Raw genomic sequence first — 144179 nt, forward strand, 5'->3', positions numbered from 1 at the left:
GACTTGATACAATAGCCATGATCGGGAGAACGGTCCCAAATAGATAAATCAAATAATACAGTAAGAGTCGTTCTTTACTAATTCTATTTATTAATTTCGGTCTTTGATTGCTACGTATCAATTGAATTTTGAACATGTTTTTCTGCAGTGTGGTTTGTCAAAATATTAACCTTCTTCATAGCATGGAGATGGAGCCTAGCATTTGGTGATTTCTATCTTCCTCTTGATTGTGTATACAATATGAAAAGAAAATAAAAGGTTTCTCTTTGGTAAACTGTGAATAATAAACATTAATCCCTTTTTACGTAGATGCAATCATAAATAAAAAACAAATCATAACAATAATAAGTAATATAAAACCTAATCCTAAAAGATATTTTAATTCTATAACATAATATTAAAGATATTTTTTGATATTTTAATAGTTTGATCTTTGAAGTTTGGTATTTTTTTCTGGTTGATTATTTTGGTTTTTTTGAGTTTTCTTTTTGGGTGTTACAGGGGAGAGAGCCTTTAAATGTATGGTTTACTGTGGAACCCATGATGACAGCAAAGGTTCAAATACTTAGCTTGGGATTTTGGATAGTGTCAGAGATTACTGTGTAAATGTATCAAGAGACATCAGGAATGTAAGTATGAGTGAAGCAAGGATGAGGAAACTTAGTTTGGCACAAGAATCTGCCATTGGGTACTATCGATGTCTTTTCATTATGGTAGTATTGATGTCTTTTCTTTGTATTTTTTGAGGATCTGGGTTTCTTTATTACAAGGACCTGTTTTTGCTTTGGTGTTACAGGGGAGAAAGCTATGAATGTACTACGGGATTTGGAAGCTTTGAGCCTTTTGATTCAACAGGTTATTTCTTTCCTTGAGTGTTGTTTGTTCTGGAATAGGGTGTCATAGTATGATGTGGCAGTGCCGGTATTTATTTTTGGTTAGAATTATGAATCTAATATTAGCAGTGCATCTCTTTCTTGGATAATAAAGATACAAGTCAAATTTCTTCAATGAGTTGTTCTTTACTATTTTTTATTTTTGGGTTTTGTTCATAATTGAATTTAACTGTAAATCTACTTCTCTGCAGCGTGGCTTCCCAAAATAATGTTTTCATGAGTTTTGATTCGGTTATCTCTAGTAAATTATTTTCGTTTCGTTATTTCTTTATCGATTCTGAGAGCATATGTTTCTTGATTAGTTATTTTCTCTTTGCTTTTGCAAGAAAGTTAATCGATAAAAACAATTTTTTTGGTTCTATCTTCCTCTTGTTTGATTACCTTGGCTCCTGATGTTGAGGTTAGATTTGGTACCTTTGCTGGAATTTTCTGTTCATATTTTAATGATCTGCAGCTACCAATTAATTGTTTGGGTTTTAATCAATGTTTTAAAAACCGGACCGGAGATCGAACCGGTGAGAGCTCCGGTTCATGGTTCAACCGGTTCAATCGGTTGAACCGCTATTAAACCGTTATTGAACCGAATAATTAAAAATAAATATAATGCTGAAAAATAAAAAATAATTTTAGACTCAATAATTTGATTTTTTTTTACATAGTAAAAAAGAAAGTTAGTTCTCCAAAAAAAAAAAGTTAGTTTTATTTTATAATATATTGGGCCATTATTTTATCAAGTTGTATTGATCCAAAAGTCCAATTATAAGCTAAACCCTAGAATTAAAATATCATCTCATTCCTGTTGAAAAATTTTAGAAGTTCAGTAGTACAAAACAGAAAAGGATGACTCTGATTTAAGATTTGTTGTGCCGTGAAAAAATCACGGCCTTGAAAGCAAAATTCGGCTAGACCTTGATGCAATCTATATTGCCGACTGCCCCCCAAGGTTAACACAACGAGCCTATGAACACGTGCACTCGTGGCCTTAGGCTATGGAAATCACAGAACAATTGCCCAAAATTTTAGTAGTAGAAAACAAGGAAAAATGAGTGAAAATCAAGAGATGTTTTTCTATATTTTCACAGGACTATGACAGTCCTTTTAATAGCCAAACAAGCAGAAAACGTTTTTCCAGCTTTCCTTGTCAACATCTCTTTGTTATTATTAGCTGATTATAAAAATTTGACAGTTAGAAAAATAGCTAATAAAGTGGAGGTTTTGCAATCTGGTTTATAGCTAATCAAGAGCATTAAAAGGAATAATTTGTTAAAAGGAATAACAATCAAAACTGATTGAAATCAATTAAGGAAATTTGAGGAATAAAGTAAAAGAATATTTTCTACCAATGTGGGACATCACAATGCAATTCAGTTTGCCATTGTCCAATAATCCCCCACCAATGGTAAAACTGAAGGTAAAAGAAGCAAATTTATGGGCAAAAGAGAGAGTAACACTTAAGTATCAATATCATAATGATTGAATTGATACATAGTGAAGTAAGGCAACAATTGTATCTAGGTAGTGATTTATTCTTGAACTACCAAGTTTTCAAATGAGACCCTTACAACACATGTATTTCCCTAGTATCTGTGATTCCCGCGATATTACAAACAAGCGCTTTAAATGGCCATGCGCACACCTTGGATACTAATGAGTGCTCTAGAAAGACAGCCTAATTCTTTCATAGAAGGCGACCTACCTTCACACACACGTAGATGAATCCATCAAGTGCGTCTCAAAAGCACCACCAAAGAGGCTATGGATTCATTAAGAGCAAAAGAATGCTCATCTTTCAAAATAACAAGCGGTGAGTCCATCAAGTCCAATTCACACGGACCACCCAATAATTAGGGCTATGAACTCATTAAGAACTAAAAGTTCAACCTATCAACACTGTATTACCACATGTCATGGAGATGGGAAATGTAATACAATAGAGTAATCATATGGTTTCGTTTGACCATTGATGGGATCCACCATACTTTCCTCAACACAGAGGCTTAAGCCCCATCCCCCTTGACGATTCAAGTACTACTTTCTTTGTTAGACCTTTAGTGAAAGGATCTGCCAAGTTTTTCTCAGATCTAACAAATTGTAAAGAGATTACCCCATTTTTCAACAATTCTCTAACTGAACTGTGTCTAATGCGTATGTGTCTCCTTTTTCCATTATAAACACTGTTCATAGCAACTCCAATAGCTGCTTCAGAGTCACAATGAAGAGAAACTGGTATAGACCGTTTTCCCCACAATGGCACATATGCCAACAAGTTTCTCAACCATTCAGCTTCTTGACCTGCTAAATCAAGAGCAATAAATTCTGATTCCATAGTGGAACGTGCTATACAAGTTTGCTTGGAAGACTTCCATGATATCGCACCTCCACCTAAAGTAAAAACATATCTGTAACACCCCGTTTTTCAAAGCATAAAAAGGGGTATTATTTTTTTTTTTTAACAACACGCTTAAATAAAATGGCGCGCGTGAACGCCCGCAGCTATCTCGGCAATTCGTCATTCAATAGAAAAATAAATATAACATCAACACATTATATTACAGGGCTTCCTCGAAGCAAAGTGTGTACCTGAATAATTTACAAACAGCGGATACATTAAGTTCATCAACCAAAAGACACGAGTTATGAACCGAATATATCACAAGGCCAAAAGGCACTAAACATGTCTGAGTATAAATGTATAAGACATACAGTCATCCAAAATACAACTAGGCCCTAAGCCTAACCAAAAATGTAGCCTAACAAGCGCTACTCTCTACACTCCGGGATAGTCCACGAAGTCCTCGCCATCCACATGACCCACAGTCTCGCTAGGCTCTCCGTCATCTAAGGTGGGGGATAACCCGTTCATTTATCACATACAAAGCAAGGGTCACCAACTGAAACAAATATACATACCAAATACCAAGTACCAAAACGGAAAGCGAGTAATCATTTAACATAATTCTCAACACCAAGAACAATGAATAAAGTGCACACATAACCTAATGCAAAACCTCTAATGAATGAGTGTGACACCCCGTCACAGGATCGTCACATGCATGGATTCCGGAATCAAACGGTGGGATAACACCGGGTGCAATCACTCAGATCAAACACCTACTCAATTGGTGGAATACCCCGAGTACAATCACTCAGATCAAATACCGGCTCCATTAACGGCGGGTACAATCACTCAGATCAAATACCGGCTCACTTAAAGGCGGGAGTATCACCGGGTACAATCACTCAGATCAAATACCCACTATGAATGCATGAGCATACGCCTTCTCTACATATACTAATGCAACAACTTACATATTCTCATTAATATGTAATCTCAAACATTCCAACATACATATTCGCATAATATGTAAACAACCAATATGTATTCAACATAACTCATTACGAGAATACATAACGCAACCATACAAAGCACTCACAACCAGTGCATAAACAACAAGCCAAAACAACACATGTTATTGTCGGAAGTAAGGCATAAATAGAAGGTGCCCTTACCTCGGCAAGCTTCCAATCAAAAACCACAACGTTCGCTCTATTCTACCGTTTCGCGTTTCCTAAAAATAACGAGCGGACAATGAATAAGTTTCTCCCAAATTATCTTATCGAAACTAAACCTATCTACAAAGGTCTAGAGGTGTCTAAGGCACTTCCTAACACTCTCGGATATTATTTCCGAGTCCTCCCCATAGTGATTAAAAATTCCCGAAGTTAAATACACTATTTTTCACAAAACAAACACATTTTCGACAAAATAGTTTTCAAACTAAAATGACCATAACTAATTCAACTCTTGTCCACTCGAGACGAACCATACGCCAAACTCTTCGTCTCGAAAAGACGGATCAAATGGTTAAGTTTTGAGGGAACTGAAACAATTTTAAATGGACGAAAATGCCCCTGCACAGTTCGTCCAGAATTGAGAAATCAAGGCATTCTCCCACAAATTTTCATTTTCAAAGCATACCATTGCTCTCTATGGTTTTAAACTTCAAAGGACACTTTCATACACTACCAAAACACTTGAAAACAACCTAAAAATTTTACGAAAATATCTCGACAAAATAATCGAGTTTTTCTTGCGTCGCAAGTTTCAAGTTTTTCTTTCCAAATACAATCCTATAATCAAACTTTGACCCACCTATGATCATTTCATCAAAGCATGCTCATTTTTCACAAAATTGTGGACTTAGAAAAATTTCACAAATTTCCCCCCCACACAAGCTCTAGGTTCTGCCCTCCAAAATGGAAGTGGCACTTCCGCTCAAAATTTTTCGCTTCCGAGGGCATGGTAATATCCCATAATACCCCCGAGTTACTAATCCAAGCCCCAAAAAATTTTCCGGGCAAAGCCTCAAATTTCGAAAATTCAATTTTAGGTTCTTTAACACACATACAACACTAAAACCATTTTTTTCCCAAAAATTTTTGCATGGTAATTCGCCCTAGGCCACCATTTTGCCTCCCTCAAAGCCCTAACCAATTTTGAAACCTCTACCACACTTTTCCGAAATTTCTCATGACCAAAAGTTTTCAAAATAAGGACCACACTCAAAATTTTTCCAATACTAATACCTAGCATGATTCTATGAGTCCACAAGTCTTTGAAATTGATCAACCAAATCATTTTGAGGGCCAAAGCAAGGATTTCCAAAAATTTGTTCATGAACACCTCAAGAACACACATAAAAAATAAATTTTCTTGTTTCACAAAAACAAAACCATTTCCTAACATCCATTTCCCTACAAAGCTCATAAACAACTTCAAAAATAAAAGCACAACACAATTTTCCAAAGTTATGAGCATTTCAAATAAGTTTTTCAAACCCTAACAAAAGATTTTATGAAAATCTTAATCACCATGGAAATCACAACATGCCAAGCTTAAACAAGCTTAAATACTACTCCTAAACACTTCCTTAGAACCACAAACAACCAAAACTAATTTCTAGAAAAATAATTCTCAAGAACATAACCCAAAAATTCCTAGAATCATGAGTTTCTACCAAGCAAAAACAAGGAGAAGGCTAGTTACCTTAAGAGAAGTGATTTCCTTGCAAGTTCTATGGATTTCCCTAGCTTGGAATGAGATGATTTGGTGATGAAATGAAAAATTGGTGAAGGTATGAAAATGGGGGATGGCTTCACGGTTTGGAGAGGAAGAGAAATGGAAAAATTCAGATTTTTCTAAGTCCCCAAAGAAGCTAAACCTCCTTATACTATACATTGGTCTTGGTCATTCCTAGCCATTGGATCAAAAGCACTTTCTCTAGATCAAATCCTAGCCATCCATTTTACTTTAACAAATATCTAGATATTTTCTCTCACGCCCCACAGCTCTCGCGCGCCGCGACGAGCAAAACTCGTAAAAACAGAAAACTTACGGAACGGAAGTCCGTCTCAAAATAATTCCAAAACTTATCGCCGAATCTTTTTCCGCGACTGTAATTTTCTTCCACACTCTCGAAAATTATTCTCAGGACATATCCTAACTCGCGCAGATAAATAAATCTTCTATCTAAAATTTTACTGAATTCCGAAACCGTAAAATTTTACGACAGCGGGTAAACTATTGCCCGTTTTCTCAAAAACTAGCATAACGCGAAAAATGAAATTCTAAAGACACAGGATCATCCTCATTCCTATAAGAAGACTAGGAAAACAAACCCCGTGTCATTCTGACATTCGAACACAAAACAGGCACGATCTCAGCAAAATATATCGTAATAATGACGATACTCGAACTAATAACTCTCGAACTCTAATCAACCTATCTATAACTAATGGTCTTCCATAAGACAAATCCAAATAGCATTCCTTAGCCCAACAACAAACCTCGGAAACGAAATCTACGCGAAAAACTAAGCAACAAAGGTCCCGGGTGCATAAACCCCTAAAGTCAACTAAAAGTCACAAAAGTCCACCTGTGAACAGTACCATGCGCCTATGCTCAGCCCCCATGGTCAGGTTTTGGCCTAAAATGGGCCTCTGCTGTGCCTGGCTCGAGTGCTAGGAAGTGTGGGAAAATTTCTGCGAATCCGCCTCTTACGGAAACGATCATAACTTGAGTTCTGGTTGTCCAATTGAGACGCACCAATATTCGTTGGAAAGCTAACGAAGAGATCTACAACTTTCATGTTGACCATAAAAACCAAATCAAAACGTAAAGGGGTCAAAAAGGTACGAGTTTGTTCAGACTTCAACAAAACAACCAAAACCTTGTTTTTTTCATTTCCAAACTCAACATCCTTTCCACACTTAATTTACTCCATAAACTCATATAAATTAAAAGTGGAATTTAGGGGTCTTACATTACTACCCACCAATAAGAAGTTTCGTCCTCGAAACTAAAGTGAGAGTAATAACTTAGATTAACTTCACGAAAGTCCGCAACCTAAGTTATCACATGACGTTTCCAACATCACATTCTTCTGCCTCCGCATCATAGTCCATTTCATTAAGTTTACACGAAACAGTGACGGCTACCTTCCAAAAAGAATTTTCAAAAACTTTACGCACTACCAAAGCTGGCCAAACTAGTCCATTCCAGTCAACACGATTCCGCCTACTAATAACAAGAGATTAAGGACGATCAGTTCCTCAATTTGTCACTAGATAGTCGACAACCATGATGGTGACATAGACCATCTTTACCAAACTACAATAGCACTCTCAGCCACTTGTACTCAATTCATCTGAATCACAAAGGTCCAACGTCTTCTTCGAGGTTTTCTACATGTCTCCTCAATTCTTACTACCTCGATCTTGTCTACGAGTCGCAACCGCCCACAACATAAATACTCCGAAAGAAGTTGTCATCTCCGTAGAACCTTACAACTTCACCAATGTCCGTAAATCCTTAAAAAAAAATTTTTTTTTTTTTGATCTCGTAACTTCGCCGCACCGTTCGTTCATACACTAATCTCATTCCAATCTCATTTTTAATAATACCATCCCAACATCCGGTTGGTGATTACAACTCCCCAAGTTGTCTTGGCGGTTGTCAACTTATAAAATCTTTTGTTAAATTCCCAAACCATTTTAAAACTTCGTCGAGTTTCCTTCCTCTTACCAATAAATTCTCTCTTCCTCAAAAGAGTTCGTCACCCTCGACCTCCTTAATTGTTCCAACCTCTCCTCTTTATTGTTAACATCCGATGTCCTTTATTTTCTCAACGCGCACTTTCCACTATGCTACGCCCATCTTCATTAGAACAATTACTAACCTCCTTTTTTACTTCCACATATAACAAACACACCGCCATGACCTCCGTTCATGTGGTGCTTTCGACTCCTCAACATACACGCACAATCATAATTTTCCAAATTATGTGTGAGGTAATCCTTTTCGCGAATTCCTTAGTTCTCACAGGCCCCGTTGCCATGTGCTTCTCCGTTCGACCAATCCCTAATCGTCGTAACTATCTAAAGTTATAGTATTTTCTAATACTAATTACCCACTTCGCGCACAAGTTCTTGCCGCTCATCTCGACGCATCTACTTACTCAAAAAGTTCTTACTCACTTCTAGCCTTCTCTAAGATGCAACCAACACATTCCTCGTAATCGAACACTCTAAATAATTAACCATCCATGTTCCTAGTTATTAGCCCTTTATGCATAACTATCTCTAACCTTATCCTTAGAACGTCATTATGATTAACTTCCAAATTGACTCATCTTGCTCATCCATCTAGTGTCCGACACTTATTTCAAATCTTAATGCTCGTCTTCTTGAGACTACCCACCAAGAATAAATCATACGCTACCATAACTTCCGTAATAGGTCCGATACATAAATCAACTCCTTGAATCTAATCCTCAAGAACTTAAAATACTAGCCATATCATCCAAATTTCCCATTACATCTTAACATTCAACAAAATGTCCTTCCAACTATCACTCTCATTGTCTTAGTACTCTTACTAACGAACCCCTTTTTTATTCATCTACGACATTTCTAGAAAATTTTCTAAAAATTTCCGTCCATAACTTGTTTTACTCAAAAAATTTCCACTTCAACTCCTATGATATCATAAACTCAAGGTGCTACTTGATCATTCGTCCCTCTCGGTCGATCGAAATCGTTAACTTAAATGCCCATTCATACCGAGCCTCTACTCACTCATGGTCTAATCCCGTCAAACTACTTGAGAAATTTAATTTCTCTTAGGTTTTACCCGCCAAAACTAACAATTCTAGCTTACACGGCTACAACTCTCTAGGTATTTCCACACTATATACCTCTAGCATCGCTTAACATCGACACACAATTCATTTTCCAAGGTTGAACTACTCGTTCTTTACCTAAACATCCCTCCAAATTCACCCATGATCCAAAAATTAACCAACTATATTCTTGTCTCACATCGACACCTATACTTACTATCCCCTGAACTACGCATAGTTCATCACTTATCAACGTGATATTTGTTCTCCTACCTTAAATCATCACGTGATTTACCTTAATACTCACATTTCATAATCCCATATGTCTTAAACACTCAACTTAAACCCTTAAGGTACCCATTGTCGGTATAACCGTCGTCTAGCCACGCAAGGTTCACTCACTCTTGACACGCAACGTCCTTCAATTCTAGTGCGACTTGCCTCGATGATTTTCCAATCGTCGTAATTAATACCAATTGACCTCGTTGTCTGCTCCACCATTCCACAACGGTCGCACCTTCTTGACAACTAAACGGCTTCATCGAGTCTCGTCCCGAACTCATCGTAGAAGACATCCAATATTTTTCTTAAGAGGTTCCCCTAAATAATTCCGTACTTGCAATCCTTTACAAGAACGACGTCCACTCGTCCACACTCAACATTGTCGAGTGGCCACGTCCAATGCCACTTCCAAGAATCCCTTGTAGTTTTGATTCGCTCCAAGTCCATCTTTCCTTTTCACCCATAGGACTGATGCTCCCCACGGAGACACACTTGGCCTAATAAATCTTTTTCCAATTCCACATCCGACTTGATAAGCGCCAAACGTAGTTGAATCACGGATTGGTTGAAGACACACATTAACGAAACGAGTTAATGCGCCAATACTAGCAAACAAGACACACTGCTACCCACAAATGATTCGCTAACCCGACGCGAATCCAACTCTAAACTAAGTGACCTCAGACTGTTAACTCATGTACACACTTTCCCTTTGAAGATCTACTGTCGAGCTCTGATACCAAAATGTAACACCCCGTTTTTCAAAGCATAAAAAGGGGTATTATTTTTTTTTTTTAACAACACGCTTAAATAAAATGGCGCGCGTGAACGCCCGCAGCTATCTCGGCAATTCGTCATTCAATAGAAAAATAAATATAACATCAACACATTATATTACAGGGCTTCCTCGAAGCAAAGTGTGTACCTGAATAATTTACAAACAGCGGATACATTAAGTTCATCAACCAAAAGACACGAGTTATGAACCGAATATATCACAAGGCCAAAAGGCACTAAACATGTCTGAGTATAAATGTATAAGACATACAGTCATCCAAAATACAACTAGGCCCTAAGCCTAACCAAAAATGTAGCCTAACAAGCGCTACTCTCTACACTCCGGGATAGTCCACGAAGTCCTCGCCATCCACATGACCCACAGTCTCGCTAGGCTCTCCGTCATCTAAGGTGGGGGATAACCCGTTCATTTATCACATACAAAGCAAGGGTCACCAACTGAAACAAATATACATACCAAATACCAAGTACCAAAACGGAAAGCGAGTAATCATTTAACATAATTCTCAACACCAAGAACAATGAATAAAGTGCACACATAACCTAATGCAAAACCTCTAATGAATGAGTGTGACACCCCGTCACAGGATCGTCACATGCATGGATTCCGGAATCAAACGGTGGGATAACACCGGGTGCAATCACTCAGATCAAACACCTACTCAATTGGTGGAATACCCCGAGTACAATCACTCAGATCAAATACCGGCTCCATTAACGGCGGGTACAATCACTCAGATCAAATACCGGCTCACTTAAAGGCGGGAGTATCACCGGGTACAATCACTCAGATCAAATACCCACTATGAATGCATGAGCATACGCCTTCTCTACATATACTAATGCAACAACTTACATATTCTCATTAATATGTAATCTCAAACATTCCAACATACATATTCGCATAATATGTAAACAACCAATATGTATTCAACATAACTCATTACGAGAATACATAACGCAACCATACAAAGCACTCACAACCAGTGCATAAACAACAAGCCAAAACAACACATGTTATTGTCGGAAGTAAGGCATAAATAGAAGGTGCCCTTACCTCGGCAAGCTTCCAATCAAAAACCACAACGTTCGCTCTATTCTACCGTTTCGCGTTTCCTAAAAATAACGAGCGGACAATGAATAAGTTTCTCCCAAATTATCTTATCGAAACTAAACCTATCTACAAAGGTCTAGAGGTGTCTAAGGCACTTCCTAACACTCTCGGATATTATTTCCGAGTCCTCCCCATAGTGATTAAAAATTCCCGAAGTTAAATACACTATTTTTCACAAAACAAACACATTTTCGACAAAATAGTTTTCAAACTAAAATGACCATAACTAATTCAACTTTTGAGGGAACTGAAACAATTTTAAATGGACGAAAATGCCCCTGCACAGTTCGTCCAGAATTGAGAAATCAAGGCATTCTCCCACAAATTTTCATTTTCAAAGCATACCATTGCTCTCTATGGTTTTAAACTTCAAAGGACACTTTCATACACTACCAAAACACTTGAAAACAACCTAAAAATTTTACGAAAATATCTCGACAAAATAATCGAGTTTTTCTTGCGTCGCAAGTTTCAAGTTTTTCTTTCCAAATACAATCCTATAATCAAACTTTGACCCACCTATGATCATTTCATCAAAGCATGCTCATTTTTCACAAAATTGTGGACTTAGAAAAATTTCACAAATTTCCCCCCCACACAAGCTCTAGGTTCTGCCCTCCAAAATGGAAGTGGCACTTCCGCTCAAAATTTTTCGCTTCCGAGGGCATGGTAATATCCCATAATACCCCCGAGTTACTAATCCAAGCCCCAAAAAATTTTCCGGGCAAAGCCTCAAATTTCGAAAATTCAATTTTAGGTTCTTTAACACACATACAACACTAAAACCATTTTTTTCCCAAAAATTTTTGCATGGTAATTCGCCCTAGGCCACCATTTTGCCTCCCTCAAAGCCCTAACCAATTTTGAAACCTCTACCACACTTTTCCGAAATTTCTCATGACCAAAAGTTTTCAAAATAAGGACCACACTCAAAATTTTTCCAATACTAATACCTAGCATGATTCTATGAGTCCACAAGTCTTTGAAATTGATCAACCAAATCATTTTGAGGGCCAAAGCAAGGATTTCCAAAAATTTGTTCATGAACACCTCAAGAACACACATAAAAAATAAATTTTCTTGTTTCACAAAAACAAAACCATTTCCTAACATCCATTTCCCTACAAAGCTCATAAACAACTTCAAAAATAAAAGCACAACACAATTTTCCAAAGTTATGAGCATTTCAAATAAGTTTTTCAAACCCTAACAAAAGATTTTATGAAAATCTTAATCACCATGGAAATCACAACATGCCAAGCTTAAACAAGCTTAAATACTACTCCTAAACACTTCCTTAGAACCACAAACAACCAAAACTAATTTCTAGAAAAATAATTCTCAAGAACATAACCCAAAAATTCCTAGAATCATGAGTTTCTACCAAGCAAAAACAAGGAGAAGGCTAGTTACCTTAAGAGAAGTGATTTCCTTGCAAGTTCTATGGATTTCCCTAGCTTGGAATGAGATGATTTGGTGATGAAATGAAAAATTGGTGAAGGTATGAAAATGGGGGATGGCTTCACGGTTTGGAGAGGAAGAGAAATGGAAAAATTCAGATTTTTCTAAGTCCCCAAAGAAGCTAAACCTCCTTACTATACATTGGTCTTGGTCATTCCTAGCCATTGGATCAAAAGCACTTTCTCTAGATCAAATCCTAGCCATCCATTTTACTTTAACAAATATCTAGATATTTTCTCTCACGCCCCACAGCTCTCGCGCGCCGCGACGAGCAAAACTCGTAAAAACAGAAAACTTACGGAACGGAAGTCCGTCTCAAAATAATTCCAAAACTTATCGCCGAATCTTTTTCCGCGACTGTAATTTTCTTCCACACTCTCGAAAATTATTCTCAGGACATATCCTAACTCGCGCAGATAAATAAATCTTCTATCTAAAATTTTACTGAATTCCGAAACCGTAAAATTTTACGACAGCGGGTAAACTATTGCCCGTTTTCTCAAAAACTAGCATAACGCGAAAAATGAAATTCTAAAGACACAGGATCATCCTCATTCCTATAAGAAGACTAGGAAAACAAACCCCGTGTCATTCTGACATTCGAACACAAAACAGGCACGATCTCAGCAAAATATATCGTAATAATGACGATACTCGAACTAATAACTCTCGAACTCTAATCAACCTATCTATAACTAATGGTCTTCCATAAGACAAATCCAAATAGCATTCCTTAGCCCAACAACAAACCTCGGAAACGAAATCTACGCAAAAAACTAAGCAACAAAGGTCCCGGGTGCATAAACCCCTAAAGTCAACTAAAAGTCACAAAAGTCCACCTGTGAACAGTACCATGCGCCTATGCTCAGCCCCCATGGTCAGGTTTTGGCCTAAAATGGGCCTCTGCTGTGCCTGGCTCGAGTGCTAGGAAGTGTGGGAAAATTTCTGCGAATCCGCCTCTTACGGAAACGATCATAACTTGAGTTCTGGTTGTCCAATTGAGACGCACCAATATTCGTTGGAAAGCTAACGAAGAGATCTACAACTTTCATGTTGACCATAAAAACCAAATCAAAACGTAAAGGGGTCAAAAAGGTACGAGTTTGTTCAGACTTCAACAAAACAACCAAAACCTTGTTTTTTTCATTTCCAAACTCAACATCCTTTCCACACTTAATTTACTCCATAAACTCATATAAATTAAAAGTGGAATTTAGGGGTCTTACAATATCCACTAGTGGAACTTACTTCATCATTATCAGTAACCCAATTTGCATCACAAAATCCTTCTAACACAGCAGGAAATTTATAAAAATGCAAACACCAATCCATAGTACCTTTAAGATACCTGAGTAAGCGACGAAGTGCAGTCCAATGTTCATTACCTGGATTGTGAGTATATCTGCTTAGTCTACTCACAGCATATGCTATGTCAGGTCTAGTGCAATTCATGAGAAACATAACACTTCCTATGATTTTAGCATATTCAGTTTGTGAAACACTAGAACCATTGTTTTTCTTAAGATGTATGCTTGGATCATAGGGAGTTTTCACAGGTAATTCATCACAACAATTAAACTTTTTAAGTATCTTTTCAATATAATGTGCCTGACACAAGGAAAAACCATTATCACTTTTTCTCATTTTAACTCCAAGAATCACATCAGCTTCTCCTAGATCTTTCATATCAAAATGAGAGGATAAAAATAATTTGGTCTTTTCCACTACAGTCACATTAGTACCGAAAATTAACATGTAATCAACATATAAACATATTATCACACATTCTTGTCCAAACAATTTAGAGTAAACACAAGTGTCAGATGAATTCACAATATAACCATCACTTACCAAAGTTTGGTCAAATTTTTCATACCATTGTTTGGGAGCCTGTTTAAGGCCATATAATGATTTTCTCAACTTACACACTTTGTTCTCTTGACCTTGAATCACATAGCTCTCAGGTTGTTCCACATAAATTTCTTCTCTCAAGTCACCATTAAGAAAGGCTGTCTTTACATCCATTTGATGCACTATAAGTCCATGAATAGCAGCTAAAGCAACAAGAGAACGGATTTGTGGAAATTTTAGTAACAGGAGAATATGTATCAAAATAGTCAATTTCTATTTTTTGTGTGTAACCCGCAACTACTAATCTAGCCTTAAATTTATCAATGGTTCCATCAGTACTTAATTTCTTTCTAAATATCCATTTACTTCTAATTGGTTTACTTCCTTTAGGCAAATCAACCAAATCCCAAGTATGATTAGACATGATAGAATCTAATTCACTATTAATTACCTCTTTCCAAAAGTTAGCATCAATAGAAGTTACAGCCTCATTATAAGTTTTAGGATCTTCCTCAATGAGAAAAGTAGATACAAATGCATCATTTATTTTAGGGTAAATAGTGTCATACCCCCCTGCAAAATAGGCGAGTTTTGCGTTACCCCCCCTGCAAAATATTTTTTTGAGATTACCCCCTGCAATGTCAAGATTCCTTGCGTTACCCCCCTGGCTCAACAAGTGGGCATATGACATGGACGAATCTTGACGTGGCATGACACGTGGAAATTAATTTATTTTTTATTTATTTTTAATTGCCAACTCAGTAATTATTTATTTTTTAATTAAAAAAAATGAAAAAAACTTTTTTTTTTAAAGAAACTTTTTTTTTAAAGAAATCTTTTTTTTTTTAAAGAAACTTTTTTTTTAAAAAAAAACTTTTTTTTAAAGAAACTTTTTTTTTTAAAGAAATTTTTTTATTTAAAGAAACTTTTTTTTTGGTTACTCTATTATTATTAGTTATTATTATTATTATTATTACTAGCGGGCCAGGCAGGCGCGTTCCGCGCCTGCCTGTGTCTAACTTATGTACCAAAAAAAAAAGATACGCCTTATGTTATGGTGAGTTTGTTAATAAAAGATTTTTGTTGCTACTAAAAAAAAGCAAGGGTAATGTTGGTATTATGAAAATTTTACCCCAAAATTCATGTATTCTTTTTATATATTATAGTATAGAATAGATATAGATGAAAAAACCATAAAAAAAAAAAAGAGGAAGTTAAGGGCAATTATGGAATAATTAAAAAATCATAAAGGAAGTTAAGGGCAAAATGGACCAAAAAAAATCCAGCCCAAACTCCCTTATCCCCTTTATATATTGTTATAGAATAGTATCGAATAGATATAGATGAAAAAAACCATAAAAAAAAAAGAGGAAGTTAAGGGCAATTATGGAATAATTAAAAAATCATAAAGGAAGTTAAGGGCAAAATGGACCAAAAAAAATCCAGCCCAAACTCCCTTATCCCCTTTATATATTGTTATAGAATAGTATAGAATAGATATAGATGAAAAAACCATAAAAAAAAAAAAGGAAGTTAAGGGCAATTATGGAATAATTAAAAAATCATAAAGGAAGTTAAGGGCAAAATGGACCAAAAAAAATCCAGCTCAAACTCCCTTATCCCCTTTATATATTGTTATAGATATAGTATAGAATAGATATAGATGAAAAAACCATAAAAAAAAAAAGAGGAAGTTAAGGGCAATTATGGAATAATTAAAAAATCATAAAGGAAGTTAAGGGCAAAATGGACCAAAAAAAATCCAGCCCAAACTCCCTTATCCCCTTTATATATTGTTATAGATGTTATAGATATAGTATAGAATAGATATAGATGAAAAAACCATAAAAAAAAAAAGAGGAAGTTAAGGGCAATTATGGAATAATTAAAAAATCATAAAGGAAGTTAAGGGCAAAATGGACCAAAAAAAATCCAGCCCAAACTCCCTTATCCCCTTTATATATTGTTATAGATTATTAGTTTTTTGGTTACTATTATTATTATTAGTTTATTTTTCATCTTCATTTTTTTTTTGGTTACTCTATTATTAGTTATTATATATATATATATAAGAATTTTTTTATATATATATATAATAACAACTTTTAGTAAAAAAAAAAAAACTTTCTTTTAAGTAAGTTCATAAAAATATAACAACTTTTAAGTTTTTTTTTCATTTTTTTAATTAAAAACCCACATTAATTAATGAGTTGGCAATTAAAAATAAATAAAAAATAAATTAATTTCCATGTGTCATGCCACGTCAAGATTCTTCCATGTCATATGCCCACTTGTTGAGCCAGGGGGGTAACGCAAAAAATCTTGACATTGCAGGGGGGTAATCTCAAAAAAATATTTTGCAGGGGGGGTAACGCAAAACTCGCCTATTTTGCAGGGGGGTATAACACTATTTACCCTTTATTTTATCAACATCATTGTTTTCAATCAAGAAGGCAGTAACAAAATCTGGTCCAAAACTACTTTCTATTCTCTTCCTTTTACTTCTTCTAAGTTCTTAAACTTGTTCATTTGCAACAGAAGAATAAATAGGCAAACGTAAGGGCACTGAAGTAGTATTAGAAGAAGAACTTAATTCATTAACACGTTTAGTTAAAGGAAATTCTTGTTCAAAAAATTCTGCATTTCTAGATTCACAAATAGAATTATCATTCAAACGCAAGAACCTATATGCAGCACTATTTTGAGCGTATCCAATAAACACACAATCAAAAGTTTTGGTACCTACATTAGTCCTCTTGAAATCTGGTAGAGCTACCTTAGCTAGACATCCCCATACTTTTAAAATATTTAAATTTGGCGCAAATCCTTTCCATAATTCATAGGGAGTTTTATCTAGTCGTTTATGGGGAACTCTATTTAGTATATAACAAGCCGACAAAATAGCTTCCCCCCACATTTGGGTAGACATGCCAGAACTTAATAACATAGCGTTCATCATTTCTTTAAGTGTTCTATTTTTTCTTTCCGCTATGCCATTTTGTTGAGGAGTATAAGGGGCACTAGTTTCATGGATAATCCCATTCTTTTCACAAAAATTCTTAAGAAAAATAGTTCCATATTCACCACCCCTATCAGACCTAAGTCTTTTAATTTTACGGTCTAATTGGTTTTCAACTTCTGCCTTATATTTTAAAAACATTTCTTCAGCCTCATCTTTTGTCCTTAGAAGATAAACTTTGGCATATCTAGAAAAATCATCTATGAAAGTAATAAAACATGTTTTACCTCCTCTACTAACCGTGTTTTTGAAGTCAGCCAAATCCGTGTGAATTAATTCAAGCAGTTCCGTAGTTCTATTTGTGACAGGTTTAAAAGGCTTCTTTGCATACTTAGCTTCCACGCATATATATAGGACACTTAGAAAAGTTATGTATATCTAGTACATTAATTAGATTCATATTTCTAAGTTTCTTAATAGAATTCACATTCACATGTCCTAGTCTACCATGCCACAAATTAACATACTCAGCAATATAAACAGAACCAACAGAAGATATAGCATTAGATGTGTTAGGAATGGTGTTCAATACAAATAAACCATCAGCTAGATATCCCTTCCCCACAAAGTTTCCATTTTTAGTTATAACTACTTTATCAGCTTCAAAAACCAATTTTAATCCAGCTCTATTTAGACAACTACCAGAAATTAGGTTCCTACGCAGAGAGGGAACATACAAAACATCACTTAAAGATAATGTTTTTCCAGAAGTAAGTTTAAGGAGAATCTTTCCTTTACCAAGCACTCCAGCTGTAGCTGAATTTCCCATGAAAACACATTCTCCATCAACAGCATCCTCAATCTGGTGAAAAAGCTCTTTGTTGGCGCATAAGTGTTTAGAAGCACCGGTATCTAGAATCCAGTCTACCTTGTTGTCGACCAAGTTTGCCTCCACTACCACAGCAGTATCACTTCTTCATTTTCTGCTAGATGTGCTTGAGGGGCAGATGGAGCTGCAGACTTCGAGTTATTATATTGTTGCCCCTTCCTCAATTGGCACTGATAAGCTTTATGACCTGTTCTGCCACAAACATAGCAATCAACCTTTCTTTTCTGAATCTTGTTGTCAGCTTTGTTGATATTAGTGTGTGTTTTCCGTTGTCCATTTTTCTGGAACCTTTTTTCTTTTCCTTTTGACCTGTTTTGATCAGCAAACTCAACAACATTAGCATTAACTGAATTTACAGAATGTAAAACATGCTTATCTTTAAGTTGGTTGGCCTCCTTTGTCTTCATATGATTTATTAATTCTTGAAGTGACAAGTCTCTCTTCTTGTGTTTCAGTTGGTTGCGGTAGTCACTCCAAGAAGGTGGAAATTTTTCTAAGAGCACATTAGCTTGCAGTATCTCACACATCTTCATTCCTTCATTTAGTATGTCACCAACTAGATTCTCATACTCATGAATTTGCTCCATGATTGGTTTGTCATCTGACATTTGAAAACGCATCTAATTTCCTACAACATATTTCTTTCTTCCAGCATCGTCATCGCCGTAACGTTTCAGCAGAGTGTCCCATATTGCCTTCGCGGACTTTTGATTAATGAAAAGATCAAACAGATTATCTGCCATATGAGTAAGCAGATGACCTCTCGCAGTTTTGTTGTCCTTTTCATATTTCTTCTTAGTTTCTTCGTTAGCTTTCTTGGTTCCTACAGGAAGCGGTGTGACGACGGGGGTAGCAGGAGTAGATGATTCAACAGCGTTGACAGCAGCGTTGTCATCAGCAGGAGCATCTTCAAATAGCACATAATCAACCTCTAAGGCTTCAAACAAAATCAACAGTTTTTGAGACCATCTCCTATAATTTGAGCCGTCTAGAGGTTCCATTTTCGACATATCCGGAATGATTCTTTATAGACTTCCAGCCATTTCTGTTTAATACTTAAATCTTGCTTTCAAATTGTTGGAAAATTTTAGAAGTTCAGTAGTACAAAACAGAAAAGGATGACTCTGATTTAAGATTTGTTGTGCCGTGAAAAAATCACTGCCTTGAAAGCAAAATTCGGCTAGACCTTGATGCAATCTATATTGCCGACTGCCCCCCAAGGTTAACACAACGAGCCTATGAACACGTGCACTCGTGGGCTTAGGCTATGGAAATCACAGAACAATTGCCCAGAATTTTAGTAGTAGAAAACAAGGAAAAATGAGTGAAAATCAAGAGATGTTTTTCTATATTTTCACAGGACTATGACAGTCCTTTTAACAGCCAAACAAGCAGAAAACGTTTTTCCTGCTTTCCTTGTCAACAGCTCTTTGTTATTATTAGCTGATCATAAAAATTTGACAGTTAGAAAAATAGCTAATAAAGTGGAGGTTTTGCAATCTGGTTTATAGCTAATCAAGAGCATTAAAAGGAATAATTTGTTAAAAGGAATAACAATCAAAACTGATTGAAATCAATTAAGGAAATTTGAGGAATAAAGTAAAAGAATATTTTCTACCAATGTGGGACATCACAATGCAATTCAGTTTGCCATTGTCCAACAATTCCTATTAGTGAGCAGCCTCCACTCCACTTTCTATCTTCTTCTCTCACTAATTTCTTTCTTTTTTTTTTCTTATTTTCTTGTTTCTTCTTTTTCTCTCTTACTTAGATCTGTTTCATTGCTTTCTTATGTATGACCATCAATAAATAAAAAACTATTGTGTGACTACAACAAATCTATTCCTTAATTTCTCAAATTCATTCGTGTATTTTCTTCTTCTTCTTTTTCTTATAACAAATAACAATGGCATTTTCATGTTTCTGTTTGGCACTTATGTTCCAGTGAAAAGAATAACTCTACCTAGTTTGAAAATAGAAAATAATTTTTTTTTTTAAATTCCAGTTTTTTTTATTAGAAGAGAACCGGCCCGTTTTTCCGGTTTCCCGGTTCGCCGGTTTATATCGGTTCAGACCGGTTCAAAGCGGGTTTATCCCGGTTTAATGGACTAGTGGTTCTGGTACTTGTTTCGGAGTGGTGTTGTGTCCAGTTCACGGTCGAACCGGCCGCCCCGGTTTTTATAACATTGGTTTTAATTGATTGCTCTTCCAATTATCGTTTGATCATGTGCACTTTTTGATATAATTTGTCATTTGATAAATGTGCTTATTGCTATTAAAATTAAAAAGAATATTAAGATATTCGTTTATTCATTTTGTAGTCAACTGATTTCTGGATATCTGGAACAATCTGCAATTCTTGATGATAATGGATACAAATGATAATGACTACAGATACATAGATAAAAATTTTTCAATGAGTCGTTCTTTATTATTTTTGTTTTTGAGCTTTGATCATAAGACATAAATTAAAGTGTGAACCTGTTTTTCTGCGGTGCGGTTTGTCAAAATAATGATCTTCTTTCATCATAGTGTGAACCTGTTTTTCTACCCTTTATTTTATTTAATCTAAGTTTTTCTACCCTTTATTTTATTTAATCATCTAAAGACCTAAAACAATCACTAAAATAATTAATAAATTCAAAGATCATGTGATTAGTCTCAATCTTTCCCTAAATATTATATTATGCATCATCATTAATTCTATATTTTATATTTCTAAATATGTCCCAAAAACAATGAAGATTTTTTTTGGGTACACAAACAACAAAGATTATTGTTTTAATATTATGATTATTCGTTTGTTCAAAAAGAAATTATAATTATTCATCAATCTCTGCAAACAATTTTGTTACAAATCTTATCCCTCTATATTTTAACACCACTCTCGTGTAACATTTCTATCATCGGATTTGTTAAAAAAAATCATATCTTAATTTGAAACTTAGTACATTCTTATTAATAAAAAGTTGAATCAACACATAAAACACAAAATTGATACAAAGATATAGCCATGAACTTTTCGTAATGATGATTATGAATTTAGGATTATACAGAAACCTATGTTTATTTTATTTTAATTATGTGTAGATGATAGATAGATAAAGAGATTGGGCAATCTACCCAAAAAAAAAAAGATTGGGCAAATCAAATATTGTATTTAGGGAAAGATTGTAAGACTAATCATATGATTTTTGAATTTATGATTTACTTTGATGATTGTTTTATGTCTTTAGATTAAATAAAATGAAAGGTAGAGATTTAGTGTCAAACTAAATTTTGACACGTGTCAACAAATCTGACTCTAAAAACATTATCAAATTTTGAGAGTGAAAATATTTAAGAGAGTAAAATTTGGTGAAACTTTATTACCAAAAAAAAAAAATTTGGTGAAATTTTTTACAACGATTATAAATAAATTTTGAGGCATATATTTATATAAATCTTAATTTATTTTTTTTGGTGAATAAATCTTAAAATTATTTAACCCTAAAGTAAATAAAATAAAATAAAAAAAGCAATTAGTACATACACAGTACAGTACAGCGCGAGTAGTGATGAGAATCATGTGAAGTGCCGCCACACAGACACACTACACACAAGAAACACACTCTCTCTCTCTCTCATAATCTCCTTCCTTTGCCTTTCCCACAATCAAAACCCTCCAGACTCATTCAACAAACGCACCCATTTCTGTTTTGCGTTTTACTGTTATACTGAGAGAGATTCTTCTTCTTCTTTCTATAATTTTTTTTTGTTTTTTGTGGTGGTTCCAACAATGGCTACAACAGCTTCAAGGTTCATCAAATGTGTCACAGTTGGAGATGGAGCTGTAGGCAAAACCTGCATGCTCATTTGCTACACTAGCAACAAATTCCCCACTGTATACATCTTTTCTTTCCTTTCATATATTATTTCTTCTTCCACACATCAATTTTTAACTCTGACTTTTTCTTATCATTATTATTATTTTATTCCTAAATTCACCAATATTTTGTGTTTATTTTCTTCCTTAATTTTCAATTTTGTTAGGATTATATCATAATCTGACTAATATAAACTTTTTGTGATGTGTTTGTGGGAAAGGAAATAGAGAATATATTGTAACATAACAATAGAGTATCTTTAGTGTAAAATCAACCTAATTTTTGCTTATGATGTGTTTTTCTCTGCTTTTGTTTTTACTCTGATTTTGTTTTTTGTTTTTCAGGACTATATTCCTACAGTGTTTGATAATTTTAGTGCAAATGTGGTTGTTGAAGGCATAACTGTCAATTTAGGCCTCTGGGATACAGCTGGTATATTTACTCACTCAAACTTATTCTAACATCAAGTGCCTTTTAATTTATGTTTAAAGAAAAAATAATTTTTTTACATCAAAATTTTGATGATAAACATGATCTTCTTTGGTTTTTATGTGTATTTTAGAAATGCGTGTGATAAACATATACGGTGTCTGTATTTTGATGTTCAAATAATATATTTGATGTTTAAAAATTCAATTTATGGCGTGATTGATTTGATTATTTCAAATTGAAAAGTTTGTTATGGTGTGTTTGTTTGTAATGTATTTCTCAGGGCAAGAGGATTACAATAGGCTTAGGCCTTTGAGCTACAGGGGGGCAGATGTCTTTGTCTTGGCTTTTTCTTTAGTTAGTCGTGCAAGTTACGAGAATGTGTTCAAGAAGGTATGCTTTTATAGTTTTATTACGCTTGTGTCTCTGAATTAGCATTTTCAACTTGTCTTGCAGATTTCTTGTTTATTCTCTAATTTTGTATACATTCTTCAGTGGATACCTGAACTCCAGCATTTTGCTTCTGGCGTCCCTATTGTGCTGGTTGGAACCAAATTAGGTAAGTCATCAATCATTTGTATCAGCCTCAGGCTGATTTGCCTTCTGACTATGGTTGTTTTTCTGCCAATTTCTTCATAAAGCATGGCCTAGGTATGACGTAAGGAGACTGGAAATCCGGCACTCGATTATTCTCTTTCGATACCAAAGCCATAGTAATTGACCTATATTCTTAGATTAGAATCTTAAACTGGTAAAATTTTACAAACTATACATACTGTGTAAAATTTTACAAACTCATTTAAAAGAATTTTTTCTAAAGGTGCCATTCATGTTAAATGGTCATATAATCTCAGGGAAAGAAAAACTCCAAACGTTTCCACACGTATGTTATGGTGAAGCCTCATTTTAGTTTACATTTACTGTATCACATGTTAGTAATTTGTTAAGGAAATCATATCAACCGAAAAAGATTCTATTGTAACTGTTGAGAGTTCCACATTAGTTGAGACTTGAGATCATGGTTGTTAAGTGTGCGTGCAAGATGTGAGACTGGACGATCTCACATGTTATACCCGGTCCACCGTGCCGCAGCGTTGGGATCACTGAGGAAAAGCGTGGTCGCAGCGATCTTCCACGCTTCCTTTCGATCTGCTCTGTCAAATATCGACCCGTTTCTGCACCGACCCGACCAGTTTGACCCGTTTTCCCCAGACATAATTGCACCGTTTGAACTCAGAAATGAATCGGGGACCCAATTTTCATTGCAAAGAGGGAGTTTTTGGGACTCGGTGCTTCCCAACTTGGGAAATTAAAATTAAATGCACAATAATTTCAAAAGAAAATCATTATTTCCCAAATAAGTTGGTGGGTTTTAATTGGGAAATTACTTCCCAACTCTGTAACTTGATTCTCATCTTTGCAATTATTATTTTCTGTAAAAAAAATCTTAGTAATTATTATTCTTTTTTTTTTTGGTACATAGTAATTATTATTCAGTGGTGGGAATTAATAAAAAAATGCTATAATTTATGTTTAGGTCAACTCTCTCATCTTTATGATTAAATCAATAAAAATTACTTTTTATTTAGGATAATTATAATTATGTTAACTGCTAGGGTTCTTTGGTTGAGTGGAAAGAAAGTGGAAGGAAAGAAAATTACGGAAACCGATTGATGAACTTGGACTAGAGTTAGTCCAAATTCATCCATCGGTTTCCGTAATTTTCCGTCCTTCCATTTTCTTTCCTTCCAACCAAACAAAGCATTAAGGTTATTTTATTTCTATTTCTATAATTTTGTCTATTTGGTGGGATCTTACGATCTGGGTTACGATCCTACGATTTACGCTCTTTACCCAAACATCTTAGGTGGGATCCTGATTTTAACAACCCTGGTTGAGATATTTAGACCCAACCCAAATTTTAAGATTCGTTTGACCACATGCTATCGGGCCACTTTGGTCACGATCTACATGTCTGGTTTTGGACGTAAGGGGTGTGTTGAGAATCCTACATTGCCTGAAAATATGCTTATAAGTGGAAGGTATCCATCACCTTTTGTAGGGTTGAGTTAAGACCAATTCAAATTTTAAGAGTAACAATGTTTTATCCCATTGATTGCTTGTATGACCATTCCTCACACAAAGGAGGTGTAAGCTTATTCACCAAAATGGAAAAACAAAGATGGAAGTTAGATCATCCGGTGGAAGGCTCATAGTAAAATTAGAGAAAGATTTCACAAAGGACTCGATTTGAGTGAGGCTTCATACTGCAGAATGTTGACCATCAACTGTAAATGTAATATTGCCAGTCTGTTGAATGGAAAATAGATTACTTTAAGAGTTGAGAGAGACAAAGTATCGCAATCATTAGCTACATAATCATAAAGAACTTAGCAGTCTGTTTAAACAAATTTCGCTATCTCTCCTGTTCAATGTGTAAGGCACATGTACTATTAGCTGGACAGTTTCCCCATTTTTGACTACATTATATCACAAAATATGAATTAATGTAATGTAATATTGTGTTTATGATGAGCATGCAGATCTCCGCGAAGACAGACATTATTTGGCTGATCATCCTGGCATGGTGCCGGTGACTACCGAGCAAGTAAAAATCTTCCTTTATTAGCTGTCTATAGAGTTCAACATGCAGTGTTTTCTGAAACCATTGACTTTTGTTTGTATCCAGGGTGAGGAACTCCGTAAGCAGATTGGAGCTACATATTATATTGAGTGCAGCTCAAAAACTCAGCAGGTATGTTTATTCTGCCATTTTATTCTTGAAATTCTTTATTGTTTCAAGTTGTTTATGCCACTGATCGTCATCCAAAGAAACTCCCTGTTAGTAGTACTAAGAAGTATTATGCTCTGTGACGTGTTTGTTTGTGTCACTGTAATCTTCAATATTTCTTTGAATTTTATAATATTTGCACATTCAACAAAAAAAAAATCAATAAGCCCATGCCAAATGCTGTTTTAGTTCATTTTCCCACGATATTTGATGTTGCACAATCTATTGGTGTCTCAGTTTTGTTTGATGGACAGTTTTCACTTCATTGTTTCTTCACCAACTGATGTTTTATCAAAAGTTCTTGGAAATTAATTTAGTCATAATACAATTGCAGAATGTGAAGGGAGTTTTCGATGCTGCGATCAGGATGGTCATCAAACCTCCACAAAAGCAACACGAGAAGAGGAAAAAACCACGTCAAGGCTGTTTCTTGTCAGTACACTTTTTACTATATTATTATATCAACTGCTTTGTATTTGTTATTACATGTTGCAACTTTCCATGCACACGTCATTTTCTCCATGTTAGTTATTATATCTTTTTGTTGGAACATCCCCAAGTTTATATTTTATTAGTTGTTTGCCATTTGGTGAAACAACTATTGTTGGAATAGCCACTAATATGATATGATTAATAGTACCTAATTAGGTATGGAAATTGATATACTGATAAAAATAGTCATGAATACGGTAGCAACTCCCATTAGTTATACCACAACCTTGACAAAAATGGGATATTATATACTCATATAAGTGGCAGTTGTGGTGTGTGCTGTCTATCACTCATAATAAAAAATAATATCAACATTAAAATACCAACAAAGTTGTATACAAGATGACACTTTGCTTTCAGTGTTTAGTTACTATCAGGGGTCCATATTATAGCGCTTTTAGATGTAAATTATAAATACTAGTTGATAACTATTTCTGTGGGTCTAACCTTATCTCATTTAAAATGCAGAAATATCCTCTGTGGAAGGAATATGGTTCGTCATAAATGAAATGTGTCAGTATTCAATCAAATTTCCAAAAGTTCAATGTGGCCATATGGAAGCAGTTTGCAGAAATTTTAAACGTGACATAAAATCACCTTGCTGGAGTTTGCGGTATAGTATAGAACTATAGCTACTTACATTTGATCGTATTCAATTTAGTCTCTTGATAGGTTTGGTTTGAGGAATTATGATATATTTGCAGTTTATTATTATTAGTATTTAGTATGTACATACAGTTTACATGAGGGGGCATTATTTGAGATTTTAGGCCCCCTGTGTAAAGTTAGCAATTGTTTTATCCAGACAGACAGCCTAATATATCTTGCAAGCTTTTTCAATGGAGATATTCTTTGGCCATTTGGTCTCAGGAACGACATGTTTGATAAATATGTAATATTATTTTCATCGTCATTAACGAAGAGCATAATAGGTTTCTTATTTTGATCAGTCTGCAATATCATCAATTCAATACTGTCAATGAAGTTTAAAAGTTAAATTAGCTATATTGATCATCAACCAAATGAAACTTACACTTTGCTTTGATGCTCGATTTGTGGTAGCGTTGGTTGTTGAACTTGCCACCAACTTTTTAGAACAAAGTTAGTATTAGTCTCCTCCCGGGTGTAGGTACTGGGTAATGATCAACTTTGCATGAGCAGTAACTTGAGTAGTAAAAGTTATGGCCAGTATTGGCAAATGACTTAGTATTTGGGAGTTATAAAGTTTTGTTTTTGTTGTTACGTTCATTAGTATATACTGTAATTTATAGTATAATGATAGTTTAATTAGTATTTTGATCCCTTAAAGATATTTTAGGTTTCACATTAGTCCCTTAAATCTCGCAAGTCTATTGGATTTTACAGTGACCATCAACATCTAATTTATTTTACTTTCCTTCATCTTCTTCCTTCTCCACGATCTTCACAAACTTCATTAAAAAAAATCCAGATCTAACATCAATCCCAGAAAATGAAAAAAATTCAATTTTCATAATTTTTTTTTTGGTTTATAACCCTTTGGTTCCTAGGGAAAGGGCCCCTAGTAGTCCAGAGTTCGGCCGCGAGGATTTTCATAAACTTCTTTACACAACTAGTAATAGACCCGTGCAATCGCACAGATTGTAACGTTATGATGATTTTTTTTTTTAAGTTATAGTTTGGTAATCTAAATTGGTTGCAATTATAAATATTTTTTTTGATAAAGGGGAAAATAACAAGACAACAACACAAACTAACGAGGACGCTGCCTCAAGACACCCGTTGCATCCGCAACCAGCACATGCGCTATTTGCGGAGGCGGAGAAGTCCATAACTTAATATTAACATCTGACTGAGCACCATATTTAGCCAACCAATCAGCACATTCATTCCCTTCTCTAAGAGTATGAGAGAAAGATAAAGACCAATTACGCGTCCGGAGGATACGAATCTGACCAAGAACAATTGCGTGAGGGTGAAAATTATTGTCATCTTCAAGGATGAGATCAATAGCTGACTTAGAATCAGATTCCAAGTTAATCGTACGGTAGCCTAAGCCCTAAGCCAATTGAAGCCCTTTGAGAATAGCATAAAGCTCTGCCAAAAAGGTTAGAAGCATGACCACAAGAACCGGAGAAACCATGCATCCATTCGCCAATATCATTGCGGATAAGACCACCAAAACCAGCACGACCCGAATTTCCGAAAGAGCTACCATCCGCATTCAACTTCAAACACGGAGCCGTTGGTGGAATCCAAGTTACTTGCCGAGTGATGTGCGCCCTATTGGGTATGTTCAAAACCTGCAAAAGAAAATTGTGAGAGTTAGAAATACAATTTACTATCAACCAAATAGGCTTCCTATTAGATTGAAAAATTTCCTCATTATAAATATTTAAATTGAAAGAAACAATTACATAGAACATATTTATATATCAACTAGAATTTATCCCGTGCAAAATAGTTTTTTTTTTAAAAAATTATTAGTGATAATTTGTCCCGTATACGATAGTTAAAATTTATATATTAGTTAAAACTTATCCCGTATAAAATAGTGATTTTGAAATTTTTATAATTTAGAACTTGTCTCACGTATGATAATTATTTTAAAAATTTTATCAGTTAAAATTTGTTCTGTATATGATAGTTAGTTTGAAATTTATATAAGTTAGAACTTATCTCGTATAAAATAGTGATTTTGAAATTTATATAAGTTAGAACTTATATATCCCGTATAAAATAGTTATTTTGAAATTTTTATAATTTAGAACTTATCTCACATATCATAAGTAATTTAAAAATTTTATCGGTTAAAATTTGTTTCATATGATATTTTGAAATTTATATCAGTCGGAACTTATCCTGTATAAGATAGTTTTTTTTTTAAAAAAAAAAATTATTAGTAGAATATTTTGTCCATTGTTTAATTTATTTAGTACATTATTATATATTTAAGGAAAATGTAGTTAAAGATTTAGAAAGAAAGTAAGAATAAAACCAGAGAGAAAGTAGAGCAATGAAAGTGATTGAAATTTCAAATGTGTATATAGTGAAATTTAAGAGTAGGAAAATAATTTGAATTTGAATGAAAAGTTAGGTTGTGAGAAACAAAAAAGTTATGATGTGATAGGTGACATGATGCATGTGGCTTGGAGCATGTGGCTTGGTACAAAAAAGTTTATCATTTGATCCCAACCAGTTCGGTTAGAAGCGTATGGCTTGGTGCAAATATGACTTTTTCACTTACATTAAAGCCAAAACGGCTTAGTTGGCTCCAAAAATGGCTTGGTTACTTGCTACCTTAGTTCAGTTTGTTAAATTTTGGAAATCAATTGTCCTTACTTTTGATACACGACATCATTTTAAGTAAGGACAATTGAGAGTTTTCCAGAATAATCAAATATTGTAGAAATTTTAGATCTGGTTTTCTATCTTTAAATCATGATGGTTTATTATTAGATATCATACATTTTCAAGATTCAAATTTATAGATTTTAAGAAAATGATCGAATGATTATAATTAAAAATTTTAATAATGTCTATGTTGGACTATTTTCAATGTTGGTCCATCTTATACATTTGTTGTTAAAATTTAACAGAAGTGACCTTTTTGGCTAACGGAGACGTCTTTAAGGGACTAAAATGGAACTTTTTTTTTAAGGAACCAATGTGAAATAAAAAATATCTTTAAGAGATTAAAATACTAATTAAACATATAATGATCACAATTTACAAAAATAAAATAAAATAATACTTGTTAGTCTAAATTATATTATATTTGACATAATTTTTTTTATTGGTTCTATATTTATTTTTATCGACTAAACTTTATATTTTTTTTTTATAAAACTATAATTTTTTTATTGTTTTTCTTTTATTCATATTTTTATGTATAAATTCATGTATGATATTTTTTGTATTCATCGCATTCATTTTTTTACTATAACTTTTTTTGTTTGTAAAATTACAATGAAGGATATAAATTTGGAATGTGGTTAATACTACATAGGATAAATTAGTAAATTCGGTAGTAATCGATTTTAATATATTAAGATTAAAGAAGTAGATTAAAATTCAAATTCCAAACATTTCACCTTTTCACTTTAAAAATAGAATTTTTTAAACACTATAATATATAAAGAAAAGAAAAAAAAAACACATTTAACTGCTGATAATAAATAAATAAATTTTAATTATTAAATGAGAATCTCTAACTTGTATTGGGCTTGGGCATGGGCGAGGCCCAACATCCGTTAAAATGTAATAAAACCCTAGAAGGAAGGAAAGTACTACTGTATTGAATTGAATTGAAAAAAAGGACAAAACTTATATGCATATCTTTAGATGCAGTTTTTGTTGTTCCTATCACGTAGTTATTTATATTTTTTAATTAAAAAATAAATAAAAAAATTGTTTTTAAATATATAACACGATAAGAACTGTGAATACAGAACTTTACATAAATTTGCTCCTTGAAAAAAAATCAAAAAAGAATGTGGGGTGTTTCTCTTTTCAATTATAGAAGAAACAAAAAAACATTCTTTTTCTATAATCTCTTCTCTCGAAGTCACCATGACCAATTTCAGATTCATTCATTCATGATTCTTGAAGAGAAACCATCACGCGTTATGTAACAAAAGATTCTGACGAATGAGTTCTCCGACAGCGCGGTTTAGGTCGAATAAGTTAAGGAACGGTTAATTATAGCGATGATTGTTTCGGTGTTTCTTCGTAAACGATCTTGAAGAGGGATGAATGGAGAAGCGGACCGGTGTCTTATTCCTTTTCTAAGGTATTGATTTATAAATTATTCTGCCATTTTTGCATTCTTGATAATCCAAGAAGCTTCTGCAATTTTCGTATTCTTGGAAACCCTAAAGGAAAGTTGTATGATATTTGTTATGGCATGACTGAAATTCTTGATATTAATTGCCCTAAAAAATATTTGTATTGATTTTTTTTTTTTGTAAATATAACCTCACTGTTGGGATTCTTTGGTGATTTTATTCTAAATAACATGTACCCTTTAATCATGATGGAAAATGATGCCTTAAATGCAAAATGTATGTGAATATTTATTCTTATTTGCGACCGGACAGGATATTATTTGTTCCATCGATGTGTAGCTTATGTTGGTTTGGTAATCTCAATGACCCTAAATGAAGTATTATCAATACTTTACTCATACTCATAATGTAAACATGTTGGATGTGATATTGATGCCTCGTGTCCCTAATGATGCCTTGGGTTTGCTTGCGATATTGATGCTTCGATGACCCTAATGATTCCTTGAATTTACTTGCGATATTGATGCCTCGATGACCCTCATGATGCCGGGTATTTACTTGCGATGTTGATGCCTCGATGACCCTAATGATGCCATGAGTTTGCTTGAAATATTGATGTCTCGATGACCCTAATGATGCCTTAAGTTTACTTGAAATATTGTTGTCTCGATGACCCTAATTGATGCCTTAAGTTTACTTGAAATATTGATCTCTCGATGACCCTTCTGATGTCTTGAATTTACTTGCGAAGTTGCAATATTGATGCCTCGACGACCCTAATAAATGAAGTATTATGAATACTTTCTTGATGGGATGAATCCACTGAAGGATTATATTTTAGACACTTGTGAGTATTCTTTCTCATATCTTTTTTATATATATCCATTTCAGAAATTCTAACTAGCAATACACTATTTGATGCACTCTTTTTAACTTTCTGATGTTGCATTGTTTTTAACTTTGCAAATGTGGGGGAATGTTCAATTATAAGAGGAGAATGCCAGGAGGCACGTGCGGGTCACAGTGCAGCAGTTGTTATCCAACGGCTCTTCATCTTTGATGGCTGTGGAAAAATTCTTCTAATAATAACAATGAGGTATAGTACAACGATCTTTATATACTGAATACATGTAATTTTTATTTTCCCTCATCATACTACGATAAGGTCGGTTTTATATTAAGTTAGTTCAGTACACAATAAATGCCCTTTAACATTTAAATGAGAGCTAATGTAGGTGACGTAAGGTATGATAAATTGACCAGGATTTCTTATTCTATTGATTATTTTGCAAACAAATTTAAAGTAGTCATATTGTCTGGTTTGCTTTTTGAGGCTCATTATAATTTCAATTGTATATGAAATTATAATTGGTTTAATTTTTTGGAGCTCTTGTTTGGATACATAGGGAGAACTGTGTAGTTGCATTATTTAGATATTTATGCCTCTATGACCCTAATGCTGCCTTGAATTTATTTGAAATATAGATGCCTTGAATTTACTTGCAGCATTGATGCTACGATGACCCTAATGATTCCTTGAGTTTATTTGCTATATTGTAGCTTCGATGACCCTAAAGATGCCTTGAATTTACTTGTGATATTGATGCCTCGACGACCCTGATAAAATGAAGAAATATAAATACTTCACTCAAATGTAAAAGTTGCCTTATTGCGATATCGAAATGAATTTTCATTCATAATGCCTCGACGGCCTTAACTAAATTATTGAGGCATAAATATTAATGTTGATATTGATGCCTTTTTTATGTGATACTGATGCCTCAATGATCCTAATGATGACTTAAATTTGCTTGCAATATTAATGCCTCGATGACCCTACTGATGCCTTGAATATTCTTCAAATATTGATGCCTAAATGACCCTAACGATGCTGTGAGTTTACTTGCGATATGATGCCTCGATATTGATGTCTCGATGACCCTAATAAAAGAAGTATAATGAATACTTTACTTAAATGTAAAAGTTGCCTTGTTGTGGTATTGATATGAATTTTTATTTTATAAGTGTTGCCTTGTTGGGGCCCAAATAAGTATTTAAATATAATGATTTTTCCAAAATCAAAATTATAGTCTAATACATCGACTACTTTACAGGGTTTAATTTTGTTACTGGCAGCAGCTGATGCACTTTCTCGTTTGGATGGCCTTGGTAACCTTAGCAAGCAGGTGCGTACAAAATAATCAATCGAGTTTTCAGGTTTCAGCTTTTGGACTGTTCATAACTGAAGGTTCTTGGAGTCAATTAGTAATAGGAAGCGGCTTGATAAGGCTCTAATGTTCTGGCTCTGCAGGCCAAATCCTACTTTAGGAGAGGGAGAAAGTAACTTGTACACAACAAATTAAAGGAAAAGTTAGTCTGAAGAGAGAGAAAAATATCTCAGATATGTTTATATAGGAAAATTTTGAGGAAAAAGGGGTTATGGGAATTCCATATCAGCTGTTTAGCTTATAGGTTGGCGCCAAAGGTGTTCACTAAGGCTGGGAGAATTTGCTTACATTTTCCAAATTGTTCTTCTCGTTTTCACTTTGGCCAAAGGTGTTTGACGGGAACTGTTCCTTCCAATAGCTTAATTTTGTTAATAGTCACAAAGCTTTGACTTATTATAAGTTTCCATGCGTGTCTTTCTGGTTTCCTTTTTAGAAGAGCACAAATGTATTGTGTTTATCATAATTATAATATGTACTCATCATGTTACAGTTTCTTTTGTGTGGTGCTTCATGCTTTCAAACCTACAAGTAGTTGTTCCCTTGGATTAATTGGTGCAAGTTGCCCTTACTCAATGTATTTGTTTATACAATAATTATCAGGGTTGTGTTTTAAAACCTGTGTAGGATGCATTTGGATAAGCTTTGAAAATAAAGACTAGAAATCACTTATGATATATGCTTATAACTTTTATTTCAAAGCTACTCTTCCTAGATAGGATGGATTATATTTCTTTCTGCCTTCATTTCAGTGCACCTCCTATTGAAAGGACATGACAAGCTGAGGAGGAATATTGAGGTGCATATTCAACTTATTCTTGACTCATTCCATTCCCACCCCCCTTATTTTATGTTTTTGATCAATATTTTCGTTGTCTCTTTTCTTACACTCTACTACTACTACTAATGACCGTTCTAACAGCAGAAAATATAAATGACCTCTTAGAATTTAATTGTTTTTATGTTCCGTGCCCGTTTGTGTGGTCCGTATTTTCTATTCTTCTAACTTACGTTAAAGTTATTTTAAATTTTTTATACATCTTTTTTTTTTTATGAATAGTTGGGTTTTATAAAACAACAAATTAAATCACATAGAAACGTTGAATTATATGTAAAAATCATTAAGTGAAAATGCAGACATCTTTTTAGATGGACTATCTTGCACTATTAACTAAGATATAATAGAAAATGCAGACAGAATATTATGTGTCCGTCCATCCACACTTTTTATTTTGCTAACTTGAGAGTAGTATTGTCTTATGAAAATAAAAATTAGGTTATAGATTCATTCCTTAGAACTTTATATATAAAAAAAAGGATATTCTATACACTACTAAGAACAATTCGTTCAAAGAAAAAGAAAGAAAGAAAGGTATATAGGAGTATAAATTATAAGAATTTTTATTTGGTGTCCGTCCTTCCTTGCCCATATTAGAAATTGTCGACTCACTCGTCAATATAAAGCTTTTCATTCAAGCTATATCAACACCCAAATATTTTCTTATATTCCACAATTCCTGAAAAATAAAACGCAACAAAAGCATCAATATTTCTCCCCTATTCTTGATTAAAATTTGGAATCACATTACCAATATATAAAGTTTTATAACTGAAAATTCAATTGTGTCCAATTTTTTTTAGAAATTTCAGTATATGTATACCCCAATAATGAAAACCGAAAAACTAATAAGAAAAAGAATAAACTAAGCGGATGAAAAATAAATCTTCACTTTATCTTTAGGCCTTGCGTGAATCCTCCTTTAATAGTTTCGTGCTTTTGTGAATGCCAAACAAAAACTTACTATCTTGATAAGTTATGAACCAATCTTACATTTGAAGAAAAAGCAAAACAAAGAATTATGATTAAATAATTCATAAAAAAAATAGAATTAAGTAGCAAAATAACGATTGAAGAAATGAGCATAACATAAAAGGAAGCAAATAGAAAAGGAAGTCTGTACCACCGTGACTGCAGAACGTTGCTGGTGTTAATGCAGATGTTGCCGCTGCCCGAGGCCACTCCACTATGTCGCTGCTTTTTAACGGTGGTCAAGGATACCACCATCTAACAGTGTCCTTTTCCTTTTCTCATGTCTCTCTCGTCTAAGTCTTTATCTTATTTATTGCCTCATGAACACGATGCCTCTTACATGTATTTTTGAAGTTACAGCAGCATAAAAGTAACACAAATTCATCAATAATCAAACACCCAAAATTAAAAGTCGCACAATAAATAAAAAAACAAAAATAGCAATTTGATATTAAATCAAAACTATAAACAACTACATACCACAATTAGTTTCATTTCATATGATAAAATACACATAATTTTCTACTTGTAAATTGTGTGGTAAAAAACAAAATAAACCATAATAGATAGAAATACCCAAAATATCAATATTAACATTGTGTATTATTTTGTAAAAAAAAAAAACATTGTGTATTATTAATTACGTTATAAATGAAAACCAACTCCGTATGGCCTTAAATACCATTGTCGCAGCAGTTTATGATCTTCCCTTTCATATGATTTCTATACTTCGTGGAAGTTAGTTTTGTAGTTTTGGTGAAGGGAACAATTACCTCTTCCTTTTAAGTGGTTATTCCGTACACAAATTACTAAATTATATGCGGTTAGTTTTTAAACTTGGAAGGAAGTGAATGATAATTTTGGAATAAAAATAGACTACACTAAAACAATATTTTCCCTTTATATATTGTTATAGAAGAAAAAAAACCATTGAGAAAAATAGAAAATGAATAAAAATAAAATATGTACAGACAATGAGAAGAATAGAGTTATGAATTAATGAAAGTGACACACATTATTCGATGTTGAAATGTTAGATTCAAGTGATATAAAATGATTGACAAATATTTAAGTTTAAAAAAAATTGAGAAAAGAAAAGAGGAATGAATATGAAGATGAAGAAGAAATGAAGAGTAGTTGGTTTTGGAAGTTAGTATAGAAGAGTGTGAATAAAAAAAAATTGATAAGGATATTTTGAGATTTTCAAAAAAAGGCTACACCAAAAGAGATGTTTTCCCATTATTATTGGTATAGATATCTATCATCCTTGTTCAAAAAAACTTAAATCTATCATCTGATATATTACACTAATTTTGTTTCTTAAGAAAAAGGTGTATATACTTCAGGTTTATGTCCATATTTTGGTATTTCCTTGTGTACTTCTATTTGCGTACTGTCACAACTTTAAAGTTTTAGCTTCATTTGGTTTTAAGTATTTGTTATCGGGTTTCAATTCATTTTGCCTCACCTTCTGGGGAAAATATAGCATTCGCCATACATTTCTCTTGCAATAAGAATATCAATATCCGATTAAAAGCCAGGTTAGTTGTGGAAAGAGAACATTGTTTAATGGATGCATTTAAAAATCAAATGGTCAATTAGACTACAGAAGAGTTGGTAAAATCTTGAACAATGAAAACCACCTGTGGAGCAGGTGTCTTTTTATGTTGAAGTTCTCTATGAAACTAGATTTTGCCTAAAGTTTGGTAGACATCATTTAAACATGTCCTCTATGTAATAATTTTCTTGATAATGGATGCTGTATGTATGGAGTGTAGTACGAAATACAAGTTATTTTCATATGTCTTGTTAGTCATGCAATGTCTTGTGATATTCTATGAATACTCTCTCTTTTTATCTCTTTGCTGGGTATTAATCTTGTTTTCATCAAATTAAATGTATTCGAAAATTGTTAATTTCTTTCAGAGGTCTTTGGTAGAGATGAAGCGCGCGAGGTTTCTTTGTTGCATCTTGGACTGGGGATGTCAAGTATCATGGGCCAAGGCCTAGCAGGCGACCAAAACAGGTTTGTCCAACATGTATTAATGTTGTCATATTTTCCTTATTCAGCTAAGATAAATGTAATTATTCACGAGTTAAAAATCTTTCCCTTCATTTTCTTTACAGGCTTTTGTGGCCAACCACACTTCCATGATTGATTTCATTATCTTAGAACAGATGACTGCTTTTGCTGTTATTATGCAGCAACATCCTGGATGGGTTGGTAAGCATATAGAGTACGATTTGAATACACAGAACATGTGTCTTCATCATGGATGAGAAGCTTTATGATCAAAGCATTTGTTGGTGTTGTTGAAGTTAAAAGGTTTTAGAGGGATAAGTATTTCAATCATATGCTGTTAGGTGGTCTAAATGGATGTCAGGAATAATAAGGTGGTATATCATGAACAATCAGGGATGATTTGAAAAATAGCTTCATGATGTTGGATTATTGTCATAATTTATCTTCGCTAAACTTATTTATCAATTTTATTTAAATTATATCACTTGCGCAGGATTGTTGCAAAGCACCATTCCGGAGAGTGTAGGATGTATCTGGTTCAATCGATCAGAGGCTAAGGATCGAGACATTGTGGCAAGAAAGTTAGTATAAGTAAAGATACTAGAAAATATATCTCTTTCAAAATTCCTCTTTACTTAAATTATTCTGCATATTCTAGATTGAGGGACCATTTTTTTGAAGAAGCTAAAATGAGATATATTAACAAACAGCCTGCTCAGCATAAGATGTGCCAAAGTAGACTAAAAACTTTACAACATGTCACAGAAAGAAAAGCCACCCAAGACAAAACAAATCATACAAGACCCAGACATAATAAAGGACTAGACCCCATCTATGGTAGTTTGAGACTAAAGTAAAACTCATCGTCTTCAACCACCGATAAGAAAAAAGCTTGATCTTGTCCAACATCTGATGCAAAGTACTAGATGAGCCGCTGAACACTCTGTGGTTTCTCTCTGTCCACATTACCCAAACACTAGCCAGCCAAATAAGCTGCAAAAAAGACCGTCGCGCTCTAGATCCACCAGTTGAAGAAGTAAACTGAACAAAGTGAACCCGAATAGACATAGAAACTGTCGGAGGGATACCAATCCAAGTGCAAACAAGAGTCCAAAGGGAGCCAAATATGCTACATGAGATGAATAAGTGCTGTGCCGATTCGGCCTCCCCACATCCAGATACACAAAAGTGAGTTGCAGGAGATAAGATGCCTCGAATAACCAGGTTTGTCTTCGTGGGTAACCTATCACGCAAAATACGCCAAGCCAATACGGAAACCTTTAAAGGAACCTGACGGTGCCAAATGAGGTGCTCCGCATCGTCCATAGTAACCAAGTCAATAGCTGTCAAAAACTGATAAGCTCCCCGTACAGTATAACCTGTATCAGGGTCTAACCTCCACTGCCACCTATCGGGAGACTGTGCCTGCAATGAAATGTTAGATAATAAAATCTGACACTCCCTAAATAACTCCTTCTCCCATGCCCTCAACGACCTCCGCCACACCCAAGCCTCCCCATCTAACCCCCACCCTAAAGCGAACATCTCAGCTACCGAACTCATTTTGGTCTCAGCCAAATCAAACAGACGCCCGAACCTCTCCCGCAAAGGAGTCTCACCCATCCAGGGATCAATCCAAAAAAGAGTATCGGATCCATCCCCCACCCTCCTAACCACATGATCCCCAAACCAACTACCTCCTGACCCCTCGCCACCCTCCCTAATACTCGCTATCTCTCGCCACCACACTGACCCTTGCCTCCCTCCAACTCGCAAGCTCCCTCCCTCTACCCCATACCGAGCTGCCAACACTCGAAACCACAGCCCCTCTCTATCCACCAACATCCTCCAACACCATTTACCCAAAAGGGCCAAATTAAACTCCCTCAACTGCCTAACCCCCAAGCCACCATACTCCTTTCGCAAACAAATTGTTTTCCAGTTAACCCAAGCAATTTTCCTAGAATCCTCACAACCCCCCAAAAAAAATTAATTAAAATAGATTCAATAGAGGAAATAATACCTGAGGGAGCTTTGAAGAAGGATAGAGCATAGACAGGTAAAGAAGTCAAGACAGATTTCAGAAGAACCAGACGACCACCAAAAGAAAGGAAGCGACTCTTCCACCCAGATAAACGATTCTTTAAACGAGCCACCACCGGTTCCCAAAAAACTAGTCGCCTCGAATCACCCCCAATAGGAAGACCCAAATAAAGGAAAGGAATCTTTCCCACCCTACAACAAAGAGCCGACGCAGCCTCGCCTAACCAGGAATCAGGAATATTTACCCCAACAAGCATGCTTTTGTGGAAATTAACCTTTAGGCCAGACAAAGATTCAAACAACACCAGAACAGCCCTCAACGCCCTAACATTAGCCCAACTCTTTTCCCCCATAAGTAGAGTATCATCCGCAAATTGAAGATGCGACACCGAAAGAGAATTTGACACCCCAACTTTAAATCCCGTAAACAAGTTGTGCCTTACCATTGCCTCCATCAACACATTCAGACCCTCGGCAGCCAACAAAAAAAGAAAAGGAGATAACAGATCACCTTGTCTAAGACCCCGTTCCAAAGGGAATTCATCAGTTGGGCTACCATTAACAAGAACAGATGTCGTAGCTGTGCCCACACACTCCTTAATCCACTTCCGCCATAGGGTTGGAAACGACATTCTCTCCATAACCTTATCCAGATATCCCCAATCCACCGAATCATAGGCTTTCTCAAAATCTACCTTGAAAAGCATAAGTTCTTTTTTAGACTTTCGGGCCTCATCCACTACCTCATTCGCAATAAGAATTCCATCCAAAATTTGCCTATTTTTAACAAACGCCGTTTGAGACTCCGCAATCACACTGCCTATAACAAGACGCAACCTATTCGCTAAAACCTTCGCCAAAATTTTATAAAGGCTTCCGACAAGCGAAATTGGCCTAAAATCATTCAGCCGCTGAGGGCTATCAATCTTTGGAATAAGAGCGATGAAAGTAGAATTAATACCCTTCGCCAACTTTCCATTTCGATGAAACTCAGAGATAAAACGCATGACATCACCACGAAGCTCCGCCCAAAAATCTTTTATAAAGCCAAAATTAATCCCGTCAGGCCCTGGGCTTTTAAAACTATCGCAGTCCCACACAGCTGACTTCACCTCAGTCTCAGTAAACGGTTTAGTGAGGCTACTACCCTCAACAAAGTTCAATCTCCTAAACTGGAGATTTTCCACCCCCGGTCTCTCCTCTGAGGATTTCTTGAAATGAGACGCAAAATGCGAAAACACAGCTTGCCGAATAGGAGCCACGTCCTCAAGAGATGCTCCTTCCACATGGATCACAGAAATAGCATTCCGTCGGCTACGACTAGCCAAAACCGAGTGAAAATATTTTGAGTTTGCATCACCCTCCTTAAGCCACAACGATCTAGACTGTTGCCAGCTAATGCTAGCATGCAAACGCGATAGTGAATGGATATCCGCAGTGATCCCATGGAGCTCTACTATCTCTTCTTCAGACAAATCATCCTCCTCCTCCCTCTGGTCAAGCAATGACAACCGGTCTTTCAAACTTTCAATACGACTAGGCACATTCTGAACATGCATCTTATGCCATTCTTTCAGAGCCACCTTCATCATCTTGAGTTTTTCCTTCAACACATACCCTCACCAACCCTCGACCTGAAACGTGTTCCACTTCTCTCTCACAAACAGATTATAGTGAAATTCTGGTATCACTAGAATGATGTTTACCGAAGATGTCCCAACAACTACTTTATGAATAATGTTGTTTCTATTGTTGGCACATCTTACATAACATATAAAATACTGACAGAAAATAAATAAAGTGCACAAGTAATTGTTAACCCAGTTCAGCCAACTGCCTACTCTGGGGGATACCAATCCAGGAAGGAAATCCACTAATAGCTCTAGTTACTAAGACCTCCAGCAAACCCTAGGATTTACGCCTTACACTAAGACCTCCAGCAAACCCCTGGTTTACGTCTTATAACCTCGACACTACTCATGCAACTTCTGCCTAGGAACTCCTAGACATGAGATCCCATCTCACTTCCACTCACACAACACAACCTGTGTTGATTATACAATGTTGGGAATGATGTGGCGACAACTTGCCAAGACAACACTTCACTTTTGCTTAAAAGCTTCAAGTGAATGACACACGGTAAAACTCCGTACTTCAAAGCTTAGGAGTCACCTTAAAATAATAAACTTACTTCTTAACTCGTGTTATAGAATCCACAAGCAAGAATTACAATCAAACAATAAAAGACTCAACAAAGACTCAATATGTGAACTAATGTTTTTCAATGAGATACTTAGTCTTGAGCTTGGTCTTCGTATATATAATGATCTAGCACGCTCCTCTTTCTTCATTACTGATAGGACGCTCCTTGTAGCTCATAAAAGGTGATCTGATTTTCTTTTGATCTTCATCAAGAATGTATAGAAACTTTCCAAAAGTGTTTAAGGACTTTATAGGATAATTGTGATCATACCGTTGTATCATTAAGTCTTATCTTATCCTTAAAGTTCCTGATCAGATCAAATCTCCATTGAGCGTGCTCTTTAAGTGGATTTCCATAAATAGCAGATGCTCTCATAAATGCGCGAGATTTCCTTGAATAAATATGATGTTGTAACATGTTTTCCAACATCTTGTTAGTATATTTGTTTTAGCAAAATTAAGCCAATTCAAATATCCAACAATCTCCCCCTTTGGCAATTTTTGGCTAAAACAATTTCAGGCCATTACCTTTGAGAGATAAAAAAGCGCAATCCTTCAAATCACCATGATCACACAAAAGAAGGAATGTTAGAGCATCATTTAAACAAAATTTCACATAGGTGAAAAAAAAATATGCATCAGAGGCAGCAGCAGCGGAGTTATCATCAAATTGCCTCGAGCAAAAATAAAACGTGGTATCAGAGTAAAACATATATCATATGTCATATGTCATCAAAGATGTTGTGACATATGGGAGCACATCTTCTAGCACATGTTCGTCCAATCAGGGCAGCATCCATTCAGTAGCAAACTCCCCCTGACTTCATCAGCTTGTGCATCATCTCAGGGTAAAAAAATTACTCCCCCTGAATACTTGCTTACTGCTACTTAAAAACATGTCATAACAAAAGACACAACAACATGTAGCAGAAACAAACAAAGCAAAGTACTACTCCCCCTTTTTAGCCACAAAATGTGCCAAAACAGGAAAGTAAGGTATCCAAAGTGCAGAATTAAAAGTACAGACCATGCACTCAGAAGGTGCTAAAATCCAGGGAACAAAACAACCCACAAACCAAATAACAAAGTACAGTAAAACATTAAAACAGATTACAAAATCATTCATCATCACTACTGTCAGAGGCTTCATCCTCATCTGTAGCAGTAGCATAACCTTCATCCTCATCTGCATTGTTTTGATCACCTGTAGCAGCCACATTTGCACTAGCTTTCACAGGTACCTCATCAGCTTCCAATCCTTCAATCATCTTCAAGAACACATTCTTCCTTTCCTCAAGCTCAGCCTGCTGTTTATCAATGTCCTGACATTGAACCTTCAAACTAGCAATAATTTCCCTTTTGGTCATAACACCAGCTCCAGCAGCAGATGTCCCAACATGATCAGTAACATTGTGATTACCAAAGAGCTTATGATGAAAAGTAAAACCAGATTCCCTTTTCTTGGGAGTGTCAGTCACAACCTTAATGTCTGGGTATTGGGCCAAGATAATTCCACATAGCAAAGATGGAAATGCTATTGGCATCTTCACAGCTGTTGATCTAATATGCTTAATGGTTTGATCAAAAATAAAGGTTCCATAGTCATAATCAACCTTGGTTCCTACAGCATATATAAATCTACCCAGGTTTGTAGCAACATTGGTTGCATGCTTGGTTGGCACCCAATTTGTTGACCCTATCCTATTGAGGATGGCATATTTGACATTCAATTTACTAGTGGGTATCAGCTTCTTTGTGGGCCAGACCTTAACCTTACCAGCAGTTATTTCAGCACTCACAACATCATTAGCAACCTCTAATTCAGCCTTAGGTTCTACAGATCTTCCTAAGTAATTATTGATCACAACAGGAGAAAAATTGATACATTTACCTCTGACAAAAACTTTGTGGTAGTCCTTGCTCAGTGGGTTATCACATTCTTCAGGGATGTTCACAAGAAACTCTTTCACAAGCAGCTCATAACATGGACTGAAATCACAGACTGTCTTCATCAGACCAGCTTCCTTGATGTATTCAAAGATGTCTTGACATTTGAGAGCATCTTTGGACAGTTCCCTTTCAACAGCCAATCTCCTTTGGTAAATGTAGTCCCATCTCAGTGCAAAGGCAGCACGATGGAAAGAGATGTTATCACATGGGGCTTCTTCAACACCTTGTGGAGCCTTCTTCACAGTAGTCTTCTTAGGATTGGCAGAGGAGATGTTAACAACATCTTCAGCAACATCATAGTCTGAGTCACTAGATGACTCCTTCTTTCTCTTCAGAGTTTCCTTCTTCTTGGCAAGAGGGGAGAGAACCTTGCTCCAACCTTTGACTGGTCCAACACCTTTTGTTTTCACTCTTGGTGCAGGAGTCTTGCTTGCAGTGGCCACAGCCTTCCCTGTACAGCTTCTCAATCTCTTTGTTATATCACCAGTTGATTTTTCAGCAGTCTTGGTGGTGACATAATCATCAACATCAACAACATCTTTCTCTTTTTCTTTCTCAGGTTCTACAGATTTGTCAGCTTCAACTTCTGGTTCTTCTGTTGGGATGGACTGGTTGCTCTCTTCAGACTGAGTGTCCCCTTCATCATCAGAGGTATCCTCATCAGCAGTTCCAGTTTCCTCATATGTGGACTCAGATGTTGTGGCAGTTGGCTCAACATCCTTTTCAGCAACAGTTTCCTTCACAGGTTCTTCCTCAGCAGTTGCAGTATCAACTTCTTCATTCTCATTCAAAGATGTTTCAACATCCTTCATAACAACTTCTTCAGTAACAGCAGGGGTTGATTTTTCAGCCACCATCTCAGCAATTGTTGGTGATTTCTCTGCAATATTAGGCTCAACCTCTGTAGGAGTGTCTTCCATCTCAGTATCAACAGGCACATTATTCAGATCTCTCTTCTCAGCATCAGATCCCAAATTATCTTGATTAGGGTTTCCAGCAATTGAAATAAGTGTTTCAACAACTTCGGAGACAGATTTAGGGTTCTGAGATTCTACTTTGGTTGCTTTCTCGGATGTGTTAACATTCGATTCAAAAACCAAATCGGACATAGACAGAGCAAACTTAGATTTATAATCCCTTTTCTTCCTTTTAGAAGTTCCTTTACTAGATTTCACAGTCGAAGGAGAGATATCATCACTTACTTTTGGAGTTTCTTTCTTTTCAGCAGTTTTTCCTTTCCCTTTCTTCTCAGCGACATTTGTTTGGGCTTTAGATTTGGAAGCACGAACAGTTGTAACAGGTACAGCATCCTTGATGATTAGTGCCTTTGATCGAGTAGAACGGCCGGACTTTGTAGTTTGAGAAGATTCAGACATGTTTGGATGATGATTTTTGAGGTTTAGGAAGTTGAATGGATGAAAGTTGAGGTTGGAAGTGGAAGAATAGGGTTCACGGTAGAAAATTAGGATTTTAATGAAAGTGCATTGATTGCGTGTACAGACATATTTAAGGGAAGTTTGTAATGATTTCCCTAAATTAGCGTGCATTGAATGATGGGAGAGAAAACGGTTTCCTTTTGCACGCCTCAACTGCTGTAACTGCTATGCTTCTTCGTGCAGGCAAATTCCCAATTTGCCCCTTAAAAATTCAAATTGATTAGCATCAAGCGCCTTTGTAAAAATGTCAGCTAGCTGTTCACTTGTACCAATGTGCTTGAGTTCCACACAATTTTCTTCAACAAGGTCTCTAATGAAATGATGTCTGATGTCTATGTGTTTGGTTCTTGAGTGTTGAACTGGATTCTTTGATATATTGATTGCACTCAAGTTGTCACAATATAATGTCATGACATCTTGGTCGACATTATATTCTTTCAGCATCTGTTTCATCCACATCAGCTGGGAACAACTGCTTCCTGCAGCTATGTATTCAGCCTCTGCAGTAGACAGAGACACACAATTCTGCTTCTTGCTGAACCATGAGATTAAATTATCACCCAAAAAGAAACATCCTCCTGAGGTACTCTTTCTATCATCAGCACTTCCAGCCCAATCTGCATCACAATACCCTATCAAAGTTGAATTTTTTGTCTGGGAGTACAGAATCCCATAATCACTGGTGCCCTTTATATACTTCAGAATCCTTTTGACTTGGACAAGATGGCTCATCTTTGGCTTGGCTTGATATCTTGCACAAACACCCACAGCAAAGGTGATGTCTGGTCTACTAGCTGTAAGATATAATAGACTGCCAATCATGCTCCTGTATAGGCTTTGATCAACATCAATGCCTTTTTCATCTTTGGTCAGCTTTAGATGAGTAGCAGCTGGTGTTCTTTTGTGTGCTGCAGTGTCCATTCCAAACTTTTTGATCATGTTCTTCGCATACTTGCTTTGAGAGACAAATATGGTGTCTTCCATTTGTTTTACTTGCAGACCAAGAAAATATGTCAGCTCACCTACCAAACTCATTTCAAACTCTGATTGCATTTGTTGTACAAAATGTTGCACCATCTTTTCAGACATTCCACCAAATACTATGTCATCAACATAAATCTGGGCAATCATCAGCTTCTCTTCTTGTTCTTTAACAAACAAGGTTTTGTCATGGCCTCCTTTTCTGTATCCTTGACTAACAAGGAAATTTGTCAGCCTCTCATACCAAGCCCTTGAAGCTTGTTTTAATCCATAAAGCGCCTTCTTCAGCTTGTACACATGATCAGGATTGGCAGGATCTACAAAACCTTTTGGCTGCTCCACATAGACCTCTTCACGCAAGTACCCATTTAGAAAGGCACTCTTGACATCCATTTGGTACAGCTTAAATTTGAAAATGCATGCTATACCAAGGAGTAGCCTGATAGATTCTAGTCTTGCTACAGGCGCAAATGTTTCATCAAAATCAAGTCCTTCAACCTGAGTGTACCCTTGAGCCACTAATCTTGCCTTGTTTCTTGTTACAACACCATTTTCATCTGACTTGTTCTTGAACACCCATTTTGTGCCTATGACATTAACACCATTGGGTCTAGGAACAAGATCCCACACATCACTTCTTCTAAACTGAGTTAATTCATCTTGCATGGCTTCTATCCAGAACTCATCAGTGAGAGCCTCTTTTACATTTTTAGGCTCAACCTTTGAGACAAAACATGAATTAGTAACCACTTCATTTGTCCTTCTTGTAGCAATTCCCTGGTTAGGATTTCCTATGATGAGATCCTTGGGATGGTTCTTCTGTATTCTTATTGAAGGAACTTTACTCACAGGGCGAGGTGTAGGAATGGTTGATTCATCATCTGAATCTGATTCCTTCTCTGCTACAGCTTCTTCAGATGTTGGCAAAGTTGTTGCAACATCATCTTCAGTATCAGATGTTTTAGCAGATGTCAAATCATCTATCACAACATTGATAGATTCTACTATTACCTTAGTTCTCTGGTTGTAAACTCTGTAGGCCCTGCTGTTTGTTGAGTATCCAAGAAACAATCCTTCTTCACTTTTAGGATCCATTTTTCTTCTGTGCTCTCTATCAGATAGGATATAGCACTTACTTCCAAACACATGAAAGTGTTTGACAGTTGGTTTTCTGCCTTTCCACAGTTCATATAGTGTAGTAGAAGTTCCAGTTCTGAGTGTGACACGATTGTGAATATAACAAGCAGTATGCATAGCCTCAGCCCAGAATTGATATGGAAGATGTTTTGCATGCAACATCACTCTGGCTGACTCTTGTATTGTCCTGTTCTTCCTCTCAACAACACCATTTTGTTGAGGTGTGATTGGAGCTGAAAATTCATGCTTGATTCCTTCAGAGATGCAGAATTCAAGAAAGCTTGTATTCTCAAACTCTTTACCATGATCACTTCGTATCCTAACAATAGCAGAGTTCTTTTCTCTTTGGAGTTGAAGACAAAGTTCTTTGAATGCATCAAAACTCTCAGATTTGTCTTTTAGAAATTCAATCCATGTGAACCTTGAAAAGTCATCTACCATGACAAACGCGTACCTTTTTCCTCCAAGGCTCTCCACTTGCATTGGCCCCATCAGGTCTATGTGCAATAATTCTAGTACTCTTGTTGTGGTAAGATGTTGCAACTTTGGATGCGACATCTTTGTCTGCTTTCCTATTTGACATTCTCCACATATACTCCCTTCCTCTATTTTGAGCTTTGGAAGTCCTCTGATTGCCTCTTTAGCTATTGCCTTTTTCATGCCTTTGAGGTGTAGGTGGCCAAGTTTTTGATGCCACAATTTTACCTCATCTTCTTTGCTAATAAGACATGTGGATACATCTTCTTCTTTAGGAATCCAGAGATAACAGTTGTCTCTAGACCTTACTCCTTTCATCAACAGCTCTCCTTGCTCGTTTGTAACTAGGCATTCAGCTTTTGTGAAGTTAACTTTCATGCCTTGATCACAAAGTTGGCTTATGCTGATTAGATTAGCTTTAAGCCCTTTTACAAGCAGCACATTATCAAGCTTTGGTAAGCCATGGTTTGCAAGTTTACCAACTCCCTTGATCTCTCCTTTGGCTCCATCTCCAAAGGTCACAAAACTGGTAGCATATGACTTCAAGTCTTCAAGATAATGTTCAACACCTGTCATGTGTCTAGAACAGCCACTATCAAAGTACCAGGTTTCTCTTGAAGAAGCTCTCAAAGATGTATGAGCTATTAGACCGGTGATCTTCTTCTTTTCTCTCCATTCCTGTCTTGTCGTAACATTAGGAAAGACAGGAGTATAGAATTCTTGATGAACTCTCCTTGGATATCCGTGCAGCCTATAGCAGAAAGGCCTAATGTGTCCTTTCCTGCCACAATGATGACATGTCCAGTTATAGAACCTGGGCATAGAATGTCCCATCAGATGTTGCGACAATCCTCCTGACACAAACGTGCTGTTGATTGGGGTATGTATAGTAGCATTGTTGAACTTCATCTGCTGCTTTACTCTTTCATGTTCAAAACCAATGGGCTTAGGTTTCCCATAGTTTTGTCTCTGTAACATTTCCTCAAAGGCATCAGTACCTTTGGTCATCATTTTAGCCACTTTAGTGACTTGATCTAAATCAGCATTTAATTTGATTACTTCTTCATTCTGTTCAGCAACTTTACACAGGAGGTTAGTCTTCTCCATTTCCAGCTGTTGAATTTGACTATTCTGATCTTCAACCTTAGCATTGAGATTATCAATGTTTATGAGTAGGTCATTTTTCTCAGCTTGTAGTTTACCATTGATCTTCTTTTGTTTCTCTAATGCTTTGCAAACTTCTATACTTCTAGTATGAAGATCTTTATAAGTAGCAGCTAGTTCCTCATATGTTACCTCCTCATCACATGATTCTGAGTCAGATTCACAAACTCCTGTTAAGGCATTAACAAATTTGGCAGATTCTTCCTCCTCTGAATCTGTATCAGACCATGAAACCACAAGACCTTTCTTTTGTCTTTTTAGAAAGGTTGGACATTCAGGTCTGATATGTCCAAAACCTTCACATTCGTGGCATTTTACTCCTCTTTCATCTTCATTTGTCTTTTTCTGAAGGCTGGACTGTTTGTTGTTGTTGTTGAATCGACCATTTGGCTTGTGCCTTTGATCCACTTTCTTCATCAACTTGTTGAACTGTCTCCCAAGCATAGCCATAGACTCAGCTAAGCTTTCTTCACCTTCAGATTCAATTTGTAAATCATCAGCAGCACTTTTTGAAGCAAAGGCTAGATTCTTCTCTTTCTTTTCATTTCTCCTGTTTAGGCCAATTTCATAGGTCTGAAGTGATCCTATGAGTTCATCTAGATTTAGACTTGAAAGATCATGAGCCTCCTCAATAGCTGTCACCTTCATATCAAATCTTTTAGGCAAAGATCTGAGTATTTTTCCAACTAGCTCCTCATCTGAGATAGGTTTTCCAAGTGCATCAAACGAATTTGCAAAGTCAAGCACATTCATTTGAAAGTCATGAATGGTTTCTTCCTCCTTCATTCTGAGATTCTCAAAATTGGTTTTGAGCATCTGAAGTTTAGATAGCTTAACTTTTGATGTTCCTTCATGAGCTTTTCTCAGAACTTCCCAGGCATGCTTAGCAGTAATACATCTCTTAACAAGCCTGAACATGTTTGCATCCACACCATTAAAAATAGCATACAAGGCTTTGGAGTTGCCAAGTGCCAGATCATCCTCATCTTTAGTCCATTCATCATTTGGCTTCTTGACATCAGTTTTATTGCCATCTTTGTCAAGAACCATTGGTGGTTCCCATCCACGTAACACAGCCTTCCATGTCCTGCTGTCAATTGATTTTATGAAAGCCTCCATTTTAGATTTCCAATAATCATAGTTCTCAGGACCTGTCAGTAGGGGGGGTTTAGACACTGACCCTCCTTCTTTATCCATTGTACCAGAAAGTACTCTCCCTGGAGCTCACCCAAAAATAACAGAACAGGGTGCCTGCTCTGATGCCAATTGAAATTCTGGTATCACTAGAATGATGTTTACCGAAGATGTCCCAACAACTACTTTATGAATAATGTTGTTTCTATTGTTGGCACATCTTACATAACATATAAAATACTGACAGAAAATAAATAAAGTGCACAAGTAATTGTTAACCCAGTTCAGCCAACTGCCTACTCTGGGGGATACCAATCCAGGAAGGAAATCCACTAATAGCTCTAGTTACTAAGACCTCCAGCAAACCCTAGGATTTACGCCTTACACTAAGACCTCCAGCAAACCCCTGGTTTACGTCTTATAACCTCGACACTACTCATGCAACTTCTGCCTAGGAACTCCTAGACATGAGATCCCATCTCACTTCCACTCACACAACACAACCTGTGTTGATTATACAATGTTGGGAATGATGTGGCGACAACTTGCCAAGACAACACTTCACTTTTGCTTAAAAGCTTCAAGTGAATGACACACGGTAAAACTCCGTACTTCAAAGCTTAGGAGTCACCTTAAAATAATAAACTTACTTCTTAACTTGTGTTATAGAATCCACAAGCAAGAATTACAATCAAACAATAAAAGACTCAACAAAGACTCAATATGTGAACTAATGTTTTTCAATGAGATACTTAGTCTTGAGCTTGGTCTTCGTATATATAATGATCTAGCACGCTCCTCTTTCTTCATTACTGATAGGACGCTCCTTGTAGCTCATAAAAGGTGATCTGATTTTCTTTTGATCTTCATCAAGAATGTATAGAAACTTTCCAAAAGTGTTTAAGGACTTTATAGGATAATTGTGATCATACCGTTGTATCATTAAGTCTTATCTTATCCTTAAAGTTCCTGATCAGATCAAATCTCCATTGAGCGTGCTCTTTAAGTGGATTTCCATAAATAGCAGATGCTCTCATAAATGCGCGAGATTTCCTTGAATAAATATGATGTTGTAACATGTTTTCCAACATCTTGTTAGTATATTTGTTTTAGCAAAATTAAGCCAATTCAAATATCCAACATATAGCCAGGAACATCTTTCCAACACTTAAGCATCCTTGAAGGACGGGGACCCCAATCTTTATCATTATTAGAGAGAACCAAAGGGCAATGATCAGACAACCATCGCATCTTGGCCTCCTGTTTACAATTAGGCCAAGTCAAGCACCACTCCTCAAAAAGCAGGAACCTATCCAACCTACTCATCGAGAGACCATCCCCTCTAAACCAAGTAAACTTACGCCCAATCAATGGGAGGTCGACGAAATTGTTATTGTCGATAAACTGACTAAAAGGAATGTGATCCAGACTGCGTTGACTCCCCCTAGAAGAGCGACGTTCCTCCAATTGTTTAACAGCATTAAAATCCCCACAAACGCACACCCTTTTCCTTCCCAGCTCTTGAATCCGCGCCGATAGGGAGTCCCACAAACCTTGCTTTGCCCCATCATCACATGGCGCATAGACATTTGCCAATATGAATTCTTCACCAGACTGAGTAAATCTACCACTACACCACAAGACATGTTCGTAGCTCTCAGTCGATCACATGTCCACCTCAGAGGAATCCCATAGCGTTAGCAGCCCCCCCGAAGCCCCAACCGAAGGGCGATAGGAGAACTCATGATGAGAGTTACCCCATAAAGACGAATTAAGAAAATCATCACAAGACTGAAGCTTAGTCTCTTGGATACAAATAATAAAAGGTTTCAGTTCCCCCACCAACTTACGAACCTCCTTTCTCTTCTCCATCCCACCCAACCCTCTTACATTCCAAGAAATAATCTTCATCAAACACACTCTCCCCCCCCCTCCCCCCCCCCCCCCCCCCCACACACACACTCACACACACACCACAACCCTAGCACTCTGCCTCCTTCCGAGCTCCCTTCCCCTTCTGCGAGCTTGAAGGCCCCTTCTTAACTCTGCCTGCCCTAGAAAGAACATTAAACAAATTCACATTATCGCCCTGAAACTTGACTCCGATTGTCTTCCCTAACCCCCAAATATCGTCCACTGTCATCTGCTCAGTTCCTTGCATAGCCACCCAATTCTGCCAGTCATTATTGACCGAAGACGATGAAGATGACTCGGCTGGAGAAGCACGACGGCTCATCGAACAGGACCGATTGACGTTGTCCCCTCCTCTACGCCGTCGGACCTGCTTTTTTAAAGCTTTTAGAGCCACACAACGATCTTTGGGAGGAAGCCTAGCAACTTTTTTAATGCTGTGAAGCGGATGACGGAGCAACCCTCTTTCCTTCCTTCTCCTAGGATCTTTCTGATTAACTTTTTGCTGCCTCGCACCAGAAAGGTCGCCCTTCATCCTTCTCTTGCTTGCCGAGAAAATAATGTAACACCCAAACCCCTTAACGCGTATTTATTGAATATAAATAAATAAAACACTTAAGAAAACTCAGGCGTCACATGTTATAATACAAAACCTCGGCATAATTAAAATCATGCTAGCACAGCGGAAATTAAAAACAAATAATTATCATAGTGCATATTATACAATAGTCATAATTGTTCACACAATATCCCTAGGCTCTAGGCCATATCAACAAAGGATATTATGTTTACAACCCAAAAGATAGGATTAGCAAAGTTAAATATGCCATCACGGGCTTAATACAATTCAAACGATTAACCCGACCCGGTAAAACCTAATCAGAGCAATTCTATACAACCCATCAAAAAGATATATAACATATATCTAAGGAGTAGTCTACGCTAACTCCTCACCAAAAAGCGCACTACACGAGCACGAGTAGCCTCTAACTCTGATCGGGATCCTCAACCTGAGAATCTGAACACCCAACGGTCCAGCACATAACACAAAGCATGAGAGTTAGATCACATAATCAAAATACAAGTGCAAGTAAAAGGGTACTTAAACACTTCTTCTATAATCATGCATATATCATACATTCATCCATATCCATCAACAATCTACCATTCAATTATAAGTACATAAACACATATAATCGAATACTCACACAATCAATTATCACAATTATCCAAGTATGTGTCACATATCACTTATCACATAAATGTACACATATCCTAATGCATTCTAATGCGTCAACTTCATGCAATGTCACCCTAGACATATCTAATGCATGTGGTACCGTTTCGTCTTTATTAGAGTATCTCACCTCTAATATTCGTCTTTATCGGATAAATATAATCCAATATCCGTCTTTATTGGAATATCCAATATACAACAACAAAATTCATGAATGCATGTATATGTTTTTCATGAATTCACCAACAATTATTTAGCATAAAGCTCGTCATTTACTATGTGGAACACTATCCAACATACGTCATTATTAAGATTAACAAAACCTTAATATTCGTCATTTACAACATCATACATGATTAACAATCGTTATAAGCATCAACAAGCATCAACAAGCATCAACAATCATGTAAGAATAAGACACTGATTTGAAACTACATGCAAAGGAAGATAGCAGATGAAAAATTGGTGAAATCTGCAGTATTTCCGCCTGGGGCGGAAATATTTACGCCTGGGGCGGAAGTTTACGCCTGAGGCGGAAATGTTTACGCCTGGGGCGGAAAAACATCTGAAAGGCTGGCTGCTCACTGCTCTGCCGTTTCAGGCGGAAATTATTATGCCTGGGGCGGAAAAACTTGCGTTTTCTACACAAAAACGCCCAAAAATCCCATTTTTCATGTTATAAATCCCAAAAGAGTTTGTATTCAAGCATAACAAACATGGATGAACACAAAAGGACAGTCCATTTCTCAGATCTACATCATAAACATCGAAAAAGTAAAGATTGAACACTTTTTCATCAAAACTCTCAAGAACACAAAGTTCTTGAGTTTAATCTTTCATAAACTCGTTTTTTAATCATTAAATCCGTTCATTAATCATGTTAAAAGCATGTTAAACATATTAAGAACCTTAGGAACGATTTCCATCAAGAAAATCCGTTCTAAGCTAAAACGAAAATGGGGTGGAGGGAGTTCGGGTGAGGAGAAATCGACATTCTCCCCTTCCTCGGGTCACCCACGATTAAGGAATCTACTCTCATACCTGGATTCGAAGAACACAAAACTATGAGAAATGAAATGATCTTGAATCTCTCCCTTTCTTCTTGCCCTAGCTTCCAAGCTTTCCAACTCTCTCAAGAACACAAAACTATGAGAAATGAAATGTTCTCTTCTCCCCCTCATGGCCATATGGCGCCACCTTCACACACTCAAGGCCCATTGGGCCTCAAGCCCAATTGGCTTGGCCCAATAACACGTTAACTCACTCTACTCGCTTAATAACTAAAGTATTCGATAAATAACTCAAGTTATTAACTTAATTAAAATTCTACGTTAATAAAATATTTTAACACATAAAAATTAATAATTTGAAAATTGGGTCGTTACAACTCTACCCTCCTTAAAGAATTTTCGCCCTCGAAAATTACCTAGAAATAACTCTGGATACGAACTCATCATCTTGCTCTCCAATTCCCAAGTCGCATTCTCACCAGCGGGTCCTCCCCATACTACCTTCACCGAGGCGATATCCTTATTTCTCAACCTCTTCACTTCTCTACCGTCGATCCTCAAAGGCACAGTCTCGACCGTTAAGTCATCCCTCACTTGAACATCATCCGATTCAATCACATGTGACGGGTCTCTAACATACTTCCTCAATTGTGACACGTGAAACACATCGTGCAAATTCGCCAATGATGGCGGCAAAGCAATCCTATACGCCACTTTCCCCACTCTTTTCAAAATCTGATAAGGACCAATAAACTTCGACGTCAACTTCCTCGACTTCAAAGCACGTCCAATTCCGGTAGTCGATGTAACTCTTAAGAAAACATGATCACCTTCTTGAAATTCAATGTCCTTCCTCCTCTTGTCATGATAACTCTTTTGACGACTCTGAGACGCTTTCATCTTCTCTCTAATCATTCTAATCTTTTCCGTAGTCTCTTGCACAATCTCCGGACCAAGAATCATACTCTCTCCGGATTCAAACCAACAAAGCGGTGTTCTACACCTCCTTCCATACAAAGCCTCAAAAGGTGCCATTCCAATACTCGAATGAAAACTATTGTTGTACGTGAACTCGATCAACGGCAAACACGAATCCCAACTTACTCCTTGCTCCAAAACACAAGCCCTCAACAAATCTTCCAAAGATTGTATTGTCCTTTCCGATTGGCCATCCGTTTGAGGATGATAAGCCGAACTCAACCTCAACTTAGTCCCTAAAGCCTCTTGTAAACTTTCCCAAAATCTCGAAGTGAACCTCGGATCTCGATCCGAAACAATACTCGACGGAATACCATGCAACTTCACAATTTGCTCCACATAGATCTCGGCCAACTTAGGCACCAAGGTGCCTTTCTTAATAGCAATAAAATGCGCGCACTTCGTCAAACGATCTACCACTACCCAAATCACTTCATAACCTTTCGTAGTCTTGGGTAAACCTCCCGCAAAATCCATCGCAATACTATCCCACTTCCATTCCGGGATAAATAAAGGTTGCAACAAACCAGACGGTTTCTGATGCTCAATCTTCGACTTCTGACACACTAGACAAGCATAAACAAACTCAGAAATTTGCCTCTTCATTCCTGGCCACCAAAATAACTTCTTCAAATCTTGATACATCTTGGTTACTCCCGGGTGAATACTCATTCCACTCCTATGACCTTCTTCCAAAATCATCTTCTTCATCTCGGGCACATCGGGCACGCACACTCTTCCATGAAATCTCACAACTCCATTCTCGTCAACTTTGAAATTAGCTTCTTTTCCTTCCTCAACTACTATTGCCAACTTCTCCATTAACTTCTTATCCGTCTTTTGACATTCTTTGATATTCTCCAGAAAAGGATTCGTCAACTTCATCATTCCCAATTTCACACTCTTAGGAGTCACTTCACACACTAGACTCAAGTCTCGAAATTCTTCAATCAACTCTAACTCTTTCACCATTAGTGATGACATGTGCAACGATTTCCTACTCAACGCATCGGCCACCACATTAGCTTTTCCGGGGTGATAACTCAAATCAAAGTCATAGTCCTTCAAAAATTCGAGCCATCTTCTTTGTCTCATATTCAACTCCTTCTGATTGAATAGATACTTCAAACTCTTGTGATCACTAAAGACTTCAAACTTCGATCCGTACAAGTAATGCCTCCACACCTTCAATGAAAACACAACTGCGGCTAATTCAAGATCGTGTGTCGGATAGTTCCTCTCGTGAACCTTCAGTTGTCTCGATGCATACGCTACCACTTGACCTTTTTGCATAAGTACACCTCCTAGTCCCATCTTCGAAGCATCACAATACACGATGAAAGATTCCTTAGCATCCGGTAAAATCAACACAGGCGCGGTAGTCAACCTCTTCTTAAGCTCTTGAAAACTTTCTTCACACTTCACATCCCAAACAAACGCTTGATCCTTCCGAGTCAACTGCGTCAAAGGCAAAGCCAACTTCGAAAATCCTTCAATGAATCTCCTATAATAACCAGCCAATCCAAGAAAACTTCTTATCTCAGAAACAGATTCCGGCGTTCCCCATTGCAATACGGCATCAACTTTCGCTGGGTCAACCGCTATTCCTCCACTTGAAATCACATGACCAAGAAAACTTACTTCTTTCAACCAAAATTCACACTTCGACAATTTGGCATACAACTTCTTCTCCTTCAAAACTTGTAAAACAATCCGTAAATGCTCCTTATGTTCCTCTTCGGACTTTGAGTAAACTAAAATATCATCGATGAATACCACTACAAACTTATCCAAGAATGAATGAAAAATCCTATTCATGTACTCCATAAAAACACCAGGTGCATTGGTCACACCAAAAGGCATCACCGAATATTCATAATGACCATACCTCATCCTAAAAGCAGTCTTTGGTATATCCTCCGTTTTCACTCTAATCTGATGGTATCCGGATCTCAAATCAATCTTACTAAACACGCAAGCTCCAACCAATTGATCCATTAAATCATCTATCCTCGGAAGTGGATACTTATTCTTGATCGTCACTTTGTTCAACTGTCGGTAGTCAATACACAACCTCATACTCCCTTCTTTCTTCTTAACCAACAACACAGGTGCACCCCACGGCGATACACTAGGTCGAATAAACTTCTTCTCAAGTAGTTCCTCTAGTTGCTTCTTCAACTCATTCAATTCTGACGCTGACATTCGATACGGTGCCATAGATATCGGGCTAGTACCAGGTACCAAATCGATCGTAAACTCTACTTCTCTTTTCGGCGGTATATCTGACACGTCTTTCGGAAATACATCGGAAAATTCACAAACAACCGGTAACCCTTCCACCTTAACTTCACCTTCCATCTTCAAGGATGCAAACAACGCATACACCTCTACCGGTTCCTTCAACGATTCTACTACTTCCTTCTTACTCATCAAATGCAAACTCTCCTCCGGTTTAGGAAATACAACGGTCTTCTCGCAATAATTGATATGGACTCGATTAAATATCAACCAGTTCATACCAAAGATAACATCTATTCCACTAAGTTGGATACACACTAGGTCCATTCCAAAGTGTCTACCAAACACGGTTACGGGACAGTCACGACATACGAGACGGGTAGTTACAGAACCATTAGCAGGAGTTTCTACTTCCATACGACCAGACATTTCAGACACAGGTATACTAAGACGCTTCATGCAATCAACGGATATAAAAGAATGTGTTTCTCCCGTATCAATAATCGCAATTAAAGGAGTGTTATAGATGAAACACGTACCTCTAATGAGATTATCCCCCTGATCCGCATCATCTCCACTCAAAGCAAACACCTTTCCCATAGTCTTCTTCGGCTTCTTGCACATAGGACTCTTGTGACCCTCTTCACCACAATTGAAGCAAGTCACCTTCACTAGACAAACATCGGATCTATGTCCCCACTTTCCACAATTGAAACACTTGTCTCCTTTCCCTGGGCATTCATAAGACTTATGGCCCACTTCTCCACACCTATAGCACTGACCGCTACCTCTCTTCTTTCCACCACTAATCTCAACAACTTTCTTTCCCTTGTCACCATAAGGCTTCCCACGGTCTTGACCTTTTCCTCTTTTGTCACTCATGGCCTTGTAGTAGTTAGTCTTGGCCTTTCCATCATCATCACAAATACGGCACTTATCCACCAAAGTTGCAAAGTCTCGGATTTGAGAAAATCCGATAAGATGCTTGATGTCCGGGCGCAACCCACTTTCAAACTTGACACACTTGTCATTCTCAGCTTCCACGGTGTTGTAGTGTGGACTAAACGCACATAGCTCCTCAAACTTCACGGAATACTCCGCTACAGACATGTTCCCTTGCTTGAGCTCCATGAACTCCACCACTTTCTTGTTCCTAATATCAGCCGGAAAGTACTTCCTCAAGAACTCTCCCTTGAACATCTCCCAAGTGATTACCACACCACCAATTCCCATCCTCAGCTTAGCATTCTTCCACCACTTGTTAGCTTCCTCACGAAGTACATAAGTACCCAAGGTCAACTTACTCTCCTCGGTACATCTCATAGCCTCAAAGACAATCTCAACTTCCTCTATCCACTTGACAACAGCCTCCGGAGCATAGCCTCCAATGAAAAGCTTCGGATTATGCTTCATGAACCTCTCTAACCTCATCTCATCTTCCCTCCCGGGTTGATGATCTCTAGCCACGATGTTGGTCAAAGTAGCTATCGCATCTGCCATCTGATTGTTAGCCCTTCCAGCCATGATCCTGAACAACCAATCAATTCCAAGAACAGACTTAGAAAGCTAATATTGTTGGATATTTGAATTGGCTTAATTTTGCTAAAACAAATATACTAACAAGATGTTGGAAAACATGTTACAACATCATATTTATTCAAGGAAATCTCGCGCATTTATGAGAGCATCTGCTATTTATGGAAATCCACTTAAAGAGCACGCTCAATGGAGATTTGATCTGATCAGGTATTTTAAGGATAAGATAAGACTTAATGGTACAACGGTATGATCACAATTATCCTATAAAGTCCTTAAACACTTTTGGAAAGTTTCTATACATTCTTGATGAAGATCAAAAGAGAATCAGATCATCCTTTATGATTCTCAAGGAGCGTCTGAGCATTTGTGAAGAAAGAGGAGCGTGCCTAATCACTATATATACGAAGACCAAGCTCAAGACTAAGTATCCAATTGAAAAATATTAGTTCACATATTGAGTCTTTGTTGAGTCTTTTATTGTTTGATTGTAATTCTTGCTTGTGGATTCTATAACACGAGTTAAGAAGTAAGTTTATTATTTTAAGGTGACTCCTAAGCTTTGAAGTACGGAGTTTACCGTGTGTCATTCACTTGAAGCTTTTAAGCAAAAGTGAAGTGTTGTCTTGGCAAGTTGTCGCCACATCATTCCCAACATTGTATAATCAACACAGGTTGTGTTGTGTGAGTGGAAGTGAGATGGGATCTCATGTCTAGGAGTTCCTAGGAAGAAGTTGCATGAGTAGTGTCGAGGTTATAAGGCGTAAACCAAGGGTTTGCTGGAGGTCTTAGTTTAAGGCGTAAATCCTAGGGTTTGCTGGAGGTCTTAGTAACTAGAGCTATTAGTGGATTTCCTTCCTGGATTGGTATCCCCCAGAGTAGGCAGTTGGCTGAACTGGGTTAACAATTACTTGTGTCATTTATTTATTCTCTGTCAGTTTTTATATGTTATATAAGATGTGCCAACAATAGAAAACAACATTATTCACAAAGTAGTTGTTGGGACATCTTAGGCAACATCATTCTAGTGATACCAGAATTTCAATTGGCATCAGAGCAGGCACCCTGTTCTGTTATTTTGGGTGAGCTCCAGGGAGAGTACTTTCTGGTACAATGGATAAAGAAGGAGGGTCAGTGTCTAAACCCCCCTTACTGACAGGTCCTGAGAACTATGATTATTGGAAAGCTAAAATGGAGGCTTTCATAAAATCAATTGACAGCAGGACATGGAAGGCTGTGTTACGCGGATGGGAACCACCAATGGTTCTTGACAAAGATGGCAATAAAACTGATGTCAAGAAGCCAAATGATGAATGGACTAAAGATGAGGATGATCTGGCACTTGGCAACTCCAAAGCCTTGTATGCAATTTTTAATGGTGTGGATGCAAACATGTTCAGGCTTGTTAAGAGATGTATTACTGCTAAGCATGCCTGGGAAATTCTGAGAAAAGCTCATGAAGGAACATCAAAAGTTAAGCTATCTAAACTTCAGATGCTCAAAACCAATTTTGAGAATCTCAGAATGAAGGAGGAAGAAACCATTCATGACTTTCAGATGAATGTGCTTGACTTTGCAAATTCGTTTGATGCACTTGGAAAACCTATCTCAGATGAGGAGCTAGTTGGAAAAATACTCAGATCTTTGCCTAAAAGATTTGATATGAAAGTGACAGCTATTGAGGAGGCTCATGATCTTTCAAGTCTAAATCTAGATGAACTCATAGGATCACTTCAGACCTATGAAATTGGCCTAAACAGGAGAAATGAAAAGAAAGATAAGAATCTAGCCTTTGCTTCGAAAAGTGCTGCTGATGATTTACAAATTGAATCTGAAGGTGAAGAAAGCTTAGCTGAGTCTATGGCTATGCTTGGAAGACAGTTCAACAAGTTGATGAAGAAAGTGGATCAAAGGCACAAGCCAAATGGTCGACTCAACAACAACAAACAGTCCAGCTTTCAGAAAAAGACAAATGAAGATGAAAGAGGAGTGAAATGCCACGAATGTGAAGGTTTTGGCCATATCAGACCTGAATGTCCAACCTTTCTAAAAAGGCAAAAGAAAAGTCTTGTGGTTTCATGGTCTGATACAGATTCAGAGGAGGAAGAATCTGCCAAATATGTTAATGCTTTAACAGGAGTCTGTGAATCTGACTCAGAATCATGTGATGAGGAGGTAACTTATGAAGAACTAGCTGCTACTTACAAAGATCTTCATAGTAGAAGTATAGAAGTTTGCAAAGCATTGGAGAAACAAAAGAAGATCAATGGCAAACTGCAAGCTGAGAGAAATGACTTACTCATGAACATTAATAATCTCAACATTAAGGTTGAAGATCAGAGTAGTCAAATTCAACAGTTGGAAATAGAGAAGTCTAACCTCCTGTGTAAAGTTGCTGAACAAGGTGAAGAAGTGACCAAGTTAAATGCTGACTTGGATCAAGTCACAAAAGTGGCTAAAATGATGACCAAAGGTACTGATGCCTTTGAGGAAATGCTACAAAGACAAAACTACGGGAAACCTAAGCCCATTGGTTTTGAACATGAAAGAGTAAAGCAACAGATGAAGTTCAACAATGCCACTATACATACTCCAATCAACAACACGTTTGTGTCAGGAGGATTGTCGCAACATCTGATGGGTCATTCTATGCCCAGGTTCTATAACTGGACATGTCATCATTGTGGCAGGAAAGGACACATTAGGCCTTTCTGCTATAGGCTGCACGGATATCCAAGGAGAGTTCATCAAGAATTCTATACTCCTGTCTTTCCTAATGTTACAACAAGACAGGAATGGAGAGAAAAGAAGAAGATCACAGGTCTAATAGCTCATACATCCTTGAGAGCTTCTTCAAGAGAAACCTGGTACTTTGATAGTGGCTGTTCTAGACACATGACAGGTGTTGAACACTATCTTGAAGACTTGAAGTCATATGCTACCAGCTTTGTGACCTTTGGAGATGGAGCCAAAGGAGAGATCAAGGGAGTTGGTAAACTTGCAAACCATGGCTTACCAAAGCTTGATAATGTGCTGCTTGTAAAAGGGCTTAAAGCTAATCTAATCAGCATAAGCCAACTTTGTGATCAAGGCATGAAAGTTAACTTCACAAAAGCTGAATGCCTAGTTACAAACGAGCAAGGAGAGCTGTTGATGAAAGGAGTAAGGTCAAGAGACAACTGCTATCTCTGGATCCCTAAAGAAGAAGATGTACCAACATGTCTTATTAGTAAAGAAGATGAGGTAAAGTTGTGGCACCAAAAACTTGGCCACCTGCACCTCAAAGGGATGAAGAAGGCAATAGCTAAAGAGGCAATCAGAGGTCTTCCAAAACTCAAAATTGAGGAAGGAAGTATATGTGGAGAATGTCAAATAGGGAAGCAGACAAAGATGTCGCATCCAAAGTTGCAACATCTTACCACAACAAGGGTTCTAGAATTACTGCACATAGACCTGATGGGGCCAATGCAAGTGGAGAGCCTTGGAGGAAAAAGGTACGCGTTTGTCATGGTAGATGACTTTTCAAGGTTCACATGGATTGAATTTCTAAAAGACAAATCTGAAAGTTTTGATGCATTCAAAGAACTTTGTCTTCAACTCCAAAGAGAAAAGAACTCTGCTATTGTTAGGATACGAAGTGATCATGGTAAAGAGTTTGAGAATGCAAGCTTTCTTGAATTCTGCATCTCTGAAGGAATCAAGCATGAATTCTCAGCTCCAATCACACCTCAACAAAATGGTGTTGTTGAGAGGAAGAACAGGACAATACAAGAGTCAGCCAGAGTGATGTTGCATGCAAAACATCTTCCATATCAATTCTGGGCTGAGGCTATGCATACTGCTTGTTATATTCACAATCGTGTCACACTCAGAACTGGAACCTCTACTACACTATATGAACTGTGGAAAGGCAGAAAACCAACTGTCAAACACTTTCATGTGTTTGGAAGTAAGTGCTATATCCTATCTGATAGAGAGCACAGAAGAAAAATGGATCCTAAAAGTGAAGAAGGATTGTTTCTTGGATACTCAACAAACAGCAGGGCCTACAGAGTTTACAACCAGAGAACTAAGGTAATAGTAGAATCTATCAATGTTGTGATAGATGATTTGACATCTGCTAAAACATCTGATACTGAAGATGATGTTGCAACAACTTTGCCAACATCTGAAGAAGCTGTAGCAGAAAAGGAATCAGATTCAGATGATGAATCAACCATTCCTACACCTCGCCCTGTGAGTAAAGTTCCTTCAATAAGAATACAGAAGAACCATCCCAAGGATCTCATCATAGGAAATCCTAACCAGGGAATTGCTACAAGAAGGACAAATGAAGTGGTTACTAATGCATGTTTTGTCTCAAAGGTTGAGCCTAAAAATGTAAAAGAGGCTCTCACTGATGAGTTCTGGATAGAAGCCATGCAAGATGAATTAACTCAGTTTAGGAGAAGTGATGTGTGGGATCTTGTTCCTAGACCCAATGGTGTTAATGTCATAGGCACAAAATGGGTGTTCAAGAACAAGTCAGATGAAAATGGTGTTGTAACAAGAAACAAGGCAAGATTAGTGGCTCAAGGGTACACTTAGGTTGAAGGACTTGATTTTGATGAAACATTTGCGCCTGTAGCAAGACTAGAATCTGTTAGGCTACTCCTTGGTATAGCATGCATTTTCAAATTTAAGCTGTACCAAATGGATGTCAAGAGTGCCTTTCTAAATGGGTACTTGCATGAAGAGGTTTATGTGGAGCAGCCAAAAGGTTTTGTAGATCCTGCCAATCCTGATCATGTGTACAAGCTGAAGAAGGCGCTTTATGGATTAAAACAAGCTCCAAGGGCCTGGTACGAAAGGCTGACAAATTTTCTTGTTAGTCAAGGATACAGAAAAGGAGGCCATGACAAAACCTTGTTTGTTAAAGAACAAGAAGAGAAGCTGATGATTGCCCAGATTTATGTTGATGACATAGTATTTGGTGGAATGTCTGAAAAGATGGTGCAACATTTTGTACAACAAATGCAATCAGAGTTTGAAATGAGTTTGGTAGGTGAGCTGACATATTTCCTTGGTCTGCAAGTAAAACAAATGGAAGACACCATATTTGTCTCTCAAAGCAAGTATGCGAAGAACATGATCAAAAAGTTTGGAATGAACACTGCAGCACACAAGAGAACACCAGCTGCTACTCATCTAAAGCTAACCAAAGATGAAAATGGCATTGATGTTGATCAAAGCCTATACAGGAGCATGATTGGCAGTCTATTGTATCTTACAGCTAGTAGACCAGACATCACCTTTGCTGTGGGTGTTTGTGCAAGATATCAAGCAAAGCCAAAGATGAGCCATCTTGTACAAGTCAAAAGGATTCTGAAATATATAAAGGGCACCAGTGATTATGGGATTCTGTATTCCCAGACCAAGAACTCAACTTTGATAGGGTATTGTGATGCAGATTGGGCTGGAAGTGCTGATGATAGAAAGAGCACTTCAGGAGGATGCTTCTTTTTGGGTGATAATTTGATCTCATGGTTCAGCAAGAAGCAGAATTGTGTGTCTCTGTCTACTGCAGAGGCTGAATACATAGCTGCAGGAAGCAGTTGTTCCCAGCTGATGTGGATGAAACAGATGCTGAAAGAATATAATGTCGACCAAGATGTCATGACATTATATTGTGACAACTTGAGTGCGATCAATATATCCAAGAATCCAGTTCAACACTCAAGAACCAAACACATAGACATCAGGCATCATTTTATCAGAGACCTTGTTGAAGAAAATTGTGTGGAACTCAAGCACATTGGTACAAGTGAACAGCTAGCTGACATTTTTACAAAGGCGCTTGATGCTAATCAGTTTGAATTTTTAAGGGGCAAATTGGGAATTTGCCTGCATGAAGAAGCATAGCAGTTACAGCAGTTGAGGCGTGCAAAAGGAAACCGTTTTCTCTCCCATCATTCAATGCACGCTAATTTAGGGAAATCATTACAAACTTCCCTTAAATATGTCTGTACACGCAATCAATGCACTTCCATTCAAATCCTAATTTTCTATCGTAAACCCTATTCTTCCACTTCCAACCTCAACTTTCATCCATTCAACTTCCTAAACCTCAAAAATCTTCATCCAAACATGTCTGAATCATCACAAACTACAATTACCGGCCGTTCTACTCGATCAAAAGCAAAAATCGAACCATCAAAGATCATCAAAGACACCGTCCCTGTTACAATTGTTCGTGCTTCCAAATCCAAAACTCAATCAAGTGTTGCTGAGAAGAAGGTAAAGGGAAAATCAGTTGAAAAGATGAAAGCTCCAAAAGTAAGTGACGATACTTCCCCTTCTATTGATAAATCTGGTAAAGGAAGTTCTAAGAAGAAGAGAAGGGATTATAAGTCTAGAATTCCTCTTTCTATGTCTGATCTGGTTTTTGAATCTAATGTTAAAACATCCGAGCAAACAACTGAAGAAGAATCTCAGAACCCTAAATCTGTGTCTGAAGTTGTTGAAACACTTATTTCAATTGCTGGTAACCCTAATCAAGATAATTTGGGGTCTGATGCTGAGAAGAGAGATCTGAATAATATGCCTGTTGATGCTGAGATGGAAGACACTCCTACAGAGGTTGAGCCTAATATTGCTGAGAAATCACCAACAATTGCTGAAATGGTGGCTAAAAAATCAACCCCTGCTGTTACTGAAGAAGTTGTTATGAAGGATGTTGAAACATCCTTGAATGAGAATGAAGAAGTTGAAACTACAACTGCTGAGGAAGAACCTGTGAAGGAAACTGTTGCTGAAAAGGATGTTGAGACAACGGCCACCACATCTGAGTCCACAGATGAAGAAACAGGAACTGCTGATGAGGGTACTTCTGATAATGAAGGGGACACTCAATCTGAAGAGAGCAACCAGTCCATTCCCACAGAAGAACCAGAGATTGAAGCTGACAAGCCTGCAGAAGCTGAGAAGGAAACAGAGAAAGATGTAGTAGATGTTGATGATTATGTCACCACCAAGACTGCTGTTAAACCAACTGGTGGTATAACAAAAAGGTTGAGAAGCTGTACAGGGAAGGCTGTGGCCACTGCAAGCAAGACTCCTGCACCAAGAGTGAAAACAAAAGGTGTTGGACCAGTCAAAGGTTGGAGTAAAGTTCTCTCCCCTCCTGTCAAGAAGAAGGAGACACTGAAGAGAAAGAAGGAGTCATCCAGTGACTCAGATTATGATGCTGCTGAAGATGTTGCTAACATCTCATCTCCAAACCCTAAGAAGGCTACTGCAAAGAAGGTTCCTCAAGGTATTGAAGAAGCCCCCTGTGACAACATTTCATTCCATCGTGCTGCCTTTGCACTGAGATGGGATTACATCTACCAGAGGAGACTGGCTGTTGAAAGGGAATTAACCAAAGATGCTCTCAAATGTCAAGACATCTTTGACTACATCAAAGAAGCTGGTCTGATGAAGACAGTCTGTGACTTCAGTCCCTGCTATGAGCTGCTGGTGAAAGAGTTTCTTGTGAACATCCCTGAAGAATGTGATAACCCACTGAGCAAGGACTACCACAAAGTTTTTGTCAGAGGTAAATGTATCAATTTCTCTCCTGTAGTGATCAATAATTACTTAGGAAGATCTGTAGAACCTAAGGCTGAATTAGAGGTTGCTAATGATGTTGTGAGTGCTGAAATAACTGCTGGTAAGGTTAAGGTCTGGCCCACAAAGAAGCTGATACCCACTAGTAAATTGAATGTCAAATATGCCATCCTCAATAGGATAGGGTCAACAAATTGGGTGCCAACCAAGCATGCAACCAATGTTGCTACAAACCTGGGTAGATTTATATATGCTGTAGGAACCAAGTTTGACTATGACTATGGGACCTTTATTTTTGATCAAACCATTAAGAATATTAGATCAACAGCTGTGAAGATGCCAATAGCATTTCCATCTTTGCTATGTGGAATTATCTTGGCCCAATATCCAGACATTAAGGTTGTGACTGACACTCCCAAGAAAAGGGAATCTGGTTTCACTTTTCATCATAAGCTTTTTGGTAATCACAATGTTACTGATCATGTTGGGACATCTGCTGCTGGAGCTGGTGTTATGACCAAAAGGGAAATTATTGCTAGTTTGAAGGTTCAATGTCAGGACATTGATAAACAGCAGGCTGAGCTTGAGGAAAGGAAGAATGTGTTCTTGAAGATGATTGAAGGATTGGAAGCTGATGAGGTACCTGTGAAAGCTAGTGCAAATGTGGCTGCTACAGGTGATCAAAACAATGCAGATGAGGATGAAGGTTATGCTACTTGTAACACCCAAACCCATTATTTATATATTTCTATCTTAGTAAAATCTTTTTCAAAACACGCAACGGAAAATCACATTTAATTTATTGAATATCGGTTCGAGTATTACACTCCTCTATCAAAATAATACTAATGTAATTAATTAGTAAAAGTAGTGTTTATACAAATCTTTGAATCAAATAATGTATTTATAGATTATACAAAACAACCTAGACAATAGACTTTATATACAATATAAAACCCTTGTTCCCGTGTCACAATCAGAGCGGAGCTTCACCGACGACTCGACATCGAATACCACAAAATCCTGTAAAATCTGGACCCCCAACGGTCCAGCACATAACACATAAAAGAGAGTTAGACAACGTACTCAAAATATAAGTGTAAGTAAATGGTACTTAAACACTCCTTCATAAAAACATGCATAATCATACATTATACATATACATCACCATCATTCATGCATATTCATATATCATGCATATACTTCATCTATCACATAATCAATCATTCACAAAATACACCAAACATATAGTTTCACGTCGTCTCGGACAATACCAAAACATCAACAATATCACATAACTCAATTACCAATAGGAATATACATAAAGTTCCTAATGTAATCTAACACCACAAATACATTGTTCAGATTATGGTCATGACGGACCCTGCGTTGTTCATTTTATAGTCATGACGGACTCTACGTTGTTCAATTTATAGTCATGACGGACTCTGCATTGTTCATTTTATAGTCATGACGGACTCTGCATTGTTCATTTTATAGTCATGACGGACTCTGCATTGTTCATTTTATAGTCATGACGGACTCTGCTCCTCACATACGGATTAACAATCAACATTACCAAGTATGTGTCAAACATCATTTATCATAAATGCACACATAATCCCTAATGCAATCTAATGCTTCACATTCATGCTATGTCCTCTAGACACCTCTAATGCATGTGGTACCATCTTCTTTATCAGGGTATTTCACCTCCGATATCCTTCTTTATCAAACAATATAGTTCGATATCCTTCTTTATTGGACAAGCCAATATCCCTAAATATTCATGATGCATGCACTCAAAACTCATGAATATATACATCAACAATTTTGGCATATAGCCCATCAACAATAACGTGGAACACTATCCAACGTTCGTCTTTATTAAGATAATCAATACCTTAATATCCTTCTTTATTGAATAACACAATTCGATATACTTTTTTATTAAAGTTAATTAACACCTTAATATACTTCTTTGACATTTAAACAAACATCATCAACACAATCAACAACAATTATATTCCACACGTATAATCAACAATTCATCACAATACAATTAATCATGGTTATAAACAATCAGTAGCATTTAAAACCACCAAACAACAGTTCAGGTAATACCCCTACTAACACAGAGTACCCCTACTATACCAAAGGACCCCTACTACACATGTACTTCAGGTAATACCCCTGCTATCACATAGAACCCCTACTATCATGCAAGAACCCTTACTATCACGTAGAACCCCTACTATCATGCAAGAATCCTTACTATCACGTAGAACCCCTACTATCATGCAGAATCCTTACTATCACGTAGAACCCCTACTATCATGCAGAACCCCTACTATCATGCAGAGACTCCTGCTAACACAGAGGATAAAAATCTACTAAAATAATCCAAGTTTGATGTTCTAGATCCCAAATAAGTTTGATTTCACGTGTAACCAACATGTATAGACTCAAAAGGACGGTTCATTTCACCGATCTACCATTTTTACTACGAAAAAGTAGAGATTTACCATTTTTAGCTCAAAAGCTCAAGAACACAACAACTCACATCAAAACATAACAAATACCCAATTTTAACCCACAAATTCATTCATACTACATGTTAAAAGTATATTAAACATGTTATGACCATTCTCTATCATTTTCTTTAAGAAAATCACCCAAAAACCCAAACGAAAATGGGGTGGAGAAAGTTCGGGTACGGAGAAATCGACATTCTCCCCTTTCTCGTATCACCCACGAATATGAAATCTACTCTCTTACCTGGATTCGAAGAAAACACGAAGATTGATCTTGAATCTTCACTTTCCTTCTTGCCCTAGCTCACCCATGCTCTTCCTTCTCTCTAAGCTTCTCAAGAACAAGAGAAAATGAGTGTTTTCTCTCTCTACCCATGACTATATGGCGCCCCCACTAGTCCATAAGGCCCATTGGGCCTCAAGCCCAATTGGCTTGGCCCAATCACACGTTAACTCAATCTACTCGCTTAATAACTAAAGTACTCGATAAATAACTCAAGTTATTAACTTAATTAAAATGTCACGTTAAATAAAATATTTTAACACATACAAATAATAATATGAAAATTGGGTCGTTACAACTCTCCCCCACTTAAAAGATTTTCGCCCTCGAAAATTACGCTACTAAAACAACTCTGGATAACCCATGTATCCAACCCTCCAACGAAACGCTCAAAACACTACACATTACCAAGTTTGACAAAATTAGTTTATCCCATCCAACACAATTTTTGTCCATTTATCAACAAGAGATCAAGGACGGCCAGTTCCTCAATTTGTCGATAGATAGTCAACAATCATGATATCGACATAAACCATTTTTATCAAACCGCTAAAGCATCAACTTCGCACGAAACATCCATAGACTCACATTCTACGGTACACATAATGCTACCCACAACAAGTACAACTAATCGGACACACTCCGAAAAGATACTCCCGTGGAATACTCCCTAACTCCATAATTCTCTGATTCCCTCATGAATCACTTAACCGTGTTACATCACTTATTCATATTCGAATCTTATTCCAACTTATCACTTGATAGTTCAATTCCAACAATCACTTGATGACCAACATTCTCAAACTTCATTGACACATGCTAAAAACTACCGTCTCTAACCGTCAAATTCCTTTTTTTTCACATATCTCCAATCATTGAGTCGAATCCCAACACGACTATTCCATTCCCAAGTAATCTCTCAACCAACATTTGCATTCCTTAACGCAACATTTTCCAATACCACTTCTCCTTAATCCCTTAGCAATTCGCCACTTCAAAATTAGGCTACCGCCTAAAATTGGTTCTCCAAACAATCATAACCTCTATCTCGTTGATTCCAAACGACATCTTCAATTCGCCCATAATCCATCTATCAATGTTCCTCATCATCTTGCATTGCAACAAGCATAATCTTCTCTGTTTATTCACTCATCGAATTCTTATTCACCTCCGACTTCTACCAATCATCATTTCTCTATGGATAGCTATCTTTAAACTCCTCCTTAGTACATTCGATACCAAAATCAAACTCTTGAATTAAGTCCACAAAGCTCCAATTACTCGTCATACGATCTAACTCTATCCATTAAATTCTAATATAAGGTACAAGGTCTTCTAATATCAACTCTTTGTCTTAGTATTCTTACTAGCGACTCCTTGTCTAATCCCAATATGACATCTCTAGAAAATTTCCAAAAATTCTCGTCCAAAAATACACTTTAAGTTATACACCAAGTCACTACCGTCCCATCATCCGTGATGAAACAATTTAAAATCCTTTACTTCATTGTCACCGATTGTGACCATACCACATCAACATCCACGATGCATCTAACAAAACTAGTCTCTACCGACTCTTCCATTCCATGAATCCAAATTCCTTAGCAAATGCTTACTCACTCTTACCTTGTGGGCACTACCAAATGCTCTCTGACACTTACCTTAGGCATCGCCTTCAACTCCTTACTATATGTGCTCAAACACAACATCTACTCACATGTGCGGTAATCCTTTTTCGCAACTCTCACCTAACACAAGTCACTTCCAACATGACCTCCTACTACTCATTCTCAACACGCTCTCCAACGGCTAACTTTCTTATCCTTCATCATTCAAAAATGATACCTCTCATTTAGCTTCATCTCCACTTCTAGGATCTCATTCAACTTCGACACAATTTGCCCTGTCATTATCCAAATCCAATTACCCTTTCTTCGGCAAGCCTCTCACAAAATCTTTCGAATTGTTATCCTACTTCCACCTTCGAATAAACTCGACTACTCATACAATCCTTACTTCCAACGACTCAACAAACATACCAATCCTATTATGATATTTCTCAATTCCATTCTCATATACTTTAAAACTTACTTCCCTTCCTTCGTTAATTAACACCAACGGTTCACTAATCTTCACATCTCTTATGAAAATTACTTCACACACTAGACTTAGAACTCCAAATTGTTCAACCAATTCAACCTACTACCAAATGCACGACTCACGTAAAACTTCTTACTCAAGAATCCGCTACAACATCCGATCCACTCGGATGACAACTTACTTCAAAATCATCACCTCTCAAGAATCATAATCACTTCCTCTTCCTCATATTCGACTCCTTTCGATCAAACATGTACTTCAACTTTGGTCCACAAAACACGCCTCCATACTTTTAGTGCAACACACGATCTCCAACCGTTCTGAATACTCTTCATCTCACTTAACCAATCTCACTAACGCCCCACGATGAAACACTTGGTCCGACAACTTCTCTTCTAGTAGTTTCTCACAACTTGTTGCGCCCATTCATTCCACTTTGAACAACGTCGCCAATTCCTGAATATTCCGCTTCAAGAACATCTCTACTCATCTCATCTTCTCACGATCGAAACATCTCGGAGGGATATAACCTTCTCCCCCACTTATCTCAAACCCACCTACACTCTTCCACTAGAACTTCTGGTGCTCACACCTAACGGTTCTATCGCCTCTAAACATATTCTTCCCAAAAGAAGAAACTAGTATCGACATCGTTTACACGCATGTCGCATACAAGGGACAAAGCCTACCCCACGATACCTAAACACTAACACAAATTCATGCAAGCATTCAAGTAACCTATACTTCCCTCACTTCTCAAAGTTAGGAAATCAAAACAACACAAGAAAAATGAACATTGCATAGCCATAATTCATACTCACATTCAATCAACTCAGAACAAGACGTCAACGAAATAATTTTCTTGTCTGGCTCCCTCGCTTAGCAAAAGCTAGCGAGTTCCCGGCAAGGCAAGTCAAAAACATTCACAGGACTTAGCAAGACTTAGCGAGACTCAGCGAGGTTCATTCTTCGCCTAGCGAGCACATCCAAAATATGGGTGCTCTGCTACGGTTTTGAATTTACGCCCACTAAAATCTCGTTTTCTCGACTCACCTATCCACAAAATTCAAAACTTCAAGCATACAACATCATTATAGACTTGAAAGCACAATTAAAATCATGCATCACAATTACAACATAGGATTATGAGATCTTCATGTTTTTACTCATAAAACGCATAGCAATTCAAGTTCCTAGTAATCATCTAGCACATGTTATAAACAAACATATAACAACACACACTAGCATTCATTAACATCCTACTCTTCTCACTATCTTGAAAATTTAATTTTCACTTATTCAAAAGAAAATAACTCTATATTTTCACCAAAATCTTCATCATCAAGAAATAATATTAGTTTTTCTTTTAAAATTATTTCAAATCATTACCACATGCAGTTTTATATCATGCCGGATCGTCACATGCAGTTTTATATCATGCCGGATCATCACATGCAGTTTTATATCATGCCGGATTGTCAACAATTAGCAAATAAGCATCAATCAACCAAGTTTAAACTACACAAAGGTTAAACTCTAAGCATATACAACTATTATAAACATAGAAGCATAGCACTCATACAATTACTCAACAAAAGAATGGATCAATTTATCAATTCACACCACTTATAGTTCCTAAATGAACAACATAAGTGATTTCGCAAAACAAACACAACCAAATCGTTAGACAAACACGACTGACACACAACACTCACTTGGTCTGACTGCACAGACCTGCTCTGATCGACACATAACCCACACAGTCCGAAGACAACGGGGCTCTGATACCAATTGTAACACCCAAACCCATTATTTATATATTTCTATCTTAGTAAAATCTTTTTCAAAACACGCAACGGAAAATCACATTTAATTTATTGAATATCGGTTCGAGTATTACACTCCTCTATCAAAATAATACTAATGTAATTAATTAGTAAAAGTAGTGTTTATACAAATCTTTGAATCAAATAATGTATTTATAGATTATACAAAACAACCTAGACAATAGACTTTATATACAATATAAAACCCTTGTTCCCGTGTCACAATCAGAGCGGAGCTTCACCGACGACTCGACATCGAATACCACAAAATCCTGTAAAATCTGGACCCCCAACGGTCCAGCACATAACACATAAAAGAGAGTTAGACAACGTACTCAAAATATAAGTGTAAGTAAATGGTACTTAAACACTCCTTCATAAAAACATGCATAATCATACATTATACATATACATCACCATCATTCATGCATATTCATATATCATGCATATACTTCATCTATCACATAATCAATCATTCACAAAATACACCAAACATATAGTTTCACGTCGTCTCGGACAATACCAAAACATCAACAATATCACATAACTCAATTACCAATAGGAATATACATAAAGTTCCTAATGTAATCTAACACCACAAATACATTGTTCAGATTATGGTCATGACGGACCCTGCGTTGTTCATTTTATAGTCATGACGGACTCTACGTTGTTCAATTTATAGTCATGACGGACTCTGCATTGTTCATTTTATAGTCATGACGGACTCTGCATTGTTCATTTTATAGTCATGACGGACTCTGCATTGTTCATTTTATAGTCATGACGGACTCTGCTCCTCACATACGGATTAACAATCAACATTACCAAGTATGTGTCAAACATCATTTATCATAAATGCACACATAATCCCTAATGCAATCTAATGCTTCACATTCATGCTATGTCCTCTAGACACCTCTAATGCATGTGGTACCATCTTCTTTATCAGGGTATTTCACCTCCGATATCCTTCTTTATCAAACAATATAGTTCGATATCCTTCTTTATTGGACAAGCCAATATCCCTAAATATTCATGATGCATGCACTCAAAACTCATGAATATATACATCAACAATTTTGGCATATAGCCCATCAACAATAACGTGGAACACTATCCAACGTTCGTCTTTATTAAGATAATCAATACCTTAATATCCTTCTTTATTGAATAACACAATTCGATATACTTTTTTATTAAAGTTAATTAACACCTTAATATACTTCTTTGACATTTAAACAAACATCATCAACACAATCAACAACAATTATATTCCACACGTATAATCAACAATTCATCACAATACAATTAATCATGGTTATAAACAATCAGTAGCATTTAAAACCACCAAACAACAGTTCAGGTAATACCCCTACTAACACAGAGTACCCCTACTATACCAAAGGACCCCTACTACACATGTACTTCAGGTAATACCCCTGCTATCACATAGAACCCCTACTATCATGCAAGAACCCTTACTATCACGTAGAACCCCTACTATCATGCAAGAATCCTTACTATCACGTAGAACCCCTACTATCATGCAGAATCCTTACTATCACGTAGAACCCCTACTATCATGCAGAACCCCTACTATCATGCAGAGACTCCTGCTAACACAGAGGATAAAAATCTACTAAAATAATCCAAGTTTGATGTTCTAGATCCCAAATAAGTTTGATTTCACGTGTAACCAACATGTATAGACTCAAAAGGACGGTTCATTTCACCGATCTACCATTTTTACTACGAAAAAGTAGAGATTTACCATTTTTAGCTCAAAAGCTCAAGAACACAACAACTCACATCAAAACATAACAAATACCCAATTTTAACCCACAATTTCATTCATACTACATGTTAAAAGTATATTAAACATGTTATGACCATTCTCTATCATTTTCTTTAAGAAAATCACCCAAAAACCCAAACGAAAATGGGGTGGAGAAAGTTCGGGTACGGAGAAATCGACATTCTCCCCTTTCTCGTATCACCCACGAATATGAAATCTACTCTCTTACCTGGATTCGAAGAAAACACGAAGATTGATCTTGAATCTTCACTTTCCTTCTTGCCCTAGCTCACCCATGCTCTTCCTTCTCTCTAAGCTTCTCAAGAACAAGAGAAAATGAGTGTTTTCTCTCTCTACCCATGACTATATGGCGCCCCCACTAGTCCATAAGGCCCATTGGGCCTCAAGCCCAATTGGCTTGGCCCAATCACACGTTAACTCAATCTACTCGCTTAATAACTAAAGTACTCGATAAATAACTCAAGTTATTAACTTAATTAAAATGTCACGTTAAATAAAATATTTTAACACATACAAATAATAATATGAAAATTGGGTCGTTACACTACTGCTACAGATGAGGATGAAGCCTCTGACAGTAGTGATGATGAATGATTTTGTAATCAGTTTTAATGTTTTACTGCACTTTGTTATTTGTTTTGTGGGTTGTTTTGTGCCCTGGATTTTAGCACCTTCTGAGTGCATGGTCTGTACTTTTAAATTCTGCACTTTGGATACTTAACTTTCCTGTTTTGGCACATTTTGTGGCTAAAAAGGGGGAGTAGTACTTTGATTTGTTTGTTTCTGCTACATGTTGTTGTGTCTTTTGTTATGACATGTTGTTAAGTAGCAGTAAGCAAGTATTCAGGGGGAGTAAAATTTTTTACCCTGAGATGATGCACAAGCTGATGAAGTCAGGGGGAGTTTGCTACTGAATAGATGCTGCCCTGATTGGACGAACATGTGCTAGAAGATGTGCTCCCATATGTCACAACATCTTTGATGACATCTGACATATGATATATGTTTTGCTCTGATACCACGTTTTATTTTGCTCGAGGCTAATTAATGATAACTCCGCTGCTGCTGCCTCTGATGCATATACTTTCACTTATGTGAAATTTTGTTTAAATGATGCTCTAACATTCCTTCTTTTGTGTGACCATGGTGATTTGAAGGATTGCGCTCTTTATATCTCTCAAGGTAATGGCCTGAAATTGTTTTAGCCAAAAATTGCCAAAGGGGGAGATTGTTGGATATTTGAATTGGCTTAATTTTGCTAAAACAAATATACTAACAAGATGTTGGAAAACATGTTACAACATCATATTTATTCAAGGAAATCTCGCGCATTTATGAGAGCATCTGCTATTTATGGAAATCCACTTAAAGAGCACGCTCAATGGAGATTTGATCTGATCAGGTATTTTAAGGATAAGATAAGACTTAATGGTACAACGGTATGATCACAATTATCCTATAAAGTCCTTAAACACTTTTGGAAAGTTTCTATACATTCTTGATGAAGATCAAAAGAGAATCAGATCATCCTTTATGATTCTCAAGGAGCGTCTGAGCATTTGTGAAGAAAGAGGAGCGTGCCTAATCACTATATATACGAAGACCAAGCTCAAGACTAAGTATCCAATTGAAAAATATTAGTTCACATATTGAGTCTTTGTTGAGTCTTTTATTGTTTGATTGTAATTCTTGCTTGTGGATTCTATAACACGAGTTAAGAAGTAAGTTTATTATTTTAAGGTGACTCCTAAGCTTTGAAGTACGGAGTTTACCGTGTGTCATTCACTTGAAGCTTTTAAGCAAAAGTGAAGTGTTGTCTTGGCAAGTTGTCGCCACATCATTCCCAACATTGTATAATCAACACAGGTTGTGTTGTGTGAGTGGAAGTGAGATGGGATCTCATGTCTAGGAGTTCCTAGGCAGAAGTTGCATGAGTAGTGTCGAGGTTATAAGGCGTAAACCAAGGGTTTGCTGGAGGTCTTAGTTTAAGGCGTAAATCCTAGGGTTTGCTGGAGGTCTTAGTAACTAGAGCTATTAGTGGATTTCCTTCCTGGATTGGTATCCCCCAGAGTAGGCAGTTGGCTGAACTGGGTTAACAATTACTTGTGTCATTTATTTATTCTCTGTCAGTTTTTATATGTTATATAAGATGTGCCAACAATAGAAAACAACATTATTCACAAAGTAGTTGTTGGGACATCTTAGGCAACATCATTCTAGTGATACCAGAATTTCAAATATCAACAGTGTTATCTCTACACAAGTTGAATATATGGGCAACTAATCCTAATTGGTTCCACATGAACCGACCTTGCTCTGATACCACTATTGTAACACCCAAACCCCTTAACGCATATTTATTGAATATAAATAAATAAAACACTTAAGAAAACTCAGGCGTCACATGTTATAATACAAAACCTCGGCATAATTAAAATCATGCTAGCACAGCGGAAATTAAAAACAAATAATTATCATAGTGCATATTATACAATAGTCATAATTGTTCACACAATATCCCTAGGCTCTAGGCCATATCAACAAAGGATATTATGTTTACAACCCAAAAGATAGGATTAGCAAAGTTAAATATGCCATCACGGGCTTAATACAATTCAAACGATTAACCCGACCCGGTAAAACCTAATCAGAGCAATTCTATACAACCCATCAAAAAGATATATAACATATATCTAAGGAGTAGTCTACGCTAACTCCTCACCAAAAAGCGCACTACACGAGCACAAGCAGCCTCTAACTCTGATCGGGATCCTCAACCTGAGAATCTGAACCCTCAACGGTCCAGCACATAACACAAAGCATGAGAGTTAGATCACATAATCAAAATACAAGTGCAAGTAAAAGGGTACTTAAACACTTCTTCTATAATCATGCATATATCATACATTCATCCATATCCATCAACAATCTACCATTCAATTATAAGTACATAAACACATATAATCGAATACTCACACAATCAATTATCACAATTATCCAAGTATGTGTCACATATCACTTATCACATAAATGTACACATATCCTAATGCATTCTAATGCGTCAACTTCATGCAATGTCACCCTAGACATATCTAATGCATGTGGTACCGTTTCGTCTTTATTAGAGTATCTCACCTCTAATATTCGTCTTTATCGGATAAATATAATCCGATATCCGTCTTTATTGGAATATCCAATATACAACAACAAAATTCATGAATGCATGTATATGTTTTTCATGAATTCACCAACAATTATTTAGCATAAAGCTCGTCATTTACTATGTGGAACACTATCCAACATACGTCATTATTAAGATTAACAAAACCTTAATATTCGTCATTTACAACATCATACATGATTAACAATCGTTATAAGCATCAACAAGCATCAACAAGCATCAACAATCATGTAAGAATAAGACACTGATTTGAAACTACATGCAAAGGAAGATAGCAGATGAAAAATTGGTGAAATCTGCAGTATTTCCGCCTGGGGCGGAAATATTTACGCCTGGGGCGGAAGTTTACGCCTGAGGCGGAAATGTTTACGCCTGGGGCGGAAAAACATCTGAAAGGCTGGCTGCTCACTGCTCTGCCGTTTCAGGCGGAAATTATTGTGCCTGGGGCGGAAAAACTTGCGTTTTCTACACAAAAACGCCCAAAAATCCCATTTTTCATGTTATAAATCCCAAAAGAGTTTGTATTCAAGCATAACAAACATGGATGAACACAAAAGGACAGTCCATTTCTCAGATCTACATCATAAACATCGAAAAAGTAAAGATTGAACACTTTTTCATCAAAACTCTCAAGAACACAAAGTTCTTGAGTTTAATCTTTCATAAACTCGTTTTTTAATCATTAAATCCGTTCATTAATCATGTTAAAAGCATGTTAAACATATTAAGAACCTTAGGAACGATTTCCATCAAGAAAATCCGTTCTAAGCTAAAACGAAAATGGGGTGGAGGAAGTTCGGGTGAGGAGAAATCGACATTCTCCCCTTCCTCGGGTCACCCACGATTAAGGAATCTACTCTCATACCTGGATTCGAAGAACACAAAACTATGAGAAATGAAATGATCTTGAATCTCTCCCTTTCTTCTTGCCCTAGCTTCCAAGCTTTCCAACTCTCTCAAGAACACAAAACTATGAGAAATGAAATGTTCTCTTCTCCCCCTCATGGCCATATGGCGCCACCTTCACACACTCAAGGCCCATTGGGCCTCAAGCCCAATTGGCTTGGCCCAATAACACGTTAACTCACTCTACTCGCTTAATAACTAAAGTATTCGATAAATAACTCAAGTTATTAACTTAATTAAAATTCTACGTTAATAAAATATTTTAACACATAAAAATTAATAATTTGAAAATTGGGTCGTTACAACTCTACCCTCCTTAAAGAATTTTCGCCCTCGAAAATTACCTAGAAATAACTCTGGATACGAACTCATCATCTTGCTCTCCAATTCCCAAGTCGCATTCTCACCAGCGGGTCCTCCCCATACTACCTTCACCGAGGCGATATCCTTATTTCTCAACCTCTTCACTTCTCTACCGTCGATCCTCAAAGGCACAGTCTCGACCGTTAAGTCATCCCTCACTTGAACATCATCCGATTCAATCACATGTGACGGGTCTCTAACATACTTCCTCAATTGTGACACGTGAAACACATCGTGCAAATTCGCCAATGATGGCGGCAAAGCAATCCTATACGCCACTTTCCCCACTCTTTTCAAAATCTGATAAGGACCAATAAACTTCGACGTCAACTTCCTCGACTTCAAAGCACGTCCAATTCCGGTAGTCGATGTAACTCTTAAGAAAACATGATCACCTTCTTGAAATTCAATGTCCTTCCTCCTCTTGTCATGATAACTCTTTTGACGACTCTGAGACGCTTTCATCTTCTCTCTAATCATTCTAATCTTTTCCGTAGTCTCTTGCACAATCTCCGGACCAAGAATCATACTCTCTCCGGATTCAAACCAACAAAGCGGTGTTCTACACCTCCTTCCATACAAAGCCTCAAAAGGTGCCATTCCAATACTCGAATGAAAACTATTGTTGTACGTGAACTCGATCAACGGCAAACACGAATCCCAACTTACTCCTTGCTCCAAAACACAAGCCCTCAACAAATCTTCCAAAGATTGTATTGTCCTTTCCGATTGGCCATCCGTTTGAGGATGATAAGCCGAACTCAACCTCAACTTAGTCCCTAAAGTCTCTTGTAAACTTTCCCAAAATCTCGAAGTGAACCTCGGATCTCGATCCGAAACAATACTCGACGGAATACCATGCAACTTCACAATTTGCTCCACATAGATCTCGGCCAACTTAGGCACCAAGGTGCCTTTCTTAATAGCAATAAAATGCGCGCACTTCGTCAAACGATCTACCACTACCCAAATCACTTCATAACCTTTCGTAGTCTTGGGTAAACCTCCCACAAAATCCATCGCAATACTATCCCACTTCCATTCCGGGATAAATAAAGGTTGCAACAAACCAGACGGTTTCTGATGCTCAATCTTCGACTTCTGACACACTAGACAAGCATAAACAAACTCAGAAATTTGCCTCTTCATTCCTGGCCACCAAAATAACTTCTTCAAATCTTGATACATCTTGGTTACTCCCGGGTGAATACTCATTCCACTCCTATGACCTTCTTCCAAAATCATCTTCTTCATCTCGGGCACATCGGGCACGCACACTCTTCCATGAAATCTCACAACTCCATTCTCGTCAACTTTGAAATTAGCTTCTTTTCCTTCCTCAACTACTATTGCCAACTTCTCCATTAACTTCTTATCCGTCTTTTGACATTCTTTGATATTCTCCAGAAAAGGATTCGTCAACTTCATCATTCCCAATTTCACACTCTTAGGAGTCACTTCACACACTAGACTCAAGTCTCGAAATTCTTCAATCAACTCTAACTCTTTCACCATTAGTGATGACATGTGCAACGATTTCCTACTCAACGCATCGGCCACCACATTAGCTTTTCCGGGGTGATAACTCAAATCAAAGTCATAGTCCTTCAAAAATTCGAGCCATCTTCTTTGTCTCATATTCAACTCCTTCTGATTGAATAGATACTTCAAACTCTTGTGATCACTAAAGACTTCAAACTTCGATCCGTACAAGTAATGCCTCCACACCTTCAATGAAAACACAACTGCGGCTAATTCAAGATCGTGTGTCGGATAGTTCCTCTCGTGAACCTTCAGTTGTCTCGATGCATACGCTACCACTTGACCTTTTTGCATAAGTACACCTCCTAGTCCCATCTTCGAAGCATCACAATACACGACGAAAGATTCCTTAGCATCCGGTAAAATCAACACAGGCGCGGTAGTCAACCTCTTCTTAAGCTCTTGAAAACTTTCTTCACACTTCACATCCCAAACAAACGCTTGATCCTTCCGAGTCAACTGCGTCAAAGGCAAAGCCAACTTCGAAAATCCTTCAATGAATCTCCTATAATAACCAGCCAATCCAAGAAAACTTCTTATCTCAGAAACAGATTCCGGCGTTCCCCATTGCAATACGGCATCAACTTTCGCTGGGTCAACCGCTATTCCTCCACTTGAAATCACATGACCAAGAAAACTTACTTCTTTCAACCAAAATTCACACTTCGACAATTTGGCATACAACTTCTTCTCCTTCAAAACTTGTAAAACAATCCGTAAATGCTCCTTATGTACCTCTTCGGACTTTGAGTAAACTAAAATATCATCGATGAATACCACTACAAACTTATCCAAGAATGAATGAAAAATCCTATTCATGTACTCCATAAAAACACCAGGTGCATTGGTCACACCAAAAGGCATCACCGAATATTCATAATGACCATACCTCGTCCTAAAAGCAGTCTTTGGTATATCCTCTATTTTCACTCTAGTCTGATGGTATCCGGATCTCAAATCAATCTTACTAAACACGCAAGCTCCAACCAATTGATCCATTAAATCATCTATCCTCGGAAGTGGATACTTATTCTTGATCGTCACTTTGTTCAACTGTCGGTAGTCAATACACAACCTCATACTCCCTTCTTTCTTCTTAACCAACAACACAGGTGCACCCCACGGCGATACACTAGGTCGAATAAACTTCTTCTCAAGTAGTTCCTCTAGTTGCTTCTTCAACTCATTCAATTCTGACGCTGACATTCGATACGGTGCCATAGATATCGGGCTAGTACCAGGTACCAAATCGATCGTAAACTCTACTTTTCTTTTCGGCGGTATATCTGACACGTCTTCCGGAAATACATCGGGAAATTCACAAACAACCGGTAACCCTTCCACCTTAACTTCACCTTCCATCTTCAAGGATGCAAACAACGCATACACCTCTACCGGTTGTAACGACCCAAATTTATTATTCACTATTTAAGTGTTTAATTATTTGGTGATGTGGTTTTTAAGTAAGATAGTAACTTTAAGTTATTTATCGAGAGTTTTAGTTAACGCGCGAGTAGAGCGAGTTAGCGTGTTATTGGGCCAAGCCAATTGGGCTTGAGGCCCAACGGGCCTTGTGGACTTGTGAGGGGGCGCCATATAGCCCAAGAGGGAGAGAGAACATTTCATTTTTCTTGTTCTTGTGAGAGTTTAGAGAGAAGGGAGAGCTCAAGGAGCTAGGGCAAGAGCTTGGAGGAGGGATTCGAGGAGCAATCGTGGAGCTTTCGTCGATCCAAGGTAAGAGAGTAGATTTCATATTCGTGGGTGACTCGAGGAAGGGGAGAATGTCGATTTCTCCTCACCCGAACTTCCTCCACCCCATTTTCGTTTTAGTTGTGAATGGATTTTCTTAATGGAAATCGATTCTAAGGTTCATAACATGTTGTATATGCTTTTACCATGATGTATGAACAATTTAAATGAGTAAAAACGAATTTGTGAGTGTTTTACTCAAGAACTTGTGTTTTATGAGAGTTTTGTATAAAAGTGACAAATCCTTACTTTTTCGATGATAACGATGTAGATCGGGAAAACTAGCCGTCCTTTTATACTTAAACATGTTTGTTGCACTTGTATGTGAACTCATTTGGGATTTATAACATGAAAATGGGATTTTTGGGTGATTTTGAGTGGAAAATCGTATTATGGAACTCAAGAACAGATGTTCTTCTGGTGTGGTTCGCTACCTGTTCGCTACAGCGAACGTGTTCGCCACCTGTTCGCTACCTGTTCGCTAATTGGATTTTGGCTCTGTGTCTGTTCGCTACCTGTTCGCTACAGCGAACGTGTTCGCTACGTGTTCGCTACGTGTTCGCTACCTGTTCGCTACAGCGAACAGCACTGTGACAGCAACTTTTTGATAGTTGTTTTAAGTGTAATTAGGCACTTGTAACATGGATTTGAGGTATCCTAGCATGCAATTAGGTGTTTATAACCATGATTAATTGTATTGTGATGATAGTTGTTGATTATATGTGTGGGATATAATTGTTGTTGATTGTGTTGATGATGTTTGTTAAAATGTCAAAGAAGTATATTAAGGTGTTAATTAACTTAATAAAGAAGTATATCGAATTATGTTATTCGATAAAGAAGGATATTAAGGTATAGTGTTATCTTAATAAAGAAGTAATGTTGGATAGTGTTCCACATTAGTAAATGAAGAGCTTAATGCTATTGATTGTGAGTGAATTCATGAAATACATACATGCATTCATGAATATATGTGATATTGGATATTCCAATAAAGAAGGATATCGGATTATATTTATCCGATAAAGAAGGATATTAGAGGTGAGATACTCTAATAAAGAAGATGGTACCACATGCATTAGAGGTGTCTAGAGGACATAGCATGAATGTGAAGCATTAGATTGCATTAGGGATTATGTGTGCATTTATAATAAATGATGTTTGACACATACTTGGTAAATGTTGATTGTTAATCCGTATGTGAGGAGCAGAGTCCGTCATGACTATAAAATGAACAACGCAGGGTCCGTCATGACCATAATCTGAACCGTGTATTTGTGGTGTTAGATTACATTAGGAACTTTATGTGTATTCCTATTTGTAATTGTGTTATATGTATTTGTTGATGTTTTGGTATTGTCCGAGATGACGTGAAACTATATGTTTGATGTATTTTGTGAATGGTTGATTATGTGAATAAAGAAGTATATGCATGATATATGAATATGCATGAATGATAGTGATGTATATGTATAATGTATGATTATGCATGTTTTATGAAGAAGTGTTTAAGTACCATTTACTTACACTTATATTTTGAGTATGTTGTCTAACTCTCTTTTATGTGTTATGTGCTGGACCGTTGGGGGTCCAGATTTACAGGTTTCTGTGGTATTCGATGTCGAGTCGTCGGTGAAGCTCCGCTCTGATTGTGACACGGGAAAAAGGGGTTTTATATGTATATAGAGTCTCCTTATCTAGGTTGTTTTGTATAATCAATAAATATATTATTTGATTCAAAGATTTGTATAAACACTATTTTTACTAATTAATTACATTAGTATTATTTTGATAGAGGAGTGTAATACTCGAACCGTTATTCAATAAATTAAATGTGATTTTCCGTTGCGTATTTTGAAAAAGATTTTACTAAAGGTAGAAATAAATAAATAATGGGTTTGGGTGTTACAATTGGTATCAGAGCCCCGTTGTCTTCGGACTGTGTGGGTTATGTGTCGATCAGAGCAGGTCTGTGCAGTCAGACCAAGTGAGTATTGTGTGTCAGTCGCGTTTGTTTAACAATTTTGTTGTGTTTGTTTTGTGAAATCATTCATGTTGTTTATTTAGGAACTATGAGTGGTGTGAATTGGATTAGTTGATCCATTCTTTTGTTGAGTAGTAGTGTGAGTGCTAAACTTCTATGTTTATAATAGTTGTATATGCTTAGAGTTTAACCATTGTGTAGTTTAAACTTGGTTGAGTGATGCTTGTTTGCTAATTGTTGATGATCCGGCATGATGTAAAACTGCATGTGACGATCCGGCATGATATAAAACTGCATGTGGTAATGATTTGAAATAATTTTAAAAACTAATATTATTTCTTGAAGATTTTGGTGAAAATATAGAGTTATTTTCTTTGAGTAAGTGAAAAATTTAATTTTCAAAATGGTGAGAAGATTAGGATATTAATGTGTCCTTGTATGTGTTTGTTATATGTTTGTTTATAACATGTGCTAGATGATTACTAGGCGTTTGAATTGCTATGCGTTTTATGAGTAAAAACATGAAGACCTCATAATTCTATGTTGTGATTGTTGATGCATGATTCTAATTGTGCTTTCAAGTCTATAATGATGTTATATGCTTGTTGTTTTGGATTTTGTGGATTAGTGAGTCGAGAAAACGAGAGTTTAGTGAGCGTAAGTTCAAAACCGTAGCAGAGCACCCAGATTTTTGGATGTGCTCGCTAGGCGAAGAATGAACCTCGCTGAGTCTCGCTAAGTCTTGCTAAATCCTGTGAATGTTTTTGACTTGTCTCGCCGGGAGCTCGCTAGCTTTTGCTAAGTGAGGGAGCCAGACAAGAAATTTATTTTGTTGATGTCTTGTTCTGAGTTGATTGAATGTGAGTATGAATTATTGCTATGCAATGTTCATTTTTCTTGTGTTGTTTTGATTTCCTAACTTTGAGAAGTGAGGGAAGTATAGGTTACTGGGATGCTTGCATGATTTTGTGTAAGTGTTTAGGTATCGTGGGTTAGGTTTTGTCCCTTGTATGCGACATGCGTGTAAACGATGTCGATACTAGTTTCTTCTTTTGGGAAGAATATGTTTAGAGACGATAGAACCGTTAGGTGTGAGCACCGGAAGTTCTAGTGGAAGAGTGTAGGTGGGTTTGAGATAAGTGGGGGAGAAGGTTATATCCCTCCGAGATGTTTCGAACGTGAGAAGATGAGATGAGTAGAGATGCTCTTGAAGCGGAATATTCAGGAATTGGCGACGTTGTTCGAAGTGGAATGAATGGGCGCAACAAGTTGTGAGAAACTACTAGAAGAGAAGTTGTCAGACCAAGTGTTTCGCCGTGGGGCGTTAGTGAGATTGGTTAAGTCAAATGAAGAGTATTCAGAATGGTTGGAGATCGTGTGTTGCACTAAATGTATGGAGGCGTGTTTTGTGGACCAAAGTTGAAGTACCTATTCGATTAGAAGAAGTTGAATATGAAGAAGAGGGAGTGATTAAGATTCTTGAAGAGGTGATGATTTTGAAGTAATTTGTCATCCAAGTGGATCGGATGTTGTACCGGATTCTTGAGTAAGAAGCTTTATGTGAGTCGTCCATATGGTGGTAGGTTGAATTGGTTGAACAATTTGGAGTTCTAAGTCTAGTGTGTGAAGTGATTTTTAGAAGAGATTTGAGAAGCTTAGAGAAAGAGATGTGAAGATTAGTGAACCGTTGGTGTTAATTAATCGATGAAGGGAAGTAGGTTTTAAAGTAAATGAGGATGGAATTGAGAAATATCATAATAGGATTGGTATGTTTGGAAGTGAGGATTGTATGAGTAGTCGAGTTTATTCGAAGATGGAAGTAGGATAACAATTCGAAAGATTTTGAGAGAGGCTTGCCGAAGAAAGGGTAATTGGATTTGGATAATGACAGGGCAATTTGTGTCGAAGTTGAATGAGATCCTAGAAGTGGAGATGAAGCTAAAAGAGAGGTATTATTTTTGAATGATGAAGAATAAGAAAGTTAGCCGTTGGAGAACGTGTTGAGAGTGAGTAATAGGAGGTCATGTTGGAAGTGACTTGTGTTAAGTGAGAATTTGCGAAAAGGATTATCGCACATGTGAGTAGATGTTGTGTTTGAGCACATATAGTAAGGGGTTGAAGGCGATGCCTAAAGTAAGTGTCGGAGAGCATTTTGTAGTGCCCAAAAGATAAGAGTGAGTAAGTATTTGCTAAGGAATTTGGATTCATGGAATGGAAGAGTCGGTAGAGACTAGTTTTGTTAGATGCATCGTGGATGTTGATGTAGTATGGTCACAATCGGTGACAACGAAGTAAAAGATTTTAAATGGTTTCATCATGGATGATGGGACGGTAGTGATTTGGTGAATAAGAATTCGATGAGTGAATAAACGGAGAAGAGTGTGCTTGTTGCAATGCAAGATGATGAGGAACATCGATAGATGGATTATGGGCGAATTGAAGATGTCGTTTTGGAATCAACGAAATAGAAGCTATGATTGTTTGGAGAACCAATTTTAGGCGGTAGCCTAATTTTGAAGTAGCGAATTGCTAAGGGATTAAGAAGTGGTATTGGAAATCGTTTGTGTTAAGGAATGCAAAGGTTGGTTAAGAGATTACTTGGGAACAGAGTAGTCGTATTGGATTCGACTCAATGTGAGAAAAGGAATTTGACGGTTAGAGACGGTAGTTTTTAGCATGTGTCAATGGAGTTTGAGAATGTTGGTCATCAAGTGATTGTTGGAATTGAATTATCGAGTGATAAGTTGGAATAAGATTCGAATATGAATAAGTGATGTAACACAGTTAAGTGATTCATGAGGAAATCAAAGATTTATGAGAATTATGGAGTTGTGGAAGTATCTTCGGAGAGTGTTCGATTGGTTGTACCTGTTTTGGGGCAGAGTTGTGAGTACCGTAGAATGTGAGTCTGTGGATGTTTCGTGCGAAGTTGACGTTTTAGCGGTTTGATAAGAATGGTTTATGCCGATATCATGATTGTTGACTATCTATCGACAAATTGAGGAACTGGCCGTCCTTGATCTCTTGTTGATAAATGGACAAAAATTGTGTTGGATGGGATAAACTAATTTTGTCAAACTTGGTAATGTGTAGCGTTTTGAGCGTTTCGTTGGAGGATCGGATACAGGAGTTATCCGGAGTTGTTTTAGTTGCGTAATTTTCGAGGGCGAAAATCTTTTAAGTGAGGGAGAGTTGTAACGACCCAAATTTATTATTCACTATTTAAGTGTTTAATTATTTGGTGATGTGGTTTTTAAGTAAGATAGTAACTTTAAGTTATTTATCGAGAGTTTTAGTTAACGCGCGAGTAGAGCGAGTTAGCGTGTTATTGGGCCAAGCCAATTGGGCTTGAGGCCCAACGGGCCTTGTGGACTTGTGAGGGGGCGCCATATAGCCCAAGAGGGAGAGAGAACATTTCATTTTTCTTGTTCTTGTGAGAGTTTAGAGAGAAGGGAGAGCTCAAGGAGCTAGGGCAAGAGCTTGGAGGAGGGATTCGAGGAGCAATCGTGGAGCTTTCGTCGATCCAAGGTAAGAGAGTAGATTTCATATTCGTGGGTGACTCGAGGAAGGGGAGAATGTCGATTTCTCCTCACCCGAACTTCCTCCACCCCATTTTCGTTTTAGTTGTGAATGGATTTTCTTAATGGAAATCGATTCTAAGGTTCATAACATGTTGTATATGCTTTTACCATGATGTATGAACAATTTAAATGAGTAAAAACGAATTTGTGAGTGTTTTACTCAAGAACTTGTGTTTTATGAGAGTTTTGTATAAAAGTGACAAATCCTTACTTTTTCGATGATAACGATGTAGATCGGGAAAACTAGCCGTCCTTTTATACTTAAACATGTTTGTTGCACTTGTATGTGAACTCATTTGGGATTTATAACATGAAAATGGGATTTTTGGGTGATTTTGAGTGGAAAATCGTATTATGGAACTCAAGAACAGATGTTCTTCTGGTGTGGTTCGCTACCTGTTCGCTACAGCGAACGTGTTCGCCACCTGTTCGCTACCTGTTCGCTAATTGGATTTTGGCTCTGTGTCTGTTCGCTACCTGTTCGCTACAGCGAACGTGTTCGCTACGTGTTCGCTACCTGTTCGCTACAGCGAACAGCACTGTGACAGCAACTTTTTGATAGTTGTTTTAAGTGTAATTAGGCACTTGTAACATGGATTTGAGGTATCCTAGCATGCAATTAGGTGTTTATAACCATGATTAATTGTATTGTGATGATAGTTGTTGATTATATGTGTGGGATATAATTGTTGTTGATTGTGTTGATGATGTTTGTTAAAATGTCAAAGAAGTATATTAAGGTGTTAATTAACTTAATAAAGAAGTATATCGAATTATGTTATTCGATAAAGAAGGATATTAAGGTATAGTGTTATCTTAATAAAGAAGTAATGTTGGATAGTGTTCCACATTAGTAAATGAAGAGCTTAATGCTATTGATTGTGAGTGAATTCATGAAATACATACATGCATTCATGAATATATGTGATATTGGATATTCCAATAAAGAAGGATATCGGATTATATTTATCCGATAAAGAAGGATATTAGAGGTGAGATACTCTAATAAAGAAGATGGTACCACATGCATTAGAGGTGTCTAGAGGACATAGCATGAATGTGAAGCATTAGATTGCATTAGGGATTATGTGTGCATTTATAATAAATGATGTTTGACACATACTTGGTAAATGTTGATTGTTAATCCGTATGTGAGGAGCAGAGTCCGTCATGACTATAAAATGAACAACGCAGGGTCCGTCATGACCATAATCTGAACCGTGTATTTGTGGTGTTAGATTACATTAGGAACTTTATGTGTATTCCTATTTGTAATTGTGTTATATGTATTTGTTGATGTTTTGGTATTGTCCGAGATGACGTGAAACTATATGTTTGATGTATTTTGTGAATGGTTGATTATGTGAATAAAGAAGTATATGCATGATATATGAATATGCATGAATGATAGTGATGTATATGTATAATGTATGATTATGCATGTTTTATGAAGAAGTGTTTAAGTACCATTTACTTACACTTATATTTTGAGTATGTTGTCTAACTCTCTTTTATGTGTTATGTGCTGGACCGTTGGGGGTCCAGATTTACAGGTTTCTGTGGTATTCGATGTCGAGTCGTCGGTGAAGCTCCGCTCTGATTGTGACACGGGAAAAAGGGGTTTTATATGTATATAGAGTCTCCTTATCTAGGTTGTTTTGTATAATCAATAAATATATTATTTGATTCAAAGATTTGTATAAACACTATTTTTACTAATTAATTACATTAGTATTATTTTGATAGAGGAGTGTAATACTCGAACCGTTATTCAATAAATTAAATGTGATTTTCCGTTGCGTATTTTGAAAAAGATTTTACTAAAGGTAGAAATAAATAAATAATGGGTTTGGGTGTTACAATTGGTATCAGAGCAATTGATATGGAAATACAACGGTCTTCAACGATTCTACTACTTCCTTCTTACTCATCAAATGCAAACTCTCCTCCGATTTAGGAAATACAACGGTCTTCTCGCAATAATTGATATGGACTCGATTAAATATCAACCAGTTCATACCAAAGATAACATCTATTCCACTAAGTTGGATACACACTAGGTTCATTCCAAAGTGTCTACCAAACACGGTTACGGGACAGTCACGACATACGAGACTGGTAGTTACAGAACCATTAGCAGGAGTTTCTATTTCCATACGACCAGACATTTCAGACACAGGTATACTAAGACGCTTCATGCAATCAACGGATATAAAAGAATGTGTGGCTCCCGTATCAATAATCGCAATTAAAGGAGTGTTATAGATGAAACACGTACCTCTAATGAGATTATCCCCCTGATCCGCATCATCTCCACTCAAAGCAAACACCTTTCCCATAGTCTTCTTCGGCTTCTTGCACATAGGACTCTTGTGACCCTCTTCACCACAATTGAAGCAAGTCACCTTCACTAGACAAACATCGGATCTATGTCCCCACTTTCCACAATTGAAACACTTGTCTCCTTTCCCTGGGCATTCATAAGACTTATGGCCCACTTCTCCACACCTATAGCACTGACCGCTACCTCTCTTCTTTCCACCACTAATCTCAACAACTTTCTTTCCCTTGTCACCATAAGGCTTCCCACGGTCTTGACCTTTTCCTCTTTTGTCACTCATGGCCTTGTAGTAGTTAGTCTTGGCCTTTCCATCATCATCACAAATACGGCACTTATCCACCAAAGTTGCAAAGTCTCGGATTTGAGAAAATCCGATAAGATGCTTGATGTCCGGGCGCAACCCACTTTCAAACTTGACACACTTGTCATTCTCAGCTTCCACGGTGTTGTAGTGTGGACTAAACGCACATAGCTCCTCAAACTTCACGGAATACTCCGCTACAAACATGTTCCCTTGCTTGAGCTCCATGAACTCCACCACTTTCTTGTTCCTAATATCAGCCGGAAAGTACTTCCTCAAGAACTCTCCCTTGAACATCTCCCAAGTGATTACCACACCACCAATTCCCATCCTCAGCTTAGCATTCTTCCACCACTTGTTAGCTTCCTCACAAAGTACATAAGTACCCAAGGTCAACTTACTCTCCTCGGTACATCTCATAGCCTCAAAGACAATCTCAACTTCCTCTATCCACTTGACAGCAGCCTCCGGAGCATAGCCTCCAATGAAAAGCTTCGGATTATGCTTCATGAACCTCTCTAACCTCATCTCATCTTCCCTCCCGGGTTGATGATCTCTAGCCATGATGTTGGTCAAAGTAGCTATCGCATCTGCCATCTGATTGTTAGCCCTTCCAGCCATGATCCTGAACAACCAATCAATTCCAAGAACAGACTTAGAAAGGTAATATCAACAGTGTTATCTCTACACAAGTTGAATATATGGGCAACTAATCCTAATTGGTTCCACATGAACCGACCTTGCTCTGATACCACTATTGTAACACCCAAACCCCTTAACGCATATTTATTGAATATAAATAAATAAAACACTTAAGAAAACTCAGGCGTCACATGTTATAATACAAAACCTCGGCATAATTAAAATCATGCTAGCACAGCGGAAATTAAAAACAAATAATTATCATAGTGCATATTATACAATAGTCATAATTGTTCACACAATATCCCTAGGCTCTAGGCCATATCAACAAAGGATATTATGTTTACAACCCAAAAGATAGGATTAGCAAAGTTAAATATGTCATCACGGGCTTAATACAATTCAAACGATTAACCCGACCCGGTAAAACCTAATCAGAGCAATTCTATACAACCCATCAAAAAGATATATAACATATATCTAAGGAGTAGTCTACGCTAACTCCTCACCAAAAAGCGCACTACACGAGCACAAGCAGCCTCTAACTCTGATCGGGATCCTCAACCTGAGAATCTGAACCCCCAACGGTCCAGCACATAACACAAAGCATGAGAGTTAGATCACATAATCAAAATACAAGTGCAAGTAAAAGGGTACTTAAACACTTCTTCTATAATCATGCATATATCATACATTCATCCATATCCATCAACAATCTACCATTCAATTATAAGTACATAAACACATATAATCGAATACTCACACAATCAATTATCACAATTATCCAAGTATGTGTCACATATCACTTATCACATAAATGTACACATATCCTAATGCATTCTAATGCGTCAACTTCATGCAATGTCACCCTAGACATATCTAATGCATGTGGTACCGTTTCGTCTTTATTAGAGTATCTCACCTCTAATATTCGTCTTTATCGGATAAATATAATCCGATATCCGTCTTTATTGGAATATCCAATATACAACAACAAAATTCATGAATGCATGTATATGTTTTTCATGAATTCACCAACAATTATTTAGCATAAAGCTCGTCATTTACTATGTGGAACACTATCCAACATACGTCATTATTAAGATTAACAAAACCTTAATATTCATCATTTACAACATCATACATGATTAACAATCGTTATAAGCATCAACAAGCATCAACAAGCATCAACAATCATGTAAGAATAAGACACTGATTTGAAACTACATGCAAAGGAAGATAGTAGATGAAAAATTGGTGAAATCTGCAGTATTTCCGCCTGGGGCGGAAGTTTACGCCTGAGGCGGAAATGTTTACGCCTGGGGCGGAAAAACATCTGAAAGGCTGGCTGCTCACTGCTCTGCCGTTTCAGGCGGAAATTATTGTGCCTGGGGCGGAAAAACTTGCGTTTTCTACACAAAAACGCCCAAAAATCCCATTTTTCATGTTATAAATCCCAAAAGAGTTTGTATTCAAGCATAACAAACATGGATGAACACAAAAGGACAGTCCATTTCTCAGATCTACATCATAAACATCGAAAAAGTAAAGATTGAACACTTTTTCATCAAAACTCTCAAGAACACAAAGTTCTTGAGTTTAATCTTTCATAAACTCGTTTTTTAATCATTAAATCCGTTCATTAATCATGTTAAAAGCATGTTAAACATATTAAGAACCTTAGGAACGATTTCCATCAAGAAAATCCGTTCTAAGCTAAAACGAAAATGGGGTGGAGGAAGTTCGGGTGAGGAGAAATCGACATTCTCCCCTTCCTCGGGTCACCCACGATTAAGGAATCTACTCTCATACCTGGATTCGAAGAACACAAAACTATGAGAAATGAAATGATCTTGAATCTCTCCCTTTCTTCTTGCCTTAGCTTCCAAGCTTTCCAACTCTCTCAAGAACACAAAACTATGAGAAATGAAATGTTCTCTTCTCCCCCTCATGGCCATATGGCGCCACCTTCACACACTCAAGGCCCATTGGGCCTCAAGCCCAATTGGCTTGGCCCAATAACACGTTAACTCACTCTACTCGCTTAATAACTAAAGTATTCGATAAATAACTCAAGTTATTAACTTAATTAAAATTCTACGTTAATAAAATATTTTAACACATAAAAATTAATAATTTGAAAATTGGGTCGTTACAAATAACCCCTGCGTCCCCATGGTTACGGTCATGTAACCATTCTAAACTCCAAGGCCCCGATAAAACAGAGCGATTCGCCTTTGGAGGACAAGAATTAGTGCGCTTTCCGCTAAGCGTAAAGGAACTGACAACAATCCTCTTCTCAAATTTCCTGAGGTAACATGTGTAAATAATCACTATACAGTCATGTTCAAGAAGGTATGTGAATTATTTGCAATTGCAGTCGATGTAAAATGCAGCAGTTATGTTATCATGTTTATGGAATAGCTTTTTCTTTTTTGTTCTGTTATTTTGCACACATTGTTTTCTCTTTCCTGAATCCTTGTAACTTTTAATGGCGTTTAGGGTGCATTTGAACTTGGCTGCACAGTTTGCCTAATTGCAATCAAGTACAACAAAAATTTTGTCGATGCTTTTTGGAATAGTCGAAAGTAAGATACTTCTCATGTTAATTACTATTTATTTCTAGTGTTTTCAAATATTGGCCATCGCTATGGAGGGTTTTAGGCAGTGCTATGACACTCTATGGAGGGTTTTTGGCTTTCCGAATTGCAACACTGATTACATATTCCAAGTACATTGTTTATTGATGTAATAGAGATTCTGCATTTCATGCATTTGCAGGCATTCTTTCACTACACATGCTAATGGCATCTTGGGTTGTTGTTTGTGATGTTTGGTACTTGGAGCAACAAAATCTGAAGCCAGTAGAGACACCCATCGAGTTTGCAGAAAAGTAAATAATTGTCATACCAAATATTTATAGTTTATATGAAAACTGTAACATCCCAACTTTAATTAATAGCGTAATATTAATTAGAGAAAATTATTGGAATTAATTGAAGAGTAAATGACCAAAGTAGGAGTAGTCAAAAGACATAAACATGTTTATGTGATAAGTTAAAGGGTTAATATTGACAAGTGTGATTGCAAGTAGTAGTAGTATTATATATATATATATATATATATATATATATATATATATATATATATATATATATATATATATATATATATATATATATATATATATATATATATATATATATATATATATGTGTGTATGTCTTGGAAGGAAGCAGAACTAAAGTGGAAATTGTGAAACCTATCCCCTGCCTTCTTTCTCTTTCTGCGTGAAACACCAGTAACTTTCCCTCATCCTCAACCTCTCAAAGATTCTTGTGTTCTTGGTCAATGCATGTGAAATTCTTCAATAACCCCAAATACCCAATATGTAAATGAAGGAAAGGAAAAACTCAGCATCTCTACCCTCTCAAATATTTCTCCACCGAACCATACCCACCCTTTTCTCATAAATCAAACCCTTAGGACCCAATCCTCAATCCTTCAAATTGAGTATTTGCATGTGTACTAATCTGCATAAGATCATGTTTTTGGGGGAAAAGAAGATTAAGGACTGTTTAAGAACAAGGTAAGCAAACTCAATCTCCCTCTCATCTAGACAAACCCATCGTGATACATTTCTTCCATTAAGGACTAACCATTACCAATTTCACTGTTAACTGATGCATGTGCAATTTATGATCTGGGTTGATAATGGGTGTAGTAGAATTTGGGAGTGAAGAAACTAAAGTGGAGGAGTTGAGAGAAAGCGCAAGAACAAGATCTAAATTTAATGGGTGTCATCTTTTGTGCAAAGGGGTTGGAATATGGGACAAGAACAGACCTTGGAGCTGTAGAGAATTGATAGCTTCAAGTTCTTCATTAAATTGAGAAATTAAGTAAATTCTCTGCACTTTTTCGTCTGGACCTGTCTTTAGTAATCGAGTCATAGCTGACAAACCGTACATCCGTTTTGAATAGTCCTTACATGTCTGGAAAGCCGACGAAATACCTGTCGTCTCGGTGCCAACCACGTATAATTTGGATCAATATTGAGGGCTGGAGACGCCTTTGAAGTTGGAGCTCTGATGCAGAATTATGCAGAAAATTCTGATTATGGGTTTATAGCATTTCAGTTGCAAATTATGCGTTTCGGCGAGCTCTGAAAGTGTCGCTGGTATTGTTCAAGCTTCTTTTCAGGTGGGTTCCCTTAGAGCCTTAAACTCTAGTTCCAGTTAGAATATTTGTTCCCCAATTTATCAATTGCATGACAATACTAGGATTTAAGGAATTTATTGTGTGAGAATGGTTAAATCCCGAAAATATTCTCCGTTCTGAATATATGAACTAATTATAGTGTCTGAAATTAGGAAGATATGGATTGTAGGTGATTATTGGCTTGATTTCTCAGGAAAATGCAAACAGAGTTATGTACTGATGTACTCGCTTAGCGAGGAATGACTTCGTTGGGCGAGAGTGTCAGAATAGATCACTGCAGAATTTTACATTAATTGCTAAGTCACTCGTTTATATTCCTATTCTTCCTGATGTATTTTTGTAGACACTGTAACATCGTTGCATATTTAGAATGTTAATCACACCTAAGGAAATTAAGTATCATGAATCAGGACAGTTTATAGATACCCTGGGAGGGAATTCATGGGCAGGATAACAATCAGGATTATTAAGTTAAGTTAAGAAAGTCAATCAATTATGGTGGTTACTTATGTACCACGTTATGGGATTCGTTAGAATCCAATCATGTTATGATTGTGAGCTTCAGCCGTGTCGATGTACATTATTATCGCAGACAGACATGTCAGGCCTCTGAGACCGGCTCACCTCAGAGTGTCTTTGTTATGAATAAAACGAACAAGATAAATAATTTGTGTTACACCTTTATGTATTATGTTATGAAATTATGTTATGTAAATCATGTTTAGAGATTGACTATCATGATCAGAGAACTATTAGTTCGTCAGTTGCACCAGTGTAGACACCAATAGTAATTGGGTAGTAGGAATCTACTGAGATGAAGTGACTGTCTCATCCCCACTTATTTGATTTCAGATAAGCAGGTTGATCAAGATATCATGGTCTGCAAGCATGGAGTTCAGATACTTGGATTATGCTAGTTGAGCTGACGTCATGTTATCTTATAATTGTATAAGATTTAGTTTCTTTATGTTTTCAGTTGTTAGCTCAATTTAGTATTAATCTCTTGGATTTTGTAATCCTATTTATGTATTCGGAAAATATGTAATGAAAATTTAATGTTTTCCGATTCAGTTATGTACACTCTTATCGATATTCTAGATAAATCGATGTGAGGTGTTATAATTGGTATCAGAGCAGGTCGATTCAGTATCGGACCTTGCCGCGGATCATTAAAGTTCAATAAAAGTAGTACGGACCCTTTGGAGTCTGAACTGTTTACGCTGAAATCATCGCGTGCCGAGTCTGATCAACTCAGTATCGTGTATGGTAGGCAGGGTATTACGGCTGAGAACCGAAGTGGATCAAGGAGGTCGAGTAGTAAGAACGAAGTAGAAGTGCAAACTCAGATGGAAGTATGAACGAAGATCATTAGAAGCGGATATTTTGACTGCAGCAATCAATCCACAAGAGTAAGTTGAGTAACGCCAACAAGTGGCCCGCAGAATTGGAAAAAGTACGTGGCCTAATACCAATAGTAAGATGCATGTCAAGAGATGCACGAACCGGATGCGCTCAACTGACGATAGCATATATAAGAATGTGGAGAATTCAAGGAATGGAAAATCCAGATTTTGACCGGAGTAGAACCGAGACTGAGTATGGAAGTACGAGGACTGGAAAATTATAGTAGGTCTGATGTGCGCATTAATACAGATGGCGAAATTATGAGAACGAAGCGCAGTATATTGAAGTGTGGTACACCAGTATTATCCAACCGGCAAATATGTATTATGTGAACCTAATAACAAGAAGCACCTTAATTCAAATAACACTTATCAGAAGTTAGTGAACTAAAATCTTTCAAATCGGAGAAAGATAAACTAGACTTCATACAATCCCTTAATTTCTAATTGTTGTACCATTCTCATAGAATGAGAAACACTGAACTCCCCAGCAAGATAAGTTTAGCCTCTCAGTTCGTAACTAATATCCTAACCAAACCAGTATCAACCAAGTTTCGTTTAAGTAACAATTGGAATTTAATTCTAATGCTATCAGTCACCTAAGCCGACATATTAAGTGTCGTTATCTTCTGATCCAGAAACAAGTAACGCAGTTTTGTGTTAGCATCACCAAGTCGCCAAATAATTTTCAGTATTCAAACCTCTCAGTTAATAACCCAACATATTCGGATAAGTCTTTTGTGAGAGTTTATCTACTAAGTTCTAATGAGAATCAAGTCTGTTCCAATTCAAGAGAACTGTCGGTGGAGAGAAATCATGAAGTATGAACATAGTCCGACAGAAATAGGATCTTAAATTACTTATTATTTCATGAGAATTATAATTCAGTCAAATCCCTCGAATCGAGTGATGCTTAATTCGCATTCAGTAAGCCTTATTAAGTGATGAACATTACGTTCCCCAAGCCTATCTAATCATGATAAGAGAGAGAAAATTTTTCTGATGCTTCGAAACCTATCACTTACATTTAATTGTAAGAATTCCATTAAGTTGTGAAACTTTTAATTCCTCAATATCAGCGAATTGGATTCACATTAGAGTGTTATCCTTATGTGACTCTGATGAAATATCTTCAGTTTTCCAGCCTTGTTATCAGTAATCAGTTCAGGCCGATGTAAGTTTGAATTCCTTGTTAAGATTAATAAGTTATGATAAGAACTATTAGTTATTCATGTCGACCTTCAGAGCAGTAACATTATTTTTATCCCCAAGAAATTCTTTAATCTTGTAGTTTCATTACTGATGACCAGTTCAGAACCACATAAGTCTAATCAATCATTAAAGATCTTGAGTAATTTCAGTTTAAATTCTTGTTCGTCTTGTTAACCCGCTAAACAACATCATTAAGGTACCTCAAACGTTGGAAAATTTAATTCAACCAGTTCATTCAACCAGTTTAGTTCATTTTTCTTTATGAGGTCTTATCAACTCATCTCAGACAAAATCGAAAATCATTCAGAGATATAAGTAGTATCAAGATTAGTGCAAATGGTGCGAACCTATCAATTCCATTTTCTGTAATTAAGTTAGACCAATGTAAGCCTGAGAATGTTACCCAATAAACATAAGTGTTCCTTTGAAAACTATCAAATATCTTTTGACCGATTAATTAACATCAACAAGCAAACCAGAGTTAGCCAACTTCATTAGTAGTAGCATCACCCTCGGTAAAGCGAGACATTATATTTTACCTTCCCTTAGCGACTAGTCTATTTTAGACAACTCTTTTATCGCAAGACCACATCAGAGAATTTTATCCAGATCCAAATCTTACCTTAATTAAGTTAGGGGACTCAACATAAGAAGTAACCTCAATGAACACCGATGGAATGAGAAGAATCGTAAGCGCTATGCGGCAAGAAATTTTTGGATTAGTCGATAGTAATATTCAAAGCTTATACCCGTAGGATAACCTCATAACATCAGTAGGTGCCCATGTTTCAAAATGTACCCAACCAGGCCGGATACCGACCTAATGAAGTTGTTGAGTAATAAACTAATTGCCGGGAATAATAAAGGAAGTAATACAAAAAGGAGACTGATTGTAGTTGAGGTCGGTGAAGTAATTAATTACGGAGAAACCAACCTGCGAAGAATACTGCTGATCGAAGTAAGGCTCATTGTTGGAATAACTCAGTTATCACTATTAAATGTAATGGTAAGAGGAGACATATGATACACGATGGGGAGATATGAGTATGAAATAATAGTAAGTGATAAGAAGTGAAGGGTTGCAGACGTGTTAGATGGTGGTAAGGTATTATCATTCTGTATACAACCGTGTGCATGAAGTGTCACTGAGCAATGCAAGTGGTGTTTTGTGACGTCTACGGTACGAGAAGTATTAATATATAGAAGAAAAAAAAATAACACCGGATAAGATGAAATGATGTGAAACAGCGTCTGAGAAGTTACAACCAAAACTGTAATGACGCGAGGAGAAAATGATAGTAAGTACTCGAATCAGAGTGCGCAATCGGAAAGGGATTGAGAATATAGTCAACAGATTGAATTGGAGATGGATCACCGTAGGATGATTAAAGAATGTATGCCGAGTGAGTTATGCATATGTTCATGCTTGAACTTGAGATTGTTAGTAATGGAGTACCCGAGAGAGCAAAGATTGTGAAGGTAAAACGGTTCACTTGAGAAGTTTAACGCGGTGAACTAGTAAGATTAAGTATGCTCCTGCGTTGAATTGAAAAGTGCAAAAAAAGAAAAGTTGCACCGTGAACGTGTAAGTTGAGGAAAAGTAATTGAAAGAGCTAATATAAGAAGAGCGCGCACCTAAAACTTGTATTATGGGTTGAGATTATGGGTGCGATGTTATGAAATGAACGAGTAGAATTTTTTAAAAATTAATGTAAACAAGTGCTAACGCGGTGAAGAATGATGATTAGTAACCTATTGAATGACGAATCATGATCAGTTAAGAGATAAAGTTTAGAATTATACGAGGATATAAACAATTTTCTTCGGTGATGAATGAAGAAGTTCTTGAATTTCGCGGACGAAATTCTTTTAAGGGGGATAGATTGTAACATCCCAACTTTAATTAATAGCGTAATATTAATTAGAGAAAATTATTGGAATTAATTGAAGAGTAAATGACCAAAGTAGGAGTAGTCAAAAGACATAAACATGTTTATGTGATAAGTTAAAGTGTTAATATTGACAAGTGTGATTGCAAGTAGTAGTAGTATTATATATTTATATATATATATATATATATATATATATATATATATATATATATATATATATATATATGTATGTCTTGGAAGGAAGCAGAACTAAAGTGGAAATTGTGAAACCTATCCCCTGCCTTCTTTCTCTTTCTGCGTGAAACACCAGTAACTTTCTCTCATCCTCAACCTCTCAAAGATTCTTGTGTTCTTGGTCAATGCATGTGAAATTCTTCAATAACCCTAAATACCCAATATGTAAATGAAGGAAAGGAAAAACTCAGCATCTCTACCCTCTCAAATATTTCTCCACCGAACCATACCCACCCTTTTCTCAAAAATCAAACCCTTAGGACCCAATCCTCAATCCTTCAAATTGAGTATTTGCATGTGTACTAATCTGCATAAGATCATGTTTTTGGGGGAAAAGAAGATTAAGGACTGTTTAAGAACAAGGTAAGCAAACTCAATCTCCCTCTCATCTAGACAAACCCATCGTGATACATTTCTTCCATTAAGGACTAACCATTACCAATTTCACTGTTAACTGATGCATGTGCAATTTATGATCTGGGTTGATAATGGGTGTAGTAGAATTTGGGAGTGAAGAAACTAAAGTGGAGGAGTTGAGAGAAAGCGCAAGAACAAGATCTAAATTTAATGGGTGTCATCTTTTGTGCAAAGGGGCTGGAATATGGGACAAGAACAGACCTTGGAGCTGTAGAGAATTGATAGCTTCAAGTTCTTCATTAAATTGAGAAAGTAAGTAAATTCTCTGCACTTTTTCGTCTGGACCTGTCTTCAGTAATCGATTCATAGCTGACAAACCGTACATCCGTTTTGAATAGTCCTTACATGTCTGGAAAGCCGACGAAATACCTGTCGTCTCGGTGCCAACCACGTATAATTTGGATCAATATTGAGGGCTGGAGACGCCTTTGAAGTTGGAGCTCTGATGCAGAATTATGCAGAAAATTCTGATTATGGGTTTATAGCATTTCAGTTGCAAATTATGCGTTTCGGCGAGCTCTGAAAGTGTCGCTGGTATTGTTCAAGCTTCTTTTCAGGTGGGTTCCCTTAGAGCCTTAAACTCTAGTTAGTTTAGCTCCATTAGTTTCCCCAAATAAAATAAATGCATGATAACAATAGTTCAGTTAGAATATTAGTTCCCCAATTTATCAATTGCATGACAATACTAGGATTTAAGGAATTTATTGTGTGAGAATGGTTAAATCCCGAAAATATTCTCCATTCTGAATATATGAACTAATTATAGTGTCTGAAATTAGGAAGATATGGATTGTAGGTGATTATTGGCTTGATTTCTCAGGAAAATGCAAACAGAGTTATGTACTGATGTACTCGCTTAGCGAGGAATGACTTCGTTGGGCGAGAGTGTCAGAATAGAACACTGCAGAATTTTACTTTAATTGCTAAGTCACTCGTTTATATTCCTATTCTTCCTGATGTATTTTTGTAGACACTGTAACATCGTTGCATATTTAGAATGTTAATCACACCTAAGGAAATTAAGTATCATGAATCAGGACAGTTTATAGATACCCTGGGAAGGAATTCATGGGCAGGATAACAATCAGGATTATTAAGTTAAGTTAAGAAAGTCAATCAATTATGGTGGTTACTTATGTACCACGTTATGGGATTCGTTAGAATCCAATCATGTTATGATTGTGAGCTTCAGCCGTGTCGATGTACATTATTATCGCAGACAGACATGTCAGGCCTCTGAGACCGGCTCACCTCAGAGTGTCTTTGTTATGAATAAAACGAACAAGATAAATAATTTGTGTTACACCTTTATGTATTATGTTATGAAATTATGTTATGTAAATCATGTTTAGAGATTGACTATCATGATCAGAGAACTATTAGTTCGTCAGTTGCACCAGTGTAGACACCAATAGTAATTGGGTAGTAGGAATCTACTGAGACGAAGTGACTGTCTCATCCCCACTTATTTGATTTCAGATAAGCAGGTTGATCAAGATATCATGGTCTGCAAGCATGGAGTTCAGATACTTGGATTATGCTAGTTGAGCTGACGTCATGTTATCTTATAATTGTATAAGATTTAGTTTCTTTATGTTTTCAGTTGTTAGCTCAATTTAGTATTAATCTCTTGGATTTTGTAATCCTATTTATGTATTCGGACAATATGTAATGAAAATTTAATGTTTCCGATTCAGTTATGTACACTCTTATCGATATTCTAGATAAATCGATGTGAGGTGTTATAATTGGTATCAGAGCAGGTCGATTCAGTATCGGACCTTGCCGCGGATCATTAAAGTTCAATAAAAGTAGTACGGACCCTTTGGAGTCTGAACTGTTTACGCTGAAATCATCGCGTGCCGAGTCTGATCAACTCAGTATCGTGTATGGTAGGCAGGGTATTACGGCTGAGAACCGAAGTGGATCAAGGAGGTCGAGTAGTAAGAACGAAGTAGAAGTGCAAACTCAGATGGAAGTATGAACGAAGATCATTAGAAGCGGATATTTTGACTGCAGCAATCAATCCACAAGAGTAAGTTGAGTAACGCCAACAAGTGGCCCGCAGAATTAGAAAAAGTACGTGGCGTAATACCAATAGTAAGATGCATGTCAAGAGATGCACGAACCGGATGCACTCAACTGACGATAGCATATATAAGAATGTGGAGAATTCAAGGAATGGAAAATCCAGATTTTGACCGGAGTAGAACCGAGACTGAGTATGGAAGTACGAGGACTGGAAAATTATAGTAGGTCTGATGTGCGCATTAATACAGATGGCGAAATTATGAGAACGAAGCGCAGTATATTGAAGTGTGGTACACCAGTATTATCCAACCGGCAAATATGTATTATGTGAACCTAATAACAAGAAGCACCTTAATTCAAATAACACTTATCAGAAGTTAGTGAACCAAACTCTTTCAAATCGGAGAAAGATAAACTAGACTTCATACAATCCCTTAATTTCTAATTGTTGTACCATTCTCATAGAATGAGAAACACTGAACTCCCCAGCAAGATAAGTTTAGCCTCTCAGTTCGTAACTAATATCCTAACCAAACCAGTATCAACCAAGTTTCGTTTAAGTAACAATTGGAATTTAATTCTAATGCTATCAGTCACCTAAGCCGACATATTAAGTGTCGTTATCTTCTGATCCAGAAACAAGTAACGCAGTTTTGTGTTAGCATCACCAAGTCGCCAAATAATTTTCAGTATTCAAACCTCTCAGTTAATAACCCAACATATTCGGATAAGTCTTTTGTGAGAGTTTATCTACTAAGTTCTAATGAGAATCAAGTCTGTTCCAATTCAAGAGAACTGTCGGTGGAGAGAAATCATGAAGTATGAACATAGTCCGACAGAAATAGGATCTTAAATTACTTATTATTTCATGAGAATTATAATTCAGTCAAATCCCTCGAATCGAGTGATGCTTAATTCGCATTCAGTAAGCCTTATTAAGTGATGAACATTACGTTCCCCAAGCCTATCTAATCATGATAAGAGAGAGAAAATTTTTCTGATGCTTCAAAACCTATCACTTACATTTAATTGTAAGAATTCCATTAAGTTGTGAAACTTTTAATTCCTCAATATCAGCGAATTGGATTCACATTAGAGTGTTATCCTTATGTGACTCTGATGAAATGTCTTGAGTTTTCCAGCCTTGTTATCAGTAATCAGTTCAGGCCGATGTAAGTTTGAATTCCTTGTTAAGATTAATAAGTTATGATAAGAACTATTAGTTATTCATGTCGACCTTCAGAGCAGTAACATTATTTTTATCCCCAAGAAATTCTTTAATCTTGTAGTTTCATTACTGATGACCAGTTCAGAACCACATAAGTCTAATCAATCATTAAAGATCTTGAGTAATTTCAGTTTAAATTCTTGTTCGTCTTGTTAACCCGCTAAACAACATCATTAAGGTACCTCAAACGTTGGAAAATTTAATTCAACCAGTTCATTCAACCAGTTTAGTTCATTTTTCTTTATGAGGTCTTATCAACTCATCTCAGACAAAATCGAAAATCATTCAGAGATATAAGTAGTATCAAGATTAGTGCAAATGGTGCGAACCTATCAATTCCATTTTCTGTAATTAAGTTAGACCAATGTAAGCCTGAGAATGTTACCCAATAAACATAAGTGTTCCTTTGAAAACTATCAAATATCTTTTGACCGATTAATTAACATCAACAAGCAAACCAGAGTTAGCCAACTTCATTAGTAGTAGCATCACCCTCGGTAAAGCGAGACATTATATTTTACCTTCCCTTAGCGACTAGTCTATTTTAGACAACTCTTTTATCGCAAGACCACATCAGAGAATTTTATCCAGATCCAAATCTTACCTTAATTAAGTTAGGGGACTCAACATAAGAAGTAACCTCAATGAACACCGATGGAATGAGAAGAATCGTAAGTGCTATGCGGCAAGAAATTTTTGGATTAGTCGATAGTAATATTCAAAGCTTATACCCGTAGGATAACCTCATAACATCAGTAGGTGCCCATGTTTCAAAATGTACCCAACCAGGCCGGATACCGACCTAATGAAGTTGTTGAGTAATAAACTAATTGCCGGGAATAATAAAGGAAGTAATACAAAAAGGAGACTGATTGTAGTTGAGGTCGGTGAAGTAATTAATTACTGAGAAACCAACCTGCGAAGAATACTGCTGATCGAAGTAAGGCTCATTGTTGGAATAACTCAGTTATCACTATTAAATGTAATGGTAAGAGGAGACATATGATACACGATGGGGAGATATGAGTATGAAATAATAGTAAGTGATAAGAAGTGAAGGGTTGCAGACGTGTTAGATGGTGGTAAGGTATTATCATTCTGTATACAACCGTGTGCATGAAGTGTCACTGAGCAATGCAAGTGGTGTTTTGTGACGTCTACGGTACGAGAAGTATTAATAAATAGAAGAAAAAAAATAACACCGGATAAGATGAAATGATGTGAAACAGCGTCTGAGAAGTTACAACCAAAACTGTAATGACGCGAGGAGAAAATGATAGTAAGTACTCGAATCAGAGTGCGCAATCGGAAAGGGATTGAGAATATAGTCAACAGATTGAATTGGAGATGGATCACCGTAGGATGATTAAAGAATGTATGCCGAGTGAGTTATGCATATGTTCATGCTTGAACTTGAGATTGTTAGTAATGGAGTACCCGAGAGAGCAAAGATTGTGAAGGTAAAACGGTTCACTTGAGAAGTTTAACGCGGTGAACTAGTAAGATTAAGTATGCTCCTGCGTTGAATTGAAAAGTGCAAAAAAAGAAAAGTTGCACCGTGAACGTGTAAGTTGAGGAAAAGTAATTGAAAGAGCTAATATAAGAAGAGCGCGCACCTAAAACTTGTATTATGGGTTGAGATTATGGGTGTGATGTTATGAAATGAACGAGTAGAATTTTTTAAAAATTAATGTAAACAAGTGCTAACGCGGTGAAGAATGATGATTAGTAACCTATTGAATGACGAATCATGATCAGTTAAGAGATAAAGTTTAGAATTATACGAGGATATAAACAATTTTCTTCGGTGATGAATGAAGAAGTTCTTGAATTTCGCGGACGAAATTCTTTTAAGGGGGATAGATTGTAACATCCCAACTTTAATTAATAGCGTAATATTAATTAGAGAAAATTATTGGAATTAATTGAAGAGTAAATGACCAAAGTAGGAGTAGTCAAAAGACATAAACATGTTTATGTGATAAGTTAAAGTGTTAATATTGACAAGTGTGATTGCAAGTAGTAGTTGTATTATATATTTATAAATAAATATATATATATATATATATATATATATATATATATATATATATATATGTCTTGGAAAGAAGCAGAACTAAAGTGGAAATTGTGAAACCTATCCCCTGCCTTCTTTCTTTTTCTGCGTGAAACACCAGTAACTTTCCCTCATCCTCAACCTCTCAAAGATTCTTGTGTTCTTGGTCAATCCATGTGAAATTCTTCAATAACCCCAAATACCCAATATGTAAATGAAGGAAAGGAAAAACTCAGCATCTCTACCCTCTCAAATATTTCTCCACCGAATCATACCCACCCTTTTCTCATAAATCAAACCCTTAGGACCCAATCCTCAATCCTTCAAATTGAGTATTTGCATGTGCACTAATCTGCATAAGATCATGTTTTGGGGGGAAAAGAAGATTAAGGACTGTTTAAGAACAAGGTAAGCAAACTCAATCTCCCTCTCATCTAGACAAACCCATCGTGATACATTTCTTCCATTAAGGACTAACCATTACCAATTTCACTGTTAACTGATGCATGTGCAATTTATGATCTGGGTTGATAATGGGTGTAGTAGAATTTGGGAGTGAAGAAACTAAAGTGGAGGAGTTGAGAGAAAGCGCAAGAACAAGATCTAAATTTAATGGGTGTCATCTTTTGTGCAAAGGGGCTGGAATATGGGACAAGAACAGACCTTGGAGCTGTAGAGAATTGATAGCTTCAAGTTCTTCATTAAATTGAGAAAGTAAGTAAATTCTCTGCACTTTTTCGTCTGGACCTGTCTTCAGTAATCGAGTCATAGCTGACAAACCGTACATCCGTTTTGAATAGTCCTTACATTTCTGGAAAGCCGACGAAATACCTGTCGTCTCGGTGCCAACCACGTATAATTTGGATCAATATTGAGGGCTGGAGACGCCTTTGAAGTTGGAGCTCTGATGCAGAATTATGCAGAAAATTCTGATTATGGGTTTATAGCATTTCAGTTGCAAATTATGCGTTTCGGCGAGCTCTGAAAGTGTCGCTGGTATTGTTCAAGCTTCTTTTCAGGTGGGTTCCCTTAGAGCCTTAAACTCTAGTTAGTTAAGCTCCATTAGTTTCCCCAAATAAAATAAATGCATGATAACAATAGTTCAGTTAGAATATTAGTTCCCCAATTTATCAATTGCATGACAATACTAGGATTTAAGGAATTTATTGTGTGAGAATGGTTAAATCCCGAAAATATTCTCCGTTCTGAATATATGAACTAATTATAGTGTCTGAAATTAGGAAGATATGGATTGTAGGTGATTATTGGCTTGATTTCTCAGGAAAATGCAAACAGAGTTATGTACTGATGTACTCGCTTAGCGAGGAATGACTTCGTTGGGCGAGAGTGTCAGAATAGAACACTGCAGAATTTTACTTTAATTTCTAAGTCACTCGTTTATATTCCTATTCTTCCTGATGTATTTTTGTAGACACTGTAACATCGTTGCATATTTAGAATGTTAATCACACCTATGGAAATTAAGTATCATGAATCAGGACAATTTATAGATACCCTGGGAAGGAATTCATGGGCAGGATAACAATCAGGATTATTAAGTTAAGTTAAGAAAGTCAATCAATTATGGTGGTTACTTATGTACCACGTTATGGGATTCGTTAGAATCCAATCATGTTATGATTGTGAGCTTCAGCCGTGTCGATGTACATTATTATCGCAGACAGACATGTCAGGCCTCTGAGACCGGCTCACCTCAGAGTGTCTTTGTTATGAATAAAACGAACAAGATAAATAATTTGTGTTACACCTTTATGTATTATGTTATGAAATTATGTTATGTAAATCATGTTTAGAGATTGACTATCATGATCAGAGAACTATTAGTTCGTCAGTTGCACCAGTGTAGACACCAATAGTAATTGGGTAGTAGGAATCTACTGAGACGAAGTGACTGTCTCATCCCCACTTATTTGATTTCAGATAAGCAGGTTGATCAAGATATCATGGTCTGCAAGCATGGAGTTCAGATACTTGGATTATGCTAGTTGAGCTGACGTCATGTTATCTTATAATTGTATAAGATTTAGTTTCTTTATGTTTTCAGTTGTTAGCTCAATTTAGTATTAATCTCTTGGATTTTGTAATCCTATTTATGTATTCGGACAATATGTAATGAAAATTTAATGTTTTCCGATTCAGTTATGTACACTCTTATCGATATTCTAGATAAATCGATGTGAGGTGTTATAATTGGTATCAGAGCAGGTCGATTCAGTATCGGACCTTGCCGCGGATCATTAAAGTTCAATAAAAGTAGTACGGACCCTTTGGAGTCTGAACTGTTTACGCTGAAATCATCGCGTGCCGAGTCTGATCAACTCAGTATCGTGTATGGTAGGCAGGGTATTACGGCTGAGAACCGAAGTGGATCAAGGAGGTCGAGTAGTAAGAACGAAGTAGAAGTGCAAACTCAGATGGAAGTATGAACGAAGATCATTAGAAGCGGATATTTTGACTGCAGCAATCAATCCACAAGAGTAAGTTGAGTAACGCCAACAAGTGGCCCGCAGAATTGGAAAAAGTACGTGGCGTAATACCAATAGTAAGATGCATGTCAAGAGATGCACGAACCGGATGCGCTCAACTGACGATAGCATATATAAGAATGTGGAGAATTCAAGGAATGGAAAATCCAGATTTTGACCGGAGTAGAACCGAGACTGAGTATGGAAGTACGAGGACTGGAAAATTATAGTAGGTCTGATGTGCGCATTAATACAGATGGCGAAATTATGAGAACGAAGCGCAATATATTGAAGTGTGGTACACCAGTATTATCCAACCGGCAAATATGTATTATGTGAACCTAATAACAAGAAGCACCTTAATTCAAATAACACTTATCAGAAGTTAGTGAACCAAACTCTTTCAAATCGGAGAAAGATAAACTAGACTTCATACAATCCCTTAATTTCTAATTGTTGTACCATTCTCATAGAATGAGAAACACTGAACTCCCCAGCAAGATAAGTTTAGCCTCTCAGTTCGTAACTAATATCCTAACCAAACCAGTATCAACCAAGTTTCGTTTAAGTAACAATTGGAATTTAATTCTAATGCTATCAGTCACCTAAGCCGACATATTAAGTGTCGTTATCTTCTGATCCAGAAACAAGTAACGCAGTTTTGTGTTAGCATCACCAAGTCGCCAAATAATTTTCAGTATTCAAACCTCTCAGTTAATAACCCAACATATTCGGATAAGTCTTTTGTGAGAGTTTATCAACTAAGTTCTAATGAGAATCAAGTCTGTTCCAATTCAAGAGAACTGTCGGTGGAGAGAAATCATGAAGTATGAACATAGTCCGACAGAAATAGGATCTTAAATTACTTATTATTTCATGAGAATTATAATTCAGTCAAATCCCTCGAATCGAGTGATGCTTAATTCGCATTCAGTAAGCCTTATTAAGTGATGAACATTACGTTCCCCAAGCCTACCTAATCATGATAAGAGAGAGAAAAATTTTCTGATGCTTCGAAACCTATCACTTACATTTAATTGTAAGAATTCCATTAAGTTGTGAAACTTTTAATTCCTCAATATCAGCGAATTGGATTCACATTAGAGTGTTATCCTTATGTGACTCTGATGAAATATCTTCAGTTTTCCAGCCTTGTTATCAGTAATCAGTTCAGGCCGATGTAAGTTTGAATTCCTTGTTAAGATTAATAAGTTATGATAAGAACTATTAGTTATTCATGTCGACCTTCAGAGCAGTAACATTATTTTTATCCCCAAGAAATTCTTTAATCTTGTAGTTTCATTACTGATGACCAGTTCAGAACCACATAAGTCTAATCAATCATTAAAGATCTTGAGTAATTTCAGTTTAAATTCTTGTTCGTCTTGTTAACCCGCTAAACAACATCATTAAGGTACCTCAAACGTTGGAAAATTTAATTCAACCAGTTCATTCAACCAGTTTAGTTCATTTTTCTTTATGAGGTCTTATCAACTCATCTCAGACAAAATCGAAAATCATTCAGAGATATAAGTAGTATCAAGATTAGTGCAAATGGTGCGAACCTATCAATTCTATTTTCTGTAATTAAGTTAGACCAATGTAAGCCTGAGAATGTTACCCAATAAACATAAGTGTTCCTTTGAAAACTATCAAATATCTTTTGACCGATTAATTAACATCAACAAGCAAACCAGAGTTAGCCAACTTCATTAGTAGTAGCATCACCCTCGGTAAAGCGAGACATTATATTTTACCTTCCCTTAGCGACTAGTCTATTTTAGACAACTCTTTTATCGCAAGACCACATCAGAGAATTTTATCCAGATCCAAATCTTACCTTAATTAAGTTAGGGGACTCAACATAAGAAGTAACCTCAATGAACACCGATGGAATGAGAAGAATCGTAAGCGCTATGCGGCAAGAAATTTTTGGATTAGTCGATAGTAATATTCAAAGCTTATACCCGTAGGATAACCTCATAACATCAGTAGGTGCCCATGTTTCAAAATGTACCCAACCAGGCCGGATACCGACCTAATGAAGTTGTTGAGTAATAAACTAATTGCCGGGAATAATAAAGGAAGTAATACAAAAAGGAGACTGATTGTAGTTGAGGTCGGTGAAGTAATTAATTACGGAGAAACTAACCTGCGAAGAATACTGCTGATCGAAGTAAGGCTCATTGTTGGAATAACTCAGTTATCACTATTAAATGTAATGGTAAGAGGAGACATATGATACACGATGGGGAGATATGAGTATGAAATAATAGTAAGTGATAAGAAGTGAAGGGTTGCAGACGTGTTAGATGGTGGTAAGGTATTATCATTCTGTATACAACCGTGTGCATGAAGTGTCACTGAGCAATGCAAGTGGTGTTTTGTGACGTCTACGGTACGAGAAGTATTAATATATAGAAGAAAAAAAAATAACACCGGATAAGATGAAATGATGTGAAACAGCGTCTGAGAAGTTACAACCAAAACTGTAATGACGCGAGGAGAAAATGATAGTAAGTACTCGAATCAGAGTGCGCAATCGGAAAGGGATTGAGAATATAGTCAACAGATTGAATTGGAGATGGATCACCGTAGGATGATTAAAGAATGTATGCCGAGTGAGTTATGCATATGTTCATGCTTGAACTTGAGATTGTTAGTAATGGAGTACCCGAGAGAGCAAAGATTGTGAAGGTAAAACGGTTCACTTGAGAAGTTTAACGCGGTGAACTAGTAAGATTAAGTATGCTCCTGCGTTGAATTGAAAAGTGCAAAAAAAGAAAAGTTGCACCGTGAACGTGTAAGTTGAGGAAAAGTAATTGAAAGAGCTAATATAAGAAGAGCGCGCACCTAAAACTTGTATTATGGGTTGAGATTATGGGTGCGATGTTATGAAATGAACGAGTAGAATTTTTTAAAAATTAATGTAAACAAGTGCTAACGCGGTGAAGAATGATGATTAGTAACCTATTGAATGACGAATCATGATCAGTTAAGAGATAAAGTTTAGAATTATACGAGGATATAAACAATTTTCTTCGGTGATGAATGAAGAAGTTCTTGAATTTCGCGGACGAAATTCTTTTAAGGGGGATAGATTGTAACATCCCAACTTTAATTAATAGCGTAATATTAATTAGAGAAAATTATTGGAATTAATTGAAGAGTAAATGACCAAAGTAGGAGTAGTCAAAAGACATAAACATGTTTATGTGATAAGTTAAAGTGTTAATATTGACAAGTGTGATTGCAAGTAGTAGTAGTATTATATATTTATATATACATATATGTATGTATGTCTTGGAAGGAAGCAGAACTAAAGTGGAAATTGTGAAACCTATCCCCTGCCTTCTTTCTCTTTATGCGTGAAACACCAGTAACTTTCCCTCATCCTCAACCTCTCAAAGATTCTTGTGTTCTTGGTCAATGCATGTGAAATTCTTCAATAACCCCAAATACCCAATATGTAAATGAAGGAAAGGAAAAACTCAGCATCTCTACCCTCTCAAATATTTCTCCACCGAACCATACCCACCCTTTTCTCATAAATCAAACCCTTAGGACCCAATCCTCAATCCTTCAAATTGAGTATTTGCATGTGTACTAATCTGCATAAGATCATGTTTTTGGGGGAAAAGAAGATTAAGGACTGTTTAAGAACAAGGTAAGCAAACTCAATCTCCCTCTCATCTAGACAAACCCATCGTGATACATTTCTTCCATTAAGGACTAACCATTACCAATTTCACTGTTAACTGATGCATGTGCTGTAACACCCAACCCCTTAACGAGTATTTATTAAATATAAATAAATAAAACACTTAAGAAAATCTAGGCGTCACATGTTAATAATACAAACCACGACATAATTAATATCATGCTAGCACAGCGGAATTAAAAGCGAATAATTAACATAGTGCATATCATACAATAGTCATAATTGTTCACACAATATCCCTAGGCTCTAGGCCATATCAACAAAGGATATTATGTTTACAACCCAAAGGATAGGATTAGCAAAGTTAAATATGCCATCACGGGCTTAATACAATTCAAACGAATAACCCGACCCGGTAAAACCTAATCAGAGCAATTCTATACAACCCATCAAAAAGATATATAACATATATCTAAGGAGTAGTCTACGCTAACTCCTCACCAAAAAGCGCACTACCACGAGCACGAGCAAGCCCTCTAACTCTGATCGGGATCCTCAACCTGAGAATCTGAACCCCCAACGGTCCAGCACATAACACAAAGCATGAGAGTTAGATCACATAATCAAATACAAGTGCAAGTAAAAGAGTACTTAAACACTTCTTCAATAACAACAAGCATATTCATAATTTATAAACATGCATCACCATTAACTACTCAATTACAAGTTCTAAACATGTATAATCAAGTACCACATAATCAATCTACAATTCATTACGCTTGGCCAAATTATATGTCACATATCACTTATCAGGTAATGCACACATATAACCTAATGCAACTCTAATGCTTCAACTTCATGAATGTCAATCCTAGACATTACTAATGCATGTGGTACCATCTTCTTTATTAGAGTATCTCACCTCTAATATCCTTCTTTATCGGATAAATATAATCCGATATACTTCTTTATTGGAATATCCAATATCCTATTTAATTCATGAATGCATGTATATGTGTTCATGAATTCACTCACAAATCATTAGCATAAGCTCTTCATTTATTATGTGGAACACTATCCAACATACTTCATCATTAAGATTTAACAAAACCTTAATATTCTTCATTTATTACTTCATACATGATTAACAATCTTCAACGAATAGCAATGAGTATTATAAGCATCAACAAGCATCAATAATCATGCAAGAGTATCATTAAACCAAGTTACAAATGCCTACAAGCACTGTAAAACATCAACAAAAATTGTTGTCGCAGAGGCCTTCGCTAAGCGAAGGCTTAGCGAGACATGGCGAACCTCACCAGTAAGTCACCTGCTCATGGCGAGCATTGGCGAGCTTCAGCGAACTATTCGCTGAGCGAAGGCTTAGCGAGCCTACGCGAACAACGCCAGAGAGACACCTGCTCGTGGCGAGCTGCAGCGAGCTGTGGCGAGCTTCTCGCCACACGTTCGCTGAGCGAACCCTTCCTGTCAAGACAGTTCAAACCTTGCGATTTTCATCTCAAATCACCCAAAAATCCCATTTTCATGTTATAAATCCCAAATGAGTTCACATACAAGTGCAACAAACATGTTTAAGCATAAAAGGACGGCTAGTTTTCCCGATCTACATCGTTATCATCGAAAAAGTAAGAATTTGTCACTTTTATACAAAACTCACATAAAAACACAAGTTCTTGAGTCAAACACTCACAAATTCGTTTTTACTTATTTAAATCGTTCATACATCATGGTAAAAGCATATACAACATGTTATGAAACTACGAATCGATTTCCATTACGAAAAATCCATTCAAACTAAAACGAAAATGGGGTGGAGGAAGTCCGGGTAAGGAGAAATCGACATTCTCCCCTTCCTCGAGTCACCCACGACTATGGAACCTACTCTCATACCTGGATTCGAAGAAAATACGAAGATTTGATCTTGATTCTCCTCACTTCCTTTGCCCTAGCTCTTGAGCTCTCTTCTCTCTCCAACTTGTCAAGAACAAGAACAAATGAAATGTTCTCTCTTGACTTGGCCATATGGCCGCCCCACTCATGCTCACAAGGCCCATTGGGCCTCAAGCCCATTGGCTTGGCCCAATTCAAGTTAACTCTCACTACTCGCCTAATAACTAAAGTATTCGATAAATAACTAAAGTTATTAACTTATTTAAAATGTCACGTCAATAAAACATTTCAACACATAAAAATGAATAAACGGAAATTGGGTCGTTACATGTGCAATTTATGATCTGGGTTGATAATGGGTGTAGTAGAATTTGGGAGTGAAGAAACTAAAGTGGAGGAGTTGAGAGAAAGCGCAAGAACAAGATCTAAATTTAATGGGTGTCATCTTTTGTGCAAAGGGGCTGGAATATGGGACAAGAACAGACCTTGGAGCTGTAGAGAATTGATAGCTTCAAGTTCTTCATTAAATTGAGAAAGTAAGTAAATTCTGCACTTTTTCGTCTGGACCTGTCTTCAGTAATCGAGTCATAGCTGACAAACCGTACATCCGTTTTGAATAGTCCTTACATGTTTGGAAAGCCGACGAAATACCCGTCGTCTCGGTGCCAACCACGTATAATTTGGATCAATATTGAGGGCTGGAGACGCCTTTGAAGTTGGAGCTCTGATGCAGAATTATGCAGAAAATTCTGATTATGGGTTTATAGCATTTTAGTTGCAAATTATGCGTTTCGGCGAGCTCTGAAAGTGTCGCTGGTATTGTTCAAGCTTCTTTTCAGGTGGGTTCCCTTAGAGCCTTAAACTCTAGTTAGTTTAGCTCCATTAGTTTCCCCAAATAAAATAAATGCATGATAACAATAGTTCAGTTAGAATATTAGTTCCCCAATTTATCAATTGCATGACAATACTGGGATTTAAGGAATTTATTGTGTGAGAATGGTTAAATCCCGAAAATATTCTCCGTTCTGAATATATGAACTAATTATAGTGTCTGAAATTAGGAAGATATGGATTGTAGGTGATTATTAGCTTGATTTCTCAGGAAAATGCAAACAGAGTTCTGTACTGATGTACTCACTTAGCGAGGAATGACTTCGTTGGGCGAGAGTGTCAGAATAGAACACTGCATAATTTTACTTTAATTGCTAAGTCACTCGTTTATATTCCTATTCTTCCTGATGTATTTTTGTAGACACTGTAACATCGTTGCATATTTAGAATGTTAATCACACCTAAGGAAATTAAGTATCATGAATCAGGACAGTTTATAGATACCCTGGGAGGGAATTCATGGGCAGGATAACAATCAGGATTATTAAGTTAAGTTAAGAAAGTCAATCAATTATGGTGGTTACTTATGTACCACGTTATGGGATTCGTTAGAATCCAATCATGTTATGATTGTGAGCTTCAGCCGTGTCGATGTACATTATTATCGCAGACAGACATGTCAGGCCTCTGAGACCGGCTCACCTCAGAGTGTCTTTGTTATGAATAAAACGAACAAGATAAATAATTTGTGTTACACCTTTATGTATTATGTTATGAAATTATGTTATGTAAATTATGTTTAGAGATTGACTATCAGGATCAGAGAACTATTAGTTCGTCAGTTGCCCCGGTGTAGACACCAATAGTAATTGGGTAGTAGGAATCTACTGAGACGAAGTGACTGTCTCATCCCCACTTATTTGATTTCAGATAAACAGGTTGATCAAGATATCATGGTCTGCAAGCATGGAGTTCAAATACTTGGATTATGCTAGTTGAGCTGACGTCATGTTATCTTATAATTGTATAAGATTTAGTTTCTTTATGTTTTCAGTTGTTAGCTCAATTTAGTATTAATCTCTTGGATTTTGTAATCCTATTTATGTATTCGGAAAATATGTAATGAAAATTTAATGTTTCCCGATTCAGTTATGTACACTCTTATCGATATTCTAGATAAATCGATGTGAGGTGTTATAAAAACTGTATGACCCCCTAAAAAAAATGAAAACGGTTTGGAAATTTTATTGTAGAAATAGTTTATTCATAAGCATTTATAGCATTTAAATAGTTATGTACACTTTTATATTTTATTGTAGAAATAGTTTATTCATAAGTATTTATAGCATTTAAAAAAAGTGGAAATTGTTTCGCAAACAAAAAAGTTTAATTTATATATGTTCTTATTTTTGGAGATTGGTAGATTAGAGATCTTCATGGTCTCTGTAAGTTTAATTATTATAGGTAGGAATTGGAGTTCGAATTCCAAACACTTCACTTATTTACTTTAAACATAGAATTTCTAAACACGGTTGCTTCTAGGGTGAGGTATCAAGTAAGTCCCTCACCGTGAACCATGTTTAACAACCATTAGATTAAATAAACTATTATGCACCACATCACACTGGATCCTTTTTTCTTTCTTCTCTCTTCTCCTTCCCTAGTTCAAGTGCCCTCCTCCTCCCTCTTTCCTTTATCCAATCCATCCCCTGTTGAAGGAATACCACCATTTTCCTATTTTACTATTTTCTTAATTTCACTATGTTGAAGTAGGTTATATAATTAAATCATTTAATTGAACTTTTGATTTTCATTTAATAAGTTAACAAATAAACAAAAGCACAATTTTTTTTTCTCCATGTAATCGTTCATTTTCTAACCCCTTCCAGATATTTTTTATATGGACCAATCTAATAGTTGTTTAGTGGAAAGTGCAACAATTTGTGTGTTTCTCTGTTCATTTCATTTCTGTTTGGTATGGGGATAGTGGTGGTTGTTGTTGTGATGGAGAAGAGGAAGTGAAAGAAGAATGGGAGAAAAAAAGTTACAGAGTGTGTTGGCGTGTTCTGCTAAAGGAGAGGGAAAATATGATCCAGTGTGATAATGACAAAAAAAAAATCATGTAGACTTTCTTAATCTAATGGTCAATTTGAGTGGTACACCGGTGAGGGACTTAACAGAACCCTCACCTTAGAATTCACCTCTAAACACGGTAAGAAAAGGAAAAAAAAACTTTTAATTGTCTGAATATAAGAAAAGAAAAAAATCATTCTTTTTCTATAATCTCTCAAATTAACCATAATGAATTCCTGATTCATTCATTCTTGAACAGAAACCATCACGCGTTATGTAACAAAAGATTCTGACGAATGGGTAAACGTTCAGATAATGACGCTTGAGTTCTCCCACAGTGCCTTTTAGGTCGAATAGGTTAAGGAACGTTGGTGTGACGGTTAATTATAGTGATGATTGTTTCGGTGTTTCTTCGCAAACGATCTTGAAGAGGGATGAATGGAGAAGCGAATCGGTGTCTTATTCCTTTTCTAAGGTATTGATTTATAAATTATTCTGCAATTTTTGTATTCTTGATAATTCAAGACGCTTCTGCAATTTTCGTATTCTTGGAAACCCTAAAGGAAAGTTATGTGATATTTGTTATGGCATGACTGAAATTCTTAATATGTGAATATTTATTCTTATTTGTGACCCGAAAGGATTATTTGTTCCATCAATGTGTTTATGTTGCTTTGGATATCTCAATGACCCTAAATGAAGTATTATGAATACTTTACTCATAATGTAAAGAGTTGGATGCAATATTGATATTGATGCCTTGAATTTACTTGCGATATTGATGTCTCGATGACCCTAAATAAAACATTATGAATACTTTACTCATAATGTAAACAGGTTGGATTCGATATTGATATTGATGCCTCGATGACCCTAATGATGCCTTGAGTTTACTTGCGATATTGATGCCTCGATGACCCTAATGATGCCTTGAATTTTGTACAGCTTCTGTTTCATTTTGTACTTAAGATCTAACAAGTCAGGTGATGAGGTAGTAAAGAAAAAAGGTGGCGGCGGTTTTTGCAAAATATGTAGCCTATCTCCAGAACTTCAGGAATTCGTTGGAGCACGCAGAGATGGCCAGGACTGAGGTATACTTTTTTCTTCTTATTTTCCTCCTTTTGTAGAGATAGGCTTCTCCAATACTAACAGTTAAGACTATTCATAATCCAATTAAAAGTGAGTATATAATTTAATTCTATTTCTGGCCTTATAGCATCTATTTATAATGGTAACGTTAGGTTGTTAAGCAATTATGGGCCTTTTAGACAAGACCCGGCCGGGGTTTTAGTGTCATGAAATTCTGAACTTTTCTTTTTGAGATTTCTTGTCAAAGCAATTGATTTTGGATCCTCTTATAAGCGTGATATAAGTATACTATTGCTTTGCGCACCAGACTCCTTTACATATTGTTGCATTATAAAAGAACTTAAGCTCATTTAATGTACATTTTTCAATTGTACATGTTAACTTTTATATGAGGACACTGCAAATAATTGCTTCCCTGTTTTATTCTTGTAGTCAATTCGTTGCTGACAATTTTGAATACAAAAAAAATTATTGTTTGAACATCATCTCTTGATATAGTTGTCCAGGTGAAGAAGTCAGTACCAAAGGAAAAGAAGAACAAGCAAGAGAGAGAAGATGATGGCATGGTTAATTAATTTGGTTAATGTTCTGTGTTATTTTTCTACCTGATCACAGCCTCTTCATGCATATTATAAGTTCTATATTATTAGAAATCATTTCACTCACAATTAATGGATAAACTATTTTTTTAGTGAAACTTAATGGTACATGGTTGTAATTTTTCTGCACCTGCCTACATATTTACAAATGAAAATAGCCAATTATTTATACCATGTTTTCGGTGTCTATAGCCTATATATAACAGATTCAGATGAGGCGAAAGGAAAGGAAAAGCGGCAGAAGGGAGGATCAGGAAAAGGTTCTCTTGCTCCACTTTAGCGCTCTGATGCCATTGCAAAGTTCCTTGGAGAAAGCGAATTATCAAGATCTGATGTCATTAAAAGAATGTGGGATTATATAAAAGGAAACAACCTTCAGGTTTGATATTTGTTCTCTAGCCATGGTTTATCTGTGCCTGTGGTACAATTTTACAAAGTCCTCTGCAACTAGTGAGTGTTGATCTTAAAGCCTTAGTTAATGCTTGTTTGTGACCATTACATTCTATTACTCTTGATTGAGTTTCGGTTTGTCTTTGAAAATTTTGGACAATAACGCCTTATTTTTCTTCTCTTGATTGAGTTAATGCTTGTTTGTGACCATGACATTCTATTACTCAGAGGGAAGTTGTGGACAGGTTGTTGCTTGTATTGGATAATTTTAAGAGAGCAAAAGCTCAGATTAAGTTGGAAACAAAGGGAGAGGAGAAAATAAACAACAACTATCAGAGCATATATAAGCGGTTCATTGAAATTCAAAACCTTCCTTGTGCAGAAAACCTCAGTGTGAGTGTTGATCTTATTTTGTAAAATGTTTGTCACTAACTTTTGTATTATACTTTACATTATTATTCTTCATGTCTTGTTCTTTTACTGGAAGCATTAGAGTGATATGCTTTTTATATCATTATATGATGATTTTAGTGTAAATGTATACTCTCCAATTCAATTCAAATAGTAATATTATGTACATATTTTTGCAACTGAAACTATGCTTTTTGAAATTCTAAGCAAGGGACAATCTTGTTCTTGCAATGCTGGTTCAACAAGTTTCAACAATATAGAAACAGAGATTTGTGTCTAACTGGGGAAAGTTCTACAGGTAAACTTGTCACCTTTTCTTTTAAAAACATGTTACAATAAACATTATATTAATTTTTACCAACATTTATGCATGTATATTTTCAGGTCATTATATTCCTCAACTTGCAAAGCTTATGATTGAAATGAACAAAAGAAACAAGCTATTAAATCTCAAAGGCATATCTGTAAGTATTGCTAATGTTTTACCAAAATTGATGAATTTTTTCCTTTCTTGCTGCATATTACTGAACACTACATATGAAGATTTTTTCTTTTATTTATTTGCTTAGATTTTTGTCTCATCTCATAAAAGAATGACCTTCAGCTTCAAGAAGTGAATATTTGTGTGTCTGTTATGATATATACTTTACATAAGTCTAACTCTTAGTAATTTTTATAACTAAAAAAAAAAAAAAAACTCTTAGTAATTTTTTTATTTCTTTTTGTTTCAAAAATAGGAACTAGGGGATCAAAAGCAAGCTATTGAATCCAAGAGGTAGTAAAACAACATGGATCATCAAAGTTCTTTGACTCAAAAGGTACACAGTTTGATTGATTGCCTAGTTATTTAGATATTGATGCCTCAAGGACCCTAGTGCTGCCTTGAATTTACTTGAAATATTGATGCCTCGATGTCCCTACAGATATGCCTTGAATTTACTTGCGGTATTGATGCCACGATGATCCTAATGATGCCTTGAATTTACTTGCTATATATTGTTGCCTCAATGACCCTAAAGATGCCTATCGATGATCCTAATGATGCCTTAAATTTGCTTGCAATATTAATGCCTCGATGACCCTACTGATGTCTTGAATATTCTTCAGATATTGATGCCTAAATGACCCTAATGATGTTGTGAGTTTACTTGCGATATCGATGCCTCGATGACCCTAATGAAAAGAAGTATTATGAATACTTTAGATGCGATATAGATGCCTCGACGACCCTAATGATGCCTTGAATTTACTTGCGATATTTGATGCCTCAATGCCTAACGATGCCTTCAGTTTTCTTGTGATATTGAAGCCTCGATGACCCTAAATGAAGTATTATGAATACTTTAGATTTGATATTGATGCCTCGATTAACCTGATGATTTTTTTTTTGAAGAAGCCAATCGATTAACCTGATGATGACTTGAATTTAATTGTGAATTTGATGTCTCGATGCCTAATGACGCCTTCAATCTGCTTGTAATATGGTTGCCTCAATGACCCTAAATGAAGTGATATCAATATTTTAGTAATGATGTGAAAGTTGCTTTGCTTGTGATATTGATGTCTCGATGACCCTTTTGATCCCTCGAATTTACATGCGTTATTGATGCCTCATTGGTAACCAAACTTCTAAAGTTACTGGATCTTTTTCGGATTTCACTGTTTTGAAAACTTTTAAGGTTGGTATTCATCACCCCAATGCTCCTAGGATTTCTTGAGATTATATGGCATCCCCCTATTCTCAGTTGGATTAAGTGTAATACTGATGGTTCAACTTTGGGTAGTCCTGGCCCCTCTGCCTGTGGAGGTGTGTTTAGAGATAACAATGGTAATTGAATTGGATAGCAATTATTTGAATGAGCGTATCTGGTGAGAACCGATAGTTATTGTGAGAAACGAGAACTATTAATAATAACCATCCAGATTTAATGGATGTCATCAGAAAATCTCATCTGATTTTATTTGTGCATATTGAAAAATCTTCTTATATATAATCTTTACTAATTTATTGAAGCTCCCTCTAAAACTTACCGAAATAGATTTTTACCTCTCTTTTTAATTTTCAATATCGTTCTCTTGTGTTCTTAGCATTTAGCTCTGCGTATGTTATTTTATTTCTTGTCTCTTCAATTTATTTGTTTTTTATTGGCACTATCTCAAGGGATACCTTATAAGGTATGAGTCACGTACTTAACAAAGCATTTAAAAAATCAGAAATCGTTAAACGCTGAAACAATAACACTATAAAATGACTGATCTTAATATTCAAATTACGGTAACTATGTGATGACAAGGATGTTTTATCATTGTTCAAAGGATGATTGCAATTAGTCTCATGATCACGTGGCAGCTAGATATTACTGGTTCTAGCATTTAACGATTTTCTTTTAGGTTGCTTTGGTAAGTATGTGACTCATAACCTATAAGGTGTTGTTAAGATTTTTTTTTCTTTTCAGTTTAATCTAATTCGGGGTATTTTAAGACTTTGTCAACGAACAATAAATACAGAAAATTGAAGAGATATATGAAATAAAATAACATACGCAGAGTTAACATAATGTTTAAAATGTAAGAGAACAATATTGAAAATTAAAAAGAGGTAAAAATCTAAGTTTTGAAGCGAGTTTCAATAAGTTATGAAAGATTATATATAGGAAGATTTTTCAATATGCACAAATAAAATCAAGTGAGATTTTGAATGAGTGAGTTAATTTTAATCTGACGCGTCAATTAAATCTGACGGGTATTATTAATAAATATTGTCTAGTAGTATTAGATTTAGACTCTGTTTGGCCCTACTTATTTTCTACTTTTCTACTTCTCCTTAGAAGAAATAGAGAAGTAGAAAATTGTATTTTACCATATTTCTCATTAAAAGAATTACAGAAATAAAGTAAAGAAGTAGAAAATAAAGAGAAGTTGAAACACAATTTTTTACTTGTTTACTACTTTTAAGGAGAAGAAAAAAAGTAGGGTCAAACCGTTATAAGGTAAATTATCAACTATTCGCTATATTTTAGCGAATAGAGCCAAAAGATTCACATCGACCTCTTAGGGACACACCAAATCCATAATGTTTATTTATTTATTTATTTTCTTAATAAAGGGGATATCACATCACTACAACAAAACTGCTCTGTAGCATCAAAAAGTGTAGCGTCGGCCACAACACGGACGCTACAAGTGTCCCATTTGAGTCTGCTAGATAGACGCTAATCAGTTTCTATTATAAATCTTTATTTTAATTTAATAATTATAGGTAGCGTCTACTTTCCGAGACACTATGAAGACGCTAAGGAAAAATAAAGAACGAACTCATCTTAGCGTCTATTAAATGGGACTCAAACATTTTATATTTTTTTATTAAATTTATAGAGTCTACACAGACGGACTCTAATGATCAATATAATAAATTAAATAAAAAAAACCAATTGTTAAGCGCCAAAAATTTTCCCAATTTTTCATTTTCCCACTTTGTTTTTTCATTTTCCCACTGATCAGCAATATTATAATATTATAATCATTATATTTATTATTATATCATATGTCTTAAAACAATTTTTCTTTTCTTCCCAAATCCCAAATTGACTAAAACGAAAGAGATACAGAGCTAAGCAAACATGGTTTCTTAACCCTAAACCACCGTTCACTTTGCCGTCAAAGAATAATCCTCCGCCTTCTCCATCCGTCGTTCATTCCGCCATCGAAGAACAATCCTCCGTCAAGAACGTCAATCTCTTTGCCGTTATTCGTCGTTCTCGCGGTTCCAAGGTAAGTAACTTCATCTCTTCTTCAGCTCTCACAGTCACACTACCAAGTTGAGTATTGCTCATTCACACATATATATATAAGAACCCTTTCGTTTTTTGAATCTTCATTTTCTGGTTCATCGCAGATACTCGAATTCAACAATACAAATTTCTTCGACTCCAAATCATATCCACTTTGCTGAAGGTAATGTCACCGAATTTCTTTCCGTGTTTAGAGACTTGTTAATTTTTCTCAGTTAGGGTTTTTGATTTCGTTAATTCAATTTTCATTTTTATTTTTTGAAATCGATTTTGTTCATTTTTGTTTAATTGAAACTGTTTTTTGTTGTGCAAGTTTTGGACAACATTGTTTGTGCTAATTTCTGCAGTTCATGTTCTAACAAGTGTGTTCCTTAATCTCTTGTCTTTTAATTTTGAGTTAGTTCATTTTTGGATTCACTTATAGTAATTTCACTGAATGGAAGATTATAGTGAAATTATGTAACCTTTTAGTTGTAGGTTTTTTAATTGTGATCAATGAAATTATCAAGAGACTACTAAAGACAATGTAACCGTAAAATATGAAAGGAGGAAAAATCATACTTTTGATCAATGGAAATTATAGTGAAATTATGTAACCGAAAATTCAGAGAAACAGTGAGTTGTAATGGTCAATTAAGTTCCTTGGGAGAGCCAAAAGTGATTCTTTAGGACTTATAATTGATTTTTGATATGTTTAGTGTCTCCAACAGTGATTAGAATTTGATTCTATCTTCAAACTAGTATTTATAGTTTTTGTCTCTAAATGTGACTTTTACACTCAAATATATTGTTCACTTTCATGTGAATGTATCTTAGTATAAATAATTTTACCTAAAATTTACTTTTAACTAAAATTAATTTACCTAAACTGATCTAAACATGCATTTTTTATTATCATTATATGTATGTCCTGACAGTGTTATTACCTAACCAAGTCCCTTTAATTTTCAAACCCTTACTTGTGTCCCCCCAATTTTCTTGCCTGCACTAGTGGTCCCAAACTCTTAAGTGAAAAAACCATTTCATTGAGGAGTTTGTTAGGATAGCCATAACAGATGACATATACAGTTCCAAAGACCACCCTTCATTGAGCATTTAATTACTAATTTCACAATCCTTTAAATTTTCAGAAATGTGTAGAGACTTGCGTGGATGGTGTGCGGCAATCACCATAAAACCAAGGGGTCATGTGGAGATGGACAACGTTGATGATGAAATTCCTTATCAATCTAATGAAATGTTACCAATTGTTCCTATTACAGAAATTGAACAAATACGGGGTTTTGCCGATGGAACAATAATTGATGATGCTAATTAGCTTAAGTCACTAGTTTAGAAATTATGATGTTTTAGCTTATAAGATCCTAAATTGTATGTTATTTTCTGCGTAACAGACTACAAATGAATGTTTTTTTTGGTTGTATTGATGTTGTATATGAATTTGGTTTCTTACTTAATATGTTATATTTTTGTTAAACTAATGTAAGTTATATTATTTGTTTTCTAGCTTTTTAATGACAGGACGAGGCCGTGAAGCTCATGGGAAAAAGCCGATTAACAAGAACTGGTAAGATTTTATTCATTGTCTTCTAATATTCTACACCCAACTTAAATGTAAAACTTATGGCAATTGTATATTCTTTTTCTAGCTTGCAAAAGGCAGGCCGTGGCACTCAAGGAAAGCCACCAATTAGCAAGAACTGTTCGCGGGTTTTGCCGGGTTCTCTTGCAATAGCCAATAATCGAATGCGCCAAAAAAAAGCACCATCTGCAGTCCAGAAAGCATGCATAACTGTAAGCCAGTCAATCAGCTTCATCCGTCATCTAGTATTCTTTATTTTTGAAGAAACATCAGGGACATTTTTCATTAAGCTTGGATGTTGATTATGTTATATGTTATAACATGTTGCTGCCCTGTTATTTTAAATGTTCAAGTTTTAATTCTTTAATCATTTAATGGAATTCACGACTTTTGTGCATGTTAGAACTGACTTGCTGAATATTCAAAGACATCTGTCAAATTCTATTACCAATTTACCACTATGGTCTTCACTAAATCTTTAAGAATGAGTAACTAACAAAACAAGCTTTTATAGTTTAATCTTCAAACTTTCTTAGATATGATTCTCTATTTATAGTTTAATCATCTGTCATGTAGTATTCTTTATTTTTGAAGAAACATCGGGGACTGTTTTCCTTAAGTTTGGATGTTGATTATGTTATGTGTTATATCATGTTGCTGTCCTATATCAGGACCTGTTTCTGTACTGATATTATAGTGTCTCACCCCAAAATTCCAATAGTTATTTATGGTGAGCTCCAAAGATATAAGTAAATAAATGTTTTTGTACTAATAAGTAATAACTACTTAAGTATTTACCTATAAAAGCTAGCTTAAGACTTAACTTGCAATATAACTACTTAAGTATCTATTGTGATTTATGTACTGATATAGAGTTCAAGTTGTTATTATTAATCTAAATACATAGTAGAAATAAAGACAATATACCAAATACTCTCATTATATCTAAATACATTCTCTTGTGATTTATTGATGTTAGTATCATATTTTCATTTACAGGCTGAATATCATGATCGTCTTGCTAAAATGACACAAACTGATGGTGTTGTTACTGGTGAAACTCAAGAGGTTGATGGATCGCAGAGAATTCATTTATGGAAAGATGTTTCCGGGGGTAAGTCTCGGGGAAGGTGTTACGGAACTGGGCACTTGGCTGTAAACCTTATTCATGGTGTCACACACTTGACTTATGAGGCAGAGGAAACTCACATTAGGGAACATGATAACCATCTCATTGAGGCTGCTAGAGCCGAGGCTGCTGCAGCACGTGCAGATGCTGAAGCTGCTAGAGCTGCGGCTGCTGCGGCAAATGCGAGAGCTGCTAAAGCTGAAGACGATGCTGCTAAAGCTCAAGACCGGACACAAAACTTGGAAATGAAGTTTGAAGAATTCAGTAGACGCATGATGGCTTTGGAGTCAGGCTCTTGTAGTGGCCATTCTCGTCATAGTTCTCATCCTCATTATGATGATGAATTAGATGATCAATCGGTTGATGACGAGGAAGATGCTTGATTTTGATAGTTGTAGATTTTATGGGTTATTTTGATGGTTGTAGATTTGTGGGTTATTTTGATGGTAAGCTTAAGGGTTACTTTCATGGTTGTAGACTTTGAGGGTTATTTTGCTGGAAGTTTAAGGGTTGCTTTGATGGTTATATATTTTGGTGGGTTATATATTTTGTGGGTTATTTTGGTGGATATGTAGACTGTAACACCCAAACCCATTATTTATATATTTCTTCCTTAGTAAAATCTTTTTCAAAATACGCAACGGAAAATCACATTTAATTTATTGAATGTCGGTTCGAGTATTACACTCCTCTAGCAAAATAATACTAATTTAGTTCATTAGTAAAAATACTTGTTTATACAAACGTTAAATCAACTAATGTATTTATTAGCTATACAAAACAACCTAGATAAGGAGATTCTATATACATATAAAACCCCTTTTTCCCATGTCACAATCAGAGCAGAGCTTCACCGACGACTCGACATTGAATACCACAAAACCTGTAAAATCTGGACCCCCAACGGTCCAGCACATAACACATAAAAGAGAGTTAGATAACATACTCAAATTATACAAGTGTAAGTAAATGGTACTTAAACACTTCTTCACAAAAACATGCATAATCATACATTATACATATACATCACCATCATTCATGCATATTCATATATCATGCATATACTTCATTTATCACCTAATCAAACATCCACAAAATACACCAAACATATAGTTTCACGTCGTCTCGGACAATACCAAAACATCAACAAATACATTGTTCAGATTATGGTCATGACGGACCCTGCGTTGTTCAATTTATAGTCATGACGGACTCTGCGTTGTTCATTTTATAGTCATGACGGACTCTGCGTTGTTCATTTTATAGTCATGACGGACTCTGCGTTGTTCATTTTATAGTCATGACGGACTCTGCGTTGTTCATTTTATAGTCATGACGGACTCTGCGTTGTTCATTTTATAGTCATGACGGACTCTGCTCCTCACATACGGATTAACAATCAACATTTACCAAGTATGTGTCAAACATTATTTATCATAAATGCACACATAATCCCTAATGCAATCTAATGCTTCACATTCATGCTATGTCCTCTAGACACCTCTAATGCATGTGGTACCATCTTCTTTATCAGGGTATTTCACCTCCGATATCCTTCTTTATCAAACAATATAGTTCGATATCCTTCTTTATTGGACAAGCCAATATCCCTAAATATTCATGATGCATGCACTCAACACTCATGAATATATTCATCAACAATTTTGGCATATAGCCCGTCAACAATAACGTGGAACACTATCCAACGTCCGTCTTTATTAAGATAATCAATACCTTAATATCCTTCTTTATCGAATAACATAATTCGATATACTTCTTTATTAGAATAACATACTCTAATATCCTTCTTTATTAAGTTGATTAACACCTTAATATACTTCTTTGATATTTAAACAAACATCGTCAACAATCAACAACAATTATAATTCACAAATATAATCAACAATTCATCAACACATCATTCTTCATCAACAAGCATCAACAAGCATCAACAATCATCAACAATCATGTAAGAATAAGCCACTGATTGAAAATACATGCAAAGGAAGACAGCAGATGAAAAATTGGTGAAAACTGCAGTATTTACGCCCGGGGCGGAAATATTTACGCCTGGGGCGGAACTTTACGCCTGAGGCGGAAATGTTTACGCCTGGGGCGGAAAAACATCTGAAAGGCTGGCTGCTCACTGCTCTGCCGTTTCAGGCGGAAATTATTGGACAGCCTCTCATTGCAACGATCATAACTTGGGCTACGAAAGTCCAATGGAGACGCACATATACTCGTTGGAAAGCTAACAAACAGGGCTACAACTTTTATGTTGGCCACTAAAACCAGTTCACAACGAAAAGAGGTCAAAATTGCACGTAAAGGTTCAGACCTCATAGATAACAATTTTCTACATTTCTCATTTCAAACTCTAAATTCTCAAGACTCTCACATAAGCCATTTTTCATGTTATAAACCCCAAATAAGTTCATATTCAAGTGCAACAAGCATATCTAAACACAAAAGGACAGTTCATTTCTCAGATCTACGTCATAAACATCGAAAAAGTAAAGATTGACACTTTTTCATCAAAACTCTCAAGAACACAAAGTTCTTGAGTTTAATCCATTAGAACACTCGTTTTTAACCATTATTTTCGTTCATTAATCATGTTAAAAGCATGTTAAACATATTAAGAACCTTAGAAACGATTTCCATCAAGAAAATCCATTCCAAACTAAAACGAAAATGGGGTGGAGGAAGTTCGGGTAAGGAGAAATCGACATTCTCCCCTTCCTCGAATCACCCACGACTATGGAACCTACTCTCTTACCTGGATTCGAAGAAAACACGACGAAGATCTCGAATCCCTAGCTCTCCCCTTGCTCTAGCTCCCAAGCTCTCCTCTTCTCCTCTCAAGAACACAAGAACCATGAGAAATGAAATGTTTCTCCCTTCCTTCATGGCCATATGGCGCCCCCTCACACACACAAGGCCCATTGGGCCTCAAGCCCAATTGGCTTGGCCCAATAACACGTTAACTCTCCCTCTACTCGCTTAATAACTAAAGTACTCGATAAATAACTCTAGTTATTAACTTAATTAAAATGCCACGTTAAATAAAATATTTTAACACATAAAAATAATAATACGAAAATTGGGTCGTTACAACTCTCCCCCACTTAAAAGATTTTCGCCCTCGAAAATTACGCTACTAAAACAACTCCGGATAACTCCTATATCCGACCCTCCAACGAAACGTTCAAAACGCTACACATTACCAAGTATGACAAAATTAGTTTATCCCATCCAACACAATTTTTGTCCATTTATCAACAAGAGATCAAGGACGGCCAGTTCCTCAATTTGTCGATAGATAGTCAACAATCATGATATCGGCATAAACCATTCTTATCAAACCGCTAAAACGTCAACTTCGCACGAAACATCCACAGACTCACATTCTACGGTACTCACAACTCTGCCCCAAAACAGGTATAACCAATCGAACTCTCCGAAAGATACTTCCGTGGAATACTTCCACAACTCCACAAATCCTAAATCTTTGATTCCCTCATGAATCACTTAACCGTGTTACATCACTTATTCATATTCGAATCTTATTCCAACTTATCACTTGATAGTTCAATTCCAACAATCACTTGATGACCAACATTCTCACTTCATTGACACAAGCTAAAAACTACCGTCTCTAACCGTCAAATTCCTTTTCTCACATTGAGTCGAATCCCAACACGACTATTCCGTTCCCAAGTAATCTCTCAACCAACATTTGCATTCCTTAACGCAACATATTCCAATACCACTTCTCCTTAATCCCTTAGCAATTCGCTACTTCAAAATTAGGCTACCACCTAAAATTGGTTCTCCAAACGATCATAACCTCTATCTCGTTGATTCCAACAACATCTTCAATTCTCTCACACTCCATCTATCCATGTTCCCCATCATCTTGTATTGCAACAAGTATACTCTTCTTCGTTTATTCACCCATCGGTTTCTTATTCACCTCCGACCTCTACCAATCATCATCTTTCTATGGATAGCTATCTTTAAACCCCCCCTTAGTACATTCGATACCAAAATCAAACTCTTGAATTAAATCCACAAGGCTTCAAATACTCGTCATACGATCTAATCCCATCCATTAAATTCTAATATAAGGTACAAGGTCTTCCAATATCAACTCTTTGTCTTAGTATTCTTACTCATGACTCCTTGTCTACTCCCAACATGACATTTCTAGAAAATTTCTAAAGATTCTCGTCCAAAATACATCTTAAGTTTATTCACCAAATCACTACCGTCCCATCATCCATGATGAAACAATTTAAAATCCTTTACTTCATTGTCACCGATTGTGACCATACCTTATCAACATCCACGATGCATCTAACAAAACTCGTCTCTACCGACTCTTCCATTCCATGAATCCAAATTCCTTAGCAAATACTTATTCACTCTTATCTTGTGGGCACTACCAAATGCTCTCTGACACTTACCTTAGGCATCACCTTCAACTCCTTACTATATGTGCTCAAACACAACATCTACTCATATGTGCGGTAATCCTTTTCGCAAACTCTCACCTAACACAAGTCACTTCCAACATGACCTCCTATTACTCACTCTCAACACGTTCTCCAACGGCTAACTTTCTTATTCTTCATCATTCAAAAATAATACCTCTCTTTTAGCTTCATCTCCACTTCTAGGATCTCATTCAACTTCGACACAAATTGCCCTGTCATTATCCAAATCCAATTACCCTTTCTTCGGCAAGCCTCTCACAAAATCTTTCGAATTGTTATCCTACTTCCATCTTCGAATAAACTCGACTACTCATACAATCCTCACTTCCAACGATTCAACAAACATACCAATCCTATTATGATATTTCTCAATTCCATTCTCGTCTACCTTAAAGCCTACTTCCCTTCATCGATTAATGAACACCAACGGTTCACTAATCTTCACATCTCTCATGAAAATTACTTCACACACTAGACTTAGAACTCCAAATTGTTCAACCAATTCAACCTACTACCAAATGCACGACTCACATAAAACTTCTTACTCAAGAATCCGCTACAACATCCGATCCACTTGGATGACAACTTACTTCAAAATCATCACCTCTCAAGAATCATAATCACTTCCTCTTCCTCATATTCAACTTCTTCTAATCGAATAGGTACTTCAACTTCGCTCCACACAAACCATATATCCATACTTCTAGTGCAACACACGATCCTTGATCGTCCCGAATGCTCTTCATCTTACTTAACCAATCTCACTAACGCCTCACGGCGAAACACTTGGTCCGACAACTTCTCTTCTAGTAGTTTCTCACAACTTGTTGCTCCCATCCATTCCACTTCGAACAACGTCACCACTTCCTGAATATTCCGCTTCAAGAACATCTCTACTCATCTCATCTTCTCACGTTCGAAACATCTCGGAGGGATATAACCTTCTCCCCCACTTATCTCAAACCCACCTACACTCTTCCACTATAACTTCTGGTGCTCACACCTAACGGTTTTATCGTCTCTAAACATATTCTTCCTAAGAAGAAACTAGTATCGACATCGTTTACACGCATGTCGCATACAAGGGACAAAACCTAACCCACGATACCTAAACACTCACACAAAATCATGCAAGCATTCAAGTAACCTATACTTCCCTCACTTCTCAAAGTTAGGAAATCAAAACAACACAAGAAAAATGAACATTGCAAAGCAATAATTCATACTCACATTCAATCAACTCAGAACAAGACGTCAACAAAATAAATTTCTTGTCTGGCTCCCTCGCTTAGCAAAAGCTAGCGAGCTCCCGGCGAGACAAGTCAAAAACATTCACAGGATTTAGCAAGACTTAGCGAGACTCAGCGAGGTTCATTCTTCGCCTAGCGAGCACATCCAAAAATCTGGGTGCTCTGCTACGGTTTTTGAACTTACGCTCACTAAACTCTCGTTTTTTTTCGACTCACTAATCCACAAAATCCAAAACATCAAGCATATAACATCATTATAGACTTGAAAGCACAATTAGAATCATGCATCACAATTACAACATAGTATTATGAGATCTTCATGTTTTTACTCATAAAACGCATAGCAATTCAAATGCCTAGTAATCATCTAGCACATGTTATAAACAAACATATAACAAACACATACTAGGACACATTAATATCCTACTCTTCTCACCATTTTGAAAATTAATTTTCACTCACTCAAAAGAAAATAACTCTATATTTTCACCAAAATCTTCAAGAAATAATATTAGTTTTTAAAATTATTTCAAATCATTACCACATGCAGTTTTATATCATGCCGGATCTTCACATGCAGTTTTACATCATGCCGGATCATCACATACAGTTTTACATCATGCCGGATCATCAACAATTAGCAAATAAGCATCAATCAACCAAGTTTAAACTACACAAAGGTTAAACTCTACGCATATACAACTATTATAAACATAGAAGTATAGCACTCACACCATTACTCAACAAAACAATGGATCTATTAATCCAATTCACACCACTCATAGTTCCTAAACGAACAACATGAATGATTTCACAAAACAAACAACACAAAATTGTTAGACAAACGCGACTGACACACAATACTCACTTGGTCTGACTGCACAGACCTGCTCTGATCGACACATAACCCACACAGTCCGAAGACAACGGGGCTCTGATACCAATTGTAACACCCAAACCCATTATTTATATATTTCTTCCTTAGTAAAATCTTTTTCAAAATACGCAACGGAAAATCACATTTAATTTATTGAATGTCGGTTCGAGTATTACACTCCTCTAGCAAAATAATACTAATTTAGTTCATTAGTAAAAATACTTGTTTATACAAACGTTAAATCAACTAATGTATTTATTAGCTATACAAAACAACCTAGATAAGGAGATTCTATATACATATAAAACCCCTTTTTCCCGTGTCACAATCAGAGCAGAGCTTCACCGACGACTCGACATTGAATACCACAAAACCTGTAAAATCTGGACCCCCAACGGTCCAGCACATAACACATAAAAGAGAGTTAGATAACATACTCAAATTATACAAGTGTAAGTAAATGGTACTTAAACACTTCTTCACAAAAACATGCATAATCATACATTATACATATACATCACCATCATTCATGCATATTCATATATCATGCATATACTTCATTTATCACCTAATCAAACATCCACAAAATACACCAAACATATAGTTTCACGTCGTCTCGGACAATACCAAAACATCAACAAATACATTGTTCAGATTATGGTCATGACGGACCCTGCGTTGTTCAATTTATAGTCATGACGGACTCTGCGTTGTTCATTTTATAGTCATGACGGACTCTGCGTTGTTCATTTTATAGTCATGACGGACTCTGCGTTGTTCATTTTATAGTCATGACGGACTCTGCGTCTCACATACGGATTAACAATCAACATTTACCAAGTATGTGTCAAACATTATTTATCATAAATGCACACATAATCCCTAATGCAATCTAATGCTTCACATTCATGCTATGTCCTCTAGACACCTCTAATGCATGTGGTACCATCTTCTTTATCAGGGTATTTCACCTCCGATATCCTTCTTTATCAAACAATATAGTTCGATATCCTTCTTTATTGGACAAGCCAATATCCCTAAATATTCATGATGCATGCACTCAACACTCATGAATATATTCATCAACAATTTTGGCATATAGCCCGTCAACAATAACGTGGAACACTATCCAACGTCCGTCTTTATTAAGATAATCAATACCTTAATATCCTTCTTTATCGAATAACATAATTCGATATACTTCTTTATTATCCTTCTTTATTAAGTTGATTAACACCTTAATATACTTCTTTGATATTTAAACAAACATCGTCAACAATCAACAACAATTATAATTCACAAATATAATCAACAATTCATCAACACATCATTCTTCATCAACAAGCATCAACAAGCATCAACAATCATCAACAATCATGTAAGAATAAGCCACTGATTGAAAATACATGCAAAGGAAGACAGCAGATGAAAAATTGGTGAAAACTGCAGTATTTACGCCCGGGGCGGAAATATTTACGCCTGGGGCGGAACTTTACGCCTGAGGCGGAAATGTTTACGCCTGGGGCGGAAAAACATCTGAAAGGCTGGCTGCTCACTGCTCTGCCGTTTCAGGCGGAAATTATTGGACAGCCTCTCATTGCAACGATCATAACTTGGGCTACGAAAGTCCAATGGAGACGCACATATACTCGTTGGAAAGCTAACAAACAGGGCTACAACTTTTATGTTGGCCACTAAAACCAGTTCACAACGAAAAGAGGTCAAAATTGCACGTAAAGGTTCAGACCTCATAGATAACAATTTTCTACATTTCTCATTTCAAACTCTAAATTCTCAAGACTCTCACATAAGCCATTTTTCATGTTATAAACCCCAAATAAGTTCATATTCAAGTGCAACAAGCATATCTAAACACAAAAGGACAGTTCATTTCTCAGATCTACGTCATAAACATCGAAAAAGTAAAGATTGACACTTTTTCATCAAAACTCTCAAGAACACAAAGTTCTTGAGTTTAATCCATTAGAACACTCGTTTTTAACCATTATTTTCGTTCATTAATCATGTTAAAAGCATGTTAAACATATTAAGAACCTTAGAAACGATTTCCATCAAGAAAATCCATTCCAAACTAAAACGAAAATGGGGTGGAGGAAGTTCGGGTAAGGAGAAATCGACATTCTCCCCTTCCTCGAATCACCCACGACTATGGAACCTACTCTCTTACCTGGATTCGAAGAAAACACGACGAAGATCTCGAATCCCTAGCTCTCCCCTTGCTCTAGCTCCCAAGCTCTCCTCTTCTCCTCTCAAGAACACAAGAACCATGAGAAATGAAATGTTTCTCCCTTCCTTCATGGCCATATGGCGCCCCCTCACACACACAAGGCCCATTGGGCCTCAAGCCCAATTGGCTTGGCCCAATAACACGTTAACTCTCCCTCTACTCGCTTAATAACTAAAGTACTCGATAAATAACTCTAGTTATTAACTTAATTAAAATGCCACGTTAAATAAAATATTTTAACACATAAAAATAATAATACGAAAATTGGGTCGTTACATAGACCTTTATGTTGACATTTTATATGGTTATAATATATATATAGTTGGTCTTGATAAGAATTTATATTTCAAATGCATGAATAGTAATTGTTAGGTGACTTTCAATTAGCTAAAAAAAAAAAAAAACAAAAGCGTCAGCTTAGCTAATTGTTAGGTGACGCTACATAATTCTAAAACCAATGCATAGCATCCATCAGGGGCAGACGCTACAGTTAGCATCTGTCAAGTGGACTCTACAGGTGACACTCTATGAGACTGATATATATCTGTAGCGTCACGCAATAACCGAAGCTACTAGCGTCTGCCATATATACATGTTACTAGCTTCAATGTAGCGTCTAATTGGACGGATGCCAAATAGCGTCTGCTGGACGCAACTGTCTAACTTCGAGTGTTTAAGCGTCTACCACGACATGGATGCTAAGCTGACGCTAAAACCTGTTAGAGTCCGTTTTTTGCCATTTAGCGTCTAATTTTGACCGACGCTCCAGAGCAGTTTTGTTGTAGTGCATGTACACATAGATTAATATGTCAACTACTCTCTCCGGTTCTAAATATAAGAGAAAATTTATTTTTTAGATTCATTGAGAATTCAATGTATATAGTCCATATTATGTACCAAATACATTAGATAAGTAAATTTTCTCTTATATTTAGGATCGGAGTGAGTAGAATGAATAACAAAATTCTCTCTAAAGAAATTTAACCACTTTTGATTAAACCGGAAGAGATATTTTTTCCGCGCGAGCTGTTGATAAAGCACAAGAAATCGACATTGATTGGGAATGTTCTCCCTCAGCATGGTGAGCACCACCAACCATATCTTCTTATTCCAATACTATGAGGTCACTCACACACTCGCATTGGTTTCGTGTCGTGACTCGTGACCTTTGGATGATCATCACGGACCTCTATTTTTATTGCTCAAAATGTTATGTCATTTGTTTTGTTTTGTTTTGTATAGTAACTAGCATCTAACTACTAACCAATTGGACACATCACACATGCATACCATATTTTTGAGAAACATTAATCTTTGGTAATTTTAGTGACTAGTACTACTTTATCATGCTCTAATTACCCATCCTGTATGATTATCATAGAAATGTAATAATCCACCCACCCACACCTATATGATTTTGACATGTCTTTAAGTGCAAGAGAAAGGTGATATAGACCTATATCAATATTGCTACGAAAAGGACAATGTTAGGCATCTCAAAATCCTATTAACTCGCTCTCAAACTTCAAATCAAATGCAAACCCCTTTTTTACTTTTAGCTAATACAGACAACTTGTCTGGGGACCAAATAATATGTCCAACTAATCTTTCAATCTGATATAATTGATCATACAATCATTTGGGATAAGAAATTACTAGTAAATTTGCAAAAGGTGATAACACTAGTAGAAAAATGACTTTTGGTTTGGAGATACCACTACCGGTATGTGAATACCAGTAGTGAAATACATTTGACCAAAGGATTCCACTACTGATATTTTGAAAACGGTAGTGGAAAGTTCAGAGACAAGGGATTTCACTACCGGCTTTGCTAAATCCGTAGTGGAAAGTAGACACGGTGGCAATGTCGTAATTACGTGCAAAATTGTTTTAATTATCTTCCACTACCGATCTAGGATTCACCGGTAGTGGAATCCTAATAGTGTTATTAGTTTTTTCATATTCCCACTTTCCACTACCGATCTAGCTTATCACCGGTAGTGGAATCCTAATAGTGTTAATTATATTTTTCATTCTTCCCAATTTCCCTCATTCTGCAAACGCGAAGAAGAACACACTCTCCAATCCAATCGTCCCAATTCTAGTTCTCCCTAATTTGTTCCTCAAATCGTCCCAATTTCTTCAAATCAAACACTCTCCAATCGTTCTCCAATCATTCTCCAATCTCTCCAATCTCCAATCGTCCCAATTTCATTCGCGGTTTCATTCTCCAAACCCTAGACGGAACGACGAACCTGCAAACGCTTAATCGCCTCCAAATCTCTTCGTTTTCATTCGGTAAAGGTATGAATAAATCAAACTTCCCCCAAATTTCATTCGTTTTCGTTTTCATTCGTTTTCTGTTTATGGTTGATCTTGTTTTCATTCGTATTCGTTTTCATTCGTATTCGTTTTCATTCTTTTTCTGTTTATGGTTAATTGCTGGTAAGAAAAACACGCATTTTTCTCATTCAGTACATTTTGGTAGCATTGAATGAAGATTGGATATTCTAAGTTCACGTTTTAAATTGTGAAGGTTTTAAATTGGATATTCGTTTTCATGTGTTTTGGGTTCCTGTTCTTCATCTCTTAGTAAGTTGTTTATGGTTATGGTATCTCTAGCTAAACAATGGTTAAAAGAAGTGAAAAGTATTAAGCAGAAACAGAAAATAGACAACATGTGATTAGAAGAAAGTTAAGGATAATTTTCCTTCTGGTCTTTCTATGTTAATGTTTGTTATGTGACAAAGAAATGTTTGTTATTCACATTAGTAAGGTTTGTTTATTATGCTAAGCTTTTTTGTTTGTGATTTATGTCTTTGATTAGGTATGCAGTGAAAGAAAGTAGCATTTCTCATTCTAAGGATAGTTCCATGGAAAGGTAAATAATCTTGAACTCGAATATATACAAAGAGGTGAATCAAGAAATTTACACCATTGATGTGTCAATTAAAAATATGAAGTTCGATCTAGTAATAATGATATGCCATAGTAAGATTGGTTATGAAATTTCAGTGTTTTGTTTTACTATATGCTTTTTGTTGGGATCAATTCCAGTGAACACTAAAGGTATGTATGTTCAAAATTTTGATGGCTATATTATATTGCTAACTGCTTCATTCTTTTTGTATAATTTTGATAGGAATTAAGGACTAATTTGGGGAAATGAGATAAAGTAGTAGAACTCACTTTGATTTCACATATGACTCTTTGTCAACATATTTATTCAAATTTGTGGCCAGGTATTGTGATTCCTTTGTGTATAGAGAATAGAATAGTCTCCTTGATATATTATTTATTGGCTTAATTTTAGCAAGTTTAACTTAAGAAGTTTTATGATTGTCAATTTATTTAGTTATGAAGGGTCATTCAAGGTTTGTTTGTACAACCTGGAGATACTTGAGGCAGCCAGCCAATAAGAAGCGGCGCCTGCCTACGTTCACTTGGTTTACCACAAGCACCTTCACCTCCTACACAGGTGACAGACAACGCCACCTATATATACTTGTGTATTTTTTTATGCAATAGCTTCATCAGCAAACAATAGCTATGTTAAACTATGACTATTGCAATGTGCATTTTACTTGGTGTAAACTAGTTTAATATCATTCTTTAGTTTTGCTTCTTTGTTTCAATAAGATTAGAAAATAGAACTTGTTATGGTCTCTTCTCTTCTGCCCTTAATTTATGGTATATAACTAGCAGCTGCCACTACACTACTATCTCATCTTGCATCAGTGTTGCTAATTACTGTTGTTACTTAGTTCATTGTATAGTTTGGTTATAAAAATTGTTGTTTAGAATTGAAAATTGCATCGGTGTTTGCTTACTACTGTTGTTTAGAATTGAAGTTTGAAATGGTCTTGTGATGACAGTTAGTAGTAGTTAGTTAATATAATTCTAAGTATTTAGTTTCATGAGTTAAAAAAATTCTAAACTATTGCTAGTTAGTATGCTTAAATGTCTTAGAGTTGTCAAATGAATGCTCTTGCAACAAAGTGTTACAGGCTTATTGGAAATACAGAACAAACTAGTCTTATTGAAGTTGTTCATTGTGTAACAAGACTATTCATTTGGTCACTTAAATAATAGTTCATATTAAGCATATTAAGTGTACCAGAGATTCATATATTCAGATGAGATATATCAGAGTATCACTATCAGAGTAAATTATGCACTATCTAATAACAATATTTGTTGCATGTCAAACAGTTATCAGCGGAGCACCACTACTATCTCTGTTGGTAAGTTCTATCATGAGTTTTATTCATTTGTTTGTATTTGTATTTTGAGTAGTAAGTTCTCATATTAGTGTAAACCTTGTGTCCAGTTTTTGAAAGGGAGGCAATTCTTATGTGATGGAGCCTGCTGCTGCTTTTCTTTCTCAACAATGGCTAAGTGGTGTATAATTGTCGCTGGTATCTTAACTGCTTAGTAATATTAATGTTGTATCCTTAGCTATTGCTTAGTGAGTTCCATTGTATTGGTGCATTTTTTTCTGAACTGGTATCCTGTATCATTTAGAGCTTGCTGAACATCTTGTACACAAGACTTTTTGCTTTTAATGCCAATTTGCCTTTTCCAAAAAAAAAATTGAGTATTGGAGTAGGTATTTGCATAATTGTTTTGGAAGTTTCATTTGCATTGGATTAGGTTTGGTCACCTAGGTATGCTAAAAACGAAAAAAAAAAAATCAAACATACCACTACTGATATGTGTAAATACCCGTAGTGGAATCTTATACATACCACTACGGGTATTTGTAAATACCCGTAGTGGAATCCCCAATTCTTAAAAAAAAAAACTGGAAACCATACATACCACTACGGATATTGTAAATACCCGTAGTGGAATCTCATACATACCACTACGGGTATTTGTAAAACCCGACGTGGAATCCCCATAATTTTAAATAATAACTACAGTAGAAACCTGACATACCACGACGGGTATAAAAAGACCCGTCGTGGAAAGTATTGACTTACAACGACGAGTGTGTTTACTACTGGCCGCGGCCAGTAGTGGAAAGTCTATTTGGCCGGTAGTGGAATCCCCTTTCTGCACTAGTGTAATGTGCATATCGGTACTCCATTTTAGACCGAATATTGGTACTGGGTACCGGTACACGTATGGTACTCTCCCGATACGCATCGACGCCGTACCTTTTTTTTTTTTTGTAATGGGTACACGCGTGGTACACCTGTGGTTCGCGCGTGGTAGACCAATTCAAAAAAACACAGTTTTTTTTCTCCTTTTTCTTTTATTATTAGTTTTTTTATAGGAAGATTTACGTTTTTTATTTGTTTATAATATAAAAGTAGCAACTATTGCTAAAAAACAATAACAAAGTAGCCGCCGGAACTATTTACTCATTCATTGAAAAGGAACAGACTCAATTCAAAGAGAGATGAAGATCTAGTTTTTATTCATACCAATCTTCGTCTTCTCTCAAGAAAGAGAAATATTAATACTTATAATTAAAGTGCAACAAAAATGTGGGATATTCGTAGAGATGAATGAGATTTATTTAATATATAGTTGATATTCTTGAAATTGCTAGTCTTTCTCACGGTGAACCTAACTACAGATCACTCTTTTTAGTGATGATGAAGATGGAAATAATTGACTCTTTTTGAGCTAATTGGTTTTTAATTTCATATTTTGATGTTTCGAACAATTTAAATTACATTTAAAGTGTGGTGTGATATTTTTTATGTTTAATTATTTGTTTTAACAATATAACTCTATTATTTGATATATATAATTATATTTTAAAAAAAAATTATAGGAACGTACCCGTGCCTTAGTTTTTCTAAAAACAACGTATCCCGTACCTGTACCGGTACCAGGTACCGGTATCATACCCGCACCCGGGCAACATAGGTGCATATGGACTCTTATTAGAGGATAAGTCCTATGTGGAAGAGGTAATATACTTAGACCATCTCCAATTGTATAGTATCTATTAGGTACTCATGGTACTTATTAGGTACTACCATTAGAGCAATACTCATTTGAGTACCTAATAGGTACTAGTTCTACAATAAGCATTAGTACCTATTTTATTTTCGTGGATCCCATTTATAATGATGTATAATTATTGGTGAGATGTGTTATTAGTAGGGTCTATTTAGAACTTTTTAAGAGATGTTGGGTTGGATGGATTGAGTACTTATTAGATACTATTATTAAAAAATTATAAATGAGTGATGTGTACACGTGGGGCCTAGTTAAATACTAAAAAATGAGTATCTTCATTATGGATGCTCTTTAGTACGTAATGTTCCACTTGTCATAAACAAATAAGAAGAGACATCTTTATTAGGATACTAAAAAATGAATTAAGTATTTGCTCGTAGATTCTCAGATGAGATCCTATATTCAGTTCCACATGATTCATTGGTGAGGATATTGACTTTGTCGTTCTTGCCGGTTGCTAGACAAGACAATATTGGCAATACGAACATGCTATGTTGAGCTTGTTTCAAATCAAACGATTTCGTGAATTAGATTTCACTTGTTTGTCTATGGCTCCATTTTGTGTGCTCGACATATAAGTTTTGTATAAATGTATCACCATGCAATGCTATTAAGTGTGTTTTCATTTCATTTGGAATTCCATCAATTACTTGTTTATCAGTCTCTTCGAACCTCTACCTAGAGCTTTTTTTAATCTTGCTGAATTACCTTATTTTTTTAGGTAGAACCGGAATCCATATACCTAATGCTATTATATTTGGGGCATATGTAAAAATTTCGGGTTCATTTAGACTTTGTATATGGGGTTGAGCCCAAATGTCTTTGGCCCAACAAAATGACACCTCTACTGACGACGATGTGCTGGTTGTGAAAAATGATTTCTCAAAATTGGAGCATGAAAGGTTGAGCGAATCTGGTGCAAATCTTGTTGTGGCTGTGTGCGTTGTTGAGTTTTTGTTAGGTTCATAGATGGAGAAAAATGTGTTTTAGCGGTTTGAGGACAAACTTATATGCTGAAAATGTTATTTAATCAGTTATAATCATTAATCAAATCTCTATGTGTTCTCGGCCGAGCATCTATGCTCGAACACCAGAGGATGTCGAACAAATATGTCCCGAGCAAGCCTACTATGAGGAGCCCGCGAGACTTGCTCGACTCTCCAACGGTCTGATACTCCTGCGTATCATAACGGCCGTTAACCGGAATGATGAGCATTTACTGCACATCAAGGCTTCAAGCCGTTTTCCGGCAGTCACTTGATGGTCATTTAATGCCATCAAGGGCCTTGGCCCTGCGCTGGGGGCTATATATATGTGAATCCACTTCATTCACAAGGTACGCATATTCTAGCTAAGAAAACCTTCATTCCACACTCTAAACTGACTTGAGCGTCGGAGTGCCTGCAGGTACACAACCCCCCTCCGCTTCAACAGGGGCTTCAACCACCATCAAACGCCGCGCGCGGTCGCACATTTCTGGTCAGCACGATCAGTGGCGCCGTCTGTGGGAACGTAAAGCTTCCCAGTTTCCAAGAAAACCAAAAGCTTCCATCAAGAAAAACAACTTTGCGATCAATGGCTGACATCAACAACCACCAGATTCCGGAGCACATGGCGGAAAACAACGTCCATCCAATGGATTATGCGCCGTACCACCCTCAGAACGGGCAAATTGCGTCTGTAACGGAAGATAGCCATAGAGGGCAACCCATGAATGATGAGCCCTACAACCCTGAACAACCGCAGATCCCTGTGGCTACCCCGCCACAGACGACTCCGGCAATGGCTATCCCTCCGGGCGCTCCCATGCAAGACATCATGGCTGCGTTGGTCAATGCAATCAACCGCCAGTCAGACTTAATCCTGCAGCAAAACCAAAAATTCGAGCAGCATAACCAAAGGCTCGAATCCCAAAGCCGTCGAATAGACGCAATCGCTGAATCAAGGGTGACGGCGCAAGCCCGTCGAGCTTACCGCTCACCCACGCCTGTAAGGAGCAGAAGTTTCTCCAGGTCGCGCTCACCACCTCGCAGAAGGAATGAAAGGAGGGTGAGCCCGCGGAGAAACGAGGAATTATCTCGAAACTCCACCCCTCCGAGGAGGCACTCCCCTAGAAGGGAAAACCCTCCTCGTCACCACAAGCACCGATCCCCGGCAGACAAGGACAGCCACCAAGGTCCCCTCTCCCGTAGTATTCGAGAACTCCCTCTGCCGGTCGGGCTTGAAAAACACCGGTCATGGATACTTACAATGGCTCGACAGACCCAGACGAGCACATCGAAAATTTAGAGGCTCTCCTCGAGTACAGGAATGTACGAGGCTCTATCAAGTGCAAGCTCTTTCCCACTACCTTGAGGAAAGGCGCGATGACTTGGTATAAGAGCTTGGCTCCAGGATCCGTCGATTCTTGGTCGGATCTCTACGCCCGTTTTCGGGCACACCGAAAACGGAGGCAACGCTCGAAGCCATCGTTCAAGGCGAGTCCGAGCCTCTCAGGTCCTACCTCGAGCGTTTCAACAAAGCATCCGTCGAGGTAAAAATCAAAGAGAGTATGAAGCTGCACCTCCTCGACAAGGGACTTCGCCGAGACAGCGATTTCGCCAAGGCTGTCGGCATCGAGGAGCCGAAGACGCTGGACGCTTTCTTCGAAAAGGCGCAAAAATACATCGCCTACGAAGAAAAGCAGAGGCCATAGATCTGAGAAGACCCAAAGGTCATGAGAAATCCAAGAACAACGAAAAAGATGAAGCTGGAACCTCGCGAAGAGGTAATGAAAAAGGAAGGGAGAGGGAGGATAGGATCAAGGAATCCAAACCCCCGCGTGGAAAGTTTACTGGGTACACGCCGCTGAATGCTCCGAGGGAGCGCATTTTTGCAGAAGTCTCCGCCGCAGACTTCAAAAAACCTGGGATCCACTTCCCAAGACAGCAGCCCCTGAAGGCAAATACTGATAGGACGAAATTTTGTCTCTATCACAAAAGCCATGGGCACGTTACCGAAGACTGCGTCCACCTGAAAGACGCCATCGAGATCTTGATACAAAAGGGCTACGCCCGAAAATACGTCCAAAACGACGAACAAGTACAACAACGGGAGCCTCGAGAGGTCGCCATGGCCATCGACGTTCCCGAGCAGGAAAACAGCCAAGCCATCATCCTGCAGGCTCTCGCCATCTCGGTACCAGAAATCCCTTTCCCATCCCTGGATTCGGATGAAGAAGCACTCATGAGGCATTTCAATGCACACATGAACGGCTCATGGGAGAATTTCCCGAAAGCAATGGTTATAACAGGAGGGGGGGTCAGCAAAACCACCCTCGGATCGGTGAAAAGAAAATTCCAAGAGTTGGAGAGCATTTGTTCGGTGAACCCCGTCACCGTCTCAAAACCCGAGGGAGGCTCCAACCCGCTCGCTTTTTACAAAGAGGGAGTTCCTGGGGGCTCGCCTAACTATCAGATACCACTGCTGGTAAGGGCTCGCATGGCGAACTTTGACGTCCACAGGATCCTCGTAGATCAAGGGAGCTTGTGTGATGTAATGTACTCAGGACTCTTCAAAACACTGCAGCTATCAGAGAAGAACCTGATTCCGTATGTAGGACCTGACCTCCAAGGGTTCAATGGGTCGACTACCAAACCTTGGGGCTTTGTAGATCTCATCGTCACCTTCGGCGA

The 144179-nt window shown here is 36.7% G+C and overlaps 1 protein-coding gene, 7 long non-coding RNA genes and 1 pseudogene across 13 annotated transcripts; 8 read left to right on the forward strand and 1 right to left on the reverse strand.

Moving 5' to 3' along the window:
• Positions 1-3674: 3674 nt before the first annotated feature.
• Positions 3675-13955, reverse strand: LOC123906954. Of its 2 annotated transcripts, none has more exons than XR_006809062.1 (3): positions 12681-13955; positions 5941-11269; positions 3675-3731 (listed from the first exon to the last, which is right to left on the reverse strand). It is a non-coding gene; the product is annotated as an uncharacterized LOC123906954 (long non-coding RNA). The 2 variants fall into 2 exon arrangements; XR_006809063.1 differs by having other exon boundaries at positions 3725-3784.
• Positions 13956-21970: 8015 nt separating this feature from the next.
• On the forward strand, positions 21971-26945 carry LOC123906950 (rac-like GTP-binding protein ARAC8). Its single transcript, XM_045956984.1, has 8 exons — positions 21971-22310; positions 22638-22725; positions 23006-23115; positions 23218-23281; positions 25266-25330; positions 25412-25477; positions 25848-25945; positions 26474-26945. Exons 1-8 carry the CDS (start codon positions 22206-22208, stop codon positions 26511-26513), a joined length of 636 nt encoding a protein of 211 aa, XP_045812940.1. The 5' UTR covers positions 21971-22205; the 3' UTR covers positions 26514-26945.
• Positions 26946-30466: 3521 nt separating this feature from the next.
• On the forward strand, positions 30467-33604 carry LOC123906955. 2 transcript variants are annotated; one of them, XR_006809064.1, is made up of 4 exons: positions 30467-30776; positions 31523-31618; positions 31763-31867; positions 32886-33604. It is a non-coding gene; the product is annotated as an uncharacterized LOC123906955 (long non-coding RNA). The 2 variants fall into 2 exon arrangements; XR_006809065.1 differs by lacking the exons at positions 30467-30776; positions 31523-31618 and having other exon boundaries at positions 31643-31867; positions 32886-32957; positions 33083-33604.
• A 63-nt stretch (positions 33605-33667) lies between these two features.
• Positions 33668-93902, forward strand: LOC123905408 (annotated as a pseudogene).
• Positions 93903-99993: 6091 nt separating this feature from the next.
• Positions 99994-102233, forward strand: LOC123908881. 2 transcript variants are annotated; one of them, XR_006809776.1, is made up of 4 exons: positions 99994-100327; positions 100463-100633; positions 100720-100938; positions 101861-102233. It is a non-coding gene; the product is annotated as an uncharacterized LOC123908881 (long non-coding RNA). The 2 variants fall into 2 exon arrangements; XR_006809777.1 differs by having other exon boundaries at positions 100466-100633.
• A 3633-nt stretch (positions 102234-105866) lies between these two features.
• Positions 105867-108011, forward strand: LOC123908908. Its single transcript, XR_006809781.1, has 3 exons — positions 105867-106104; positions 106240-106715; positions 107638-108011. It is a non-coding gene; the product is annotated as an uncharacterized LOC123908908 (long non-coding RNA).
• A 3543-nt stretch (positions 108012-111554) lies between these two features.
• Positions 111555-115813, forward strand: LOC123908692. Of its 3 annotated transcripts, XR_006809666.1 has the most exons (4): positions 111555-111849; positions 114123-114293; positions 114378-114596; positions 115519-115813. It is a non-coding gene; the product is annotated as an uncharacterized LOC123908692 (long non-coding RNA). The 3 variants fall into 3 exon arrangements; XR_006809664.1 differs by having other exon boundaries at positions 114123-114596; XR_006809665.1 differs by having other exon boundaries at positions 114126-114596.
• A 3436-nt stretch (positions 115814-119249) lies between these two features.
• LOC123909120 lies at positions 119250-120091 on the forward strand. The gene is made up of 3 exons (XR_006809825.1): positions 119250-119448; positions 119535-119614; positions 119888-120091. It is a non-coding gene; the product is annotated as an uncharacterized LOC123909120 (long non-coding RNA).
• Positions 120092-122714: 2623 nt separating this feature from the next.
• Positions 122715-124735, forward strand: LOC123909121. The gene is made up of 4 exons (XR_006809826.1): positions 122715-122921; positions 123046-123104; positions 124072-124508; positions 124591-124735. It is a non-coding gene; the product is annotated as an uncharacterized LOC123909121 (long non-coding RNA).
• Positions 124736-144179: the final 19444 nt, after the last annotated feature.

This window comes from Trifolium pratense, linkage group LG2, assembly GCF_020283565.1.
Source record: "Trifolium pratense cultivar HEN17-A07 linkage group LG2, ARS_RC_1.1, whole genome shotgun sequence".
Lineage (NCBI taxonomy): Eukaryota > Viridiplantae > Streptophyta > Magnoliopsida > Fabales > Fabaceae > Trifolium > Trifolium pratense.

Excerpts from the sequence above, each read along its gene's own strand:
- LOC123906950 (XM_045956984.1), top strand. The coding sequence starts at position 22,206 with ATGGCTACAACAGCTTCAAGGTTCATCAAATGTGTCACAGTTGGAGAT. Across the intron at positions 23,116-23,217 it reads ACGAGAATGTGTTCAAGAAG|TGGATACCTGAACTCCAGCA; the intron begins GTATGCTTTTAT and ends TACATTCTTCAG. Across the intron at positions 25,946-26,473 it reads CCACGTCAAGGCTGTTTCTT|AAATATCCTCTGTGGAAGGA; the intron begins GTCAGTACACTT and ends TTTAAAATGCAG.